At 40.6% G+C, this 134,941-nt stretch overlaps 3 protein-coding genes and 1 pseudogene across 4 annotated transcripts; 3 read left to right on the top strand and 1 right to left on the bottom strand.

Moving 5' to 3' along the window:
- The first annotated feature begins 13,582 nt into the window (after window positions 1-13,582).
- LOC114291585 (myosin heavy chain-like protein) lies at window positions 13,583-20,570 on the top strand. 2 transcript variants are annotated; one of them, XM_028235432.2, is made up of 6 exons: window positions 13,583-13,841; window positions 14,025-16,320; window positions 16,743-16,857; window positions 18,486-18,587; window positions 19,258-19,336; window positions 20,019-20,570. In XM_028235432.2, the coding sequence occupies exons 2-5, from the start codon at window positions 14,045-14,047 to the stop codon at window positions 19,318-19,320; spliced, it is 2,556 nt and encodes an 851-aa protein (XP_028091233.2). In that variant the 5' UTR covers window positions 13,583-13,841; window positions 14,025-14,044; the 3' UTR covers window positions 19,321-19,336; window positions 20,019-20,570. The 2 variants fall into 2 exon arrangements, with proteins under 2 accessions (XP_028091233.2, XP_028091234.2); XM_028235433.2 differs by having other exon boundaries at window positions 13,657-13,841; window positions 14,033-16,320.
- A 6,233-nt stretch (window positions 20,571-26,803) lies between these two features.
- HERK2 (hercules receptor kinase 2) lies at window positions 26,804-30,492 on the top strand. Its single transcript, XM_028235456.2, has one exon. The coding sequence runs from the start codon at window positions 27,584-27,586 to the stop codon at window positions 30,140-30,142; it is 2,559 nt and encodes an 852-aa protein (XP_028091257.1). The 5' UTR covers window positions 26,804-27,583; the 3' UTR covers window positions 30,143-30,492.
- A 10,844-nt stretch (window positions 30,493-41,336) lies between these two features.
- Window positions 41,337-55,416, top strand: LOC114291600 (GTP binding protein). The gene is made up of 12 exons (XM_028235455.2): window positions 41,337-41,719; window positions 43,455-43,622; window positions 43,787-43,910; window positions 45,333-45,424; window positions 46,512-46,610; window positions 48,482-48,595; window positions 49,802-49,866; window positions 51,331-51,447; window positions 52,830-52,905; window positions 53,679-53,771; window positions 54,221-54,271; window positions 55,090-55,416. The coding sequence occupies exons 1-12, from the start codon at window positions 41,633-41,635 to the stop codon at window positions 55,186-55,188; spliced, it is 1,185 nt and encodes a 394-aa protein (XP_028091256.1). The 5' UTR covers window positions 41,337-41,632; the 3' UTR covers window positions 55,189-55,416.
- A 1,919-nt stretch (window positions 55,417-57,335) lies between these two features.
- LOC145799293 (AP2/ERF and B3 domain-containing transcription factor At1g50680 pseudogene) lies at window positions 57,336-62,581 on the bottom strand (annotated as a pseudogene).
- Between the last annotated feature and the right edge of the window lie 72,360 nt (window positions 62,582-134,941).

The raw sequence follows: 134,941 nt of genomic DNA, 5'->3' as shown, positions 1-134,941 counted from the left end.
GCGACAGGAAAAGGGCACAAAAGTAATACGCTCCTTCGCCACTCTGAAGATCGTGGTTGGCATACCATGCCATCGCAAGCAGAGAGTAAGAGCCTCAGAACAGGCGATACTCAATCAAGGACTTCCAAAACTCGTTACTCCAAGTTTGAGAGAACGAGATCGTTGAGGTCTTACACTGAGGGAAGCACTTATCGACCCTCACATACGCACCAGATATCATCCAGGCAAACGAAGTTGCCTAGATCGTCCGACTTACGGACTACGCTTGAAGAAAGGGCACGACGGAAGGAGGATGCCAGGGCACGCGACCCGCGCAGAGTTTCAGTCCTTCAGCGGTTGGCTCCTCGGACGCATGGAAGCGTCGAGGTTGGAATGCCAATACCGCACCTTGCCTACGAACCAACAGATAAAGCATTGGCAAGGCTACATAGCTCGCCGTTCGTTCTAGTGATTGAGAACGCACCACTACCTTCAGGCTTCATCCAGCCTAAATTTACAACTTACGAGGGAAAGACAGACCCCTACATGCACCTAAGCCACTTTCACCAAGTCATGGCAGTATACAGGCAGAACGAGGCTTTGATGTGCATCCTATTCCCATCCAGCCTTGGCGACCTAGGTTTAACCTGATTCGAAAGGCTACCAGAAGGCAACATAGCTCTTGGGCGCAATCAGCGGAGGTGTTCGTGACAAGATTCAAAACGAACACCAAGATGCCAATAGAGATCGATCAGCTACTCTCCATTGACATGGGCGACAAGGAGATGTTGAGATCCTATAACAGTCGTTATTGTGAGACCTTCAACCAAATAGGAGATTGCCCCACAAATCTCGTCATCGCGTAATACAAAAGGGGTCTTCCAGTCGGAAACAGGTTGAGAGACTCAATTACCATGACGCCTCCCCCTCACAATGAAAGCCTTAATGGAGAGAGTACACCAGCACATTCGGGTGGAGGAGGACGGCGCCTGAGCGAAGACAAAATCTGATGCAACAGCGGCGCCAGATAAAAATACTACAGCAAAAGTCAACACGGTAGAACGTCCAAGCAAGAATGGGCGAGGCAGGCGAGACAACGGAGAAGACCAAGATAAAAGATAGTTGAGAGTCCGCACTGCCATTACCACGGTATTCAAGAAACCAATTTACCGAATTCTCAGTGAGATACGTGATGAACCTTTCATCAGATGGCCAGCTAAGCTGGGAGAAGCGCAAAAGGACTATGACGAAAGATCTCGATGCACCTTCCATAAGGAAAAGGGGCACCGCACTAAAAATTGCACGCCGTTGAGACAGCATCTGGAGGAGTTAGTGGCAGCTGGTCACCTGGACTAGTAAATAGAATGAGGGACGCAACCAGTCCCCCAAAACCATGATCACCCAGACGGAACACCGATTGACGCCCCACCTCAAGGTGTGATAAACATAATACATGGGGTATTCGAGCCTGAGTGAGTATGTAAGCTCAGGGGAATGATAAAGAAGGCTGAACACTTAAGGGAAGTATTAAGTGCGCAGCCTACCATTAAAAAAGGGAGAACAAAGGCCACGAATGTTATGTCTTTTTCAAACAGAGACTTGGCAAGGATATATTGCCCTCACAATGATGCACTGGTCGTCACTCTCGGCGTCAAGGATTACGACGTCAAGCGAATTTTGATCGACCAAGGGAGCTCATGTGAGATAATGTAATACGAAACTTTCAAACAGTTGAAACTAGAGGACAAAGACTTGGCACCTGCCGTATCTCCCCTGATCGGATTCAACTCAATGCCAGAGTGGCCAGTTGGCAAGATTATCCTCCCAGTCAGAGCAGGAAGCATGACAAAACAAGTGAAATTCTGGGTATTAAAAATCCCTTCCACTTACAACATAATCTTGGGGAGAACATGACTGCACACCATGCGATCGGTAGCGTCAACCTACCATCAAGTAATGCGGTTCCCCAACAAAGCCAGAGTAATTGAAGAGGTCTATGGAGACCAAATTATGTCCAAGTAATGCTTCGTCACAGTAAATGGCAGCCGAGCTGCCAAAGGGTTTGTTCAGATGGTGGAAGAACCTGAGAGCAATGAATTGTTTGCGGATGTTGGCAAAGCCGCTGAACAGAAGGCAGTGGAAGACTTGGTACAGGTAAGAATAGATGAAAAGGACCTAGAAAAGTTCTTTTTGCTTGGCTCATCTATGTCCTGCACCAAGAGAATAGAGGTCATGGAATTCTTGACCTCTAATATCGAAGTGTTTGCCTGGACGCCGTATGACATGCCTGGTATTGACCCAAACTTCATCTGTCACCAATTGAATGTCCACCCAATTGCAAGACCAATCATACAGTGCACTCGTAGATTAGCACTCCACCACACCGAGATAGTGGCGGAAGAAGTGGGAAACCTTCTAGAGGCAGGAGCTATCAGAGAGGTGCACTATCCCAAGTGGATATCCAACACAGTAGTGGTGTTAAAGAAGAATGGAAAATGGCGTGTCTGTGTGGACTACAAAACAGTCAACAAGGCATGCCCAAAGGACAACTTTCCTTTACCATGGATAGACCAACTGGTAAATCTAACGGCAGGACACAACCGTCATAGCTTTCTTGATGCGTACAGAGGTTACCATCAGATCGCTATGTATGAGCCAGACCAGGAGGTCATATCTTTTACGACGCCAAGAGGACTATATTGTTACAAGGTCATGCCCTTTGGCCTAAAAAATGCAGGGGCAATATTCCAGTGGATGATCAGCAAGATGTTCGAACCATTGTTAGGCAGAACAATGGAGGCTTACATCGATGATATGGTAGTCAAAAGCAAGGATGAGAATGACCATCTCAGGGACCTAGGTGAGATGTTTCAGATCCTAAAGAAGCACAAATTGCGCCTTAATGCATCTAAATGCGCGTTTGGTGTAGGATCAGGCAAATTCCTGGGCTTCTTGGTGACCAACCGAGGTATAGAGGCAGACCCTTCTCAGATCAAAGCAATTCAGGATCTAGAGAGGCCCAACTCAGTAAAAGAAGTACAACATCTCACCGGTTTGGCAGCCGCGCTAAACCGGTTCATAAGTCGGTCGTTAGACAGATGTCAACCATTTTTTCAAGCATTAAAGGCCAAGTTTGAGTGAGATAAAGAATGCGACCGCGCCCTAGAAAGTTTAAAAGAATACATGTCTTCTCCACCGCTGCTAGTGACCCCAATACCTGGAGAAGAACTATTTTTGTACCTGGCAGTTTCACAATACGCAATTAGCGCAGTGTTGGTCCGAGCGGAAGGAATCCAACATCTGTCCATCTTTTATGTCAGCAAGACATTGCTGGGCGCAGAAACCAGGTACTTACCATTGGAAAAACTGGCCTTAGCCCTGATGATGGCCTCAAGGAAGTTGTCGCACTACTTTCACGCCCACACCATAATCGTCCTCACAGCTTTTCCATTAAAAGCTTTGTTTAAGAGGGCGAACTTTTCTGGGCAAATCTTAAAATGGGCGACAGAGTTGGGACAGTTTGACATTAAGTTTCAACCCAGAACCGCGATAAAAGCCCAAGCTTTGGCAGACTTTGTCGCAGAATTCACACCAGGAAGTCATCACGTCTGCCTAGTTGACTTAACGGGTACAACCGAAATAGGGATAGAAAGCGGCGCCGGAATAGCGCAATCCCTAATACAGGATACCCAACCACATCCTAGGATAGACCAGAGTGAACAAAAGGGGGGAGAAACAGACCATGCGGCACCAAGCAAAGACCCATCAACAAATACAGACTTGGTACAATTAGATAGCAAGGGGCAAACAATAAGTGTGGACTTTGAAGAAAACACCAGCAACACTTAGGACCCCAAGGCATCATCCGATCCTTTTTCCTGCTGGAAGCTATTTGTTGGAGAGATGTGGAAGCTCTTTGTGGATGGAGCATCCAACAGGCACGGAGCAGGACTCGGCATAGTCCTCATCTCACCAGATGGCCTAATAGTGGAACAGGCAGTCAACCTTGGCTTCCCAGCATCAAACAACGAAGCAAAGTATGAAGCGCTCCTGGCAGGACTAAAATCCGCACTCTACATGAAGGCCACCAAGCTAATGGTTTATAGTGACTCACAGCTGGTGGTAAACCCAAATTTCAGGTGACTATGAAGCAAAGGATAAAATGATGGCTAAGTACCAAGAGTTAGTTAGAAAAAGAGATCATAAAGTTTGAAGTAGTGCGGATAAAGCAGATTGGCAGAGAAGAAAACAGCAGAGCCAACGAATTAGCAGGCTTTGCTTCAATGGCAGATACATCCATCCCACATCCACTACTGATCGACTTCCTACCAAGACCAAGCATTGAAAAACCCGAAGTAGAAGAGGTATGTTGTGCCAAACTAGGCCCTTCATGGATGGATCCTATCATAGTGTTCCTAAAAGACGACATTTTACCCGAAGAGAAGAAGGAGGCCAACAAGATTAGAGCAAAGTCGCAAAGATTTTGGCTCTCCCCATCAATGGCCTTATACAAGAAATCCTTCACAGGACCTTACCTGAAGTGTGTCCTTCCCAGCAAGGTCGAAGCATTCCTGTTCGAGATTCACGAAGGCGTATGCGGAAGCCACCAAGGGGGGAGATCATTGGCTTACAGAGCAATTTCGCAGGGATATTGGTGGCCTTACATACAAGCAGATTCAAAGAAGTATGTCAAGAAGTGCGAGAAATCTCAGAAGTTCGCACACCAAATACATCAGCCAGCTAGAGAGCTTCTATCTTTAAGTAGCCCATGGCCCTTCGCAATGTAAGGCTTGGACATAGTAGGACCACTTCCAACAGCACCCGACAACAGAAAGTTCTTCCTTGCAGCAACAGACTACTTCACAAAGAGGGTGGAAGTAGAAGCACTAGCATCAATAAAGGAGAAAGATGTGAAGAAGTTCGTCTGGCAGAATATCATCACTCGGTTCGGCATACCTAAGGCGCTGATATCAAACAACGGCACCCAGTTCGACGGTAAAATTTTCAGAGGCTTTTGTGAGGAGTACAAGATAGAATTCTACAACTCTACACCGGCATACCCCCAAGCAAATGGCCAGGTAGAAGCATCAAACAAGGTTGTCTTGGACGGATTGAAGAAAATGTTAGAGAAAGCAAAAGGAAAGTGGCCTGAGGAGCTTCCTCATGTTTTATGGGCTTACCATACCACACCTTGACGACCAACTAGAGAAACGCCATTCTCCTTAGCCTATGGCATGGAGGCAGTAATCCCACTGAAAATTGGCCTCTCCACCATCAGAAGCGAAAATTTTGATCCAGACTTAAATGGAGAAGCCATGGTATTAGAGCTCGACCTTGCAGAAGAAAGAAGAGAAAAAGCATGGGTTCACATCGCCTCATACCAGCAAGAGTTATCCTGAAAATACAACAAGACAGTACATCCAAGCCAATTCAAAATCGGAGATTGGGTACTGCGCAAAGTGATAGGCAACACCTTGGTACTCGGAGATGGCAAGTTAGGGCCTAATTGAGAAGGACCTTACAATGTGGTTGGATTAGCAGGAAAAGAGGCATACCATTTGGAAGATGAAGACAACAAAGCCATTCCCAGGCCATGGAACACTGCCAATCTCAAACTATTTTATTTTTAGCTTTTCTTTCAAGTATTTGTAATTTTTTCTTTCTCAATAAAACAAGTAGTTTCTTTTCAGTATAGTTGTTTCCTTCTGTAAAAGATTGTTTTAGTGAGTTAGGCGCACTGAAAGCATAGTTGGCCGGAATAACCAACTTTGCACTCTCTTCAGCTAAGATTAGGATCAGTGTTGAAGAAGTTGGATGGAAAAACCAACATCTCTCCTAAGCCCAGGATAAGGATCCAGGCTGTAGGACGTTTGGTCGGAATAACCAACATTTTACTCTAGGTTAGTAGGAATAACCAACTTAGAGGTTGACTAAAAAAACCAACACCCCTCCTAAGCCCAGGATAAGGATCCAGGCTGCAGGATGTTTGGTCGGAATAACTAAACACTTTACTCTAGGTTGGCAGGAATAACCAACTTAGAGGTTGGCTGAAAAAATCAACACCCCTCCTAAGCTCAGGATAAGGATCCAGGCTGCAGGACATTTGGTCGGAATAACCAAACACTTCACTCAAAGTTGGCAGGAAAAACCAACTTTGAGCTCTCTTCAGCTAAGATAAGGATCTCGGCTGAAGAGGTTGGCTGAAAAAATCAACACTTATTGTTCTTCAACCGAGATAGGGATCTAAGTTAAAGAGGTTGGCTGGAAAAACCAACACTTATTGTTCTTCAACCGAGATAGGGATCTAAGTTGAAGAGGTTGGCTGAAAAAATCAGCACTTATTGTTTTTCAACCGAGATAAGGATCTAAGTTGAACAGGTCGGCTGGAAAAACCAACACTTATTATTCTTCAGCCAAGATAAGGATCTAGGCTGCAGAAGTTGGCTAGAAAAATCAACACTTATTGTTCTTCAGCCGAGATAAGGATCTAGCCTGAAGAGGTTGGCAGGTAGGGCCAATTAGATTGCAAAGTTAAGACCGGGCTAAAATATCTCGGCCAGAGAATTTACTTCATTCAGATTATATCATACAAGTAATCCGAACAGACAGTTGAGGAAAACAAAAGATGATTTCATTGATAATGCAAAGCCAAAATACAAGAGATAGGGTCGTAGCCCGGTTACAAAACTTCTAAAGTTAGCACCTAAAAGAAAAGAAAAGTGCATAAATCAAGCAAAGAGGTCGTCTAGGTTGGCGTTCAAAACAACCCGGTCTTCACCTATAGATAGCTCGGTTGTTGCAAGCACCTTTTGGTTCAGCTCGGTTAGAGGCACCATGTCAGACACAGCAGGCAAAGGTGTGAGGGAGACCACTGGAGTTGGGGAGATAGACTGGCGACCGGGCTGGGTGTTGTCTTCTGGAACAGCATCTTCGTCCTCCTCTTCCAGAAATTTTTGCTGAATAGCGACAGCGTACTCCGCCATAGAGTTCGGTATGAAATACGGAGGAGGGTTGAAGACCTCGGTCTCTGGGCCATGATCGAGCTGTGCTACAGCTGCCGTCCAGCCACACTTGAAAAAGAGATCTTTTGCAGCTTCACATTGCTTGATGTACGTGGCCTCCCTCTTCTTAAAACCGCAGTCTTCTGCGTCCTCAAGCTTCTTCTCTAGCTCGGTTATCTCCGTATTCTTTTTGCCTTCAAGCTTGGCCAGCTCGCGCAGATATTTATCTTTTACCACGGCCGCAGCCTTTTTCTTATCTGCCTCAGCTGAATTGACCAGGCCAACAAGCCGAGCTATTTCGGCCCGTAGCTCGGCCATCTTCTACTGGGACTCTTTTAGCTCGGCCGTTTTAGCATTGGCCTCTGCCATGGCCTCCCTCCTGGTCTTTCGAAACTCCAACACGCGCTTGTGTACAACGTGGTTCTTCTGCAAAGCCTGCAAAAGGAGAAACAAATTTTGAGATAAACCGAGCAAAAAGATGTTGAAATTTGGAGAAAGAAAAGGAGAACTTACCAACACCATTGATTTGGAAGCCGAGCGAATGGCCTTCAGCTCGGTAAGATGATTGTGGTGATCCATATCGGCTGGAAGACAGACGCTCTTGGCCAAATTAAAGGCCAGCATATGGTCCTTTTTCGCGACCACTGAGTCGGAGTCAGTAATAGCACGGTTCTTGTAGGTAACCTTTGGCACCCACTTGGAGGAGCTAACTCGGTCTGAGCGCTCCGGTTGTGGGCTTAGTGGACTGGATTGTGGGAGAGCGGTGTCTTTTTCATCAAAGAGGCACGGCTCAGTCGTGGAAGTCCGGGCGCACTTGTTTGGCCGAGATGAAGAAGGCAGAGCGGTTGGTAAGACTACCACGGTCTCTTGAGGTTGGCTGGCTGGGGGTACCTTGGGCTGGTTTGTTTCGGTCAGAAGGGCTCTTACGGCTCGTTTCTTGGCCATTTCTTGTTCAGCAGTTAGTGGGATCAAGTTAATTTGAAGCAAGGTTGGATCCGGTTTAGGAGAGGCTTCCAACAAAAAGTCAGTTACTCTGGTCTTTCGTCTGTTGCTGTATCTATACATCGGTTCAAAATTCAGTAGCTCGGCCCAACTTCTATTAGGGTATCAGAGTGCAGCGCGAAGTGTGTTTAAGTTGGGGTAGCTATACTGGGACTTGAGAAAGTTCAAATCTGCATGAAGAAAAGAAGACAACAGTCAACGTGGTTCAACATAAGAAAACCAGGGTAAAAGAAAGCATGGAATTGAGCCGAGGTAATCCTATCGGCTACACCCTTGTTCCAATTTATTCTGTCGCCCGGGATCTGGGCTTGTTGGTCCTCAAAATTCCCAGATACCCAAAAGAAATCATCATCATTCACATATTTATCCGGGGTGTTTTTTTATTATCTTTTCACGACGGCGTCTTATTCTTAAATAGTAAACCCAGCCATCTTCCGGCGATCCTATGGAGTATTGATCTAAGAGCTCGGCTAGGCCGAGATTAAGGCTAGCCCGCCGGTTTAGCTCGGCAATGCCGTTTATTATACGGTAAGAATTGGTGAAAAGTTGGGTAGGGCAAAGGTTTGTTTGTCTGAGGAATTCACAAAGAAGGGGTTGTACGGGGAATCTTAGTCCGGTTTTCACAATAGAAAGGAGGGTTTCAGGAACGAAGCCAGGGTTTCCCCAGGGTGTGGTATCTAGGTCGGCCAAGATAAGATGGACATTATTAGGGATATGGTAGTCCCTTTGGAACTCGGCCATGGCCCCTGGTGAGTTTACTAAAAACCTATATTTACCCATTTGCTATTAAATTATGAATAAATTAGCCTAAGTGTTAGCTCGACGCTGAGAAGATATTGGATATCTCGGTCGAACGTTCAAAAGGAGTGCCTGGGTAACCTAGTCAAAGTCTGCAAAGTAAAAAATAAAGGTGTTAAGCACAGATCGTGGGACCGTGCTACAAAAAACATAGGCAAGATAAATTAAGTCCTAACTCGGCTACCTGGATACTGTCCATTCTTAGCCCGGTTTGAGCAAGGGTCTTTAGTCCGGTTAAGCTATTAGGGCAGCAATCTTAGCTTGGTTTTAACTAAGGAAGCTGGTTTAGCCCCTAGTCATAGTTCGGTTGGTGGTTGAGGCTTTCTAGCACGGTATCTTGCAAAGCTAAGGTAGTCCGCTAGCTCGGCCAGTAAAGCACAAGGTATTTAGATCTATTAAAACTACGAGTAGGGTATGAAGTTTTAGTTCGGTTGTTTAGTTCGGCCAGGGACATACCTAATACAAACAGTATCCTAGTTCGGTTGGAGTGTGATTTTGAATCAAAACTACCATTTCCTAGGTTATTCATATAGACAGTGGTTGTGTTACATGGTTTTTCACAGAAACATGGAAGCAAACATGGCATATGTTTTGAAAAAAAACATACAACTAAGCATGCTATATAAACAAGAACGAAATCAACGGAAAGGAAATAGATTTAAGTTACATACCAGTTTGAGGTGAAGGGATTGAGGATGGAAGCAATCTCAGCAAGAACACGAGTTTTTTCAGGCACAGTATTTTGAAGAAATGAAGGTTCAAGCAAGAGAGAGAGGGAAGATGAACAAGGGTATTGTGATCTGAAGAAATGGGGCTTTTCGTACAAACCTTGGTTTTTGGCGGGACTATTCAAAAGTCGCGAGGTACGAGGGCGGCGTGACAGCTGCATTGGGCCAATAAGGGACTGCCACGTGTGTAAGGAATGGAAATCGATTCAGTTATAGAGATTGAAGAGACGTTTTGACCAGACAGATTGGTAGCACGATGTGAATTTAGCTCGGTTGGAAGGCTAAAGTTTTTTAGCTCGGTCGGAAGGCTAAAGCTTTTTTTAGCTCGGTTGGTAACAGGTAATCCCTATCATGCTGCGCAAATGGAATTAATGGGCAATTGAGAGGGTAATTTATGTGTAAATTGGGCCGAGGTGGGTAATTGGCCATTCTGTGGACCACAGTAAGAAGGGCTGAGGAAAAGGGCCTAGAAGTTAGCCCGGTCCAAGAAAGCTCTGCAGTTAGCTCAATCACCACACTCAGAACGGCAACAGTTAGCTCGGCCATACCATATTGAGCCGAAGTATGTTGAGCTTTCCTCAGAACCTTGCTCTTGGTTAGCTTGGTCCAAGCTCGATGAGATTAGTGCGGTCTCAAAAAACCAAGTTGGAATATGTCAAACTAAGGTATACGCAGTGAAAGGAAGAACCGAGCTAGTGGGAGCCCGGTCTAGTCTGCGGCTTTAGCATGGCCATGTTATCTCGGTCGTATTGACATCCAACCGTGGTAAAATCATCTCACTTGGTTTAAGCATTAGGGGGGTGTTGAAGGATGAGCATTATCTTTCAGGAAGATGATTCCTAGGAGGACTCTACATGGAGGAGTAAGAGTCGTACTTGGATTGTGCCACGCGGAACCTATAAAAGCTCACAACATCACCTATGGAGAGGTAATACAACTTTGATTCCCGAATACACGGAGCTTTTGTCTACTTGTCTATTTTGCTGACTTAGGCATCGGAGAGGTATCCGGCACACACCCGCCGGCTAGTTCACGTTTGTGTTTTCAGGGAGTAAAGCGACGACGTTTGGAGGAGTGCAGACTTGATCAATAGGATTATACGAGAGGATTATTTCTTACTCGTACAGAGCACAACAACAAAAAATTGAATGAGAAAGAAATTCGGGCCTCTCGAGCCAATGACGATTAGAGCTATGTAGCGGAGTTGAAAATTATAACACATCATTAAATATAAAATAAATGGTTTATAACTACATTGTTACTATGAGTTTTATAATTTTTGTTTATTATTTTTAATTTAAAATCAAGATTATTGATGTGAACCTTTTGTGGCTATTGCAAATAAAATGTTGAACCAATTTCAAATTCACAAAAAACTACATGGGAGAAGACCATGAACTCAAAGAAAAGTAAATAGCAAAGTTTATATATATCTATTTATTTATTTATTATTTAATATGTAGCATTGATTGATAGTTCCTAAAAAAATAAAATTCAAATATTTTAGAATAAATTACATTTATTTTCTTTGATGAAAAAAATACAATTAACTTTACTTTTTCTTTTTTCTTTTTTTGTAGTATTTTAGTGCAGTAAAAAATTATTTTGTACAAATTTACTATATTACTTTAGTAGTATTTATTATACTAAAATAACTCAAATGCTCTAACAATATCATATGTTTTGTGATATTTTTTTTCTTTTCATATGCCTATCACCAGTATTCTTCCATCACTATTCTTATTAATAATGTTTCAATTCAATGATTTAAGTCAAAATCACAAAATAAATAAATGAGCTTGTGTATATGTGTAATTTTTATCTCTTTTCATTAACTTAGCTTAATTTATTTGCCAAATCGTACAATTTAGACCATGCATAAATGTCAAAGTCAAGTTCAAATAAACAAACTAGATCTCCAATTGATAAAGGGTTTGGTTATGGTGTGCAACTTATACCTTACATTTTATACCTTACACTTACACCTTACACTTACACCTTTTGTAAAAAATTAAACCTTACACTTACACTTTTTTTGAGGTTGCACATCATGTGCAGCCCACTTACACCTTACACCTTACACTTACACCTTACACTTACACCTTATACTTATACTTACACCTTACACTTACACTTTTTGTATAAGTGGCACATGGTGTGCACTTGCACACTTAAGAAAACTCCATTGATAAATTGTGAGCCACTATATTGGATTTGATTTTTAATCTAAAAGTAGATAAGTACTCTTTATATGAACAGCACTATATTATTATTATTATTATTATTATTATTATTGAGGAATAACAACACTATATTATTGAATGAACAATAGAGTTGAAATTGTGAGAAAGTGGTTTTGGAATACTTTTTCAATCCAAACAAGTCCTTGAAAGATTTTCCCGCCTATCACCTAAAACAAAAATAAAACTTCAGTTGGTGGTGCCGAAATTAACACTCCGACGAGTAAATTAGTTTTTTATTAAAAAAGTAATTTTTTTAGTTTCTTAGGATACAAATTTTTTTAGCAAATACATTTTTCTCTCATCCCTCATCTCTTTTATAAAGATTTTCCTCCTTTGTAGTTTAGGCCTTCATCATCACTTTTCTCAAAGGCCTATCTCTGTACTATACTCTTTAGAGAGGGATAGCTTGAATTCGTCTAACATAGTCTAGCTGATTTATCCAATATACTTGGCTCAATCGTGTAACCCAGGTACTCTTGACTCGGCATGTTCTTCATCATACTTTTGTGTCTATTCGACAATGACTTTGAGTTCAGTGGGCCTTAGTCTAGTTTGGCCCATCTAAGATGGGTTTGGTTGTATGCTGTTAGCCATTTTAAGTTTATTTTTACTCGTCTCCCACAGAAATCACATCATTCATTATTTGGCAAAAACAAAAAATTACATTTTACTTTGCAATATATAATTATAATAAAGTAAACAAAAATGTCAAGGGTTGGTTTAGGAAGTGGGTTAGCTTTTTGATTTTTTGATTTTTTTAGTTATTTTAGCCTAGGCTAAAAAGTTTGGTTTGGGAAGGACTTTTTTGACTTTTTTTGTGAGAGAATAGTGTAATGATTATGAATTGGATGTGATGTTTTGTTTGTTATGGCTAAAATAGCCTATTTTGTCTTTTGTGGTTAAAATAGCCAAAAAAGCCCACAAAATCACTTCCCAAACGGTGCCCAAGTTTTCAATTTTTATTTTATTTTATTTTGAATAATGTTATGGTAATTAAATTTAGAGACAAATTATGGGTAACTTGTATATATCATTGATATATTAAAAGAGTCTTATAAACAAGTGTGCATAGATAAAAATAAATAAATAAATAAATAAAAAAGGACAAAAAATTAAACAATACAAAATAATTTTTAGCAAAAATTACAAAATAAATCCTAGGGTTTGAGCCATTTAATAAAAGAAATCCTAAGTTTTAATTTTGTCAATTAAAACTTTAACTTTTTGATTTATTTTTAATTTAAACTATTTGTTTATTTCATTAAGTTAAACAGAAAAAATAATATTTTAATTATTAAACTCAATAAAAAAAATTAATATTTTAGACATTTTCTGTATACCTACATTTATAATAACTAAAATATTATTTTTCAGTCAATTTTATTTAATAAAAATAAATAAATAATTTAGATTGAAAATAACTAAAATGATTAGGATTTAAATTGACAAAATTAAAAATTCATAATTTATTTTGTCATAAGGTTCATTAGTTATTATTTTATTTTATTTTAATAATTTATCTTAATTTTTATTAATTTCAAAACAATTTCATTAAATTAATTTTTATTTTTATTTTTCATAAAAATTAAACACTTTTTATACAGTATTTTTCTTCTATAAAAATCATTTATCACTTGAATGAAACAAATTTTCTTTTCCTTTCACTTGGAAAAAACACTACCAGCTACTAGCAAGCTAATACAAACAAGTTAATCAAACCAAACAAAAAAATACAAATAAATTACCCATTTGACAATTCTACCCTTACAAAGAAACAAAATGAAAGAACCCAACATTGGTAATTTTCGTAATTTATTCTTTTACGGAGGCTCAATTATTATTCTTTTTTTCCCTCCTCTCAAGGCCCCAAATCAAGAAACCCTAAAATCCAAAAACCCGCAAATACTGACAGATAATATATACAGAGAGAGAGAGAGAAGAGCTAGAGAGAGAGAGAGAGAGGTTTTCGCCGTAAATGGTGTTAGAAAGCATTGCAAGAGCGAACCAGAGACTTTGAACAGTCGTTTAGGTCTTTTTGGAATCACTTTTTGACTGTTGAAAAGTGATTCTGAGTTCATCTTTCTTCGCCTGTAAGTTCTCTTTTCTTACATTTGAAGTTCTATTTCTGTTTTTGTTTCAGCTTATACGGTTAAAATGTTGAATTGAGCTTCATTTTCTGTGTTTTCGGTGTTGAGTTTTTTTGTATGAATGTTGAATTGAGCTTAATTTTCTGTGTTCTTGGTGTTTTTAATTTTATTATTATTTTTTAAAAGATATACAGATATAGATAGAGATGGAGAGTGAAGAGGTTATGGCGGGTTTGATAGATGTGGGTAGTGTTGTCACTTCAATTAGTGATGGATTAGAGCAAGAGGTCAGTAGTGTTAGAGAAAATGAGAACTTGGGTGTTGACCTTTTGGAGGGTTTGGATTCCTATTTGGACGATATTAATGACCGGTTGACTATTTCGAGGATGGTTAGTGACTCTGTTATCAAGGGGATGGTGAAAGCGGTTGAACGAGTGGCGGACGAGAAAATTGCTGCCAAAGAATTGGAGGTGGCCAGTCTGAAGGAGAGATTGCATTTTCACAAATTGAGTGCTGATGAAAGTGTGTCATCAGGATCCCCAATGGCACACCGAGAGCAAAGAAGTTTGGAAAATGGGTTGTATTGTAGCTTTCCTGATGCTGTAGTGGAGCATGATAAGATGAGGGAATCTTTATGCAGCCTAAGAAGTGTGGCCATGGACCAGATTAAGAAGCTCAAGAAAGATATTGATAGCATAAGAGGGTGTAGTTCAATGAGAAAGATTGGTTCTGGTTCAGAATTGGTGGGATTGGGTGGAATTCTTCCAATGGAGGCATCTGAAAGCTTGGTGGGTGTAGATAAAAGACTCAATACTCTGAAAACTACAGTGGATACTATCTGTACACAGGCAGATGATATGGTTCACTTGGCTAAGGCATCACTTTGTGAGTGTCAGCAGGAGCAGGAGTTTCAGAGGGAGGTTGAAACAATGGTAATACGGAGTTCAATTATGAGTATCCACGACGAGTTTGAAGATAAATTACGGGATCAAAATGCTCATCTTTGTGGCAGCCAAAGCATGAACTGGCTTGAAAGGATCAATGAGGTTTCAAATTTACGCAAGGAATTAGATGTGATCTTGAAGTCACTATCCAATGCTGAAACTGGACAGTTAATTTCTCATGGATCTCATGACATGGATCATTTTCACCACAAAGCTTTGAGCAATCATGTTTTGCCATCAACTTCGATTTTGGATGGAAATGGCAAACTTGAAGAGTCTAAAAATGGTATGCCTGATAACTGGGATGCTGCCCAATTAAAGCATATGTCAAAGGATGAATTGGTGAATTATTTTAATTCTATGATAACAAAGATGAGGAGGAACCATGAATCTAAGGTACAAGAATTGACTGAAGTTTATTTCGGTCTTAAGCGGGATTACTTAAAAATGAAAGAGAAGGGAAAAATAAAAGAGAAGGGATCTTCTTTGCCACTTCAGAAGGATACAGATTTGGACATATTGAGGAAGAAGATCCCCGAGGTCATTTTGAAATTGGATGACATCCTTGTGGAAAATGAAAAAATTGCTACATTGAGCAACAATGTCGAGTCTCTTGGCAACTTAAAGGATAGGCTCAATGGCCTTCTTTCAGAAAATCGCCAACTCAAGGAGTCGCTTGCATATAAACGAAAGGAAGTGAAGTGTCTATCATCACAAGCTTCTGATGCTTCTGACCGGATGTCGCACCATGCTTCGAAAGAAGCAAATTTGCTAAAATTGATAAGTAATCTTAAAGCTGATGCGAAAGATGCAGAGATAGAAGCTTTGGTCTCTGAGGAGGTATATAAATGTGTTCTGAGGGAGGTAACTGCCCAGATCAACCGTGACACAGAAGAGTTAGCGTTGCAATCTATTGCCATGCAAGAGGTCTATGAAATCATTTATAGAGAAGCTTCTCAAGATGCTGAAGCTACCAGCAAGAGTGAAATTGGAGATTCAGATATTGAATCCTTGGTCATGCAAGGACTGTGCGGAGTTATTTTCAAGGAAGCTATTAAGGATGCCCAGTCACAAATTAATAACTTGAACAGAAAGTACTTGCATGAAAATGAAATTCGAGTTTCCCTTGAACTGAAAAATGAAGAGGAATCAAGATTGATGATTGAAGAGAACAACAATTTAAAAGACCAGGCAAGTTTGCTGCAAACATTAGTTTCTGAGAGAAGCAAGGAATTAGATTTAACAAAGGGTGAGTTGGAAGAGGTGCTGGAGCAAATTGATGTTGATAAGGTGGAAATGAACAAATTGAATCAGAAGCTTGAACTAAAGACAAATGAGTTTAGGGAAGCTGATGAACAGAGAAATTGGCTTATGGCTGTTATCCAGGAGAAGCAAAATGCTATATTATTGCTTGGAGTGAAAGAAAATGAACAGAGTAAGCAAATGCAAGAAATAATCGTTCTTGTCCATGGACTTTCAAAAGCATTTTCTGATTTTGAACGTCAAGCAGCTGAGGGTATCGAAAAGAATAATTTAAGGTAATTACAGTTACTAATAGACTTTTTATTTTTAAACTTTGAATATTTCAAATAAATCTGAATTATATGCATTCTTAAGGTTTGCACTGCCTTGAACTTGAGACTGGTTTATGTGCCTGTAATTTTATAAAATCCGCATGTTTGGGCCAATTTCAGTATTTCTTTTTTATTGGACGTGTTAAGTGTGTCGTTTTTTTTTTAACCCTCAATCATTAGCTACATTTTATTTATTTATTTATATATTTATTTTGGTGTACTTTTTTCAGCTTGTTTATTATTTCCACTTCTTTTACTATTGTAACGTTCCTTGATTATTTTTTGTTTCATTGATCAAGTTGTGGTGGACTCTGTTCAAAGACAAGTTTGTCCTTGATTGAGTTTATTGGACTGAGAACTTATGTTTGCTTCATTATTTTTTCCAGGTTGGAAGAATCAAGTTCTCAGTTGAGTTCTCTTATCCAGAAAACCAATAAGCTTAAAAGAACAGAGGTGCTGTACAAAAAGAAATGTGCTGACCTTCAATTGGCTGAATCTGAGGTACTGATCTGTCTTAGGAATCAAATATTGTTTGGTGTGCATGTGTTGGAACTATGAACTAATTTCTAAATCAACATTTCATCATATATGAGCCTCGTACTCATTACTGTCTTATTTGGGGAGTAGTCCATATGACATGTGTCATTTAATAGCCTTATATGGTAAATAACTGCAATCAAACCTAGGATATTAAAATGTTGACATATGGAGCAATTTCTCATCTGGATGAACTATTAGGAGAACAAGAAATTGCATTCTTTCACCCGGTATCGGAAACTGACCGCTGAAATCTAATGTTGTTTGCATCTTTGAGTCACCTGGACTGAAGAAATAAAATAAAAGACAAATGCATTTTTTTTGGATATCAAAGTTCTCACTGTCATTATTATTATTTTTTTGGTTCCATCTTGTGAGAAATTATAAGCATTGGCTTGCTACCTTATTAAAAGAATTTTGCTTTCGGGCTCAAATGGAATGCAACCAAGATCAACCTACACGACAAAAGAAGAAATCATGGACCAAGCATAATAACTCAATGAGGATGAGGAAAGAATAGGGAGCATTGAATTATTTTCTGTTGCATAGTGAGCATTGAAATGCAATAATTGCACAACCTTCAGTATTTTACACTTAATCCATCCTTCTCAAGTTTTATACCAAATATTATTAACCTCTTCTTGTTAATAATTCACCAATAGATGGGGTATGCTCTCTTCTGGTTATCATCTGATGTCACTGTCAAAAAAGTCTTATGTATACGAATGAGATATCAAATATTTTGTGAACTTCCAGCTTATGCATGCGTAGAATAATTTTGTTTGAAATTTTATATACTCTGAAAGTTAAGGCAGGGTATAAATAATAAATGTAGATAATTCAACAATTTAATTAAATCAACAATAGTAGTGATGATGATTATTCGAACTGACATGCATACTTTGGGGTTGACACGTTGTAAACAACAAACTGATTAACCCAGACCAGAAGAGCAATAGTGGAAGGATGAGAGCTGCTATCCAAACATGAAGAAATAGAAAAAGACTAGACGGAAAGTCCAAAAGGGACCCAAGCTGCCAGTGCCACAATCCATTATTCTTTGCTTTACAGTACACAATGATTTACTAGTTCATATGTACCAAAAAATAATTAATTTATTTGTTCATTTTGTTCTCCCATGTTTCGTAATATGTGATTTTGGGATTCAAAAGTTTGAATCTAGGGCAAATGGCACCAATCTCAACGTAGTTTGATTGAAATATTTTAGTAGTTAATACCAAATTTTGTTGTGTCATGGTCACAGGTTTTTATTAGCACCCTAAAAAAAGGAGAAAAGGGAAAGATGTTAATATTACTATACAATTGAAAACTATGTGCTTCAAAGCCATAGTGGCACAATTGGTAATGTTGAGAACAAAGGGGGAGAGGAAAACTGAAGAGGGATAGAAAGTGCCACACATCTCACAAATTTTAGTTCATTGATTCATTATTGAACTTTGTCATTTTTTTCTAAATTGTTTGCAGTGGTTATTGAACTTTGACATTTTTATCTAAATTGTTTGCAGTATAAATGAAGCACTTTTGAAATTCTATTTACTATTTTCTTGCTGGATTTTTTCCTTTGAATTCAGGTTGATCTTCTAGGGGATGAAGTTGATGCACTTTTAAGCCTTCTTGAGAAAATATACATAGCACTTGATCATTACTCTCCAATTTTGCAACATTATCCTGGGGTAAGATGGATTCTGTCTCTTTTTAGTTTTTTACACCTTTCTTTCTTGAAAATTTTAGCTTTGATATTTTACATGCATACTCTTTCTTATTTCTTGCCTCTCTTTTTTGATTGTCTTACCATGCCATGGGGGAAGGTGCGAAGGGGAGGGAAAATACAAGTCTCTTAAAGTCACTGTGCATGACTTGTTCATATGTTGAGGTTTTGCATCGTAGACATTCACATTGTGTAAACAATTAGAACCATTTTTTGTGATCCACCTAGTGGTTCTAGGTCAACAAGTGGAGAGAATTCAACATACTATTCTTGTACATGTATATGTACATGTTTTTATCTTACTGTTTACTTTATTTCCCCACTTAAAGTTTCTAAAAGTTCAACATGTACTACATAGTGATTTGGTAAAATTTTCAAGCACCATCTAATTTTGACTATTTGTTGTGATGATTGGAGGATATAGTTGTGTCGTCAAGTGCAATATGCAATGGTATTCTGCATTGTGCTTGGGGGATTTAAAGATTTTTGAGACTGAAAACCCCCAAATAACATTATGCATCTATCACTATCAATGCCTTGCGTAATTTAATACATTCTCGTATCCCATTAACCAATTGTTTCCAAATGGGAAAAACAGTGTCCATTTATTCAGCCTGTTGTCCTGCTTGGTGCAGATTATTGAGATCCTGAAACTGGTCAGAAGAGAATTAAGTGGAGAATCTACTAAGCCTGTTTGATCATCTTTTGGACGAGGTAATATGTTTGTTGAAGATAAGGATCCCAGACATTGAATACTTACTAATTAAATTTTATGATTTTATGATTTACCTAAATCACATGTGATTGTATTCCAGCCTTACAAATATCGAAGGGGAATTTTTTTTTCAAAGCAATGATGATACCACATCATCATTGACACATGGTATCCAATTACAGATTGTCATGCACACATAGTTAACCCTACTTTGCTGATGTGGAATTTATTAAATTGTTACTTATATTTGACTAATGCAGTTTGCCCACCCATCCATGTATTGTTTTGTTGTTAGTTGGTGATATCACATGTTAATGATAAAAAAAAGCGTCTAATTAGTACACGTTATCATTAACGTGTTAATGATAACATGGTATATTAAATTTTTACTCATAAATATGGTGGTTTTCTCAATAATTTTAGTATATATAATTACATAACATTGCAAGGTCTTTGAAGTTGAAAATCCCAATACATTTTTCTCAAATTTTTGAATTATTAATATGCAGTAATACATTTGTCATGATATTATTGGTTATCCCATCTCTTTGCTTTTATGTTCTGAATTTCATTAATACCATTGGTTGATCAATATGGAAAGTATTTTGAATTTCTTTAGTTATGGATGCTTCTTTCCATTTTCTTTGTCTAAGCATCACACTGTTCTTTTATGTTGAACAGAGGCAAGGTCACATTGTTTCCTTTTGAATTCACGTTGATATCATTGTGGACCAATCAATTGTGTTGGTGAAAACAACCAAGCATGACTACTATTGACACTTTTGTGAGATTGTGCTATAGAAGAGAATCGATGAAAGTGACTACTAGAGACACTTTTGTGAGATTGTGCTATATAAGAGAATCGATGAAAGTCCAAATGTCTTTGACAAACTCCGCAAATCCCTCAAGAAAGCTCTGTTTTTTTGTTGTATAATACATAATTTCCAGATACTTTTGTTTCAAACCAGAGGATATAGTGGTTTATTTCTTTATTATTGTTCTTAATCATAGTATTTAGTTTTCTTATATATATAGGTCTGAAATGTAAATTTGCTTCTACTGCAGTAAATTAGAGAGAGAGAGAGAGAGAGAGAGAGAGAGAGAGAGGGTTTATGCATAGCGATTTGCTTGTAACCCTTTTGTTTCAAGTGTTCATGTGATTATACCTTTTACTTGATTCTCATACCTACTACAGTGTTTGTATTGGGAATAAGATGGCTGTGTTTGAAGTTCTATATATATTGCAACGTCTATTGGGAAGTACAGTAGTTTTTCTTTTCTTATCTTTCTGTTTTTTCTCTCTAAGGAAAATAGTGAGAATGCTCAAACCTGTTTGTTTACTAGGAAAGTGGGCCATGGTAGAATAGAAAGAGATTGAAACCAATTGTGCTTTTGGGAGAATGAAATTCTTTTCCCACCAAATGAAATTCTTTTCCCACCAATTATTTTCAGCAAAATTCAAAACTTCACTTCAGTTGTCAGGAAAGGAAAGTAAAATACAGAAAATCTAGTTTAATGTCTTTATATAAAATTCAAATAGATAATATATATATATATATATGGGTTAATTGCACTTTTCATTCATAATTTAATTCAAATTTTAGTTTAGTTCTTATAGTGTCAAATTGAATAATTTGGACCATGCATTTTAAATCCAGTTTTAATTTGATTTTTCTAACCAAATCTCTATTAAATTTTTTTACGTGTACATTTTAAGAGATTGATAAGTGTTTTAAAATTATTTACTTTAACTTCCAAATTGAATAGAAGAACTAAACTAAAATTAGATTTATAAACTATAGGGATCAAATTATCCAATTTGAAAGTATAACAACTTAAAATCAAATTATAAAGATAAAAAATATAATTAACTCATATATTTTTATCTATTTGAAATTTATATGACGACATTAAACTAGGTTGTCCCATTCTGTTAAAAAAACAAAAACAAATCAATAATTGACATGGTTGCTGATCAATCCAATTTGAAATCATGTTACTACAATGAGACATGGGCTACTAATCAATCCTAGTAGAAATTAGACAAGGCCGCCCTACATTATTTCTTGGTTTTGACTAATAATATGGAACCATTCACAAGGGCTGCCTTCAATTATGGAAACATGTTTTCAATTACCCATATAAAGAATAGACTAATTAATTCTCACAAAGCCCTTGAAATTCTCATACTGTCACTTTTGAGTGAATTTGATTTGATGCCAATTGGCATGGCACACTAATTGCATCATTATATTATATTTTTTCTTTCTTTTTCAATTATTGTGTGATAATGATTTATTTGTAATATTATATACGAGTAATATAAGATCAATAATTTAAAAGGGGCTGGCTTCCCTCCAGTTCGATCACAGATTTGAAGGTATTGTTGGGTTTGTGGGAGCCTATTACAGGTCTTATTTCGATAATTCGAACCGTTCAATATGTAGAACTCGTCGAGTACTATATGCCTTTTATAAAAAAATCATGTTGATCGGATATCGATAGCTATCTCATCTGATCAGATTTCTGTCAACCGTTTATTTTTTTACCGTCTATTTTTTTTTATACAAAATTGATTTGATCGCATAGCTATCGATATCCAATCTACGTGATTTTTTACAAACATACAGTACTCGACAAGTTTTACATATTAAACGGTTCAGATTATTAAAACGGGATCCGTGGTAGACTCTCACAGGTTCAACAATATCTTCCAGTCCGATTATGGACCGGAGAGAAGCCCATCCCATTTAAAAAATTGAATTATATAGTTGACTCTCAATAATTGGAATAAAAATTTATTAAGTTATATTTGTAGAATTATATTTAAAAAATGTTTAGTTGAAATTTAAGTCCTTCGTGAGCATAGCACCGAATTGGAAGGGGAGGCCCTTGTTGTGAGCTACACCATGCAGCACACCTTAGTGTGACTAGTGGGATTTGTCTCTGCATATTTTCATTATTCAAATCATTTAATTTGATGGAGTGCATGTGCATGTGATCTATGACTCTTTAATAAATTTGTTCAGTCACATTAATATTGTTTTAATAAAAAAATCATGCAATTGTAAAACATATTTTCTCATAGTCGTTTCCATTTTTTTTTTAAAAAGATAAATTTATGTAAGAATGTGCAAATGCACATCAAAGAAATGCCAAAGTCATAGTAACATATAGAATGAAAACCAAGTTTTCAAAGATTTTTTTTTACTTGCACTGGCCATTTTTAAGCTCAAAATGTTAAATGGCCTAACTTAAATTTTTAGAAACACACAATTTATTATGTCCATATAAGACAAAAAATGAATGTTCCTTCTACTTTTTCAAGCTATACTTAAATAGGTTAAGTGATTAACGAATTATCCAATATAGAAAGACAAGTAATCAATGGACAATGGTGTGCTATAACTATTTTCAAAGAAGGACAAAAAATAACAAATAAGTTGATTAATTTTATACTCTTTCACTATAAATTAAAAGAACAAAATTACAAGGATAAAAAAAAATATCACAACCAACCACATGCTGGGATTGTGAATTTTTAATATCTGTTCTATAAAAAAATTAAATTTAATAATTATACAGAACTAGACGAAAAGGACAATGAGTTAGTTTCTCACACAATAACAAAGTTTAAGCACAACTACAAATTATGTCACCATTTTGAATCACCGCCTATGTGAATATTCGGTAATTAGTTCTTCATTTGAAAATAATAATTGAAGAAATATTAAACATGAATAATACTTTACTATATCCTAATAATATAAGATGATAGAAAAACAGTTGATAGATAACATTGCTCTAAATTATATTCTACAAATGATTAGAATACCGCATTGTCAATAATTCTTCATCTATTTTGAATTTATCTTTACAACTCAAATCTCAAAATTTTTTGTTTTTGTTTTTGTTTCTATTTTTAACTTTGTTTAGTAACAACTTGTCAATTGGCTTGTTTTATGAGTTTTGTTTGTAGTATTTAAATGAATTCTAAGTCACAAAGTACAAATGAAATTAAAACTAGATCAAAGTTTAAACAAATTCACCAAAGATAAAAGTCGTTTTAATTTTTTTTTTCTTTTTCAAATTCAATCATTTTCTTAAAAACTTTTAGGGCCTTGTTTAAAAGCACCTTAAAAAAAAAAAGAAATGAAAAAACTCACTTAAAACAAAAACCAAAGAAACAAGACAAGTTTGTTTGCAATAGATAGAAAAATTCACTCCAAATCAATAGAGATACTTTTGTGTTTTTAGATCACCAAACAAAACTTGTTTATTTCACTAGAAAATTAAAATTTCAAGTCGTCTTGTCCTTCTAATATTATAAGAAAAGTAACTCATCATTAAATTTAAAAAAAAAAAATTATAATTATTTGATTTTTTTAAACCATCAATCACTGATTATAAAGTCAGAATTTCCAGTGATCTTGTCTGTCCAATGTTCTAAAAACAAAAAACTTGCCATTCATTTAATTTATCTTTTTTAATGAATATAATGTTGTACTTTAGTTTATTTCATTTGATTATTATTTATTTTTTTTTTTGTTACCAACAATAAAGGGGTAAATCATTGGGTACGGAAGAGGAAGAAGACAAAGGGTTGTCTTTCATAATGATAAAAACAACAGGGGTAATTATGGAATTCTGCAAGAATAATTGGACAGTGCTGATTATAATGGAGACACAGGCATGTGACCCATCTCTCTCTCTCAATGAAGTTCATCTCTGGCATCCTCCACCACCTTCCATCTCACAGCCCGATAATTACAAAATAATTTAAAAATATAAACGTGATATTATATAATATTGTGATTAATAAAAAATATAAATAGATAAGATATTATATTAGATAATTGAAGAATATAAAAGAATGTATTAAATAATAATTAATTAAAAAATATAGACACATAATACTTCGAGAATATTTTATAATTTTCCCTCGCAAACCAACTAAAAATGGGGTTTACACTTTGCCCACTATAATTTTATAAAACTTATATTTTGTCCTTTGTATATTTTGGACCATATAATTTGGTAAAAGTTACCATTGTACCTTGTAAAGTAAAAATGTGTATACTTTCCACCTTACAATTTTGTAAAAATTGCTTTTTTACATTTTTATTCTTCCCTACAATTGCTAATAATCTTTAAACATTAAGAATGCAAACTATAATTTGTATAAAATTACAAGCTATATATTGAAAATTTATTTTAGGATAATGGCACTTTGGAGTTATTTGATGCTATTTATTTTAAGTTAAAATTTAATAATTAAAAAACAAAAACAAAAATGCCTCTTTGTTTCAGTTTCTAAGTACTTATTTTTTTCAACTTATTTAAATTATTTTTATTTTATAAATTATGCTCTAAATAGTTTGGTATAAATTTTCAAAATAAAATAAAAAATATAAACTACACTAAACAACTCTTTCGTTGTCTTATAGTTTTACAAAATTTTCACTTCACCCTTTTAAGTAGGAAGGTAAGAAAAATTAAAAAAAAAATTGACCAAACCAGTTGGATTGAATCAAATTGGCTATATTTGGTCGATTTTTTAATATGAATCGGACGATGTGGTTTTTAAAATTAATTTTTCCTATTTTCAATTTGGTAACCAATTTAGACATCTTGTGCGCTGAATTAAATTAAAATCGACTGAAAGTTTTGCATATTAAATATATAATGAAATTAGTTAAGTATAAAATTCAGTTGATTCACTTAATTATTTATTTTTTCTTAAATATTTAAAGTTTGACAATAGACATTAGCAATGTGATAAGTTATTAGTGTGCTACTCATATGTGTTTGAGATAAGTTTTGCTACTATTATGCTTATATAGTTATATCAATGTTTATGTCTTTTTCAATTTTTTTATTTTAACTCTACTTGATAGACTTGTTGTTTATTCTTATGGAATGATGCTTTTAAATTGTAGTTTTGCTTTTTCAGATTATATTTTTGTTTTTGATTCTATTTTAGTAAAAGCTTAAAAATTTAGTATTTATTAATTCTTTTATTTGTATTTTTGTGAATAGTTGAATTGGATATTGAAGTAATATACAAATGGCTAATTCAATAATTTTATATAAATTATTTATCATATTATAAATTTAAGGAATAACTTAAATTTGAAAGGTTGTAAATCAAAAGTTGCATAGCATTTGAATCGGTATGGTTTAGTAAAAAATTCAATTTATGTCGGTTCTCAATATAATATAATTGACATTATTAATTCAATATAAAATTTTACTTAAATAACTACTCAATATAAAATTTTACTTAAATATCTACCACAAATTACATTCCTACCGGTAAGATAAAAGTTTTACTTTACACTTCATAATTGTAAAAGAAAGTTATGCTTTGCAACTTGTAAAATAAGGTGTACTTTTTTTTTTTTTAATTCTCAAATAAGGTGTACTTTGCACCCTACAATTTTACAAAGGTTGCACTTTTCACATTCTAAATTTTCACTATATTTTCCAATAGTTTCTAAGAATTGAGAGTGGAAAGTGCAATTTCTACAAAATTATAGAATACAAAGTAAAATATTTTATTTAACAAGGGGTAAAATTTAATTTTCATAAATTTACATAATGTAAAGTGCCATTTTCATTTTACAAGAGTAAAGTGAAACATCAACCAAACTGTAAGAGCATCTCCAACCCATCCTCCATATTCCATATCTTCAAATATGGAGGATGCTCTCCCAAAAACAACTCCAATCCATCCTCAATATCCTCCTCGATTTGGGAGGATGATGAATTGATCCTCCAAATATAGAGGGAGGATGAAAAAATAGAGGAGACTCTAAAACACTATTCACTCTATATTTCTTAATTATATTCGAAATAACTTTTAATGTGTAAATTTAATTTTTATAAAAATGGCATCAATAAAAAGTGTAAAATCATACCTTTAAAATGAGTATAATATTAAATATGTTTTACAAAAATTTTAAAATTAAATATTTATTAATGAACAAAAATTACTTTTTGATTGGAGTTTGAATGAAGGAAATGAAGGTTTGTGGTTGGAGTTTGAATGAATAGTGACCTCCTCTATATTTACTTTTTAAATAAAAAATACTATTTTCATCCTCTTGAGAAGATGATGTGGTTGGAGATGCTTTAAGAAGCAAAGTGCCCTAAACACTATAAAATATTGAAATATAATATTTTTTTTTTTAAAAAAGAGATAATTATTCATCCCTTAGGTTTAAAAAAATATAATAAAATGATAAATTTAACATAATTATATTAATATTATTTTTAAAAAATTAAATGTAAATAGTTTGTAAATACAAATACAAACAAATATAAAATACACATTTCAATTATGATAATTTTTTTATTGCCTAAATTAAAAAATTATGAGAATTTATTATAATCATGTCAATTTTTTATATTTAAATAATATTTTTGAATTTGAATTTGTATAAAGAAATTAGCTGTATCTTCAGCAGTTACAACAACTGCTACTATGCCATAAAGTGGATGATGCAGATATGAGTATGGCAGATTCTTAGCTCTTTTCTCAGGAAACAAACAATAGTCGTTTCAAGCTGAACCCATTTTCTGATTTCTCTCAAAACAATCAGAAAACTCCAATTTCCAGAACCACCCTTTTCTCCAGCTCAACCCATTTTTGATTTCTGTCAAAATACTCAGAAAACTCCAATTTCCAGAACCACCCTTTCTCTTTGTATTTTCTTTGGGGACTTTCAATCTCATTGGTGAGGGAGGAAAGTTGTATATTCTTGCATCAGCACACTCCATTGCCCTTTTTGTTTCCCATTTTGCCCTTTGTTCTTGGGGTCAGATCTGCAATTCAGTGGTGGGGTTTGTTGGTTGGAGATGGAGGGTGTTTGAAGAAAGTCCTGTGTGGGGTTTTATCCTTCTGTGTTCATTGCTCTTGTGGGGTACAATTAAAGGAAAATCAAGAGCCCCAGATGTGTTTAAAGAAGGTAACTTAAGGCTTATTCTAGAATTTGAATTTGTGTTGTTCAATGCAAATTTGTGCTTGTTGAGTTTGTTATAATACAAGCCTTTTCTTGATTTTCTTGGACTGAATAGTTGTTAATGTGATTCAAGAACAAGTTATAATTTTCACCCTCCTATGCTTCTGTGTTCTTCAACAATCTTTATTGGGTGCATTTTAAGCTTGTGTTATAGTCCTTTTTCTTGAAGTAAAAAAGGGGGACAAAAAAGAAAACAACCCTAGTTTCTTGACAAAGTGATAGATGAGGAAGGTCCAAGGGATGGAGGTTTTGGGCCTACTCTTTCTGGTGATGATCCCTGTGTTTGTTAGAACTGGAAAAGCTGAGACAAACACTTTTCTGATAAATTGTGGCACAAATTCAAGTGTCAATGTGGATGATAGAAGATGGGTTGGTGACTTGGCCCCTGATAGCAATCTAACTGTCAGTTCTGGTATTGTGGCCACCAATTCCACCTTTAATGGAGATTCAATCTATGCGCCGCTCTATAGAACTGCCCGGTTTTTTACTAATAGTCTCAATTACACATTTAAAGTGGCCCGTGAGAGTTACTTTCTTAGGCTTCATTTTTATCCCCTTTCCTTTCAAGATTATGATGTAAATCAGTCTTCGTTTTCTGTTGTGGCAAATGGGTTGAAATTGGTTTCAAATTTCAAAGTCCCAAGTGAGATTTCACACTCAAGCTCATACTTGCAGAGTTCAGGGACCAATTCAAGTTCATTTGTTTTGATCAAAGAGTACTTCTTTGATGTTGATACGGATGTTTTTGTGATTGAGTTCATCCCGGCTAAAGGCTCCTTTGGATTTGTGAGTGCCATAGAAATTGTCCCCGTTGTAGACAACGTGTTTGTCGACTCAGTAAACAAAGTAGGTGGTGGTGCAAACATTTATCTGAATTTGAGCAAACGAGGGATTGAAACCATGTATAGGTTAAACGTGGGTGGTTCTGAGATTAAATCAAGTGATGATGAACTTTGGAGAACGTGGGGGGTGGATTCTGGCTACATGTTGACAGCAGATGCCGGGTCAGAAACTACAAACAGTTCTACCATTACTTTTACTTCTGCTAATGAGACCTCAGTGGCTCCTCTTCTAGTGTATGAAACAGCTAGAACTATGTCGAACGCTCAAGTCTTGGAGAAGAGGTTCAACATGTCATGGAAATTTGAAGTGGATCCAGATTTTGATTATTTGATCCGATTACATTTCTGTGAGCTGGATGTTGATAAGGCGAACCAAAGGATTTTCAGAATCTATATAAACAATCAGACTGCAGCGGACCGTTTCGATGTTTTTTCGAAAGCAGGAGGGAAGAATACACCGTATCATCAGGATTATTTCGATGTGTTGTCCCCGAAAATCAACACCCTATGGATACAACTGGGGCCTGACACGGCCGGTGGTGCTTCAGTTACTGATGCTTTCTTGAATGGGTTGGAGATTTTCAAGCTGAGCCGTAATGGGAATCTTGCCCGCATAGAGATACATAATCCAGAAGGAAACAAAATGTCAATGAGTCAAATCCTTTTGGCTGGAATTGGAGCAGGTATAGCTTCTATTGCTATTTTTGTAGCTTTATTTATGTTAATCTTTTGTTTTTGCAAAAGGCGAAGAAATAAACCGGGTGATACGAAAAACAACTCTCCGGGATGGTGGCCATTGTTTCTTCATGGGGCTGTTGTTAATAGTACTGCTAATTGCAAGGGATCATCGGGAAGTCAGAACCCAGTTGGGTCTGTGGCCTCTGCTAGAGTTGGTCGTTGGTTCACACTAGCGGAGATCAAAGCAGCAACTGATAATTTTGACGATAGTTTAGTGGTTGGAGTAGGGGGATTTGGCAAGGTGTACAAAGGGGAGATTGAAGACGGCACGCTTGTGGCTATTAAGAGGGCCAACCCACAATCTGAGCAGGGCCTGGCAGAATTCGAAACAGAGATTGAGATGCTTTCAAGGCTCAGACATCGACATCTCGTCTCCATGATTGGGTTCTGCGAAGAACAGAATGAAATGATCTTGGTATACGAGTACATGTCAAATGGGACGCTTAGAAGTCATCTCTTTGGTAGTGACCTCCCTCCGTTATCTTGGAAGCAACGATTGGAAGTTTGCATTGGTGCTGCGCGGGGATTACATTACCTTCACACGGGATCAGATCAGGGAATCATCCACAGGGATGTTAAGACAACTAATATACTATTGGATGAGAATTTCGTTGCGAAAGTGGCTGATTTTGGATTGTCAAAAAATGGCCCGGCTTTGGAACATACCCATGTTAGCACCGCAGTCAAAGGAAGCTTCGGATATCTTGATCCTGAATATTTCAGACGACAGCAGTTGACTGAGAAATCGGATGTTTACTCATTTGGTGTAGTGTTGCTCGAAGTTGTTTGTGCACGAGCTGTTATAAATCCAAGCTTGCCAAAAGATCAGATCAATCTCGCAGAATGGGCAATGCGGTGGCAAAGACAGAGATCACTCGAAACCATTATTGACCCACATCTGAAAAGGAAATATTCTTCGGAATCATTGAAGAAATTTGGGGAGATTGCTGAAAAGTGTCTTGCAGATGAGGGTAAGAGCCGACCAACAATGGGTGAAGTTTTGTGGCACTTGGAGTATGTCTTACAAATTCATCAAGCTTGGTTATGCGCCAATGATGGAGAAAACTTCTCTAATAGTCAGGTTATGGTGACTATTGAGGAAAAAGAAGCTGAGGAGGTACAAGAAGCTGCAACTGTCAATGACACGACCGCTTTAGCCCCAAAACAGAAAGATGACGAAGAATCTGCCGGAAACTGCTGAATCAGATGCTGTGGTTGTTGGATTCGATGAGTTTTCCCAGCTGGTAAACCCGCAGGGAACGTGAGAACTAGATTCTTTTTTCTTTTTCTTTTTTTTTGGGTACATTGGAAAATAAGAACTAGATTCTTGATACTGTAGTCAATACCCATGTTGTTATAGGCCTGAAATTTCGTCGTATAATATCCATATCATGTGATTACCCTATTAGAGAGGGGAAGAGAGTATGTAAATCATGATGATATCTGAAATACTACATGCAGCCAAGGTTTGTATTTATTTGGTTTGTGGTTTTGTATATTTTGGAGGATCTTTCCCACTGGTGGGCTCATTAATATTCTTTTATTCTTGTATGTGTTTTGTTGTTTTTAGAGCAATTTCTCTCAAATGACGTCTTTGTTTGAGGGTAATGTGTATGTTCATTGGTTCCCTATGTTTATTACTTTGCTCCATCATCTTTGTCCATTTGTTTTTATTTTGGTGCCAAATTTATTACTTTTCCATTTAGCAGCAATTTTGAAGCTGTCAATGTGAATCTCTTTTGGGTCCAAATGCTTATGGTCTGCAAGCAGTTACAAGAATTGTTCAGTAGAGAATTTCTTCTGCTGTTTAAGTTCTAAGAGATCAAGTTAGATAGTGTTGATGAAAAGTTCAACTGAATGTTTTGAGTTCTAAACAGGCTCATTTTTTGAATTTTCTATATCTGCCCTTGGGTTATCATCAATCTGGCATCCCTATGTATAGTGTGTATGGTCAAAATGATTTCACTGAATGGATGCTTACCCTTCATTTGTTTGGGAGGCAAATATTTTCATATTTTCTAAGATTTGGTACAATAAAAACAAAAGCAAAAAAAATAAATTTTTGTGGTCTACTAAAAATAAGCCTATTTAGACAGGAAATATTTTTCACCTTTTAAAGGCCAAAAATGTTTTTTTGGATTAAAGTCGTATCAATGTCTCCATACTCTCACCTCCACCACCACCAAACTTCCATCACCACAGCCACCATCACCAGTGGCAGAGCCAGAAAACTAAATCAGAATGTGCACTTATTGATTACAACTTTAATTTTTGTTTTCCATAACCAACAATAAAAAGATAATAATTTTTGAATTAATATTAAGTACAAAAACTTAAATAAATTATTACAAAAGTATTTCACATAAAATTTTACAATTAATTTCGAGTAAAATCGAAAAGAAGGTATTACGTGTAACTAGTGTATTACGGACAATGTAAAAAAGTCATATATTTAAGTTTTAATATAAATTATATAATGGTAAGATAAATCAAATTTTTACAAAATTTGAGTAAAAATTTCATATAATAGTGATATCACGTTATTATTGACATATAATATCACCAACCAATAGTAAAACAACATATGAAGAGTGAACTCTACATGCACATATAATTAATACTCTAGTAATTTTTACATATATAGTGAGATTAATTATATTTGCATATCAATAATGATGGATACTACCGTTATGTTGACATTTTTTCACAAAATTTTCGTACATAAAAATATAATTTGTTGTAGTCACTTCATTTTCAATAAAACAATCACTGTTGTTTTTATAAATTTAAAAATGCCCTTGACATATTATTCTAAATATTATTTTTATTTAAAATTTTATTATATACATATGTGAAAAAAAATAATAAAAACAATAAAAATAATAATCCAGGGGGCATGTGACCCCCCTAGTCACATGTGGCTCAGCTACTAACCATCACTAACATTGCTGTGACCACCTCACCACCACCTTCGTCCTCCCACCATCACTACCACTAATCATACAAAAAACAAAAAAAATCAAAAATTTTTATCTACGGCCACCTCACCACTGCCTTTGTCCTCTCACTACCACTACCAAAAAAAAAAATAAAAAAAAATCAAAAAAAAATTCTGAAAAAAAATTTCGTAGAAAATATTCTGTTCAAACAAATGGAGAGTTGATGATGAGTTTCCAGATCAAAATGATTTGATTTTTCTATGTTTGCTTAAGCTGCCTTTTCATAAATTTGGGTAGGGATTTAGAAATAGATAGGGAAGAGAAAAAAGTGTGTGAAATATGGTTATATTTCATTCATATTTCATTTATCTTTTCTCTTTTTCTTCCAAATTGCTACTCAAATTCATAAACCAAATACAGTCTTAAGGATTAGTTGATGGGATTTGCTTGTATATTTGGATTAATTACCTCTTAACGTCATGTTTGTTTGGGATCAAGACATATTGTAATATATTAGACTGCTAATCCTATGATCCTAGACTATTAGATTGGAAAGAATGTGTATCCTATATTTGTTTAGTCATGAGATTAGATGTTAGGAAATGACTAATTTATTGAATCCTATGTTTGTTTGAGATATTACAAAGAATGATCAATGCTCAAAATACTATTTTGCCCTTTTGTATTGTTTACTAATTAATAACAATACTAAATTTAATTTATATATTCTATTTTATTTATTGGCTAGAACTTTTAAAAAATTAAATAAATAGAATATCAATAAAAATTAAATAAATTTATTTATGTTTTAGTTGAGGTTTTTAAATTTAATTTAATTTTACTTGGTACAATACATAATAAAATCAAACATTTTGTCAATATAATAGTGAAAAAAAAATTGAATCTTTATCCCACCGTTTAAAAATATTTTAAATTTTTATCCCAGCATTGAAAAAAAAAATTGAAAAAAAATTAAGATAAATATGCTTGGGGAACAAAAGTGACATTTTACAAGTTTATCCATGGAATTATTATCTCACAATTTGTATTCCATCTTCTCTGGGACACAACAATCCCAATATGAAGGATATGTAGTTTGGTTAGACTCGTAATCTGGCTTACAAATTTTTAACCAAATAATGGACGACTCCATAAAATGAACATGAAGTTCAATCCTCCCTCCAATCCCTACAAATAAACACCTCCAAAGGGTATATCGCTCTCTATATAATAATTAGGGGTGCTCGCGATTCGATTTTGGACGGTTCGGTTTGCAATTTGAACCTGCCTGCATATGTGTGGTTTAAAAAAAATTGAACTCGCAATCGCTCGCAGTGTGGGCTCGGTTTGTGCGGATAGGGTTCGCGGATGTGCAGGCGGTTGTAGGCAATTGCAGATTGGACTTTTTTCTTTAAAAATTTATTTTTGGGATTTTTTTTTCGTTTTGTAAATATTTATTTTGGGTAATTTTCTTCCCATTTTCTAAAATGTTTGACATTAATAATTAATGAATTAAAACTTATAAAATTAAAAATACAACAAAATCAATTCCTAACACAAACATATCATTCAAAATTATAAACTTTTAAATAAAATCATTAAGTAACACAAGCACATCTTTCAAAATTCTAAACTAAATCATCAAAATCATGCACTACCTAACAATACAATTAAAGTAAAATTATTCAAAATCCTAAACTTACCAAAAAGTAATTCTTCATTAACTTTTACATTCATTCAAAATGTAATAATAAAATAACAATAAATTGTTGGCAAACTTCATCCAATTCAAACTCATTAAATAAAGTAAAAACATTTGCAAACTCGCAAACTCCATCTAGGATAGGATGAATGAAATTAACGATCCAGGTTGTTAAAAAAAATTATATTAAAAAAAAAATTAAGTGCGAACGGGTTCTTGTGGTTGCGGATGAAATCCGCAACTTGCAATAATACTATATTTCAGACCGCTTCTGCTCGTATTATATTTGTGAAACCGTTCATTTGTATAAGGATCGATTCAAATAACCCTATGCCCAGCCTTAATAATAAGGAAATTTGGGGAGGTTTGGATTGGAGGGGTAAAAGATCAAAATATTAACAAACTGTGATTATTATTAATTTTTGCTGATAAATAAATAATAAAAAAATGAAAAATAATCATTTTAAACAAATATGAATAAGGATGGGCTTATGCTAATCTCTGTCCTAATCCTTGGTATGTCATCCGGTAAGATTTTTTTGTATAATAATGATATATATAAAAAGAAATTATGAGTAATTATTAATATGTTTGGCTATTTTTTCGTTTTAACTCTTAATTTTTTTTTCTTCTCGCTTTAACCCTTTCATGTTTCAATATTAATTGCAAATCCTAATAAAATATAGGGAGCAGCTTGCCTCCAATCTTTAATCGGACTGGACGGTATTGTTCGGCCCGTGAAGGCCCACTACGGGTCCATTTTGATAATCTGAACTGTTTAATGTGTAGAACTCGTCGAGTACTATATGTTTATAAAAAATCACATTGATTGGATATCGATAACTATCTCATCTTATCAGTTTTTTGTCAACTGTTAATTTGTTCACCGTCCATTTTTTTTTTTTTTATATATATATAAAACTGATTTGATCACATAGCTATCGATATCCGATCAACGTGATTTTTCATAAATATATAGTACTCAACTAGTTTTACACATTGACGGTTCAGATTATCAAAACGATAATAGTGATGGCCCCCACGAGTCGAATAGCACTGTCCAGTTCAATTATGGACGGGAGGCAAGCTGATTCATAAAATATATACACAAAATATTATTGTGTTAATTCATATAAAAAGTAAAAAAAAAGAAAAGTGTATCGTGTGATACATAATTTCATTAATTGTAAACTTCAAAATAAAATGAAATAAGAGAAACCAGCATTACACAATTTTTAATTTTTAATTTTTAATTTTTTTTATAATTGCTTTGTTTATTTATTTATGTTTTTTTGAATGATAGTTACTCAAAACAAAAAATAAAAAAAATAAAAAAAATTGTGTTTTTTTATACCAAACAATTGTTTTTAAAAGGGAAAAGTAAATTTAAAAGGAAACAACTCAAGATAATTGTACTTTCTTGGATGGACAACTGCCACTTGTTTTGACTTACATTTTTATGAAAATGTAATTATTTTGAGTTGTTTCTATTTTTAAATATAATTTTTTAAGTAAATTTATTGTGAAACAAATAATTCTTTATTCTTAGAAAAATTTGAAAATAAATAATTGGGTTCAATTAGCCAGAATATTTTTCAAATTACTAGTAGAAGATTAAGGTTTGAAATTTAGCAAGCCATCCCTCTTATATATCTATACTATCTATACTATATATATAATAGAATATAGTGGTGTTTCCAAAAGCCTTCAAAATGCCATTCTAAAATCCCCATAATTTTAAAAAATACGTGGCAGCTCTCTTTTTAGTTTATAGCTCTTTTCCTCCACTCTCAAAGACTTTCGGAATGATAAAAACTCTTAACAAAACCTAAAAAAAATTCAAGACTTTCACTCTCTCACAACTCCTACAATAGATACATATCCCTCTCCCACGTTACTCTCCCACCTCAAACAAATCTAAAAACAAAAAACACCCATCTATCCATATCCTATAACAGATAGATATAAAAAAAAAAAAGCAAACCCCCACCCATCTATCCATATCCCCTTAAACCATTACTTCAAACAATCCACTACTACAAATATCTATACATATACTTCATTAACTTCCTACTTCAGGAGTGAACATCTGCTGAACCGCCTCTCGATCGAATGCATGTCTTGGTTTTTGTTTTTCTTTTGCTTTACTAATTTATTTTTTGTTCCAAGCATTTGTGATTTTGTATTTTGACTATAAATATTGCACAAAATTGTAGCGTGCATGTCTCTATTTTTCTTTTTCTTTTGCTCTGAACAGTGTAGTGTCCATGTTTTTGTTTTTCTTTTTATTTTGCTCTAATAATTTATAGCATACTGTGTTAGATCAAATACATTCTATATCTTCACATTCCATCACCTATTGTTTGTTCCACCAATACTTGCTGTTTGTTCCACCAATTTTGGTGTTGCGGGCTAAATACATACCGGGCCTTTTGAAGGCCATACCTGTTGTCGAACTACAGCTATCCCATGTTTATCATGTTATTCACAAATATCCAATGTTTAGTGGAACCAGAACTGTGGGATTTAATTAAATTTGCTTGGGTTAAATAGTAATGATAATTCCATTGTCATGGCTGGGCATTAGTTTTCCAAAATATGTGATCAATCCCTAAAAATAAAAATGCCTGAGCTTTTTGTCTTTCAAATGATCAGAACTTTTGTGAAGTTAAAAATTGTATGCCTTCTAGGTGATCAATTTAAGTAGATCAATAAAGTTTGCATTGTCATGGTTGGGCATCGGTTTCCCAAAATATGTGATCAATCCCTGAAAATAAAAATGTCTGAAATTTTTGTCTTTCAAATGATCAGAACTTCTGTGAAGTTAAAAATTGTATGCTTTCCAGGTGATCAATTTAAGTATATCAATAAAGTTTGCATTCAGGGACCCCCCCTCCAAGAAATATCCAATGTTTATCATGTTATTTAAAAAAAAAAAAAAAAAGAACTCAAACTTCTTTTGACACTTCCAGGAAAAAAAATTAAAAAATAGAACAAAAAAACAACTCCCACATTTTACATTTTCGATATCCATCCACGTTATTTTTTTAAAAACAATCTATAATTATTAAATAAATTAATAAAAAACATAAAATATAAAAATTACAAATATCCAATGTTTATCACGTTATTTACAAAAAAAAAAAGAGCTCAAATATCTGTAACTTAAATAAATTAAAAACATATATACAAACTAAAAAAATTCAATACAAAAAAAGACCTCAAATATCTATAACTTAAATAAATTAAAAACATATATACAAACTAATAAAATTCAATTCCAAGCATTGATCAATAATTTTGTTCAAGAGTTCCAAATGTGTTTCATTTTCTTAGAAACAATTATTTTATTATTTCTCTTCATATATTGATTGTTTAAAATAAGTAATGTCATACATGAAAACATATGTTGCATTTGAGATTTACATATTTATATTTAATTTAATTGTCGGTACATATACTATGTTTAATTCATACAATTATTTTATTTTATAATTAAGTACCCTTCTTTTTCTTCAATTTTTTTTTTTTGAAGAAACAATTTTTATGTTAACAAATATCATTATAAATTTTACTCAAATAATAATAAATGTGGTTTATTCTTTTAAAAAATTGACTAACATTATGTAATTGTATGTTAAATTCATTATGCAGATAAATATGCGGTCTCCTCTAAATTTGCGCTGTAGTGATCGTTTGGCCATGCAAAATGCCATAAATGAATTTGAAACTGTACCGCATAAAAAGGGTTTACCAATAGAAAATTTTACTAATTGGAAAATCAAAATATGTCGAGCAATGCAAAAATTAGGGGAAAAAATAAGTGAAAAAAAATTGATGGAAACAATATTAGACATTTTACCATTGAGCTGGAATGAAGTAAACGAAACAATTTTTCAAAAGCATGAAATCAAAGATGCCTCAGACTTAATGAATGCTTTAATGGAAGAGGAGTGTGAAGTTCATCCTCTATGGATTGAACTTGAGCAAGAGCGGAGAACTCCAAATTTGATGGTACGAGAGCATATGTTACATAAAGAGCCACTGTTTTATAAGCTTAGGAAAAAAGGTTTCCAGCCCCACATTGTAATATTAGTTCATGTTATAGTTAACACACTTCCAACCTCATAGCCTATTCAAGAGATTCATGAAAAAAATTAAAAAAGACTTTCCAGACATGAGAGCATTGATAATTATGTTGGAGGAAATTGAAAATGATATGATTTGTTTACAAGCATTGGGTGAAGTGGAGCAACGCATTGGTAATGAAAATATTAAAGTGGAACAACAACAACAGCAACAACAAAATAATGGTGGTGAAGAGAATGAAGTGAAGCAACAACCCAAAAATGAGGACAATTAAATCAACACTCCTCATAAGGTAATATATCTATATATATATATATATATATTTTTTTTTAAGTTTGTTTGTATGTAAAAAATGATAACAAAAAAATGTTAACACTTTTTTATTTTACCGGTACTTTTTGGAACATTTGGACATGATGAGCGACATCTATTGAGTTTTAATTTATCAAATATAGACAGATTTGATTTATGACATTTGGTTTATTATTAGTTTTTTTAGCATATATATGTTTTATACAGTAGGTTCATTGAGAAATATCTTATTTATTGTTAATATATATTATTTCATTAGTTAGAAATCAAGTTTATTGTTTTAAGAAAAATAACTCAATTGGATGATTTAAATATTTTATAAATATTTGCTTTGAAATATTGTCTTCACTTATGAAATTTGAAAAGATATCTCTATGCATTATGATTATAATTTTATGAGTAAATTTAAAAATTAATGCATTATTAAAAAATTTACACATTATTAAACCAATCCGGTGCATAGCACGGATTTACCACTAGTTTATTTTTTATTAGAATGTAACAAATTAGTGAGTTAGGTTGACACAATGAGGCGATCCTTCCATAAACGTATATAAAATAAAATAAAATAATAATAATATATAAATAAATAATTTATATTAAATTTGTATACAGAATGATATAGCTCAATTTGAATCTGTTAACTTTAAAACAAAACACTAAGGTGCCGTTTGGTAACACTTACGTTTTCAGTTTTCTGTTTATATTTACAAAAATTTTAAAAACTCAAATAAAAACTTGTTTGGTAAAATTTTTGATTTATAAATCAATGGTCTCAGTTTATAAATTTAGCCAAAAAATGAAAACACAAAAAATGTGTTTCTATTTTGAGTTTTCAGTTTTTTTTTTATCACCCAACATTAGCCACCACCCGCCACCATATTCCACCACCATCTTCCGCCACCACCACCCACCTTCCACCACCACTTGCCACCACCACTCACCACCCACCTGCTACCACCACCCACCACCCGCCACCACCACCCACCACCCACCTGCCACCCACTCGCCACCACCACCTACCCCTCACCGCCGCCGCTACCACCACCACTACCACCCATTTGTCATCCACCCGCCACCACCCACCACTTACCACTACCATTCACTGCTCGCCACCACCACCCGCCACTTACTTGCCACCACCACTCACCACTCACCTGCCACCACCAGCCACCCACCATCACCAGCTACCTGCCACCCACCCGCCGCCATCACCACCACCACCACCATTACCCACCACCCACCCGCCACCCACCTGCCACCATCACCAGCACCACTACCCACTCGCTATTACTTACCACCCGCCACCGTCACCCACCCACCCACCACCACCACCACCACCATCCACCTGCCACCACCACCTGCCACCCACCACCACCACCACCACTACCACCACCACCTACTCGCTACCGTCTACCACCCGCCACCGTCACCCACCCACCCACCCACCCACCCACCGCCACCACCACCCTCCACCACCTGCCATCCGCCACCCACTTGCTACCACCACCACCACCACCACCACCGCCGCCCACTCCCTACCACCCATCACCCGCTACCGTCACCCACCCACCCACCATCACCACCCACCCGCCGCCACCACCACTACCACCATCACCCACTTGCTACCACCCGCCACCCACCTGCCACCACCACCTGCCACCCGCCATCACCACCACCACCACCACCTCCCACTCACTACCACCCACCACCCACCACCACGAGCTACCCACCACCCACCGTCACCACTTTCCACAACTGTCTTCCGCCGCCACTTACCGCCACTTGCCATCAGTTTTCAGTTTATATTTCCAAAAATTTAAAAAACTGTCATAAAAACTTGTTTGATAATTTTTTTGGTTTATAAATGGTTGTCTCAGTTTATAAATTTGAGGAAAAAACATAAACTCAAAAAATGAGTTTACCTTTTCAGTTTTCAATTTTTTTTTTCAATTAATTTTTTTCAAATAACTTTTTTTTCAATTATTTTTTTCAAATAAATTTTTCCCAATTAATTTTTTTTTCAATTATTTTTTTAATTAAGTTCTTTCAAATAATTTTTTTTCCAATAGTTTTTTTTAATTAATTTTTTTTTCAATTATGATGTGTGTGATCCCATTGTCATAAATAATAAAAATAAATATAAATATAAATATTTGAGGCCTGAACAAACATATTTTTTAGTTTATGTTTTTAAACTTTTTTAAACATTTTATTCAAACCAAACGCGTTTGTAATTTATGTTTTTCTTAAAATAAACAAAACCAGTTTATAAAATTTTTGTAAACATAAACCAAAAACGTAAACGTTACCAAACGCTACTTAAGAAAGATAAGTTTATTGACAAAAATGAAATTGTCACGTAATTTTTTTAAAATGATTTTTATATATGAATAGAGTTTTTTAAAATAAATAAATAAATAATAATGGTCAAACTTCACTGTACCTCCTGTGGTTTGGATCATGTGTGGTTTACCTCTCTGATGTTTAGAAATGACTATATAACCCTTACGTGATTTATAAACTGAAGTGCATCATTGAACATTTCGTTTAACTTAACAGCAAGTGCGACATGACAAATATTAAGGGATCATACGCTGATTTTCAAAGTTCAAAGGGGTAAATCGCATATAAAATAAAATATCAAGGTTAAAGTGTACTTTGTCTTTCAAACAAATGACGAAAATACATGAGTCATGGGAGTCAAATAATTAGACTTACTAGTTGGCAAATGAGGCACATCCAAACCCATCCAAGATGGGCCAAACTTAGCAAGCCCACTAAGTTCAAACAGTTTATTGTCGAGTAAATCCAAAGAATGGCCGAAATACATTTCGAGTACAAGATGTAGAGTTAGTGTTGGGGCTGAATAAGTAAGGGCGCTCAGCATAATGATCCACTTTAAGTAGGCTCAAGCTGTCCATTTCTAAAAGTATAGTAAGGGTGTAGGTTCTGATATGACAATGATGAAAGCCACAAGAGAAAATATTTAGGAAAATGTCCATAAAAAGAGAGTAATGGTGAATGGAAAGGTATGTTTACACTTTAAGAAGTGCAAGGACTTCTTCCTCTCTTCAAAAATACTGACTTACTCATCGGAGGGTTAATTTCAGTACACCGACTGGAATACTTTCTTTTTTCAGGTATTGGAGCGAGAATCTTTCAAGAACTTGTTTGAAATTAAAGAGTATTGTAAAACCATCCTCACATGGGTATTTTAAACCTCTTTTATTAAATTGTTAATAAATTTAATGGTATATTTTATAAAAAAAATTATGTAATTATTTTTAAATATTACGGTGTAAACCGCACGTGGTCCTACTATATAGGTAAAGGGCAGTTCGTCGAAAAAAATAAATAAAATGAAAGGAGGCCCATAGCTCGACATAAAAAATATGCCCATGGGCCTTGAGTTACAACACAACCCATTGAACACACGAAGGTTCGTTGAGCTGACTCAGTGGAGTGTCATCTTCTTAGAAACCCTAGAACACTGAACACTCTGATTCTTCTCGATCCAAACCCTAGAACTCTCTCTCTCTCTCTCTCTCTCTCTCTCTCTCACACACACACACACACACACACACACACGCACACACACACACACACACACACACACACACACACACATCAGATCGTTGAAAGAAATATGCCTCCGAAGTCAGCTAAATCGAAGGAAGCACCTGCCGAGAGGCCTATCCTTGGCCGATTCTCATCTCACCTCAAGATTGGGATTGTAAGCTCTCTCTCATTTCTCATTTATCGCTGAATTTGGTTGTGAGAAATTGTTGAAAGCGAAATGAAAATATATATTATGAAAAAATTAAAAATCTTGCGTTAGTTGCTGAGAATTACAGGTCTTGAAAGGTACTAGAATTTCTACTTTTAGCTTTGTAATTTAATTATTTATTTATTTTTGAAATTGTATTGAGTTTAGTGCTTCACATTCTAGTTTCTTGTAGGATTAATCCTTATTTCAACTGTGAAAATTGCAAATCAGTGGTAACTTCACAAAATCTTTACAAATTCATGAAAAAGTTTATAGTTTTAAATATTAAAGTTAGTAAAGTTTACCACTAATTTGAATTTAGTTTGAAAACATGTACTGATTTTCAATTTTCCCTTTGTTTAACTGAATTCATTTGATGATTTTTTTTCTTTCTTTCTTTATTTTCCCCCTAAGTTCTTTGGAAAATTTGTGGTTTGATTGGCCTGTTTCTATAAACTGAACTTTTTTGGGTTACCTTTTCAATGTGCAGAAGGAAGGTGAAATAGTCCTGTACAATTTGCTAGTTTCTGAACTGCACTGTAAATAGTCCATAAATAAATTGGCACTAAAATCATCATGTAAAATTTTACAATCGTTTGGAACTTTTTGAACTTTGTGGATTTTCACTGTATTTTTTGAATGCAATACCATCTATGTGTATAAATGCTTGGTTTCATGGGCCCACCTTTAAAATCTTATACCATTGTATTGGTTACACATTAGTTGGTATCTGAATTTGGTACTTAAATTTGGTCGCGGTAGTTTTATTGTTAGGAATCCCCTAGAATTGGAATGGTAGCATTTGTTTTTACACGGCATGTAAATGTAGGAACCTCACCTGAAACATTTGTGAAAATGGGCAGCCTAGTTAAGAGGTTTGAATGGTCTCATTCCAAAGAAACCTAAAAACGATCAAACAGTTCAAAATATGATATATGCACTATTTACCTTATCACCTATATTGAAGATGATATATATATTACATTGCAATGTTGTGTGCATAGGGCCTTGATCCCTTTCTAATTGAAGAAGACACCCTAAGATGTCCTAATATTTTGTAAACCTCAATTTTGTCAATGTGTTTGAAGGTCTGTAGTACTGGTTGGAAGGGGATGTTAACAGGGATATTATTTTTTATTTTGTTTTGGGCATCTTGGAGTGTTTAGATGCTCTGGGCCTGTTGATGTTACTCAATTGGATATGAGTTTCTAAGAAAGAATTTACAGATGCACCAGACCCTAAAATTTCTGGAAATGTAATTGAAACATCCCTCAAACTATTTAGGGCTGTTGCATGTTTAACAAAATTTGAATGCCTTGTTATGTTTTATACATAATTTGAGTAATCCCTTGTCGCAAAGGTTTGCATTGTGCATAATGGAATCCATTGTTAGTGTCACATCACAGTCTTACAGATGGTTTTGAAAATTTGAGACTACACATTTCAGAAATTTGTAGTACTAGTAATTTTAATCAGTGTCCTGTGTGGTAAAATGCTCAAATTACCTTTCATTTGTGACTAAACATCCAAGCATTCTTACTGCATCAAATTGTTTAATGGTGCAACACCTCAAACTGAGTTGACAACATTGGCTTTTGTAGTTCCAAGCACTTGCCTTTCTTTACTGGTCACATCAGGAATATACTTAAGTTGCATTATAATCTAAATGCTGAGCTTATTGTTCTTATTGATTGTATTTCAGGTTGGATTGCCAAACGTGGGCAAATCTACTCTTTTTAACACACTCACAAAGTTGTCCATACCAGCGGAGAACTTTCCCTTTTGTACCATTGAGCCCAATGAGGCACGAGTTAATGTTCCTGATGAGCGATTTGAATGGCTTTGCCAACTGTACAAGCCAAAGAATCAGGTTTATGACTAGACTTTTAAACTGTAATGTTTCAATTACAGATGTTGTGCGCTTTTTAAACCAGAATATTGTAGAGATCTGTAATAGTTCTACATCATAAAGTATTTTTGGTTTGCTGATTTTAATAGTGTATTTCTTTCCTGACTTATTTTGTTTTTGGACAGGTATCAGCTTTCTTAGAAATTCATGACATAGCTGGACTTGTTCGAGGTGCTCATGAAGGACAAGGATTGGGGAACAGTTTTTTGTCTCACATTCGTGCAGTTGATGGCATTTTTCATGTTTTACGTGAGATGCTCATCTTTTTTGTACAGTTCCCTATATTTGTTCTTTTGCTATTACATCTAATCATCTTGGTCATTATTTTCAATGAGTTTCTGTAATACATATTTGAGGAGTCAAAACATAGTATTCTTTTCTTCATTCATGCCATATAGTTATTATCGTCCGTCTGTTGTTTTTATTATTTTCTGTTTATATTTATCCATATTTGTTGAACATAATTCTTCTTGTTCTATTTCAGTGTTAGATTTGTTTAAACACATTAATGAACTGGAATTTGGACTAGTTTATACTCCCTCTCTCCTATTTTATGCATCTGCCTTTCCATTTTTGGCAGTCCCATTTATTGAAGACATGGATGATCTGAATTTTGGAGTAGTTTATGCTCCCTTGTCATCCTATTCTGTCTCTCACTATCAAATTTTGCTAATCCTGTCTTATTTGTCAAAAATCATGAATTTTCCATATTACCCTTCTTGAAATTTATATTTGAGGTGAAAAGTGAATCGAGGCAATAAGGCCTAAACACAGGGCGACGAGACGAGACAGTGGCTTCATCAAAGTGAGGCAAACAGTGAGGATATATTTTAAAAAAATAGATAACATAAACAAAAAAAAGCTCAATAATTACACAAAGTATGATGCATCCAACAGTCCAAATATTAAATATTCATAAAAAATAAAACATCCTACAAAATTTAAGATTCCAAATATCAATGTCCAACAAAACTAATATTTCAAATGTTTAACATTTGGAAGCATAAAAAAGAAAAAGAATTGATCAACTATTCAACAAATAATTTTATCCCCAGCAGTGGCCACAATATCTCTTGCTTTGCCAAAAGAGTATTCAACTTGGTTGAAGTTGCCTTGAGGCCTTGAGGCTTTGCCTGACCTTGCTTTTCTCTCATAAGTCTTCACTAAGGTGTGCTTTTCAAAATACTGTATTCAAGTCCAATCCTATTCCCAAAAGAGTTACTCAAATAGAATAGAGGCATCTTTGTAAATCTCTCATTTAATGCCTGCATGGTCAACCATGACACAAAATGGGATGGAGCAAGTATCATATAAGCTTTGTTGTCTAATTTTCTCATTGGACCAATGATTTTTTTTTCCTATACTTGCTTAATAAGCCCTTATGGTTTCAATCCCTGTATACTGCTATATAAGTCATCTGGATTCAAAGGAGCGTGAATGGTTTCAGTAGTTTATATCTTGTAGCTATTTCTTTTGCTAAGACATTGCCTTACAATTTCTCGATGTTATTCTTACTGAACAATTTTGTTGTTCCTAGTTATTGTGTTGGGTGCCGCTGCAATAATTTTGGGGATTAATTGGGAACTCGCTTTGATTATCTGCTCTACAGCATCAACTTGTTCATTTATCAAGTGTTACCATCAAATAATTCACTTGTACTATGTATTTTAGGTGCATTTGAAGATCCAGATATCATTCATGTTGATGATATTGTGGATCCTGTGAGGGATTTAGAGGTTATTACTGAAGAATTACGGCTTAAGGTATGGTTTATGCTGGATTTTGATCATGAGTTTTGTATAGAAAGCTCCAGTTTTGATTACATGTGCCATTTTCTTGTGTTAAGGAGCATTTAATTGTGCAACTAAGCATAGCTAGTAAATCTTTCTGTTGGTGATGGTGGCAAATTAGTTATGATGTCAAGTGGAATATCAATATGGCTATGTTGTATTTGTGGACTTGATGAAAGTTAGGAATGAACTCAAGCATGTGTAGACATTAGAGCACATGAGGGGTTTGACTTTGATGTGATGTATAAAATGTATTTTACATGATTCACACACAGGCAACAACTCCTCACTAAAATCTCTTTGAAGTTTTTGTTCCTGTCACGTGCCATGTCAAGTGCAACTTCAAGTTTACTAAGGGCCCGTTTGGAAAGTGGCTTTTTGGCTATAATATGAGGTGAAAAACCGATATGTTTAGGAAGAACTTTTTGTTTTGTTTTTTTGTTTTTTTTATGGGAAAACATGGAAAAAGTAGAATGGAAGGGAACGAATCTTATCCAAATAAAACTTGTTCTAGATTATCATATTCATTTCTCTTCTATTCTATTTGAATTCAAGTCTAAAATAGAAAAATGTTTTTATTAATTCAATATGTTACCAATAATCCCTCGTTACTGCTCAACGGAGAAGTAACAGGTAGGGATGACAGGATTTGAACCCGTGACATTTTGAACTCAAAACAAATGCGCTACCAAGCTGCGCTACATCTCTTTAATTGGTTTACTGTCTCATTGTTTTTTTTTTTTTTTTTATGAGCACTTTTTGACTTTTTGGCTAAATAGCGGCTTCCCAAATGGACCATAAGCAAGGAAGAGGGAAAGATTGGGTCACTTTTTCATTGGGATTTCAATTTGGTTTTGTGGTAGCCGTATAAATGGTACACAGTTGAGGGAGATTGGCCTTGACTTCTGATAATTGGTCTAGTTCATATTAAAATATGAGCATTTTGCCTTGTTTGCATTGCATGCATTGCATTACAATCTTATGATGGTTTTTAGTCCTCATCCAAGTGATTTATGATCTCCTTTGATGACCTTGTCTTCCATGCTTTATGCAAGTTAAGGACCTTGAATTCATGGAAAGGAAGATTGAGGACGTTGAAAAGAGCATGAAGAGGAGCAATGACAAGCAGTTGAAGATAGAACTTGAATTGTGCCAAAGGGTTTGTGAATTATTTGTTTTGGACAATTGTTTTGCTTTTATCTGCAATTTTTATTTGTTGTCATAATAGTCACAGGTGTAGTGCATACTGATCCATTTTCTCCATTGAAGTATTTGAAATATTAATGATACTACATAACACTCATATAATCATACACCCAATTCAATGCAAATTAATTGTAATTTTTTTAATAAATGACAATTACATGACACTCATCAAGTGCTTTTATGCTTTTATCACATTTCCTTTTGACTTCTATGGTTTATGATTGAATTTTGTTGATGCTCAATGTGATTGAACAAGCTAACCATAGTATAATGACTTATACTAGAATTCGTAACTGTTCCATAAAAGAATTATGGCTTTATGCATGTTTTTTAAAATTTGGTAAGTCTTCCCTTGCATTGTTAGTTGTATCAGATTGCATGTATGTCCAGTTTGTCAGGTTACTTTTTGTGCCTTTCCACATTTCTTATATAGTATGCTTGGTTTAGTACCCATTGGATGGGGATTTGGGTATGGTAGATTGAGTATACACCTAATCTTTGGCATAATTTGCACAAAGTTGCTACCCTCAATCTTGAATCCACAACCTCAAAGATTAGTATACCGGGTTTTAATTACTGAACCAGTTCCCACTATCCACATTTTTGTTGTAAGAAAATTTTATTAACAAAAGAAAGTGCCGCAAAAGGGTTTTTTTTTTCTTTTTTTTCGGTACTATCCGTATAGGTTTTTATTTATTTATTTTTTAAATGTCATTGAGGAATTTATGAATAACCTGTTGAATTTCTTTGTCTTATGAATTAAAAGCGTGATTCCAATTTTTTTGTTAGATAAACCATTGAATGGGTAATATGTTGCATATATGAGGAACAAAAATTAATTACTCAGGTTAGTTAATTAAGAAATTGTAGCCCTGCAGTTCATTTTCTGAATGAAACAAAATAATATATATATATTTTGTATCTTTCCCACTATATACTCTCTCTCTCTCGCAAAATGTTTCTCAAGAAAATAGGTAGACGCCGTTTTATGGAAAATGCTATACAAAATAACAAATTTTATTATTAGGGAGGTGAGAGATGGAGATGTGCGTATCACCTCCAATGCTTTGAAGCTAATATTTGGTTTGTCTTTTACCTTGACATTTTTCATGTTGGCATTGCTTTTGTCAGATTTTTTTTTAAAGGGTAGCTTAACCAATATTCTATATTTACTGAATTGGGCCGCCTTTTTTGCAACTCTTTATCTAAATAGCTTTATGGCATTATGTATAAAGATTAAAGATAATAAATGGTCTCTTTTGTTTTGCTCAATTTTTTTTTTCTTCTTGATGACCTTGAGGTTCTAATACTGCTAAAAGGAAGTATGTGCAAGATGCATATGAAATAAAACTATGGATCAGCCAAAATGGGAAACAGGTCTACACAAGGGCTGAACTGTAAGAAGGGGATCTATCTTGAGCCATTAATTGCATAAGGCATGAGATAATTAGAGAAAGCATTTTTAAGACTGCCACTTAAAATTTTGATTCTTAAAATTAAATAAATGTATCTCATGTAATGAAATAGTACACTTTTTGTTGAACACTTTCATTACCCATGAAATTTTATTGGACTCTATATGATGAGAATAGACAATATTAATGAGAAGAGCTCTTGTATGCCATTTTTGCTGACTCGTACACAATTTGACACATGGAACCATGATTTGAATAATTGTGGATAAGTGCATCACATTTAATATAGAGGTAATCGAAAAGGAAAAATAGGATTCACGTAGCTGACCCCAAGTAGCTGGAACACGGCTTTGTTGAGTTGAATTGAGTTGTCAAAAAGGCAAGAAATTGAATGACCTTGTTTCCACAGGTCAAAGCATGGATAGAGCAGGGAAAAGACGTCCGTCTAGGTGAATGGAAAGCTGCTGATATTGAGATACTAAATACTTTTCAATTGCTCTCTGCCAAACCTGTTGTTTACTTGGTAAGTTATCTGTTCATTCTATTTATATTAAAAAAAAAAAAAGAAAAAAAAAAAGAAAAAAAAACAAAGGTGTTATCTGCTCATTATGACAAGAATAGTTTCCGGCTGACCACTATATCCGTCAACCATGCTTGTAGCATAAGCCCCATTATTGGGAAGTAGATGGAGGGGTGCTTCTAGCTTTTGGTTTTTGATTATTGTTGGCCTAGGTTTGGGCTAGCATCTTGCCTTGGTAGAGGTCCAGGTTGAGACTGAGTCACAGTCGACTTGTGGCGCTTGGCGCCTTACCGCCTTCACTACTACCTATGGGTTTTGGTGAGATGGTAAGCGCTTGATCCTACAATTAACTTTCAGCTTACAAAAAGCTACACCAAACAGGCCCTTGTCTAATTAAGTTTTAGGTTGATTTGGATTTTTTTTAATTTTTTTTTTTTTGTGTGTGTGTGTGTGTGTTAATTTTAGTTTATTATTGCTATTAATCAGATTTATTATGTTTTGTTGATATTTAGGACTCGAGAGTATTTTAGTAAATTTTTGTATTTGTTGGACATGGGCTGTAATATGGGTCCATGGGCCTTCTTTTAGATCAAGTTATGACTGAAATATAATGGATTTATTTGTTGAACATTAAGCAAAGAGGTAATTTGAAGATTTTGCACTAATTGAATGCTGTGTATAATTATGACAAACACCCAATGGACAGTCCATCAAGTCTTGAAGAGAGAATGAGTTCTTGATACTCTGCTTCCTTATTTCCTTTTAGCAATATGTCTTGGAATTAGGCTCTTCTGGTGAAACCAACAAATATTGCAAATCTGCATCATCCTCATGCCCCATCATGACAGTTGAGGTTTTTATAAGATGATTCTGTAAATGAAATTCTAGTGACAGCTCATAGCCAGAATTTTCTCTTATGTCAACATTTGTTCTTTTGTCATGTTGGTGAAGTTGTGATTATGACCATAAAGCACACAATTTGGGCTATAATCCTATTGTTAGAAATGAAGTAGAATAGGAAAATAAATATTCCTAGACATTTTTTCATTTTTCTCATAAACAGTTTTAATCACATGGTTTGTAAATTTTGTGGTTTTTGTGGGGCTTCAGTTTTTCCCCTTTCTTTTTCAAATGAAACTCGCTATTCATCACAAAAGGGAATTTGGTGTGATTATGGATTTTGACCAGTATCATGCATATGCAATGCAGGTTAACATGAATGAAAAAGATTATCAGAGAAAAAAGAACAAGTTTCTACCTAAAATTCATGCTTGGTGAGTTCTATGCCATGTTAGTATTATTTCTGCCTCTTTTTATGCACATGTGTTAAACTCCATGTGTGATGCACCAGAGACCTAGAAAACCCAAGAACTGAACCAACATAACCTCTATGGGTTGGGTTGGGTTGGTTTTTTCAATACATTGGTTCGGTGGTTTAGGGTCTAAAAATAATGAACCCAATCAGATTGGTTTGGTTCTAGTGGAGAACTGGTTTGATTCTGGATTTAGTGCTAACTCTAACCAAACCAACCCATGCACACCCCTATATGCGCATCTGTCTAGGTCATAAGGAAGAATAATCAATAAATTGGCAGTTGAAAAATGTAAAGACTAGAATACCATTCACAATCTTTGAGCAGGAGAGAGTTGTTTAATACTTGTCAAAGAATGTGGTGTAATAGGATACTTATAATTGAGTTATATCTGCAGTGTTAAATTTTCATGCTTGGATTTGTTGTTTAAACTCCTACGGTTTTGAATTTTAATGCTTGTACTTGTTGGTTAAAGTCAGTTACATATTCTTGTGTCACCTCAACAGATTGAATACACATTTGAGACACCCTCTTCCTCTCGAGTAAAATGGTTGACTAGTTACAGTTTTTTTAGGATTGTTTTGGAATTAATATAGTTTATGGTTTTTGACAGAGCCAACTAAGACCAATTCATGTTGAACCCAATTGACTTATGAGTGAGATGTTTGGATAGATGTTGCTTTCTACAACATGTCAATTTGGTATCCATGTTCTATTATTTGGTTATATGATTTTGTATATTAACCTTTTTTCGCTGTTTGTTCCTTGTCAATCAACAGAATTGAAACTATAAATGGAGAAGGTTATTTGCAGCTTTTACAGAATAGGCTTTGATTAATTATTACTGTCTCTCGTGTCTAGGTTGTGGAAATCTGCCTTTCTTATGGGATAGATGCCATCTGAATCTTCCAAACTGCTTTTGTATTTAATATACCTCCTGCTTTGGCACTGCCTTTGTAAGACCTAAACATGAACCATGCAGGGTTGATTGTTGGACAGCAGTACTTTGAAGTACTCAAAACTCCTATTGTTTGGTTCTCAAGTCAGTTGTCCAGTCTTCATGGTCTAGACCTTCACTCAGCTATTTTATTTGACCAGACTGCATGTAACACATTTAACACTTGGAGAGTCTTTCTGCATACTATGATGCAGAAAGAAATTGACCTTAAGTATCATTTCTTGGTTGTCTAAGGAAGCTTTTTGACCTACTTAATTGCATCCGTCTGTAATGGGTTAATGGTGTTGCCATTCAATTACCTTTTTGCTCTCCCTTATGTAAGCTACAAGTGAATTTAATCTCTTTTTTATTTTTCCTTCTTTTTTCTGTTTTTTATTATTATTTTTTATTTTTTATGTACTTTTTTTTGGCTTTTATTTATTATTATTTATTTTAAATAAAGATTTGTTTTGCTTCAAATTTTCTAGGGTGCAGGAGCATGGGGGTGAACCAATTATCCCTTTCAGCTGTGTGTTAGAGAAAAATCTTGCTGATATGCCAGAAGATGAAGTTGCAAAGTATTGCGAGGAGAACAAGTTGCAAAGGTTAGTCCCAACATTGGGAACTCCTTACCAACATGGATTTCTGGTTGGTTGAAATGTTGTGGAGCTTCTACCATTTTACGGAATAACAATGATCTAGAAGATTATGTCTTTGCAAAACATAAACAAATTTGGGAATTGATGACTGCAAATTCGTGTGTTCATTGTAAACTTTTGTGTGGTGCCAATGTTAGTGTACTGTGTAATTTCTTTGCTTAAACAACAAACTGAACCACTTTGTCACATTGGACATGATGGGCAAAGTATTGGTGCTTTTGTTTACCTTTCATGAGCTGGAGAGTGGTTTTGCTCTGACTGAAGATAAACTCTAGCTGGCTTCAGTTTGAAGGACCGGTCTAATGCTTTCTTTGTCAATCATCATTCACAGCAATTTTTTGCTGCCTTGCAGTCAATCAAAACGTTCTGATAATTGTTGTTTACTCTTACATCCTTTTTTAATTTCTTCAAAAACTTTTAAAAATAGGGAAAGATATAAATGAAATTTCTAGACTTCAAAACATTACAAAAGATTCAAAACAAAATATTTCTGAATGTGGGGTGCATTAGGGAAATATCAGAAAGTAATTCTCCAGATCTGTTTATTCTGCAATTCTGGTTTCCAGAAATGCATTTGAAGCAATATATGAAAGCAATTTTTCTGTAAAGTTTTGATGTTTTCATAATTGCCAGTATGTCGTACAGATTAAACTCACAAAATGAAATAATTATCCCTTGGTTTATAATTTCCAATCATCATTGCATCCTTTAATTAGTTAGAATGTGACAGTGAAATGACCTTCTAAATATTTACTTGCTTTATGTTTTCTGTGTTTTCTTTCCTTACAAATGATTATCCTATAACTCAACCATGTTGTTGGAATTCAAGTTGAGAATTGTGATGCTAAATAGTGTTAAAACTACCCTGTATACACACACATATATGTATATGGATGTATGGATGTGCAGAACAAAATCAATTTCTTATAGCGCTTTTTCCATTTGAGTAATGCTAGGGATCATAAAAAAAAATATGAAATGGTTCATGAAGATTCTCCACCCTTGGATTACGCACACAATAAAACACCACACACTAATCAAAAATGAAAAATCTTCACGAAGCATTTCATGATATTTTTTTCATGATCTTTAACATCACTCTTTTTCATTAACCATCTTCAAGTTCAATGTACGATCAAAATTATAATTATGTTTTTGCTGTGTTTTGCCATATAAATATTAACCTTTTGTTTTCACTTCATAATAGTTTTCTTATATATATATATATTTTAAAAAAACTGGTGGAAAAAGAGTCTAGAATTCTGATTTATTGAATGAAATCTAGATTTTATTAATGTCTGAGCTATCCTGAACTGGCTTTGCTACAGTGCCCTAACAAAGATCATAAAGACTGGATTCTCAGCAATTAACCTCATATACTTTTTCACAGCTGGCCCTGATGAGGTAATATATTTACCTGAATAGTTCCTGTTCCTGTTCAGTTCTTTTTGTTTCTTTGTTTCTATAGAGTTTGCTGGAAGCATTGCTTGCACTTTGTTGCCGTTAACTGCCTTGCATGAGTGATGATCCTCATCCCTTTCTCCTTCTCCCTTCCAAGAGAGAGAAACTGAGAGTGCGAAGTTGTACCTGTCTAAATCAACTCTCGTCTTCAAATAAGTCAATCTCTTAGGCTGTGTTTGGATCATGGATTACGAAGGGAAGGAAAAGTGAACGAAATATAAGTTTTTTTTTTCTTTCACTTTTCCCGTCTCTTTTCCTTTCGTTTTGCAAATCCTTTCTCAAATTCATGATCCAATCACAGCCTTAGTTTTTGAAAGAGAGTGAATTGCTGCAGACAAATGATTAATGATTTATTTCTGAGCTTCATTTTCCCCTCAATTCTATTACTTAATTCTTCATTCTTGGATCGGATTCTGTGCATTTTAGTTTTCAGTTCATGTTCCACATTATTGCCCCAAGGGATGCGGTACATTTCCCAGACATAACATCAAAATGCTTGTCCTTGTACAACAGCGCACGTATCCTTTATCTATCTTGGGTGACTTATTTTTTACAAAAGCACCATAAGTGGTCTTTTTTTTTTTTTACTGATAATGCTTCTTGCACTTGCATGGATGTGTCTTTCCAATTATTACTGACTTACAAGTTACAACACTGCTTGGATGATTTTATAATTGAATGTGACTGTTTAACTTCTCTTTTCTTTTTTTTTGCAGGTGAAATGTTGGCAAATTCGACGGCAGACAAAGGCTCCTCAGGCTGCTGGGACGATTCATACTGATTTTGAGAAAGGGTTTATCTGTGCTGAGGTAATTCCTTCAACCGTTTTTTCCCTCTTTTAAACTGTCTACATTTTGTTGTCTTATTGGTTTTTTCTCTTTCATGATATTTTAAGAAGTTGCATTGGCAGTTCATTGATTTTTTTTTTTACTCTTTACTTTCTGTTGTTTCTTTATGAGGATTCAGAATTGACATCTAGGAATATCTTCCAATATGTTTACATAATATGTTTGCCAGTGAGACTACTTGAAAAACTTTGCATGGAATAAAACCAATGTGATTGTAATATATTGCTCTCCTTAAAATGCTTCAAAGTGCATAATCCAGTGTTGTTTTGTTCTGTTTAAAAGATGAATTCCTTGTTATCATCTTAAAAACACCAAATAATATTGTTGGTTTGTAGCTTTTCATCTCTTCTATTTGATACTTCTGTGGAACTGCTAGAAAGTGCTAACTTTGAATTTGTGACAATAATCAGGTGATGAAATTTGAAGATCTGAAGGAACTCGGCAGTGAACCGGCTGTTAAGGTGTGCTTTAATTCAATACTTAACTAAATAATGGTTACATTTTCGTGTCCTATGCCATTTGTTTGACGATTTGCAGATATAGCTATTGTAACTCTCTTTTTATTTTTTTAACTTTTTTTTGAACTCGTCTAAATATGTTACTTTGCAGGTCTTGTTTAGACTAGATGATCCTTAAAAAAAATTAAAATAGATTTTTTTGATAGGTCAATATAGAACACCCCCCCCCCCCCTCCAAAAAAAAAAAAAAAGGCCCTGTTTGGTAGCGCCGTGGGAAAGTGCTTATAGCTTATGCTTTAACAGCTTATAGCTTATAAATATGAACATAAGCTGATTTCTGACTTATAAATTAAGCTTCTCCTGCCCCACTCAAAGAATAAGCTGATTTCTGACTTACAAAAAACTATAAGCTGCATTGTTAAGCTAAACCAAACACATCAAAATAGCTTAAATTAAGGTGAAAGCTGAAATAAGCTGAAAAAAAGCTGTACCAAACAGGGCCAAAGCCATTTTTTATAGGCTTTTTCAATGAAATTTGGCTTATTTGTCTTTGTGATTGAATTTTTTTTTTTATTTTTGATTTTTAGGGTTGTCTAGTCTAGATGGACCTAAACAGTAAAAAACGTGCGACATAATTGAAAAAAAAAAAAATCGTTGTGCTGTGACCCTCATTAGTCCTATGCCTTCTGTAACTTGTTTATAAATTTAGCTTTCAATTCCTTCCCTTTATTATAGACCATTTACTTCTTCCATTAGTCCAACCTTTTTTGATTTTATTTTATTTATTTGCATATAATTTTTATTTTTTTATTTTTGCATAGGCTGCCGGGAAGTATAGACAGGAAGGGAAAACATATGTGGTACAAGACGGAGACGTCATATTTTTCAAGTTTAATGTTTCTGGTGGTGGGAAGAAGTGAGAGATATACACACATATTTAACCTATTCACGATGAATCTGATTGTTAAGTTTGAGTGTATGAATCCTCATCATTATTATGTGTAATTTTCTCCGTGGGGAAAAAGATCTGTACCTCGTTTTGCATTTGCAGAAAGTTTTGATTTGTGAGTAGATCCCCCGAGTAGAGTGGGATTTGTTGAATACTAGCTATGAACTCAAAACCAATGGTATATCTTTTGATTTCTTCATGATGATCACGTGGTTATGTTTTATTCGTTGAAGTCGTTTATGTGCTGGCTAATTTATGATCATTCTCGGGGTCTGATATGAACCGGTCTGATTGACCCTTTTCTTCAAAATTTGTAGTGATTTGTATTTTTGTAGTTATGAGTGATGGAACATTGCACCCGAAGCTTGATTTCGGCACTTTTCTGCTCTATTTTTTGCACTCTTTTATGTTTGATTTTACAAATATGCTTGTGTTGATAATTTCGAATTGAATTGACAAAATATTTTGGACTTGAAAGACCTTGTTGCCAAACTGTTCCAACCAAATGGTGGTTTCAGTATTAACTATCCCCCTTCCCTCAAACCCCTCTTCTCTATATTGCGTATCAAACATGAATGGTTTAGGACAGAGGTGGTAACTGAAAGTAGTTGTCGGCTGTTGTAGTTGGTGGTTGGCCATTAGAAGTTGGTCGACCATCACAAATGGAAGTGATTGCTGGAGGAAGTCAGACCACGGTGGTCAGAGGTGATGGTCGGTAGTGGTGATAAGCAGTGGGTGGTGGTTGGAGCGGATGAGAAAAGAGGTGATGGTCGGTAGTGGTGGTAGTGGTGATAAGCAGTGGGTGGTGGTTGGAGCGGATCAGAAAAGAGAAGGAATCAATACTTAGGCCCCGTTTGGGACTTACTTTTTTAGCCAATTAGTCAAAAAGTTACTAAATTAGCCAAAAAGCCAACAACTCATACCAAAAAGTCAAAGATTCTCTTTTCTCTCTACTTTTTGCACATCTTTTCGTAATTAGTCAAAAAGTCATCCCAAACATACAAGTTTTTTTTACCTACCTTTTTAGCCAAATAGCTAAAAAATTATTAAATTAGCATGTTCCCAAACGAGACCTTAGTTCCAATTGAGAGCGTCAACTAAGGGATTAAAAATGTTTCTCATGGTTTTCTGTCAACTAAGGGATTAAAAATGTTTCTCATGGTTTTCTGAAAATGAAAATAGGTTTTGAATTTTTAGAAAAATTGAGAAGAAAATTAAGAGGCATTTGTCAAAAAAGTATGTACATTTTTGTTTGGTCATTTTAAAAAACACACAGAATATGCTTAGTTAATTTTGTTTTCCTTAATAAATTAAAGATTCAGAAAAAGTAATAAAGGATCACAAATGAAACTCAGGTAAAGTATATTATAACTCTTCCTTTCCTTTCTACCAAACACAGCACTAGAGTAGAGAGTCCTTTAACTTATAATATCTTGAAACAAAGACATCTAGGTTGTTTTGGGAATTAGGAAAAAAGTTATTTTATTGGGTTTTTTGGCTTTTTTTTATTAAAAAAAAAAAATGCACAAAAGTAAAAAAATAATGTGATTCAAATAAATCAATAAATTAAATTTTATTTATTTATTTATTTTTCTAATTGCCAAAATAGGCCAAGAATCTTCGAGAACCATTTGATGAATGCATTTAATTTGGTTTCCAAATAAAGAAACTTTTGGACAACGTAAAAAGAGAGCCATCATCGTAAATGCTTATACAATGCACAAAGCTAGCCAGCAATTCTCCATCAGAGCTGATCTTGACTCTACATAAAAGTCACTTCCTGTGCCCTATTTTTTTTTTATTTATACAAATAACAATTTTGTAAAACAGTTAGTACATGACTTGTATTGACATTTGGTTTCAAACCTTGAGCCGCTCATGCGCTTCACCAACAGCTCTCCCATCGTTCTTTCTATGCCAGCTATGACCATCTTTGCGGAAATATGGAAGGACCCACTTGTTAAAAAGAAAAAGAGATCAACCTGTTAAAGAATCCAATCAGTGGAACCTGTTGAAGAATCCAACCTTAGCATGAATAATCAACCATATTAAGGACTACAACCTTGGAACAATAAAAAGAAAAAAGAAAACAGAAATGGCCCTACAAAAATAATTGACTCAATTGATGTCAACACCAAAAAGTCTTACACTTTTTTTTCACATTTGGTGCTTCCACCAGTCCTGCAATCACCTTTTGATCCCCAAACTCTTCTTTCTCTTCCTTAAATAACTTACAGTCAAAATATTGCCCAAACCCGCGACATAGATCTACTTGCATATCAACATTCTGGCCAATCCCCTCAACCACCCTATCATTTCTTGAGCCCCCATTGTAACCTATATCGATTACACAGAAAGCCTGAGCTTCTTTGGCTCTTTCTTGACACTCACATACGTAGAAAGCAATGACATCATTCGCCTTTAATTCCTTTTCCTTCACAAATCTATTCCAACCCTTTGTGAAGACAAAACTCTGGCTACTTTTCCAGTAACAATACCGAAATTTCCACAAACTCATCAACCTATCATAGAAAAAGAGATGCACCTCATCTAACTTCCCACCATCTGTGTTTTCATCGGTGTTTTCAACAACCGGAGGGAATTGCTTAACTGCATATCTCTTTGGGACAAAAAGCCTATTCAGCTTACTTACATCACTTGGCGTGAGTTCCTTTTGAAAAAGTAGCTTACAAGAAAAGCCTGCATGGCCATGCATCCTCATTATCTTGTGACCTATTTCAAGTTCTCCCATTTGGCTCCTCATAAAATCTGCAAATTTGGACGGATAGGATCCATCTCTGATCATGTTCAGAATAGCTTCTGTACTATGAAAACTTTGAAATTTAGGTTCATGAACAGTGATGTTAGCCCATGGAAAGTGTCTGCGGTTGTCACCTATACGAAGCTTGATGGATGCACTGTCATAGGCCATGGCAGCATCAACCTCAGATTTGAAGGTTCCTAGCCAAACCCTCTGGTGGTTTGCATAGATTTGTGCCCCCCAATGCCCGTTTGGCTGCGGCACAATTCCTTTGAATTTAGCTGGGAACTCATTATTGTCATTTTTTGGATTCTTATATGTATGGGATGGATGACCGGGGCTGCCCTGATCAGAACTCTCTGCAATCACATTCACTTTGCCATCCTCAATCATACTAAACGTCTCTTCTTCCACTGTCACCCTGATGAAAAATGCGGTCTTAGTTTGAAATCAATAGAAAATAATCAAAAAAACTGAGAAAAACAATTAATTGATGTTATAAATAGACATGAGCTGTTAAATAATACATGAAACAAGTTTTAATTTATTTTTATTATTTTTTTTGAACTCCATAAACGTTACATGAGATGAATATACACATAGAAAAACAGTAATACTAGGTATCATGAAAATTTTGTCATGAAAATAATCATGAAAGCTTTGTGACCTTTGAATTACACTTAGAATAAAGCACCACACACTAATCAAGGTAATCCAAGGATCATAAATTTTTCATGATCATTTTCATGATAAAATTTTCATGATCCCTAACTTTTCCCATAGAAAAATAATAAAAATATATCTATCTAACAATCTGAAATATTAGAGACCTGATAATACTGAAAGCAGACTTGTGACGAAGTCTTTATGGGTTGAAATGTTCAACACGGGTTGGAAGTTGGAAGCAAGGCCAACTAGGGATCCGTTTGATTTAGTTTTTAAATTATGATTTGAGATTTGAGTTTCGAGTTACGTCTTAAAAATTAATTTTTGAAATGAATTTTGAAAAGATAAAATTCGTTTAGTTATGGATTTTGAATTTTTTTTAAGTTTTGAGTTATATTTTGAAATTGTTTTAGGTTTTTTTTTTTTTAATATTTAAATTTTTTCTTATTTTTATTTTCTTAGAATAAATATTTTTTATTGTAAATATTTATTTATTTAAAAAAAAACATGATGCTGAAGGTGAAAGCAAATAACAGAGAAAGAAGAGAGATGAAATATTTTCGGAAAAAATTTGGGAGTAAATATTCAATCAAGAGATTTTTGTGTTAGTAAAGAAAAGGGCAGGTTTGTATCAGGAAGAGGAAATTCAGTAATCCTCTCGTCAACTGCTAGGATTAAATTTTGATTCCATTATTTTGGTATTGAGTTTTTCATTGGGACCCACTATCTATCTAGATATAGATATATATATATATATATATAAATATATAAATTAAGCAATATATATAAATTAAGCGAAAGGGGTTGTCAGGGTTGCGAGAATTTTAAATTCTCAAATTAAATTTTATAATTTTAAATAATTAAAAAAATATTAAGATATTAACTTATTTATTAACAATTTTATTAACAAGGTTAATCATCACTTGCTATAATACTCACAAATTCTGATAAGATAATCATCAGTTGGTGTACGGGGGTCAAATATTCTCTATTCTCCGTACTCCTTGAATCCAAGCTTCACGTGATGTCGCCTGACCTGAAAACCAAAAAATGGTGAGTTGCCCGGCGGTGTGCTGCCGGATAAACCATCCGACGATCAAGTCAGCACACTTGGAGAAGAAGAAGAAGAAGAAGAAGAAGAAGAAGAAGAATAGAGAGAGCACTTTAAAGCGAGAGAGTTTGGAATTCCTTCTGATTGTTTACCTCTAATGTCTCTCTTTTCTTCTTTTTCTAGGCTGGCCATGCAGCCTCAGAGATTGTGGGCGCACTAGCTCTGTTGTTCTTCTCTAAGCAGGCGGCTATGCTCCCCTCTACCTTTCTTACATGTGTAGAGACCAAAACCTCCAAACAGTGTTTGTCGAACCGCCAAACGGTATTGACGCATGCCAGGAGTGGATTTTCTCTGCTTTACCATTGGTCTAGATCGCTTACACTACCAGGCTATCACTTGGAAGAAACAGACACCACAACGAACTGGAACGACTGAGCTACAATAAATCGGTCCATCGGGATCAACTGGTTGTAGGACGTGCGGTTCGACATTTCTACCTCGCCCTGCTACCTCATAGGACTCCTCGGCCCTAAGTCAGTCCGGACTGTTCGTAGTTCATCCCAACGCATCTGTACGGATTTAAGCAAATATCCATTTTAGTTGAATCATAGCTCGGTCGGCTTTCTCGGCCCCACTTAATGGGCCGGGGCAGCCGCGTTGGTTCAGTTCGGCCAGGTTCATGGTCCTTGGCCCTAGCGAGGCCCAATGCCATATCCCACGCTAACGTAGCTCGGCCCAATTGTTCGGCGCAAATCTCCCTCTCAATTGTCCCTTAATGCCATCCAAGCTAAGCGTGATTGAGATTACTACTCCGGCCGAGCTTTCCAATTTGGTTGGTCATTAAGGATTGCGCCAGTAGTCTTGTCATCGATCAATTAGCCGTACTGACAAACCATCTTTTCAACACCACGCGGCCTTTCCTGACTGGTTCCGTGTGTTCCTATAGCTGTCCACATTATACCAAAGATTTGAAAAGTTGCCGCCTATTCGGTTTCCCCCATATATACACACAAGAAGCCTAAAAACCCTTATCACTGTTAATCTTCCTTTTGTAGAAACCCTAAGCTTCAGACCTCCAAGCTTCTGCCACCGCCGTCGTCGCTGTTGTCATTGCTTTTCGAGTTGTTTCCAGCTATTTCTGTCCTCACGAAGGCCTTAGTAAAGGGTCGTGGTCGACTGGGTCCTGACTTGGCATCCATACCCTTAAATTTTTCTCACTATCCTTTATATTCTCCATTGATGCTCTTCGTGTTCTTAATTCCCGTCTGTTTCGTGACTGTTGAAATATTGCCTATGCCCCTCTTGTGGGATTAATATCTGTAAGCATTAGGCTAAATCGAAGCCGTAAGTAGCAACGGGGCTTCCTTGCCCCTTATTTCCCTTGATTACTGTAGGTGGTTCTGGATTTATGGTGAATACTGAAAACTCTAGGTAAACTGATCAAAAACCCACTTTTAGATCTAAAAATAGGATTTAGCCGAGCTAGAACTGGTTCGAGGTCCTCCCTTGAGGTCCTTTCTATGGAAAGATCGAACCGAGATAGGAACCGAAATATAGCACCCCAATCGGTCAAATGGCCCAGAATCTCAGACCGAGCTAAAAAACTTCCTCATAGGAGCCGTGCAAGTTATGCCGTGCTAATACTTGGACTTAGTTTTTAATAATGCAGAACAAACTAGGACCGACCAGGCTCACCCAGCATAACTGTCGGTGAGGCTCAAAGACTGAGCAAACAATCACTCAATTTTGACAGAGCTATAATCAAAATTACCCAACTAAATAAAACCGGGATAGATGGGGAAGTACTGGTTTATGGTTGATTCACCTAGGGTAATGGCCGAGTTCCATAGAGAATACAATATTCCAGACGACGTCCACTTAGAGCTGGCCAAGAAAGGAGACACTCCCTGGGGCGAACTGGACAAATGCCCTTTCACGATGGTATCCATCGTGGAAGGCAACCTACGCTTCCCGGTCCAACCCTTAGTCTGCGAATTTTTGAGGCAGACTAGGCTGTGCTCGACCCAAGTCTCCAACAACACATACAAAATAATAAACGGCGTGGCCGCACTGAATAGGATACTCGGTGTGAATCTCGGCCTCATCGAGATATTCCATCAATACACACTTAGCAAAAATAAAGGGGGGTTTTTGGTATCTCAAAGTTAGAAAAGGCCGAGCAAACCTTATCGAAGGTAACCCGGATAAAGTGACAAACGATGATGATTTCCTGTGGGTGTCTGGTAATTACGAGGACACCGAAGCGCCCATACCGGGTTGGTACATAAGAAAAGATGTTAGGAGTGCTGGTGAGCACCTTAGCATGTTTTTAATTATTAATTGTTCTTGTTTTTGCCGATCTAACCCTTGTTTTCTTGTTGCAGACTATAGACTCTTGGTCGACGATTACTCCCGCGCAAACCAAGAGGCCATAAGGATTGCATTGCGGCATCCGGCCGAGGAGCGAGAGCCTCAAAAATTTCTCGGTTACGAACCGAGTTACCGTTACACAACGTTGCGCAGAAGCAGGGTGACCGACTTCCTTCGTGTCCCCTCTTTAGAGCCGGACCCAAACCTTCCGCCAAACAAACTTGTACCATTGATAGAAGAACAATAAATGGCCAAAATCTGAGCCATAAAGTCTATGATCACGGGGGAGCCAAGTGAATCATAGCTGGTTGAAATGACAGGAGGCCAAGCATCTAGGCCTGCTATGCAAAAGGGGCCCATGCTAGCTCTTGCCAGCGAGACAGCTGTTGGTCGGTTGAGAAAAAGGTCAAGAAAGGAGCAAGCCGAGTAGCGCTTTGTTGACGGAGATTCGGCCGAGCTACCATCGATTAACAGGGAGAGCAGACTGAACAACCGCTTTTCGGGCGATCCGCCCATTCCACTGCCCCTGCAGTCTGGTCACCCGAGCTAAAATACAAAGGTCGAGCAGTGATGGAGGCGGACTTCGTTTACAAGGATAAGGACCATTCGCTCGGCTTCAACATGACCAAGGGTTTGTTTCTCCCTACGGACATGAAGAAGCATGAGGAACTGTCCGACCTGAAAGTCCTCCGGTCGGTCGCAAAATTGGTCATTCTGGTAAGTGATCGAGTTATTGTAGTTCCAAGTTATCGATTGGTTTCTTATAGTAACTTCTGTCTTGTTGCAGGCTGCGTAGAAAAGCTGTTTGGTGCATGAACGTATGATTTCTGTGCTGCAGAGTTTGAGGGAGGCTATCGCTGATAACAAATCCAAGACGGCTGAGCTCGAGAAGCTAAAGACTGCACACGAGGCAGTGTTAACTGAGTGAGATCTCCTGGCTGAGAAGTTGGCGAAGGCTAAGGAGGAGAAGGATAAGACCGTACAGGCCAAAAATGAGAGATATCTGGCCGAGCTACCTAAGCTCCACGCCATCCATAGGGCCGAGCTAAAAAAAGAAGTGGACGACGCCAAAGATCGGGGATACGTTAAGGGAGAAAGAGTGTACGGGCGGCAGGTGGCGGGCACCAAAGACTTTTTTTTAGTGCGGCTGGAAAGCGGCTGCGGAAAAACTCGGTCAGGCGTCGGAGTCCGAGGTGTTCAACAACTCCCCACCTGCCTTCATTCCCTCTGATATGCAGGCATATGCTGCCGTCGTGCAGTAGAAGTTGATAGACGACGCTAAAGAGGCCAGTGCGGTCGATGAGCCAACTCTACAGCCAATCGACAAGACCCCACTGCCAGCCATATCGGAAGAGGCAGCGCCGAGCAGTGAGCAGGAGCCTTTAACCGCCGAACGAGGAACGGACTCTGGCGCTGAAACCGCACAGAATGTGGCAGAAGAGGTGGTGGGCAACCTAGAGGACGCTGTAGCTATCGACTAAGGTGCAGCTAGGCTTATGTTTGTCCCCTTATTATTATTATTTTTTTTGTATTGATGTAGCCTGCTACGAGCCCCACTTTTGTAATAAGGCTTTATCATGAATGAAAAGTGAACTTTTTGCTCGCCATGTATGCAAATTTTTGTTTGCCCTTTGGTTGTCATTTTCTTTGATTTGGCCGAGATAAAATCTTCTCGGTGCATTCTGAGCATAATAGTCTCAGTTTAACGAGCAAACTTATCTTGGTTTAAAATATTAGTTGAACACAACACCAACTATTTGGTAGGCCGAGCAAGGTCAGCTCGGTTTTAATAAGAACTCGGTAAAGACACCAACATTTTAAGCGAGCGAGCAATGTCAACTCGGTTACAATATAATTATGAGCGAAATCTGCCCTTCAATTGGCGAGCCAAAATCAGCTCGGTCAATGATAAACAAAATCAAGTCGATGTACTGAGCAAAATTTGCTCTTCATCGGCAACCAAGAAACAACTTGGGTAATTATGAGCAAAATCTGCTCTTCAATCGGCGAGCCAAAATCGACTCGGTCAATGATGAGATAAATCAGCTTCACAAAGCCGAGCAAAAATCAGCTCGGATAATTATGAACAAAATTGGCTCGGCTCAAATACAAGTTGGGCAAAACACCAACTGTTGGGCGGTTGAGCAAGTTCAGCTTAGTTCAACAAGAAAAATCAGCCCATAACCGGATAACTGCTCATTCTGCAAAAGTTATGCTGGTTTTGAACACTTGCCTCTAGTACTCATAGCAACTTAATGTCTTTGTAACATTTCCGTGTAGAAACGTGAACATAAAAGAATGAAGGGGTCATCTTCTACTACATGTTACAGATACACCCAATGCCAAAAGGTCGAGTTACAAGAAGCAAAGAAGTAGAAAAGATTACATTTCAAAAGTAAAATATCTTAAGATTGGCCGCAATGGTCTAGGGATAGCTTTGCTATCTAAGTCTTCCAGGTGGTATGCCCCTTTGCCAGCAAGGCCAGTTATCTTGTATGGCCCCTTCCAACTTGCTCCTAATTTTCTCTCACCAGGGATCACTGTGTTGCCCATTAGCTTCCTCTAGGCGTAGTCTCCGACCTTGAATAGCCTAGGATGCTCGGTCTTGTTGTATTTATTGGAGAGCTCTTGTTGGTAAGTTGCTATGTGGATTAGAGCCCCGTTCCCTTCTTTCTTCGGCTAGGTCAAGCTCCAGGGCTATAGCTTCATTGTTCATGTTTGGTTGGAAACTTTTAGATCGGATGGTTGGCATGCCAATCTTCAATGGTATGACTGCCTCCATGTCGTAAGCCAAGGCAAATGGAGTTTCCCCGGTTGAGCACCTTGGTGTAATGCGGTATACCTAGAGCACATTGGGAAGTTCCTCAGCCCACTTCCCTTTGGCCTTCTTTAATCGCTTCTTCAGCCCGTTCAAGATGGTTTTGTTTGAAGCTTCGGCTTGACCATTTGATTGGGGGTAGGTCTGTGTAGAATTGTAGAACTCAATCTTTAACTCCTTACAAAACTTGCGAAAGAGTTTTCCGTCGAACTGAGTGCCATTATCCGAAATGAGAACTTTTAGGATGCCGAAGTGGGTGATGACATTCTACTAGACAAATTTTTTAACATCTTTTTCCTTGATGGTGGCCAATGGCTCGGCATCTACTAGTCGGTAGCAGCGATGAAAAATTTGCGGTTGCCTGGAGCTACTGGAAGAGGTCCTATAATGTCTAGCCCCCAAAGCGTAAATGGCCAAGGACTTGTCAGGAGGAGCAACTCTCTGGCCGGTTGGTGAATCTGGTGAGCAAATTTTTGACATTATTTGCATTTGTGAACATATTTCTACGTGTCGGCCTGCATGCACGGCTACCAATAACCCCTGGGAAATTGCTCAGTAAGCCAAAGATCTACACCCAATATGGCTTCCGCAGATGCCTTCATAAATCTCGAAGAGGAAAGCTTCAACCTTGCTGGGGTGGACACACTTTAAGTATGGCCCAGTGAAAGATTTCTTGTACAAGGCGCCAGATAGAGAGAGCCAAAACCGCTCTGACTTGGCCCTTATCTTGTTGGCCTCTTTCTTTTCAGTGGGTAGAATTCGATCCTTCAGGAAGGTGATAATAGGATCCATCCAGGATGGTCCCAAGTCGTCGCGGAGTACTTCGGGCACCTCCGATTCCTCAATGCTCGGTCAGGGTAAGAATTCTATCATCAAAGGATTGGGAAAAGTCATTTGCATAGATGCTAGGCCGGTCAATTCGTCGGCTGCATTGTTTTTTTCACGGCTAATTTGTTCCATTCTTATTGCGGCAAACTTTTTGATTTCTACGCGTGCTAGAGCTTGATACTTAGCCATCTTTTCATCCCTGGCCTCATATTCCTCGGAGACCTGATTGACGACCAGCTTGGTGTCACTGAATACCATAAGTTCTGATGCATTCATTCTTAAAGCGCTCTTATTCCGCCTCATTGTTGGATGCTAGGAACCCGAGTGTGATCACATGCTTAATGGTCAGCCCATCCGGGGATGTCAACATGACCCCTAGCCCGGCGCCATGTCTATTGGAGGCCCCATCGACGAAGAGTTTCCACATCTCGCCAATGAACAACTTCCAGCAGTTGGAGGGATTTTGAGAGTTCCTCCACTTTAAGGTACTGGTCGGCGCATTCTGGTCTCTTTCTACATCTCCGTCGAACTTGTATTTTGGTAAATCGGCCGATTCTTCCATTTCTTGCTCAGCTTTCTTTTGATGTTCTACTACTTGTTATCTACCACTTATTTCTACTATCCGAGCCGTGGGATGCGCCAAGTCTGCGCTAGCCAAATCGACAGGGTAAAGAGGGTGTGTTCTAGGGACAAATTCCACCACGAAGTCGGCAAGAGCTTGAGCTTTGATAGTAGCGCGCTGTAGACACCCCATTTTTGACCGTCCTCAAGACTCGGACGTCACCGTTTGAACACTCGGTGATCATCCATGTTTGTGTTCGTCTTGAGTTCCCGGAGGTCTCGGCTTGCGCGCCTTGCCTCAGGATCTCTCGACTCGACTGTTTAGTGCCTGGTTTTGCACCAAACACTTGTGTTTTGCCTTGGAGGGGCAGGGAATGCCTTGTGAGGCATCCCCACATATCACCGGCCATGGCCAGAGGCCACCGGCTGGTGTTTTGTTGCCGTCGGCAATGTATATTGCTGGTCGACATTCTTTGTTGACGGTCGACAGCCTATTTTGTCAAGATGGCAATTTTGAGCAGCCAACTACTGTTCATCTGCTTTTTCAGATATTTTAATACAGCTGTATGGCATTTTGTTCCCCTCCATACACGTGTATGGAGGGATGGCCTTCTTGTTAGCTTACCTTGTAAACTTTACAAGATTGGCTCCTCTATAAGAGGAGCCCTCCCCTCTTGGCTTTAGGGTTAGACATTTTAGTGAGAAAAAAAACATTGTTAGAAGCTCTGGTTCTAGGGTTAGAACTTATATACATTCTATCTCTATATCTCTCTCTCTTGAGTGTTCTAGGTGTATTTGTTCATAGTATTGCACACAAACACCTACTATTACACCTTCCCTTGGCTATTGAGGTTCTAAGGGATTGTTTTCAGAGTTTTGGAGCTGGTTTGGAGCATAAGAAGCTGCTGGAGCTTCATTTGTGAAAGAAGTCTACAAGGGTAGTCCCTTTATCCCCCATTTTTGCATTCTATTTTGGCCTATCTTGGAACTATTTTTGAGCTTGGTGTATAATATAAAAAAGTTCTGTTTTTAGGCCCTCTAAATAGTTTGTTTAGGGTGTTTTGTTGTTTGAGGGTGTTTGACCCCTCTTAGGCCTTGAGAGGCCCCATTTTGTGCTATTTTGAGTGAGCTCCGGGACCTTGGTGTTTGGGCCTCCTCACCACTGACATCTTAAGGGATTTCAGAGGTGAGGATGGTGCCTTGAGGTCCTAGGGAGGAGAGGGCCACCCCCTCTCCTTGTTGTCCTTGAAAAGGACCGTTTTTGGCCTCTTGAGGGAGCACCATGTTTAGGCCCATGTTTACCATGCCTTAGCTGATTTTCATGCTTATTATGTCATAATATGCCTCTATTTTTAGTTGGTTTTGGTACATCATGCATGCTTAGCATACCCACCTTGTAATGCCATGTGTAGGCCTTAACATGCCTTAGGTTGTAAACCATTATTCTAGCATGTTTTAGGCCTAGCTTTGTGAAGCTTTTATGCTTATTTTGCCATGTTTGAGGTCTGTCCTTAGTCATTTTGGTCGGCCATGGCATGTTTAGTATAGCCCCTTTGCATTTTGGCTTGTTAGCCTTAAGTATGTGAGTGTATAGCATGCATTACTCGCTTTATTTCAGTGGTTTGGCACCATTTGTAGCATCATTTCAGTCCCTTTAGCATGCTTGTATGCTTGCCTTGGATGCCTCCTTGATGCCTTATGAGCTTATGTTGTATGCTCCTTGAAAGTGCATTCGTGTATGCTTTTGAATTCAAGCCATTTAGATGACGTCTAAGTGGTCTTTTTGGCTTTGTTTTATGTGCTAAAACTCTGTTCTTGGTCATTAAATTCATGCCATGTTTGGTCTTGTTAAGTGTGGTCAAATACTTCATTAGCTTGCCTTGAATACTTGGGCCATTTGTTGCATGTTTAGCCTACTTTGTTTGCTTGGTTTGGCACCATGTTCTTGCATGATTTTCAAGGCTTAATTTGCATGCTATATGTCCATGTTTGCATCCTCTTAAGTGTGCTTGAGAATTGCTCTTTAATGTTTGAAGTGTTGGAGATCATTTGCGTGGATGTTTGCATGCCATTAGTCCCTCATTTTGGGCACCTTAGCCACTGTTTTTTTGGACTTAGTGAGGGCTGCCTAAACCATGCTTAAGTCCACCCTTTGTTTGTTTGCATGTTTGCCTCGCATATTTGCTTGCATAATTGCATGAATGCATTGCATTGCCATGTCGCATCCTTAGCTCACGTGCCTAGGATTGCATTCCATTCGCATGCATGCTTGGCCTCTTGAAATGCTTGTGATAGAGGTTGAGTCCCATTGGTTTGTTCATGTACATTGCATTCCATATCAAAAATGCACACTTGGCCCCTTAGGTCATCACGCATGGAAATGCGCACTTGATGGTCCGAGAACCAAGAACCATGTCCCTTTGAGTCACACACATGATGAGGGATAGGAATGGTGCATACATTGCTTGAATTGCATTGCCATGCTATGCCTTGTCCTCTACTGCTGTCAAACAGGTTCTGCAGGCACTTTCTGCCGATCGACTGCATAGAGTGCCGATCGGCAACCCATCGATGGCCGATGGATGCATTCTTGGCCGATGACCACCAGATCACAGCCGGTGATGATTCCTTCCAGCCGGTGGCATTCCCCAGTATCCAGAGAAGCAATTCTGAGACTTTGGCAGTCTTCAAGGAGGCAGAGCAGGGAAAACAGAGGCAGCCTATGCATGGCAGTGCACTTCCGAGCAAGACCCGAGCACGTGCGCATCGAACCCTCTTCCCGAGGCCCCTTTTATTGCTTTTCTTATGCTTAGTTAATTTGTTAACTAATTAGGTAATTTGTAATAATTAATTAGCTATGATAGTTAATTCATTATTCGAATTGTATTATTCTTTTGGTCCCTCCGAGCGAGGGCAAACTTGTAATAAGTGTGGGTGAGTGTGTGCATGTCTCCCAACCCTCACTTCTTTCTTCCCTTTTATTTACCTGCTCATAAAGGTAGATTAGGGCATGTTTAAATTAGCATACCTTATGCTATGCATGCGTGCATCCATATATTTGTCTTGCATGCACCAGGCTCGGTACATCATGCTAATTGCATTTGCATTTCAATTCCAAATTGAATACGTGATAGTTATGGCATTTCACATGTCATTGTGTATTAGTCGTGCCTATCTTAGTCGCATCTTGCATGTGTTGCATTAGTCATCTTAAAATGAACTAGGATCATGCATATGATTACTAACTAGTTTTTGTTTTGGCTCGGAGTATCCGGTAAGCATCTATGCTTTAGCATACCGCATGCGTGTGAGTGTTGCCATAATAGCATGATTACCATGAGGCTAGCTGCTTATGTGATATAAACTGCTTGAATGCCTGTGGGTGAAGGTTGGATTATCTGAGTTGGAATAGCTCATTGAAATCCGTGTTTTAGCCTACTTGCGAGTAGCAAATTCCAAAACATTTTTTTTTTAAAACAAACGGATATGCAATGCTTATTCCCAAATTAGGCAATCTAGTCTATACTTGTTTGCTGTGCGCATAACATAGTAATTCTAGGCTAATAACTGGGATAAGAACACATAACGTTTTCAAAAACGGATATCACGGTTAGTAGAGGCCGATCTTCAGATTGGGCGAGAGGGGGTGCTCATAGCTGACCTTCCCCAATCGTACCTAAGCTCCCGAGCCGAGGCAACTTTGGTGATGACGGACACGTGGCCTTTGGCACCGAGTCAGGGTTTCCTAAATTCCCCATAAAAATATTTAGGTGGCGACTCTGTATCTGGCAAAGTAGTCCATGTTTGGCACTCCTTTTTCTAAAATCTGTTTTCTCAAAACGATTTGCCAGATTTGGACTCTTTGGTTCAGATTAAGAACCGTGACACAAATCGAGTCCGAACTGTAGTGAGGCCCACGGGCGCGTCTACAGTTTCTGGCGACTCTGCTAGGGACTTAGAGAGCTTGACTCGAACTCGTGATATCCTATTTTGATTTCATTTATGTGTCTCTTTGCATTGCATGTGCATTGGTGCGCCTAGGACACAGTGTTTGCCATCTGCCATTCCTGAACGGTTTGCTGGAGGCTTGTCTTGTCAAGACATGACCATAAGGCTGACCGGTTGTAGGAACCCACATTTTATGTTCTCATCATGTTCATGAGCATCTGTGTGATTATGATTTGTTGAGTTTGCATGTGTGTGTTGTGATTTGTTTCGCTTGAGTTAATGTGATCCATGCCTTGTTTTGAAGCCTTGTGATTTGTCTAAGTGTAGTATGCTTGTCTTGTTCCTTCCTTGATGTGAAACTTAGGTTACGCCTTGCCTGAGTTATGCTAGCCGATGTTATTCCAAGCCGAGGTCATCCTTAGTCTAGTGGTGGTATCTTGGAACCCCTTGTTGACCTCCGTCCTTGCCTTGACCACATTAGCCGAGATGTCACCTTGCACCCTAGTGATCTCGTCCTGGAGTGGTATGACCTAGGCCGAGGTGTGGCGCATCTAGGCCAAGATGTGGCACAGCTTAGTCAAGTGTTGTCCTTCCTAGCCGAGGTCATTGTCACTTTAGTTGCCGAAGTTCCTTGCTAGCCGATGTCATTCCCTTGCCGGAGTGCCATTCCGTGTGGCGTGTTAGATACGCCTTGTTGTCAGCCGATGTCATTGCCTCGTCAGGGAGCCCATACCGCTTTGCTTGTTGAACACCCTTTCCACCATGCCTTGTCTGGTTTGTCAGCCACCTTTTCAGGTAGAACCCAACCAGCCGCCGCCATGTGTCTCAGCAGAGGGTTAACCCCAGAACCGGGTATAGAAAATTATCATTTGTTGTCATAACCTTGTCTTGTAGAGAGAGAAACTCTAGGAGGAAGAAAGAGTTTTAGAGTGAGGAAGTAGATCTTCAAGCTTGATTCCTAGAGATCCGACCGTTAGATCCGCGTTCTAAGGTTAGATTCTTGATCTGCTCATGATGTTCTTTATGTTTATGTTATTGCATTGCATGATTGGAAATGATTTGTAAGCCATGCATCGTTTTGAAGCTCGATTTTAGAAAGAGAAACTGACATTCATGTGTTCTTCAAGGAAAGTCTTGTTTTGATCCGAAAGCTTGCGTAAAGAATCATGTTTTTGTGTTTGTTTCCGCAAGAATTCCAAGTACGGGTACCCAGGTCCATGTTTTCAAACTCATAGCACGAAAACCCCAGATTTTGAATGGCAGATTATGATCGAACATTCATATTTCTCATGTTTCCACATTCATGCTCTTCATGATCATCAACAGAGGGGAACCCAGAGTTTCCCGATCTCTTTTCCTTGCATGTGGCCCTCGGGAACACACCTCGGCGAGGAGGTGTGGAACCTCGGCCTAGACCTGGTTGGTGCCAGCATGTTTTCCGAAACCATTTGTGTACATACGAAACTTGTTGAAGGTGCATTCAATAGGCTTTGCCCTGTGTTTGTAGGACTTGGGCTTGTCTCGACCCCGACGTGTGAAGAAACTATGTGAGTGGTATTTTTAATAAAGCTATGTTACACTTGCTTTCATAAAACCTCGTCTTGCCTTGTTTTGAAAAGTACTTGATTTAGCATGAATGACTATCCCTACTTGCTTATTAAACGCTATCTTGTTTTGATGACATGTCTTAAAAGTCCTTAGCTGCAGGGGACTATAATGCAACTGCACTCTTGTCTTGAAAGTCCTTAGCTGCAGGGGACTATAATGCAACTGCACTCTTGTCTTGAAAGTCCTTAGCTGCAGGGGACTATAATGCAACTGCACTCTTGTCTTGAAAGTCCTTAGCTGCAAGGGACTATAATGCAACTGCACTCTTGTCTTGAAAGTCCTTAGCTGCAGGGGACTATAATGCAACTGCACTCTTGTCTTGATATGTCATCGCACTTGTAATATGTAGATGTAATAACATCCAAGAACTTGAAAGGCCGGCAATGAACTTGATTTCCCTCTTGATTGTAAAGTATGCTATGTATTGTTTTGAAAGAAATCTTGGATATCAGTCATGCAAAACCTTTATTTCTAATATCATTCACTGAGTATCCAAGCTCACCCTCTCTATATATATGTAGGTGATGAACAAGAAGGTATTGAGGCCTAGACGTGATGCCGATGTATTTTTGGGTGCATTGCCGACATGTTTTGGATTAGCATTTTTGTGCCATCTTGAAGATCATGCTTCTCGGCTTATTTTCATTTGTACTTGTATATGTCGGCTTGAGAAGCCTTTTGGTCAGGATGTGTTTTGTATCTCATTTCCTTATTGTATTTAAGTTGTAAAACTTTATAAAGATGTATGTCATTTCATTTGACCTATGCACTGCTCTTATGGACCACTTGTAGCTTGAATTATTGCTTCCGCATTTGTGAGCCCCTATATAAATACTCTGATTGTGTGTGAATCTTGTAAGTCGGCCTTCGGAAATCTCGAATTTCTGGCCATCACGGCACCAAACTACTAGGGGCGGTTTGGGGGTGTGACACCGGTTATGGGCTCTGACAGTATGGGAACACAAACCCCGATTTTTACCAGGGCACCCTTTTCGACCATTCGACCTAGTGCATGTTCGGAATCCATAGTGACCATTCCAAACTAGGACAGGTTGCTTACCCGATGTTAGGTTGTTTGAAAACCGCTGCGTGCATAGTAAAATCCTAGCTCCTGACAAAATAGGACAGGGAAACCTTACCCCAACATAGGGGTGTTTTGACTCTCTTTACTTGCTATGTGCTTTTAGAGTGTATCTCTACAGGGAACGTACATATCAGTTTGCAAGTTTGAGTATCAGACCTGAGGGCATCAGTGTCAGTTTATGAGAATCAGTTATCTGCGGGTATCAGGTTCAGTTTTGGGGACAGTGATTTCTGGGGAACAGTGATCAGCAGTAGAGTATAGTTGTTCAGCTACACCCGTGTTTGATCCATTTGGGCTGAAATGCTGCTTGTTGTCTCTTTCAGTTTGGACAACTGGTACAGAATAGCTAGTGTTCCCCACTTGCTGAGGCAGGACTTATGATGACGCAGAATTCGGAAGAGATCGTGGTTATGACAGCTGCATTAGATCAAGGGATCACTCTGCAAAGTGAGACCAATATTGATATGCCACATCCACCCAGGTCGCCTGTTGCGCACCCGGTCTGGGCCCCCCAGCTATACCAGGCTCGCGAGCCTACTACATTTGAACTAATGGGGATGATAGGTGATCTCCAGAGGTCTGTGGCGGATCTCGCCTATGGAATGTCAGCTTCACCTCTAGCCGCACCATATGCCGGGAGTTTTGTACCTTAGGAGCCCCCGTTGTTGGGGCGAATTGTGATTGAACTCAGCCAACCGGAGATGGCCTCCAGCTATGGTAATGACATATCCACATCAAACCAAACCCTCGATCATACTGAGGCCAGAGAAAAAGAAAAAGTGAAGGTAGATGCCGATCCTAGTGAACAACTGCTGCGGGCAGTCGAGGCTTTGAAGGCCGGAGGGATGAACAAGCAACAGATATCCGCAGTTGTGGCAAAAACTGTGGAGGATGCTTTCCCCACTCCACCTGAGGGTAGTTCAAGTTAGTCGGAAAATCGGGATAGGCCCCGTCATGCTGGAACAGTTTCTCCTATTCCCGCCCCTGCACCTGGGAAAGATCAGAAAGCCAAGGCAGTGCCTGCCGACCTTTTTGCTTGTGCAGCTAGTAAGAACGCTCAGACTTCAAAATACCTGCCCCGAGGGCGCAGGGTCTTCTACGCCCTCTACATGCCTTTGTCTAAGGCACTTCAGATCCTTGCCGAGAGGGGACACCTTAAACCCTTGGAGCCTCGGACTCTCCCGAAGAATCTCCCTGCTACGCATGACGCTGCTCAGTACTGCGCGTACCACCAGCAGACAGGCCATGCTACCGACAATTGTTTCTGCCTCCGTCATGAGGTGCAAGATCTGATTGATAACGAGGTTATCCTCCCGCCTACCTCAGCCAAGTCTGTTACCACGCAGTTATTGGATTTCGAGGACACAGATACTGCAAGTATGTGATCAGAAAGTGAACCACCTGCGGACGGCATTCAGTATATTTTGGATGTGGCGTCTGGCACGCATTTTTGAGCATCTGCTTACGCTAGCTTTGTAAATTCTGGCTCGGGTATCGAGTCAGCCTTTTGTTTTGAGTCTGTCTCTTTGTCTTGAGTCAGTCTTTTTGCTTAAGGGTTTGTCTTATTGTAGCAAGTCAGTCCCCTTTGTATAGAATACCAGGTGATTCCGGGGTTGTTGCCTCGAACATCGTTTTGTCTTGTAATTACCCGTTTTTGTTTTTGAGTCTGTTTCTGCCGAGGAGCCAGTTACATCCGAGAAACCTGAATGAAACAGCTGCGCCTATCATGTTTCCGTACTTATTGTTTGTTTTGGGCTAGTTGTGCCAGGGGTTTTGAATGGAACGGTCCTGCATTCTACCTGCTCTCCTGTGCCTTGAGAATCATCGCATTGACCTAAGTTCTCCAAAACTTTTTTTCAAAACATTGTGATAAAAACAAAGAGGAAGGAATTCCTCCGGTTTTGCAAAAATTTGATCAATTGAGAGAAAGAGAAGCATGTTAAGCCCTTAATGAATGAAACCATGCTTGTCAGCATGAGTACTGGGAAGGACCCTGGCTTGATCCAGATTGGTTCCACACTATCTTCGGTGCGAGCGATTTGTCGCTTTCTTAAAAACTTTCAAAAACAAATGTTTTACACGGCCTTGTGAAGACCTGTGTGGAACCGCTCTTGAGATTATGCAGCCTAGGATCGCTCTCAGCCTCAAGATTCAACCCGTCCGTTTTGAACCTTGAACCCATTCAGAAAGTTCAAACGGTCAAACGTCATGCAAGGTCTGTATGGCCAGATCAGAAGCAGCCCTTGAACAAGAGGCACCAAAGCTGAATAAAAAAGATTAGATTTCACCAGAAGAAGCTCGTGGAGCAGCCATGATGGATTCTCCTACAAATCATTGCAACAGCCGTTCTCCTACATATAGAGAGGCTTCAACTTCAAAAACCATTTGGCATGGACTTGTTACACTTTTACCCTTTGAGAGGCTCGCTGGGCCGAAAACCCGGAAGGGCGACCCAGGCAAAAGTTAGAGCAAGAGAAAAATACAAAAAAGCAAAAAAATACAAAAAAGAAAAGAAAAGAAAAGAAAAAAAAATGCGAAAAAGAAAAGAAAAAGAAATGAACAAAAAAAGGAAAATAAAAAGAAGCTCGCAAGGTCGAAAACCCGCATCGGGCACCTTGGCAAAAGTTAGAGCCTGAGAAAGTGAAGGTTAAAATACCCGAGTGTACCTTAACCGGACTACGTAAGGCTTGATTCCCATGTTTGGGATACGTAGGCAACTTCATTCTGAAGTCCAGGGCCCAACGCTTTCATAGCATCTCAGTCTATACAATGGTTTTGATTTCATCCCAAAAGTCCAGTCGCCAACACTTTCAAAGTGACTGTGCCCATATATTGGTTTTGACCATCTTCATCTTCTCTGTGTCCGAGGGAGTTTGGTCATGATCATCACTAGTGAAGACTGTTTGCGGACTGCCGCGGCATCATCCAAACAAGGGGCAACTTTCCGTTGCCACGAGTCGTCGCGAGACGCCATTCAAACCAGGGGCAACTTTCTGTTGCCATCCACCCCTTTCAAGCCAGGGGCAATTTTCCATTGCCTCCGATCCGAGGTTGCGTATCTTAAAGAGTAGGTTCCATGCTCGTTGAGCATTAGCCGTTTGCAAAAATAGTTTTTGAAAATTTTTACTGAGGTTGACTATTTTCTCGAAATCTATTTCGTCTTCCAAAACTGGACCATTTTCTTGGACCCAAAAAGGAAAATTTTCAGTGCCCACAGCCTGACTTGCGTGGTCTTCAAATCAAAATCGAACAAGTGTGTTAATCTAACTCTCATTTTGATCAAAACTGTTTTAGTAGAAAGCAAAAACAAAAAAATGGTCAAAGCGATAAACTAGGGGCACAGTTGAGTCAGGTGTTTTGTCTTTCCCCCGTCATCGACATACTTACCAGGAGGGCACTCTACCTACCAGAAGAAATAGCTGTGAGCTAACGGCATTGGGCATGAACCCACACCTTCCTATTTATCCATCAATCACCCTGGGGAGGGATGAAAAATGAGAGAATAAAGAATAGAGAGGTGTAAGTTGAGAGAAAAGTGAGGAAAAGGGTTTTGAAAGAAAAACCGAGCCTGAGGGTCGAGTGATGTGAGAATCACAAATCAGAAAGGGCGGGAAGTATACCCGGAAGAACCGGCTCCTCGAGGTTTGAGGTCTCTCAGTTTATAAGCACGTCCGTGTGTCGTGTCCTTTTGATTTGTCGGTCTCGCCTTTTGTTTTCAGTCTTTCCTGAGCGTGTCTCATTGTGTTTAGGTCGTGTACCTTTGTCGAGTCCTTTTCCGCTGTATCCAGTTGTGGGCTCGATACCCCGGTTAAGAAAACCCCTTTTCCAAAAGTTAATCGTTTATGCTCGGAATGCCGTGCCATTCTCTACATTTGGGGCGAACCAAAAGAAGGAATGGAAAATTTGGGGCATCCGAGCATGTTTCAGCCCCAGCAGGTTTCACCTTTGAAGGTTGTCTTGTCAGATTGGGCTGTTCTGTTTAAAGCTTGCCGTGTGCAAAATAAACCAAGTGTTGGGTTATTGACTGTATGCAGATTAATCCTCAGCAGAGTATGGGCCGTGTGTTCAGGTTAAGCAGTGGTTTGTATGGGTTGCTTTGCCGTTACTTGGTTTGGTTATCTTGTTATTACAATGCAAGTGTTCAACATTCAGACCATAGATCAATTTCATTTACATTGAGGTGTAGCATGATGCAATGCAGTGGAATATAAAAAAATGTAACGCTTCTTCAGATAAAAAGTTCGTTTCATTTCATAATCTTTTTCAAGTACAAAGTTTTGAGGAAAACAAAAATCTGCCCACGGAAGTACAAGGTAATCCAATTACCAACAAAAAAAAAAAACGAAAAAGAAGAAGAAAAGCAGCAATCTGGGTCATCATCAGTAGTCTCGGGGCCTGGGGATCTGCCCTCGCCCTCTTCCTGGACGAAGGTCCAGGGGCATCATCATCAACATCGCCGTCTGAGCCTGAGTCTGAGTCATCTCCAGCCTCCTCAGATGACCCGGCCTCTACCTCTGCCTCGGACTCATCATCGTCATCATCATCATCATCAGGGGTCGGCGCCCGAGAACTACTCCCGACATGAGTACGCCCTCCCCGGGTACGGGGACGTGTAGTGTCTCCACGCCCTCCTCGAGCAGGAATAGAGGGCCCAGCCAGAGCACCACTCACCGGAGGGATCTGGAAGGGAGGCTGAAAAATCACAAAGGGCAAATACATCAGAATAATGTGAGCAGTGTTGGGTACAGTGTGAATGCTGTGAGCAGTGTATCAGTGCAGAATGCAGTGTATGGGTACAGTGTGAACGTCGTGAGCAGTTTATCAGTACAGAATGCAGTATATGAGTATAGTGTGTGAACACCGTGAGCAGTTTGTCAGTGCAGAATGCAATGTATGCAGTGTATCAGATGCTGTGAGATCAGTGCGTCAGGTGTGGTGTCGTGCATCAGATCACGCGAATCAACTTATGAATGGTTTGAGGCCATTGTCAGAAGAACATACCGGAATACTATAGAGGGCCAGAAGGTCGAAGGTCCGCTGCAGCATCCCCATCATGGAGGCATTCAACTCCACGGACTGTCGGGTGTACTCAGAGGACGCCTGCAAGAGTATAAGATACATCAGTGTTCTGCGGAATATCAAATAAACTGAAATGAAATGCCAATGCAAGATGCAAAATGAAGTAATACATACCGGAGGCAAGTCAGGGATACCGACTAACTTATGATCAGCCGGGGGAGGAGCAAAGGGGATCTGGTAGGTCGCCCCATCCTGCCCTCGATATGACAGTACAGTGGGCAGGGTGGGCCAGCCAGTCCCCCGTCCCCCCTGAGCTCCGCTCCTGCCATGCACTCGAGCTCTCCTCGACGCTCCTGCTCCAGCTCCCGCTCCTGCTCCAGCTGTCGGCGCCGCTGGCCTCTCCCCCTCAGCTCGGCGACCACCGCTCAAGGGTCGCATAATGTAGGTCCGGACGTACTCTGCGTAGTCGCCCTCGCCTCTGTGATGCTCTGCTCCCCAGCCGACGGTGTAATCCCTCATCTCCTGGGCGGCGAACCTCTCGGTATCTCTCATATGGGCAGGAGGTGGACCCGGCACTATCTGCTCCGGTAAACCCAGGGTCTGACGCAAGAAACGCTCGCCCAGGTACCAAGCCCGACAGACCGGGCCCTCCAACAGAATCCGACAACGGGCAGTCTCCCCTGCGCCCTCATAGTGATCCCTCACCACGGCCGGCAATAGAGCCCAGGGCTGCCAGGTGATCTGAAAATAATATGCAGTTTGTTATCTATCTGTTATTGAAAACATACGGTGCAAAGTAAAGCCAAAAAATAAACTCTAAAGTTGAACATACCTCCGCAGTGGTGATGGTGTCGAAGTATCGGCGGAAGAAAATAAGAGACTCCCGTGGTCTCCGCACGCATCGCACATCGAAGCGATGAGAGAAGGGGACGCCGAGTGGGATCTCCTCATCGGGTACTGGGGCAAGCCTAGGAAAGTAGGCATACACCCACAACTACAGAATAGATATCAGTATGACTATCAGATAAGGCAAAATACAGAATAAAGCAGAAATGGCAGAACCGTGTGTTGTGCAGTGTATTGTGTGGAGTGTACAGTGTGTGCAGTATACAGTCAGTGTAAAGCAGAGTATATGTGTGCCGGGTGTGCAGTGTACAGTCAGTGTGGGGCAGTGTACAGTATATGTGCAGTGTGCAGAATACAGAAAGCAGGAAGTAGAAATGTAAAAAGGGAAGAGGACGTACCTCCTAGGCTCGCTAGTAGCCACCGAGAAGCTGTCCGCTGAGGCGGGAAGAAAAGCTCATGTAACCCTACAAAGTGGCCAGAGCTGCGCCACCCCAGTCGTAGCGGTGGATCCGCCTGACGTCCACCAGTGCGCTCAACAAGCATAAAGGCACGGTGTTCGCCCGATTAGCGAAAAGGGTCGTCCCGAAAAGGAACATGATGAAGCCCCGCGCGTACTGGTCCACCTCCTCCGGGGACATCTGCGCCTCCTCTGCCAAGGCCCGCTGGACCCGAAAGTGGCTCTTGAACCAGGAATACCTGACGAACCCCGCTCGAGCGAGGGGTGGCTGAGTGCCGAGTAGGTACAGCTGGGCAGCGTCCCACTCGTCCATATCGGTGTCGAAGGGGATCGGATCACCCCCTACCCCGATGCCGGTAAGCATCGAGAAGTCATAAGGGGTCATCGTCATGTCCCCTGCAACGGAGAAGTGGAAGGAGTTGGTGGTATCCCACCACCTCTCCACTAGAGCAGCAAGCAAGGGCCTGCAAGTGGTAAGTCGGGAGAGGCCCCTGCAGAAGATGCCGAAGTCGGCCTCGTCGACGATGTCACGAACCGCGTCTGGCAGCCCAAAGTACCAGTCCCGAGTAACGGTGTTCCCATACCCGCGGATGGTATGGGAATCCCCCTGTAATAAAAAACAACAATTGCAAGGCAATACTTAAAATGCAGTTCTGAGAAGCATATAGGTATACAACATGTGTGCATGTTTTCGGATTCCAACAGATACCGGGTGCCGGTGTGCTCGCCAGTGAACTACAGCGTGTGATGTGTCGGCGTGTTTGAGTGGTCCAGGACAAATACGGCATGCGTGCATATTTTCAGACTCAAGCCAATACCGGGTACCAGTGTGTATGCAGTGAAATACAGTGTGCGCCGTGTGTTTGGGTGATTCAAAGCCAGTGCAGTGTGTGTGCATGTGTCAGTCTCAAACAGATATCAGTCGCACGTATGTTTACAATCAACTACAGTATACAGTATATCAGAATTAAGCAGTTAAAGAGCATAACCAGCTACGGCAGTTTTGCATCTGTAGACGTCCCCGAATGCCCCGGGAGGATGAGTCCCGTTCTGTTCATTTGGGGTTACTACAGTTCGGACTCGACTTGTGTCACGGTTCTTAATCTGAACCAAAGAGTCCAAATCTGGCAAATCGTTTTGAGAAACAGATTTTTGAAAAAGTAGTGCCAAACATGGACTGCTTTGCCAGATACAGAGTCGCCACCTAAATATTTTTAAAATGGGGAAATTTAGGAAATCCTGACTCGGTGCTGAAGGCCACATGTCCGTCATCACCGGAGTTGTCTCGGCTCGGGAGCTTGGGTACGATCGGGGAAGGTCAGCTATGAGCACCCCCTTTCGCCCGGTCCGAAGACCGGCCTCTACTAACCGTGATATCCGTTTTTGAAAACGTTATGTATTCTTATTCCATTTATTAGCCTAGAATTACTATGTTATGCGCCCAGCAAACAAGTATAGACTAGATTGCCTAATTTGGAAAGAAACATTGCATATCCGTTTGTTTTGAAAATGCTTTGGAATTTGCTACTCGCAAGTAGGATAAAACACGAATTTCAATGAGTTTTTCCAACTCAAACAATCCAACCTCCACCCACAGGCATCCGAGCAGTTTATAACACATAAGCATCTAGCCACATGTTAAGCATGCTGTCATGGCAATATTCACACTCATGCGATATGCTAAAGCGGAAATACTTACATCGTACTCCGTGCCAAAATAGAGAACTTGTTAGCAAAACATGCATGATCCAAGTCCATGTTAAGTGCCTAATGCATCGCATACAAAGTGTTGCTAGAATAGGCTCGGCTATCCTAAACATGGCATGTGAGAAATACACAACTATCACATATTCAGTTTAGAATTTGAAGTACAAATGCAGTTAGCGTGATGTACCGAGCCTAATGTATGTAATACAAATGTATGGATGCACACATGCGTAGCATAAGGTATGCTAATTTAAACATGCCCTAATCTACCATCATAAGCAGGTAAATAAAAGGGAAGAAAGACGTGAGGTTGGAAGACATACACACACTCACGCACACTTATTACATCTTTACCCTCACTCGGAGGGATCAAATAAATATTACAGATTAATTAACTACGCAAGCTAATTAATATTACAAATTAATTAATTTAATTAACAAATTAAATAAACTAAGAAAAGCAGATAAATTGCCTCGGGAAACGCGCCGCCATGCGCAAGCTGCCTTTGTTTTCTTTCCTCTGCTCCTCTGGAGGCTGCCAGAACCTCAGGATTACATCCCTGGACACTGGGGAGTACCACCGGCCGAGTGGAATTACCACCGGCAGTGGTATATGGTCATCGGCACAAAATGGAGTTGTCGGCAGAGAAAAGATTGCCGGCCGGCACCTTACACTGCCGGTCGGCAAAGAAAGCCTGCAGAACCTGCAACTCACAGCAACAGAGGGCAAAACAAAGCATGGCAGCACAATTCAAGGCATGTATGCACCAACCATGTCCCTTATCATGATAATGACTCAAAGGGGCATGTGCCTCGATTCTCGGACCACCAATCACGTATTTCCATGCATGATGGCCCAAAGAACCAAGTATGCAACTTTGATTTCAAATGCATGCAAACCAAATCAAACCAAAGAAGGCCCAATTCCTATCATCGATTCAAGGAACAAGGCATGCATGCAAGATGCAATGCAACCTAGGCATACAAGCTAAGGATGCAACATGGCATGGCAACAAGCTTATGCAAGCATACAAGCATACATATGGCAATGCAAACCGATGGAAAGATGGACTTATACATGGATTAGGCAGCTCTAATATGGCCCAAAACAGTAGCCATAATGCCCCAAAATGAAGGCTAAACATACATACACACATACACATGTTAAGACCCAACACTTAGGCACAAAGCAAGCAACATTCAAGCACACTTGAAAGAGACATTCATCGACTAAAAGCATGCAACATAAGCTCTGAAAATCATGCTAATACATGGTACCAAACCAAGCAATAAGTCAAGCTAAACATGCAACAAATAGTCTAAGTGTTCAAAGCAAATCCAAGGAGCATTGAAATACACTTACAAGACTAAACATGGTATGAGCTTATCAACCAAAAACAGAGTTTTGGGGCATCAATACAAGGCCTAAGGACCACTTAGATGGCATCTAAATGACCCAAATACAAAGGCATACATAGACACCAAAACATGGAGCATTGCTACACAAGCTTCCAAAGCATTAAAGAGGCATGCAAGGCAATCAAACAAGCATGGAAATGGGGCTGAAATAACATGTGGAGGGACCCCAAATCACCAATTCGATGCAAAGATGTCATGCTACACATGCACATACTCAAGGCTAACAAGCCCAAATACAAAGGAGCTATATCAAGCATGCCAAAATCAACCCAAACACTTATGGATAGACCTAAAACATGGCAAAATAAGCACATAATCTTCACAAGACTAAGCCTAAAACATGCTCCCACAAAGGCTAATAACCTAAGGCTCATTAAGGCATAAACATGGCATTACAAGGCAACTATGCTAAGCATGCATGGAATACCAAAACCAACTTAAAGTCATGTTATATTAAGGATATATAAGCATGAAAAACAGCCCAAACATGCTCAACACACACTCAAGCATAATGCTCTCTCAAGAGGCCAAAATATGCCCCTTTCAAGGACAACAAGGAGAGGGGGTGGCCCTCTCCTTCTTGGGACTTCAAGGCATCATCTTCACCATTGAAATCCCTCAAGATTTCAGTGGTGAAGAGATCTCAACACCAAAATCCCGGAGCTAACACAAAATGGCTCAAAATGAGGCCTTTCAAGGCCTAAGGGTGGTCAACTACCCTCAAACAACAAAACACTCTTAATAAACAACAAAGAGGGTCTAAAAATAGAACTTTTTTTATGTTATACAATAAGCACAAAAACAGCTCTAAGATAGGTAGAAAATCAATGCAAAAATGGGGGAAAATGGGATTAGATTCTCACCCTTGATGACCCCTTCACAAATGGTGCTCCAATGGCCTCCTTTTGCTTGAATCCAACTCCAAAACTTCAAAACCAGTCCCTTAGAACCTCAAGAGCTAAAGGAAGGTGAAACACTATGTGTTTGTGTGCAATAATAAGACACAAGTGCACTAAAACACACACAAGAGGGAAAAAGAGAGAGATAAGGTGTAACAAACCCTAACCCTAGAACTCAAACCCTAACAATGGCTGTCTAAGCTCTCAAAATATCCTAAAATGTCCCACCTCTCCAGCCAAGAGACCCCTCTCTCTCTCTATGGCACTTCTTGTCTTGTAAAGCTTACAAGACAAGCTTCATAAGAGAGAGATCCCTCCATACACGTGTATGGAGGGGAGAAAAAGCAAGACAGCTGTCTAAAAATATCTGCAAAAGCAGATGAACAGCAATCGGTCGGCCAAAAATGCCATCTTGGCCAAAAAGAGTGCCGGCCGGCACTAAATAGTGCTGACCGGCAACAAATAGTGCCGGCCGGCAATATACATTGCCGGTGGCAGCAAAAACCAGCCGGTGGCCTCTAGCCACTGCCGGTGGTGGGTGGGGATGGTCTACAAGCCCTACCTTGCCTCTCCAAGGCAAAACACAAGTGTTCGGTGTGAAACCGGACACTAAACGGTCGAGTTCGGGGATCCTGAGGCAAGGCGCGCGAGCCAAGACCTCTGGGAACTCCAAACGAACACAAACATGGAAGATCACCGTGTGTTCAAATGGTGACGCCCAAGTCTTGAGGATGGTCAAAAATGGGGTGTCTACAGTTGCCCCTCTTTGACAGAACTCGAAAGTCATAACAATGACGGGAGTGAATGTCAAAGCCCAAAGACGACCCATTTTTGACAAGGCCGAAGACTTAGACAAACATGCAAGACAATCAAGATATGCGCCCGAGGGCAGGGGCAAAATGCAAAACAATGCACGAAGCCGAGCATAACTTATGATCATGCAAAGAAAGCTGTAACGAAGCATACATGCGACAGTTTTAAGCTAGCATACACCGAACTACACTACAATGCAGAAAGGATGTAAGAGAATTATGCAATTCTCAATACGTCTCACTCGGGAGATACAATACCTGTGCGGCTCGTCTGGTTGCACCAGCTTCAAATGAACCGTACATACAATATCGTGCCTGCAAAGAAAACAAACTTAACAGGTACAATATTGTTAGCAACATGCATGACAATGCAAATGTGGATGCAAAACGAAATGCAATATATACAAAACAATGTATAAACAATGCAAATGAAGATGCAAAGCATTTGAAACAATGCAAGCTACATGCAAAGCATTTGAATCGTGATCCAATCATGAGCGGTTCGAAACCACACCTATGTCAAATAGATTGATGGAGATAACAAGTCTGTCTACCATAGAACGGTCAACTGAACTATGAGCATTGTAGACAGACGTAAGAACAAGTATTGGGTGGAATTGACATAAGTGGGGAAACGACCCGCTGGAGAAAGGACTACGATCCTAATGCCGGATGCAAAAATTACACTACAATGTCATATATATGGATATGCTAGGAAGATGGCAATGGATATGGCACGCAGGCCAAACCAAATCTTGCCTAGGAAAGGTATGTACGCATACAGGCCATGTGTAACACAGAAAAGGTGCCGCAACCCTCAACCAACATACCAGCGTGGAATCGGCGCGATACACATGCAGAACTGTGTTTTAACATGAAAAGTAAGGGCACATACCAGACCAAGCTCAACATGGAAAGGCGCAAGCCATAGATGGAAGGTGATGCAATGAATGCATGCAATCTACAATGCAATATCTACAAATATGCAATGGAGTGGATATGGATACAATGGATATGGCATACAAGCCAAACCAAATTTTGCCTAGGAAAGGCATGTACACATACGAGTCATGTGTAACACAGAAAAGGTGCCGCAACCCTTAACCAACATATCAGCGTGGAATCGGCGCGATACACATGCAGAACTGTGTTTTAACATGAAAAGTAAGGGCACATACCAGACCAAGCTCAACCTGGAAAGGCGCAAGCCATGGACGGAAGGCGATGCAATGAATGCATGCAGGCTATAATGCAATATTTACAAATTTGCAATGGAATGGATATTTACAAAATGCATGACAATGCAGTATGATGCGATCTACGGGGAAGATGCAATGAATGCAAGCTACAATGGAAATGCATGACAATGCACTATGATGCAATGACTATGATTGCAACTTTCCCTATCTTACCAACAGGGTGATATACTAGGTTGGTTCAGTATCCAAAACTGAGGCGTAGACATGCCGCCTCAACCTATGGGGCTTCCATACAGATTTCAAGCCGAGGGTAAACCCCTGGGTATTTAAACCAGACTTTAGTCTCGGAACTCCCGAACCTTTGCGTTCTAGGCATAAGCCATTCGAACTCTAGTTTCCACCGTCCCAGTTGTTCTTCTAGGAACTCATCGCAAACATAGGCAGGTGGCTTTACCAGACCACCGAAAGTCGTTCGGGCACGACAAACACCAAAGGAATTGCACCTTCAGAGGATTTAGGGTCTCCTGGACCGTGCGTGTTTAAGGTCTCGCCAGACCGCAAAATACCTGTCCGGTTCGTCTGGTCGCTCCAGCCTCAAATGAACCGTACATACAATACCGTTCCTGAAAAGAAAACAAACTTAACAGGTACAATATTGTTAGCAATATGCATGACAATGCAAGAATGAGGCACGCATGCCGTATGGATTGTAAGTTGATGCAAATGGACTTATATTCCAAATAAAAAAAAACGTGCACATCAATGCACCGGAGGTTTCGCACCTCCCAAGGATTTAAGGTCTCCTAGACCGTACGTGTTTAAGGTCTCGCCAGACCATGAGCAAAATGTAAGTGTGGTGCACAAAACAGTGCGATGCGCAAAACAGCGCGATTGAAATACAATGCACAAAACAGTGCGATAATTTGAAATGCACAAAACAGTGCGAGGGTTTGAAATGCACAAAATAGTGCGACGGTTTGAAATGCACAAAACAGTGCGATGGATATGCGATCCACATGGGGCAACTTTTGAATTTAAAAGGATACAAAAAGGATACACCTTGCATGGGTTGGAGTGCTACGCACGGCAGATGCAGTCCGAAGTCAGAACGGAGGCCGGTTGAGCGTCGGGAATGCACTTTCTTGCACTTTCTTGAGCCATGAAGACCAAAAACAACTCAAATGGCCTAAACAAAGCTGTGGGAACATCACCGGCCGGGAGGGGAGGCCACCGGCTGGCCGCCGACATCAAAATAAGTCCATCGGCACAAAAAAGTGCCGGCCGGCACAAAACATTGCCGACCGGCAAACAGTTGCTGATGCGGGGCAGTTTTGACTTTTCACCTTGGGTGTTATAAAATAGGGTTTCAAGCCCTATTTCCTCACTTCCCTACCGCTGAAATCCCTTGCTCTCTCTCTCTAGAGTGTTTCTCTCTCTCTTTTCGCTCGTTTCTTCGCGTTCTACGCTCATTTCGTCGTCGGATTCGCGATTTCCTTCGCGTTTCGGACATTTTCCACCGATCACATTTTTGTTTCGGCGCCTCGTTTGGCGTTCTCGCCTTTTCGGGGTTTGTTTCCCTCGCTTTCCTCTTCATTCCTGTGCCTTTTTACATTCCGGCCTTCCCGGTCATTTCCGACCCTCTCAGGAGTTGACTTTCCGGTTGACTCTTTGTATTCCGGTCCGGTTTTCCTTTTCCCGGCCATTTTCAAACCATTCTCTACATGGCGGACGACGTTCCACGTGGCGGGACTCCCCCGGACCATGAGATGGATCCCGGGGTCGAGCTCTTACCACTGAACGAGCGCCCGTTCGACTCGGCGACCTACCGGCCGGCGATCCATGTTCTGCCCCCCGACGGCCTGCGTCAGTTCTGGAGCTTCGAGAGGCATGTGGCGCCTGAGCTACTACTGCGTGAGCCTACCTCCCACATTTCATTCGGCACTTCCGAGGTAACTCTCTGTCTTCTGCTTTACTTTCCGCAATGTAGGATACAAAAACTGTCATAGTTAGTTGTATTCTTTAACTGCTGAAAACTGATATGCTGTAGACCGTAGTTGACTGTAAACATACATACAACTGATATCTGTTTGAGACTGACACATGCACACACACTGCACTAGCCCTGAATCACTCAAACACACTGCACTCACTGTTTTTCACTGCATACACACTGGCACCCAGTATTTGTCTGAATCTGTCAAACCTGCATGCATGCTATATCTGTTCTGAAACACCCAAACACGCTGACACATCACACGTATTTCACTGTAAGCACACCGGCACCCAGTATTTGCCTGAATTCGACAAACTTGCATACATGCTATATCTGTCCTTTCAAAACTGCATTTTCAATGTTGTCTTGCAATTGTTATTTTCTGTTTACAGGAGGGTTACCATACCATTCGCGGGTATGGGAATACTGGTGCACGGGAGTGGTATGATGAGCTCCCTGACGCGGTCCGACGCATCGTGGATCGAGCGGGTTTCGGCGCCTTCTGCCGAGGACTCTCCAGGCTCTCCACATGCAGACCTCTCCTGGCTGCTCTGGCGGAGAGGTGGTGGGACACCACCGATTCTTTTCATTTCTCTGCTGCGGGGGATATGACGATGACCCCTCATGATTTCTCGATGCTCACAGGCATCGGGGCGGGAGGTGATCCGATCCCATTTGACATCGCGATGGATGAGTGGACCGCCGCTCAGGTCCATCTACTGGGGGAGGCGCCACCCCTAGCTCGCCCAGGTTTCGTCTGATACTCCTGGTTCGAGGTCCAGTTTCGAGTCCATCCTGTGTTGGAGGAGGAGGCGCAGATGACCCCGGAGGACGTGGAGAGGTATGCTCGCGGCTTCCTCATGTTCCTGTTCGGGACTACCATCTTCGCCGACCGGGCGAACACCGTGCCCCTCTGTCTTCTCAGCGCACTGGTGGACGTCCGGGACATCTTACACTATGATTGGGGCAGCGCTGCTCTGGCCACCCTTTACGGGTACATGAGCTCGGCTTCGCGCAGCAGCGGCCAGCTACTCGGAGGCTACTGGCGGGCTTGGGAGGTACATTTCTTCTCCGCTTTTTCATTTCTGTCTCGTACTTTCTGTACTTTGTACACTGCACACACTGTAGTCTGCTCTATACTTGCTGTATACTGTACACACGGCACACACATACATTCTGCTTTACACTGACTGTACACTGCTCACACTGTACACTGCACACAATACACTGCACAACACACGGCTCTGCCATTTCTGCTTTATCTGACGGTCATACTGACATCTGTTTTGCAGTTGCGGGTTTACGCCTACTTTCCTAGGCTTGCCCCCGTGCCAGTTGCGGAGACTCCCCTGGCCGTCCCGTTTTCGAGTCGTTTCGACGGGAGATGCACCCGGCGACCACGGGAGACATTCGGCTTCTTCCGCCGATATTTCGACACCATCACCCCTGCGGAGGTATGCTTTACTTTCAGTTCATTTTAAGCTTCGCTTTTCAACTGTATATTTCAATAACAGTAGATAACAAACTGTCTGTCATTTTCAGATCACTTGGCGGCCGTGGGCTCCTATGCCGGCGGCGATGCGGGGTCGGTTCCCTGGTGCGGAGGAGACCTCGCGTTTCCGGATTCTGCTTGAGGGCCCGGTCTGTCGGGCTTGGTACCTGGGGGAGCGTTTTCTACGCCAGACCCTAGGGTTATCTAAGCAGATAGTCCCGGTTCCCCCTCCTGCAGACATGAGGGAGACCGAGGGGCTCACCACTGAGCAGCTGGATGATTACTCCATCGGCTGGGAGGAGGCCGGCTTCCGAGGCACTGGAGATTATCAGGAATACGTGCGGACGTACCTGATGCGCCCCCTGAGCGGCCGTCGAGCAGAGGGGGCCAGGCCTGTGGCATCGGCGGCTGGGGCCGGAGCGGGAGCGGGGGCTGGATCTTCGAGGAGGGCCCGGGTCCGTGGTAGGGGTGGAGTGCAGGGAGGACGGGGAGCTGGCTGGCCTGCCCTGCCTGCTGTACTGACTTTCCAGGGGTAGGGTGGGTCGACCTATCAGATCCCCTTCGCCCCTCCACCGGCTGGTCACGAGTTCATTGATGTCCCCGACTTACCTCCGGTACGTATCACTGCACTTCGTACAGTTATTCATCTCAGTTTACTTGATATTCCACAGAATATTGATGCATCTGATACTTTTGCAGGCTTCTTCTGGGTACACCCGTCAGTCGTTGGCGATGAATGCCTCGATGATGGGGATGCTCCAGCGGACATTTGATCTCCTAGCCCTCTACAGCATACCGGTATGTCCTTCTGACACTGGCCTCAAACCATTTATACACTGCTTTACATAATCTGACGCATGGCACAACACCTGATACACTGATCTCACAGCATCTGATACACTGCATACACTGCATTCTGCATTGTACTCTGTACTGATAAACTGCTCACGGCATTCTCATACTGTACTCGGCATTGCATTCTGCACTGATAAACTGCTCACGGCATTCATACACTGTACTCGGCATTGCATTCTGCACTGATAAACTGCTCACGGCATTCTCACACTGCACTCATACACTGTATTCTGCACTGATAAACTGTCTACAGTATACTGATGCATTTCCCTTTTGTGTACTTTTTCAGCCTCCTTTCCAGATTCCCATGGCAGGAGGTGCTCCAGCCGGACCTTCTGTCCCTGCTCAGGGGAGAGATGAGGAGGGCAGGATATTTCCCCGTACCAGGGGAGGGCGTACTCATGTCGGGAGTAGCTCGCGAGCTCCAGTCCCGGATGATGACGACGACGAGGAGTCAGAGGCGGAGGTAGAGGCGGAGTCCGAGTCATCGGAGGAGGAGACCGGAGACGGTTCTAGCTCGGGCTCTGACGACGATGCTGATGATGCTCCTGGACCCTCGTCCAGGAAGAGGACTAGGACGGACTGACGGCCCCCCCGGAGTGCTTGACATGGATGCAGATTTTTGTTATCTTTCTTCTTTCTTGTAATTTTCTTTTTGTTGGTAGATAGATTACCTTGTACTGCCACAGGCAGATTTTGTTTCCAAAACTTGTACATTTGAAAAGATAATGAAATGAAACGGACTTTTTATCTGAAAAAGTGTTTACATTTACACATCTCATGCATTGCATCGCATCTCATCATGTTACACCTCAATGTAAATGAAATTGATTGGTTGTCTGAAAATTAAACACTTGCACTGCAATAATCAGATAACTTAAACAGCCAACAGCCAAAATAACCCAAGCAACCCACCGCCTAATTCTTGGACACATAGCCCTTACTCTGTTGGGGGATTAATCTGCATACGACCCATAACACAGCATTCGATTCATTCTGCACACGGCAAATTCTGAACAAACGGCCCAATATAACAGGACGGACCTCAAAGATGGAACCGGTTGGAGTCGAAACACGCTCAAATGTAGAGAATGGCACAACATTCTTGAGCATAAATGATTTTTGAAATCAAATGAGGGTTTTTCAAACCAGGATATCGAGCCTACAACTGAACACAGCGGGGAGGACTCAAATAAAGGGGTACAGGACCTAAACACAACGAGACATGCTCGGGAAAGACTACAAACAAAAGACGAGACCGTCTAATGAAAGAGACACGACACACAGACGCGTAAACGACGATGGGGGGACCTCGGACCACGAGGAGTCAGTTCGAACTGGGTATTGTTTCCCACCCTGTCTGATCTGTGATTCTCACATCACTCGGCTCTCGAGCTCGGATTTTTTTCTCAAAACCCCTTTTCCTCACTTTTCTCTCAACTTACACCTCTCTATTCTTCATTCTCTCATTTTTCATCCCTCCCCGGGGTGATTGATGGATAAACAGAAAGGTGTGGGTTCATGCTCAACACCGTTAGCTCACAGCTATTTCTTCTGACGAGTAGAGCGCTCTTCTGGCAAGTACGTCGATGACGGGGGAAAGACAGAACGCCTGACTCAACTGTGCCCCTAGTTCATCATTTTAACCATTTTTGTTTTTGCTTTCTACTAAAACAGTTTTAATCAAAATGAGAGTTGGATTAACGTACTTGTTCGATTTTTGATTTGAAAACCGTGCAAGTCAGGCAGTAAGCACTGGAAATTTTCCTTTTTTTGGATCCAAGACAACGGTCCAGTTTTGAAAAATGGAATAGTTTTCGAGAAAATAGTCAACCTCAGTAAAAATTTTCAAAAACTATTTTTCAAACAGCTGATGCTCAACAAGCATGGAGCTTACTCTTTGAGACGCGCAACCTCGGATCGGAGGCAATGGAAAATTGCCCCTGGTTCGAAGGGGGGGTGGGAGGCAACGGAAAGTTGCCCCTAGTTTGAATGGCGTCTCACGACGGCTTGTGGCAACGGAAAGTTGCCCCTTGTTTGGGATGGTGCCGCAGCAATCCGCAGACAGTCTTCATTGGCGGTGGTCGAGCTCTTGGACACAGTGATGACGAAGACGGTCACAACACATGTATGGACACAATCACCTTGAAGGGTGTTGGCCACTGGACTTTGGGATGAAATCGAAACCATTGCATGGACTGAGACGCTATGAAAGCGTTGGGGGCTGGACTTCGTGATGAAGTTGCCTTTGTATCCCAAACATGGGAATCAAGCCTTACGTAGTTCCGGTTAAGGTACACTCGGGTATTTTAACCTTCACTTTGTTTGGCTCTTACTTTTGCCAAGGCGCCCAATGCGGGTTTTTGACCTTGCGAGCTTCTTTTCATTTTCCATTTCTTTTTCATTTCTTTTTCTTTTCTTTTTTGCATTTTTTGTCTTTTCTTTTCTTTTCTTCTTTTTTGTATTTTTTGCTTTTTTGTATTTTTCTCTTGCTCTAACTTTTGCCTGGGTCGCCCTTCCGGGTTTTCGGCCCAGCGAGCCTCTCAAAGGGTAAAAAGTGTAGCAAGTCCATGTCAAATGGTTTTTTGAAGTTGAAGCCTCTCTGTGTCCAGGAGAACGGCTGTTGTGCTGATTTGCGGAGAATCCATCCCGGTTGCTCCACGAGCTTCTTCCGGCGAGATCCACTCCTTCTGATTCAATTTCTGCGCCTCTTGGTCGAGGGCTGCTTCAAAATTGGCCACACGGGCCTTCTCTGACAATCGGCCGTTTAGATGTTCTGAACGGGTCCAAGGTTCGGAGCGGGTGAGTTGAATCTTGAGGCCGAGAGCGATCCTAGGCTGCGCAATCTCAAGAGCGATTCCACATAGGTCTTCACAGGGCCGCGTAAAACATTTGTTTTTGAAAGTTTTTAAGAAAGCGACGAATCGCTCGCGCCGAAGATAGTGTGGAACCAATCTGGATCAGGCCAGGATCCTTCTCAGTACTCACGCCGACAAGCATGGTTTCATCATTAAAAGGCTTAGCACGCCTTTCTCTCTCTCAAAATGATCAAAATTTTGCAAAACCCGAGGAATTCCTTCCTCTTCGTTTTCATCACCGCAGTGTTCAAAAAGTTTGTTTTTGGAAAACTTAGGTTAATGCAATGAGTTTGGCGCGCAGGAGAGCAGGCGAGATGTACTGTCAGCCCAATCAAATTCTCTGGCACTTATGCTGAAAGCAAGCATGAAGTTTGAGATAGCAACAGCTGTTTCAATCGGCTTTGTTGGTGCAACTGGCCCCTCGGCAGAAACAGACTCAAAACAAAAACAAATAATAACAAAATGGCGTTCGGGACAACAACCCCAGAATCACCTAGTATTATATACAACGGGGACTGACTCGATACAACCAGACAGACCCTTAAGCAAAAAAAGACTGACTCAAGACAAAGAGACAGACCCAAAACAAAAGACTGACTCAACATCCAAGCCAGGATTTACAAAACTCGGTTTCACCGATGCTCAAAAATGCGTGCCAGACGCTTCAAAAATACACCAAATGTTGCCCGCAGGCGGTCCACTTCACATACTCGCAGTATCTGAGCCCTCGAAATCCAACAACTGGGTGGTGACGGACTTGGCCGGGGTGGGTGGAAGGATAACCTTGTTATCAATCAAATCCTACACTTTATGACGAAGGCGGGAACATCCATCGGTATTGTGACCGGACTGTTGATGGTACGCGCAGTACAAGGTAGCATCATGAGTGGCGGGGAGATTCTTCGGGAGTGGCCGGGGCTCCAAAGGCTTAAGATGCCCATTCTTCGCCAATATTAGTAATGCCCTAGACAAAGGCATGTGGAGGTCGTGAAAGACCCTGCGCCCTCGGGGCAGGTACTTTGAGGTTTGAGGATTCTTACCAGATGCGCTGGCGAAGGGGTCGGCTGGCGCTGCCTTGGCTTTTTGAACCTTTCCCGGTGCAGGGTTGGGAACTACAGGCATTGTCTGGGCATGACGGGGCCCATCCCGATTTTCTACCTAGCTTGAACTGCCTTTGATTGGAGTGGGGAAAGCATCATCCACAGCTTTGATCATGATTGCGGATGTTTGTTGCTTGTTCATCCCTCTGACTTTCGGAGCCTCAACTGCCCACAGCAGTTGTTCAATAGGATCGGCGTCTACCTTTGCCTTGTCTTTTCCGCTGGCCTCAGCCTGATCAAGGGTCTGGGTCGGTGCTGGCATGTCGCGGCTGTAGCTGGAAGCCACCTCTGGCTGGCTAAGCTCTATCACAATCCGCCCCAGTAGCGGGGGCTCCTGTGGTACGAAATTCCCGGCATACGGCGCCGCTGGCGATGAAGCCGATATTCCATAGGCGAGGTCTGCCACAGACCTTTGGAGGTCCCCTATCATTCCCATCAACTCAAAGGTGGTGGGCTCACGAGCCTGATATAACTGGGGAGCCCAGACCGGGTGCACAATGGGCGACCTGGGTGGGTGTGACATACTGATGCTGGCCTCACTCTACGGAGCGGTCCCCCGCTCCAATGCAGCCGTCATAACCACAACTTCTTCTGAATTTTGTGCCGCCATAAATCCTGCCTCAGCAAAGGGGAGACACTGGCTATTCTGTATCAACTCTGCAACTTTCCGAACCTTGAAAGAAAAAACAGACAGCATTTTAGCCCAAACTGATCAAACACGGGTGTAGCCAGACAACTGTACCCTACTGCTAATCACTGTTCCCAGATTTCTGTTCCCACGAACTGAACCCGATACCCGCAGATAACTGATTCCTGATAACTGATTCTCAACAATACTGATTCTGGTGCCCTCGGGCCCGATACTCAAACTCGCAAACTGGTATATGCGTTCCTGTAGAGATACACTCTAAAAGCACATAGCAAGTAAGTGAGAGCCAAAACACCCCTATGTTGGGGTAGGTTTCCCTATCCTATTTTGTCAGGAACTAGGGTTTCACTATGCACACAGCGGTTTTCAAACAACCTAACATCGGGTGAGCAACCTGTCCTAATTTGGAATGGTCACTATGGATCCGAATATGAACTAGGTCGAATGGTCAAAAAGGGTGCCCCGGTAAACCGGGGTTTGTGTTCCCATGCTGTCAGAGCCCATAGCCGGTCAGCCTTATGGACATGCCTTGACAAGACAAGCCTCCAGCAAACCGTTCAGGAATGGCAGATGGCAAACACTGTGTTCCTAGGCGCACCAATGCACCTGCAATGAAAAGAATCACATAAATGAAATCAAAACAGGATATCATGAGTTCGAGTCAAGCTCTCTAAACTCCCCAGCAGAGTCGCCAGAAACTGTAGACGTCCCCGAACGCCCCGGGAGGATGAGTCCCGTTCTGTTCATTTGGGGTTTCTACAGTTCGGACTCGACTTGTGTCACGGTTCTTAATCTGAAACAAAGAGTCCAAATCTGGCAAATCGTTTTGAGAAACAGATTTTTGAAAAAGTAGTGCCAAACATGGACTGCTTTGCCAGATACAGAGTCGCCACCTAAATATTTTTAAAATGGGGAAATTTAGGAAACCCTGACTCGGTGCCGAAGGCCACATGTCCGTCATCACCGGAGTTGTCTCGGCTCGGGAGCTTGGGTACGATCGGGGAAGGTTAGCGATGAGCACCCCCTTTCGCCCGGTCCGAAGACCGGCCTCTACTAACCGTGATATCCATTTTTGAAAACGTTATGTATTCTTATTCCATTTATTAGCCTAGAATTACTATGTTATGCGCGTAGCAAACAAGTATAGACTAGATTGCCTAATTTGGAAAGAAACATTGCATATCCGTTTGTTTTGAAAATGCTTTGGAATTTGCTACTCGCAAGTAGGATAAAACACGGATTTCAATGAGTTTTTCCAACTCAAACAATCCAACCTCCACCCACAGGCATCCGAGCAGTTTATAACACATAAGCATCTAGCCACATGTTAAGCATGCTGTCATGGCAATATTCACACTCATGCGATATGCTAAAGCGGAAATACTTACATCGTACTCCGTGCCAAAATAGAGAACTTGTTAGCAAAACATGCATGATCCAAGTCCATGTTAAGTGCCTAATGCATCGCATACAAAGTGTTGCTAGAATAGGCTTGGCTATCCTAAACATGGCATGTGAGAAATACACAACTATCACATATTCAGTTTAGAATTTGAAGTACAAATGCAGTTAGCGTGATGTACCGAGCCTAATGTATGTAATACAAATGTATGGATGCACACATGCGTAGCATAAGGTATGCTAATTTAAACGTGCCCTAATCTACCATCATAAGCAGGTAAATAAAAGGGAAGAAAGACGTGAGGTTGGAAGACATACACACACTCACGCACACTTATTACATCTTTACCCTCACTCGGAGGGATCGAATAAATATTACAGATTAATTAACTACGCAAGCTAATTAATATTACAAATTAATTAATTTAATTAACAAATTAAATAAACTAAGAAAAGCAGATAAATCACCTCAGGAAACGCGCCGCCATGCGCAAGCTGCCTCTGTTTTCTTTCCTCTGCTCCTCTAGAGGCTGCCAGAACCTCAGGATTACATCTCTGGACACTGGGGAGTACCACCGGCCGAGTGGAATTACCACCGGCAGTGGTATATGGTCATCGACACAAAATGGAGTTGATAGCAGAGAAAAGATTGCCGGCCGACACCTTACACTGCCGGTCGGCAAAGAAAGCCTGCAGAACCTGCAACTCACAGCAACAGAGGGCAAAACAAAGCATGGCAGCACAATTCAAGGCATGTATGCACCAACCATGTCCCTTATCATGATAATGACTCAAAGGGGCATGTGCCTCGATTCTTGGACCACCAATCACGCATTTTCATGCATGATGGCCCAAAGAACCAAGTATGCAACTTTGATTTCAAATGCATGCAAACCAAATCAAACCAAAGAAGGCCCAATTCCTATCATCGATTCAAGGAACAAGGCATGCATGCAAGATGCAATGCAACCTAGGCATACAAGCTAAGGATGCAACATGGCATGTCAACAAGCTTATGCAAGCATACAAGCATACATATGGCAATGCAAACCGATGGAAAGATGGACTTATACATGGATTAGGCAGCTCTAATATGGCCCCAAAACAGTAGCCATAATGCCCCAAAATGAAGGCTAAACATACATACACACATACACATGTTAAGACCCAACACTTAGGCACAAAGCAAGCAACATTCAAGCACACTTGAAAGAGACATTCATGGACTAAAAGCATGCAACATAAGCTCTGAAAATCATGCTAATACATGGTACCAAACCAAGCAATAAGTCAAGCTAAACATGCAACAAATAGTCTAAGTGTTCAAAGCAAATCCAAGGAGCATTGAAATACACTTACAAGACTAAACATGGTATGAGCTTATCAACCAAAAACAGAGTTTTGGGGCATCAATACAAGGCCTAAGGACCACTTAGATGGCATCTAAATGACCCAAATACAAAGGCATACATAGACACCAAAACATGGAGCATTGCTACACAAGCTTCCAAAGCATTAAAGAGGCATGCAAGGCAATCAAACAAGCATGGAAATGGGGCTGAAATAACATGTGGAGGGACCCCAAATCACCAATTCGATGCAAAGATGTCATGCTACACATGCACATACTCAAGGCTAACAAGCCCAAATACAAAGGAGCTATATCAAGCATGCCAAAATCAACCCAAACACTTATGGACAAACCTAAAACATGGCAAAATAAGCACATAATCTTCACAAGACTAAGCCTAAAACATGCTCCCACAAAGGCTAACAACCTAAGGCTCATTAAGGCATAAACACGGCATTACAAGGCAACTATGCTAAGCATGCATGGAATACCAAAACCAACTTAAAGTCATGTTATATTAAGGATATATAAGCATGAAAAACAGCCCAAACATGCTCAACACACACTCAAGCATAATGCTCTCTCAAGAGGCCAAAATATGCCCCTTTCAAGGACAACAAGGAGAGGGGGTGGCCCTCTCCTTCTTGGGACTTCAAGGCATCATCTTCACCACTAAAATCCCTTAAGATTTCAGTGGTGAAGAGATCTCAACACCAAAATCCCGGAGCTAGCACAAAATGGCTCAAAATGAGGCCTTTCAAGGCCTAAGGGTGGTCAACTACCCTCAAACAACAAAACACTCTTAATAAACAACAAAGAGGGTCTAAAAATAGAACTTTTTTTGTGTTATACAATAAGCACAAAAACAGCTCTAAGATAGGTAGAAAATCAATGCAAAAATGGGGGAAAATGGGATTAGATTCTCACCCTTGATGACCCCTTCACAAATGGTGCTCCAATGGCCTCCTTTTGCTTGAATCCAACTCCAAAACTTCAAAACCAGTCCCTTAGAACCTCAAGAGCTAAAGGAAGGTGAAACACTATGTGTTTGTGTGCAATAATAAGACACAAGTGCACTAAAACACACACAAGAGGGAAAAAGAGAGAGATAAGGTGTAACAAACCCTAACCCTAGAACTCAAACCCTAACAATGGCTGTCTAAGCTCTCAAAATATCCTAAAATGTCCCACCTCTCCAGCCAAGAGACCCCTCTCTCTCTCTATGGCACTTCTTGTCTTGTAAAGCTTACAAGACAAGCTTCATAAGAGGGAGATCCCTCCATACACGTGTATGGAGGGGAGAAAAAGCAAGACAGCTGTCTAAAAATATCTGCAAAAGCAGATGAACAGCAATCGGCCGGCCAAAAATGCCATCTTGGCCAAAAAGAGTGCCGGCCGGAACTAAATAGTGCTGACCGGCAATATACATTGCCGGTGGCAGCAAAAACCAGCCGGTGGCCTCTAGCCACTGCCGATGGTGGGTGGGGATGGTCTACAAGCCCTACCTTGCCTCTCCAAGGCAAAACACAAGTGTTCGGTGTGAAACCGGACACTAAACGGTCGAGTTCGGGAATCCTTAGGCAAGGCGCGCGAGCCAAGACCTCTGGGAACTCCAAACGAACACAAACATGGAAGATCACCGTGTGTTCAAACGGTGACGCCCAAGTCTTGAGGACGGTAAAAAATGGGGTGTCTACAGCATCCTACATTGCAGAAAGTAAAGCAGAGAAGGAAAGTTACCTCGGAAGCGCCGAAGGACAGGTGAGAGGTAGGCTCACGTAGCAGTAGCTCGGGTGGCACGTGCTTATCAAAGCTCCTGAACTGGCGTAGTCCGTCAGGAAGCATCACGTGAACCGCAGGCCTGTAGGTCTCCGGATTGAACGGCCGGACGCGGAGTGGCAAGGGCTCGGCCTTAGGGTCCATCTCGTGCTCTGGAGGGATCCCGCCCTGTGGAAGGTCATCCGCCATCTCGAAGAAAATGTGAAAATGGCCGGAAGATGAAAAACAGGGCAAGAATGCGAAAAGTCAACAAAAAGTCAAACCCCGAGAGGGTCGAAAAGGGCCGGAAAAGCCGGAGTGTGGAAAAGGTATAGAGATCGAGAGGAACTCGAGGGAAACAAGCCCCGAGTGGCGGAAATCAAAAAACAAACACCGAAACGAAGTTTCGTTCGGTTGAAAATGTCCGAAACGCGAAGGAGATCGCGAATCGAACAACGAAATGGGAGCTAGAACGCAAGAAAACGAGGAGATCGAAGGACGAAAACACTCTAGAGAGAGAGAGAGGCAATTTTCGAGCAAGAGGATGTGAGAAATATAGGGCTAGAGGCCCTATATTTAAAGACCCGCGGCCGAAATGTCAAAACTGCCCCGAACAGGGAGTTTTTGCCGGTCGGCCACACTCTTTGCCGATCGGCAATATATTGTGCCAATGGAATTTTATGAAGGCCGATGGACGGCCGGTGATGCATTCTGATGGCCGGTGGGCATCTGGTGGCCTCCTACAATGGTTTTTGATCCTCCTACATCCTTGTTTGGGTTATATCCGTGGTTCAGGGCCTTCATTGCTCAAAACAGTGCAGAACAGTGCATCTCCGACGCTCAGCCGGCCTCCGTTTTGACCTCGGGTCGTGTCTTCTGTGCGTGGCACTCGAATTCGTGCAAGGTGTATCCTTGCCGTATCCTTTTGGCTTTTGCAAAACTCAAAAGTTGCCCCGTGTGCATCACATATCAATCGCACTGTCTTGTGCGCTCGCGTTGTCTAAAACGCATCGCGCGGTTTTGCGCATCTCATTGCATTTTGCATGCATTCAATCAATTTCGTTACTTGCGTAGACCGCATGTTTGTTCAAATTCATTACTTGCGTAGACCGCATGTTTTGCTTGCGTAGACCGCATGTTTGTTCAATTTCATTACTTGCGTAGACCGCATGTTTTGCTTGCGTAGACCGCATGTTTGTTCAAATTCATTACTTGCGTAGACTGCATGTTTTGCTTGCGTAGACCGCATATTTGTTCAAATTCATTACTTGCGTAGACCGCATGTTTTGCTTGCGTAGACCGCATGTTTGTTCAAATTCATTACTTGCGTAGACCGCATGTTTGTTCAATTTCATTACTTGCGTAGACCGCATGTTTTGCTTGCGTAGACCGCATATTTGTTCAAATTCATTACTTGCGTAGACCGCATGTTTTGCTTGCGTAGATTGCATGTTTGTTCAAATTCATTACTTGCGTAGACCGCATGTTTTGCTTGCGTAGACCGTATATTTGTTCAAAATTCATTACTTGCGTAGACCGCATGTTTTGCTTGCGTAGACCGCATGTTTTGCTTGCGTAGACCGCATGTTTGTTCAAATTCATTACTTGCGTAGACTGCATGTTCCGCTTGCGTGGACCGCATTCTTGTGTTCGAATTCATTACCTGCGTAGACCGCATGTTCCGCTTGCGTGGACCGCATGTTCTGCTTGCGTGGACCGCATTCCTGTGTTCAAATTCATTACCTGCGTATACCACATGTTCCACTTGCGTAGACCACATTTTTATGTCCAAATTCATTGCTTGCGTGGACCGCATTCTCATAATCAATTTCATTGCCTGCATAGACCGCGTGCTCCACTTACATGTCTGTGCCTTCACAGCATTGTTATGCTTCCTACTTGCTTCGCGTTGTCACGCATTTTCAAATACATTAATATGCATATTGTTAATCACATTGTACCTGTTAAGTTTGTTTTCTTTGCAGGCACGATATTGTATGTACGGTTCATTTAAGGTCGGTGCAACTAGACGAGCCGTATAGTTACTGTATACACGGTCTAGGAGACCTTAAATCCTCGGAAGGTGCAAGACCTTTAGTGCATTGATGTGCACAGTCCATTTACATTGTCATGCATCATCGTAAATAGTTGCATTGTCATGCATCATCAGAATATAGTGCATATTGCATTGTAATTTGCATGCATTCACTGCATCGCCTTTCATCTATGGCTCGCACCTTTCCATGATTGAGCTTGGTCCGATATGTGCCCATACTGCTCGTGTCAAAGCATAGTTCAGTGGACCGTTCTATGTTAGACGCGGCTTGTACGTGTACATGCCCTTCCTAGGCAAGATTTGGTTTGGCCCGTAGGCCATATCCATTGTATCTTTTCCATCCCAGTGCACATTGCATTGTAGCTTGCGTGCATTCATTGCATCGCCTTTCATCTATGGCTCGCGCCTTTCCATGATTGAGCTTGGTCCGGTATGTGCCCATACTTCTCGTGTCGAAGCATAGTTCAGTGGACCGTTCTATGTTATACGCGGCTTGTACGTGTACGTGCCCTTCCTAGGCAAGATTTGGTTTGGCCCGCATGCCATATCCATTGTATCTTTTCCATCCTAATGCATATTGCATTGTAATTTGCATGCATTCACTGCATCGCCTTTCATCTATGGCTCGCACCTTTCCATGATTGAGCTTGGTCCGGTATGTGCCCATACTTCTCGTGTCGAAGCATAGTTTAGTGGACCGTTCTATGTTAGACGCGGCTTGTATGTGTACGTGCCCTTCCTAGGCAAGATTTGGTTTGGCCTGCAGGCCATATCCATTGTATCTTTTCCATCCCAGTGCACATTGCATTGTAGCTTGCGTGCATTCATTGCATCGCCTTTCATCTATGGCTCGCGCCTTTCCATGATTGAGCTTGGTCCGGTATGTGCCCATACTTCTTGTGTCGAAGCATCGTTTAGTGGACCGTTCTATGTTAGACGTGGCTTGTACGTGTACATGCTTTGCCTAGGCAAGATTTGGTTTGGCCCGCGTGCCATATCCATTGCCATTTCCCTAGCATTTTCATTATATATTACATTGTAGTGTAATTGTTGCATTCGGCATTAGGATCATTATCCTTTCCCCAGCGGGTCGTTTCCCCACCTTTGTCATTCCCCCCCAATACTTGTTCTTGTGTCCGTCTACATTACTCATAGTTCAGTAGACCGTTCTATGGTAGACAGACTTGTTACCTCCATCAATCTATTTGACATAGGTGTGGTTTCGAACCGCTCATGATTGGGTCATGATTCAATCGCTTTGCATATAGTTTGCATTGTTTCAGTTACATTGCATCTTTATTTGCATTGTTTATACATTGTTTTGTATATATTGTATATCATTTTGCATCCATTTTTGCGTTGTCATGCATGTTGCTAATAACATCGTACCTGTTGAGTTGTTTTCTTTACAGGCACGATATTGTATGTACGGTTCATTTGAGGCTAGTGCAACCAGACGAGCCGCACAGGTATTGTATCCTCCGAGTGAGACGTATTGAGAATTGCATAATTCTCTTACATCCTTTCTGCATTGCAGTGTAGTTTGGTGTATGCTAGCTTAAAACTGTCGCATGTGTGCTTCGTTACAGCTTTCTTTGCATGAGCATAAGTTATGTCCAGCTCTGTGCACTGTCTTGCATTTTGCCCCCGCCTTCGGGCGCATATCTTGTTTATAGTGCATGTTTGTCTAAGTCTTCGGCCTTGTCCAAAATGGGTCGTCTCTGGGCTTTGACATTCACTCCCGTCATTGTTATGACTTTCGAGTTCTGTCAAAGAGGGGCAACTGTAGACACCCCATTTTTGACCGTCCTCAAGACTGGGACGTCACCGTTTGAACACTCGGTGATCATCCATGTTTGTGTTCGTCTTGAGTTCCCGGAGGTGTCGGCTTGCGCACCTTGCCTCAGGATCTCTCGACTCGACTGTTTAGTGTCTGGTTTTGCACCAAACACTTGTGTTTTGCCTTGGAGGGGCAGGGAATGCCTTGTGAGGCATCCCCACATATCACTGGCCATGGCCAGAGGCCACCGGCTGGTGTTTTGTTGCCATCGGCAATGTATATTGCCGGTCGGCATTCTTTGTTGCCGGTCGGCAGCCCATTTTGTCAAGATGGCAATTTTGAGCAGCCGACTACTATTTATCTGCTTTTTTAGATATTTTAATACAGCTGTATGGCATTTTGTTCCCCTCCATACACGTGTATGGAGGGATGGCCTTTTTGTTAGCTTACCTTGTAAGCTTTACAAGATTGGCTCCTCTATAAGAGGAGCCCTCCCCTCTTGGCTTTAGGGTTAGACATTTTAGAGAGAAAAAAAACATTGTTAGAAGCTCTGGTTCTAGGGTTAGAACTTATATACATTCTATCTCTATATCTCTCTCTCTTGAGTGTTCTAGGTGTATTTGTTCATAGTATTGCACACAAACACCTACTATTACACCTTCCCTTGGCTATTGAGGTTCTAAGGGATTGTTTTCAGAGTTTTGGGGCTGGTTTGGAGCTTAAGAAGCTGCTGGAGCTTCATTTGTGAAAGAAGTCTACAAGGGTAAGAAACTAGTTCCTTTATTCCCCATTTTTGCATTCTATTTTGGCCTATCTTAGAACTGTTTTTGAGCTTGGTGTATAATATAAAAAAGTTCTATTTTTAGGCCCTCTAAATAGTTTGTTTAGGGTGTTTTGTTGTTTGATGGTGTTTGACCCCTCTTAGGCCTTGAGAGGCCCCATTTTGTGCTATTTTGAGTGAGCTCCGGGACCTTGGTGTTTGGGCCACCTCACCACTGAAATCTTGAGGGATTTCAGAGGTGAGGATGGTGCCTTGAGGTCCTAGGGAGGAGAGGGCCATCCCCTCTCCTTGTTGTCCTTGAAAAGGACCATTTTTGGCCTCTTGAGGGAGCACCATGTTTAGGCCCATGTTTACCATGCCTTAGCTGATTTTCATGCTTATTATGTCATAATATGCCTCTGTTTTTAGTTGGTTTTGGTATATCATGCATGCTTAGCATACCCACCTTGTAATGCCATGTGTAGGCCTTAACATGCCTTAGGTTGTAAACCATTGTTCTAGCATGTTTTAGGCCTAGCTTTGTGAAGCTTTTATGCTTATTTTTCCATGTTTGAGGTCTGTCCTTAGTCATTTTGGTCAGCCATGGCATGTTTAGTATAGCCCCTTTGCATTTTGGCTTGTTAGCCTTAAGTATGTGAGTGTATAGCATGCATTACTCGCTTTATTTCAGTGGTTTGGCACCATTTGTAGCATCATTTTAGTCCCTTTAGCATGCTTGTATGCTTGCCTTGGATGCCTCCTTGATGCCTTATGAGCTTATGTTGTATGCTCCTTGAAAGTGCATTTGTGTATGCTTTTGAATTCAAGCCATTTAGATGACGTCTAAGTGGTCTTTTTGGCTTTGTTTTATGTGCTAAAACTCTGTTCTTGGTCATTAAATTCATGCCATGTTTGGTCTTGTTAAGTGTGGTCAAATACTTCATTAGCTTGCCTTGAATACTTGGGCCATTTGTTGCATGTTTAGCCTACTTTGTTTGCTTGGTTTGGCACCATGTTCTTGCATGATTTTCAAGGCTTAATTTGCATGCTATATGTCCATGTTTGCATCCTCTTAAGTGTGCTTGAGAATTGCTCTTTAATGTTTGAAGTGTTGGAGATCATTTGCGTGGATGTTTGCATGCCATTAGTCCCTCATTTTGGGCACCTTAGCCACTGTTTTTTTGGACTTAGTGAGGGCTGCCTAAACCATGCTTAAGTCCACCCTTTGTTTGTTTGCATGTTTGCCTCGCATATTTGCTTGCATAATTGCATGAATGCATTGCATTGCCATGTCGCATCCTTAGCTCACGTGCCTAGAATTGCATTCCATTCGCATGCATGCTTGGCCTCTTGAAATGCTTGTGATAGAGGTTGAGTCCTATTGGTTTGTTCATGTACATTGCATTCCATATAAAAAATGCACACTTGGTCCCTTAGGCCATCACGCATGGAAATGCGCGCTTGATGGTCCGAGAACCTAGAACCATGTCCCTTTGAGTCACACACATGATGAGGGATAGGAATGGTGCATACATTGCTTGAATTGCATTGCCATGCTATGCCTTGTCCTCTGCTGCTGTCAAACAGGTTCTGCAGGCACTTTCTGCCGATCGACTACATAGAGTGCCGACCGGCAACCCATCGATGGCCGATGGATGCATTCTTGGCCGATGACCACCAGATCACAGCCAGTGATGATTCCTTCCAGCCGGTGGCATTCCCCAGTATCCAGAGAAGCAATTCTGAGACTTTGGCAGTCTTCAAGGAGGCAGAGCAGGGAAAACAGAGGCATCCTATGCATGGCAGTGCACTTCCGAGCAAGATCCGAGCACGTGCGCATCGAACCCTCTTCCCGAGGCCCCTTTTATTGCTTTTCTTATGCTTAGTTAATTTGTTAACTAATTAGGTAATTTGTAATAATTAATTAGCTAGGATAGTTAATTCATTATTCGAATTGTATTATTCTTTTGGTCCCTCCGAGCGAGGGCAAACTTGTAATAAGTGTGGGTGAGTGTGTACATGTCTCCCAACCCCCACTTCTTTCTTCCCTTTTATTTACCTGCTCATGAAGGTAGATTAGGGCATGTTTAAATTAGCATACCTTATGCTATGCATGCGTGCATCCATATATTTGTCTTGCATGCACCAGGCTCGGTACATCATGCTAACTGCATTTGCATTTCTATTCCAAATTGAATACGTGATAGTTATGGCATTTCACATGTCATTGTGTATTAGCCGTGCCTATCTTAGTCGCATCTTGCATGTGTTGCATTAGTCATCTTAAAATGAACTAGGATCATGCATATGATTACTAACTAGTTTTTGTTTTGGCTCAGAGTATTCGGTAAGCATTTATGCTTTAGCATACCGCATGCGTGTGAGTGTTGCCATAACAGCATGATTACCATGAGGCTAGCTGCTTATGTGATATAAACTGCTTGAATGCCTGTGGGTGAAGGTTGGATTATCTGAGTTGGAATAGCTCATTGAAATCCGTGTTTTAGCCTACTTGCGAGTAGCAAATTCCAAAACATTTTTTTTTTAAAACAAACGGATATGGAATGCTTATTCCCAAATTAGGCAATCTAGTCTATACTTGTTTGCTGTGCGCATAACATAGTAATTCTAGGCTAATAACTGGGATAAGAACACATAACGTTTTCAAAAACGGATATCACGGTTAGTAGAGGCCGATCTTCGGATCGGGCGAGAGGGGGTGCTCATAGCTGACCTTCCCCAATCGTACCTAAGCTCCCGAGCCGAGGCAACTTTGGTGATGACGGACACGTGGCCTTTGTTATCGAGTCAGGGTTTCCCAAATTTTCCATAAAAATATTTAGGTGGCGACTCTGTATCTGGCAAAGTAGTCCATGTTTGGCACTCCTTTTTCTAAAATCTATTTTCTCAAAACGATTTGCCAGATTTGGACTCTTTGGTTCAGATTAAGAACCGTGACACAAATCGAGTCCGACCTGTATTGAGGCCCACGGGCGCGTCTACACGCGCGGTTGGAACTTGATATCGTATTGCCCCAATTCCACGGCCCACTTCTGTCGGTGAAATCTGCCTTTTCAAATAGCACCTATTGCAGAAATTTGGTTAGCACGACTATCGTGTGGGCATGAAAATAGTGCGCCAGCTTTCTGGAAGCCATCATGAGAGCCAGAGCCAGTTTTTCTAGTGGCAGATATCTTGATTCGACCAGGAGCAGTGTCTTGCTAACGTAGAAGATGGGGAGGTGCTGGATTCCCTCAGTGCGGATGAGCACGGCGCTCACCGCGTGCGGAGAAACTGCTAAGTAGGGATATAGTTCTTCGCCTGGTTTTGGTGTGACCAAGATTGGGGCCAAGGAAAGGTATACTTTTAGATCCGCCAGTGCACAGTCGCACTCGTCATCCCAAAAGAACTTGGCCTTCAAAGTTTTGAAGAAGGGCCTGCAATGATATGAAGACCGGCTAATAAATTGGTTCAGCGTGACTGCCATTTCGGCGAGATGTTGGAGGTCCTTTGTGGAGTTTGGCCACTCCAGTTCTTGTATTGCCTTGAGCTGGGATGGGCCGGCCTTGATTCCTTGGTTTATGACAAAAAAACCTAGAAATTTCTCGGTTCCAACTCCAAATGCACACTTGGAGGCATTTAAACGTAGCTTGTGATGTTTGAGTATGGCAAACATTTTTGCTAGGTCGGCAAGGTGTTGAGACTTGTCTTTGCTCTTCACCATCATGTCATCGATGTAAGCCTCCATAGTGCGGCCAAGAAGAGGAGCGAATATTTTGGTTACCATCCTCTGAAAAGTTACCCCGGCATTTTTGAGGCCGAAAGGCATGACCTTGTAGCAGTACAAGCCTCTTGGAGTGGTGAACGAAGTGATCTCTCGATCTGGTTTGTACATGGCGATCTGGTGGTAGCCGCAATATGCATCTAGGAAGCTAAACCTGTGATGGCCAGTGGTTAGATCCACCAACTGGTATATTCTCGGGAGGAGAAAGCTGTCATTTGGGCACGCACGGTTGACTGCCTTATAATCGACCCACACCTGCCATTTACCATTCTTCTTCGGCACTACCATTGTGTTAGAGATCCATCTGGGGTAATGCACTTCTTCTATCGCCCCAGCTTCCAACAAGTTCTTGACCTCCTCTGCCACTATCTCGACATGGTGCAAGGCCGAGCGCCGCATTTTCTGGATGACTGGTCGTGCATTTGGAAAGACATTTAACTGGTGGTAAATGAAGCTAGGGTCGACACCAAACATATCGTAAGGCGTCCACGCAAAGGCCTCAATGTTGAAACCAAAAAGTTGACATAATTGAGCTGCTTGGCGTTGGACAAAGATGATCCCAAAAGAAAGAACTTATTTGGATTATTCTCATCAACGCGCACTTCCACCAAATCTTCAGCCTATTTCTCTTCGACTTTTTTCCCACAACTTCCAGGACTTCCTTCCTTTCTGGTCCTTCTATTTTTTGAACAAAGCCTTTGGCAGCCCGGCTGCCATTTACTGTGACAAAGCACTGCTTTGCCATTACTTGGTCCCCCCAAACCATTTCTACTTGTCCGGCTAGCGTTGGAAAGCGCAGAACTTGGTGATATGTCGACGCTACTGCCTGCATGACGTGCAACTAGCCCCTTCCCAGGATTAAGTTGTAGGTTGATGGGACCTTAAGCACCCAAAATTCCACTTGCTTCGTGACTGACCCAGCTTTGACCGGCAATATAATCTTTCCGATTGGCCATTCGGGTTGAGAGTTGAAGCCAACCAAAGGGGACGCTGTTGGAGCCAAGTCTTTGTCTTCCAACTTCATCTGTTTGAACGCATCGTAATACATGATCTCGACCAAGCTCCCTTAGTAAATTATAATTCTTTTGATATCGAAGTCCTTAACGCGAAGGGTCACCACTAAAGCATCATTATGAGGCATTTGAATTCTCTCCAAGTCTTTACTTGAAAAAGTTAAGACGTCTTTTACCTCAGTCTTTCCTTTCTTCACGCAGGGTTGAACAGAGAGCACTTCCCTTACGTGCTCGGCCTTCTTGATCATCCCCCTCAGCTTGCAAACCTGCGCTGGTTCGATGATACCGTGAATGACATTGATTACGTCTTGGGTGCTGCATCCAGGACATCAAGGCCATTTGGCTCGGCCTGTCCTTGTGGAGCGGCCCTCATAGCCCTGTCTGTGTACTAGTCCAGATGCCCAGCCGCCACCAGCTCCTCCAAATGTTACTTGAGTGGCACACAGTCCTCTGTTCGGTGCCCCCTTTCTTCATGGAAGGTGCAGTGATACCTCGAGTTGAAGCCCCTCTGTGTGTCTTCCAATTTGGCTGGCCGACGCACGTAGGGCTCACCTCGAATCTCATTTAGAATGCGGTAAATTGGGATCTTAAAGACAGTGGTGATGCCGGTTCGTGCTTTCAACTTCCTCTTGGCATCTTTCTCTTCACTACGAAGAGCGTTAGCTCGGTCGTTTCTGCGACTTTAGTTTTTATCATTGCGGTTTAAAACGCGATGTTGGTCTCTAGCTCAGTCATTAGGGTGGTTGTCCTCCTGCCCCACCGAGTGAACCTTCCCAGCCACTCTTCTATCCACCGCAACCGGATTTGCCTTCTCAGTTGCGGTGGCGGTGGCGGTGGCGGTGTGTAGACCACCCGAACTTGCTCCGCGCGCCCCCCTTTCGGAGAGGGCGCGAATTGGGTTCATAGCTACTACAGTTTGAACTCCTGTCACGGTTCTGAATCTAATCTCACAAAGTGCAATGTAAGACTGATAAATCACCAAAGAGTCTAAATTCGGCAAAACGTTTTGAAAAATCGATTTTAATCAAGAAGTGCCAAACATGGACTGCTTTGCCAGATTTCAGAGTCGCCATCTAAATATTTTGTTTTGGGAAATTTAGGAAACCCTAACTCATGCCTAGGGCCACGTGTTCGTCATCACCAAAGTTGCCTCGGCTCGGGAACTTGGGTACGAGAGGGGAAGGTCCTGAAATGGGCACCCCCGCTCGCCCGATCAAAGATCGGCCTCTACTAACATGATATGTTGTTTTTGTAAACACATGTGTTCTTATTCCAGTTTATTAGCTAACATTACTATGTGATGCGCACAGCACACAAGTATAGACTAAATCACTCAACTTGGAACAAAACATCTCATGCTTGTTTTTTTGAAAATGGTTTGAAAGTGCTACTCCCAAGTAGGCTAAGACGCGGATTTGCCACCCTCAAGTGGGCTTAGAAAACAACATGATTTTGCCACTCCGCAAAGTGGGCTTAAAACTTGCATTTGATGAATTGTTCTAATTCAAGCAATTAAGCCTTCATCCACAGACATTCATGCAGTTATAGTAATTAAACAAATAGCCTCATGGCAAGCATGCTATCATGGCAACACTCACACTCATGCAAGGATGCTAAAGCGAAAACACTTACAGTGTACTCCGAGCCAAAACAGAAAACTAGTTAGAAATCAATGCATGATCCTAATTGTGCTACAATGCCTAATGCAACACATGCAATAATGCAATGAGATAGGCTCGGCTACCTAAGATGGAATATGAATGCAAAACTTGACAACATGCTTTGGAACACATATTCAAGTAAGTGTATTGAAATACAATGCAGTTTGTATGATGCGCCGAGCCTGGTGCATGCAAGACAAATGAATGATGCACGCATGCAAAGCATAAGTATGCTAATTGAAACAAGCCCTAAAACTAACCATCAAAAGCTGATAAGTAAAAGGGAGAAAGACGTGGGGTTGGAAGACATGCATCACACACATGCACACTTATTACAACATTTGCCCTCTCGACGGAGGGTGCGAATAAAAAGCTAACTAGCTACGCTAAGCTAAGCTACTTAACTAATCTAATAATCCAATTAGACTAATTATTACACAACACAAATTGAATAACTAGCTACAACTAATTATTGCAATACTTTAATTAATTAACAAATTAACTAATCATGGTAACTAACTAAGCATGTGAAGTATGTGAACTAGGCTGCCTCAGCTCTGCCTTGAACAATGAAGGATGCATGCTCTTGATTGCCTCGCTTAGAAATCCATTCCCATGCCTAGAATTGCCTCTGTTTGTATTTGCCTTGACCTCTGAAAATTGTGCCAATCTCCAGAATGCTTTTGCTCCAACACAGGGACCCTCTGGTGGGTTGTCGACCAGAAAAACTTGTTGTAGACTAGAGGAAGTGGTCGGTCGACCACCTTTACTGGTCTGCTGACTAGAAATTTTGCCAAACTCCAGTTTTGCTGCAACAGAGAACAAGAAGGGGCATAGCAGTGTATTTGCAAGATATGTGTGCACAACCACCCTCCCTATCATTTCTCAAGCTCAAGGGAGTGCGGTACTCGACTCTCGGGCCACCAACTGAGCATCGCAATGCACGATGGCCGAGGAGCCAAGTTTGCACAAGTCAATGTCAATGAATGCACAAATAACACATAAGGGCCTCCACCCTATCATACACAATCAAGGGCATCGGCGACCGAGAAATGAGACACGTTTCATCACTTCAAGTATGAAACGTGCCACATTCCTTGTGTTTGGATTGACGTCCAATCCAAACACAATGCAACGCACACAACATGCTTATCTAACAATGTTAATGTGGCATGCACAAGGTTCCATCATATACGCAATGCATGCATGGCAGGCTAAAGCATCAAAGCAAGTAAAGAGCATCATACAAGAGGCATGCAATACAATGCTCAATGGACTTAAACCAACTATGGACAAAGCTCCACCATGCCAAAACAAAGGCCAAAACATGCTGAAAAGAGGGCCCAAAAGCTTATACAAGCATACATACACATTGGCTCACAAACAATGTATGAAGACACAACTCTCAAACACATTGAAGGAGTGAAAAATGTGAGAGTGTAGCTACACTATATGCACTGAAATCATGTGTGAAATGATGCCAAATCATCCAAACAACACAAGTATAGCATCCTAAGGACCTTGAATCATTAGGCTAGTCAAAGCCATTGCACTACAACCATGCATAACAAATCCCATATGACCCAAACTACTCAAAACAGAGTTGAGGCATGCTAAATCAAGGCCGAAAGCATGTTAAAACATAGGCTCAAAAGGGAAGGAAAGCATGTTCATTCATAGGCTCACAAACAAGGCATAATGCATAACCCTCAAGAGCAATGAAAGAGCGATAAACATAGGAGTATAACAAAGACATAAGCTCTGAAATGACATTCCAAATGATGCCAAATCATGCACACATCACAAATGAGGCATGCTAGGAGGCTCAAAGCTTCAGGCTAGCAAAGGTACTTGCACCATAGCCATATCAAGCAAGCCCCAAAGGGCCAAGATGACTCAAAATAGTCCCAAGGTAGGTTAAAACAAGGCCAAAAACATGCTTGAACATAGCCAACATATGCTAGAATAAAAGGCCAAAACACCAAGTAAGCTGGGCCAATGAGCACGATTACACTACAAGTGTAAGAAGCAAATGAGGGATGCTCTAACCAACCAAAAACAGAGTTATATCATGGCAAAATAAGACCAAAAACACACTGAGATGGTAGTCCAAAAAGCTTAGGCAAGCATGCATGCCAATTGGCTCATAATTGAGGCATAAAGCATAACCCTCCAAAAGCATTGAAATAGTGAAGCATGGGAGAGTATGACCACACTTCATTCACTAAAATCATGTGAGAAAAGAGGCCAAAGCATGCAAACAACTCAAGTAAGCCATGCTAGAGACTATGAAACTCAAAGCTAATGAGCAAGATTGCACTATGGCTATACAAAGCAAGGCATGCATGACCAAAAACACTTAAAACAGAGCTTAAGCATAGCAAAACATGAGTAAAAGCTTGCTGGAGTGGAGCAAAAAACATGCTAAAATGGTGGTCCAAAGCATGATGCATGTTAAGGCTATAGAAAGGATTGCACTACAAGGGTATGAAGCATGCAAGAGGCAATCAAACCGACCCAAAACAGAGATATAACATGCTAAAATAACACCAAAAACATGCTGAGATAGAACCAAAATAGGCTAGCATAATGGATCAAAGCATTGAGCACACAATGCTAAATGGCAAGATTACACTACAAGTGTAAAAAGCATGCTTGAGGTGACTCAACCAAGCCAAAACAGAGTTATGCCATGCTGAAATAATGCCAAAAATAGGCTGAGAACAAGCCAACACATGCTAGAAAAGCATGCTCAAACATGAGGCCATCAACACAAGCAACCAAGATACAAGGAGAGGGGATGACCCCCCTCTTATTTTAGACCTCAAAACACACTTTCTACCACTAAAAATCCACTGGATTTCAGTGGCTAAAAGGCCAAACAAAGATAACCTCAAAGGCCTAAAAGGATAGCTCAAAACAAGGCAAAATAAGGCACAAAAGGGGGGTAGACCACCCCCAACACCAAAGAGGCCTCAAACAAACACTTTAAGCACTTAAAAACAAGAGTTTTTTCAGTTGAAAGTTAAGCCAAAAGAAGCATGCAAAGGTGGGCCAAAACTAATACAAAAACAAGCCTAAAAGAGGGTATATGCTTACCCTTGAAGAACCACGACAAGAACAACCACTTCTGAGGCAAAACCAAAGCTTTTGAGCTTCAAACAAACCTCCAAGTACCTCACCTCAAGGGTGAAGGTGTTTCACTAGGTGTTTAGTGCAAAAGTGTGAACAAAACTCACTTTTAGGCACAAAATAACACAAATATATAGAGAGAGGGATATGTATAGCCCTAATGCAAATTTCTGAACCTCTGGAAAGGGAGAGGGAGCTTCTCTCTTATAGAATTCCAAGCCTCAAGCTTGTTGAACAAGCTAGAGGCTTGGTCCAATCCCTCCATACACGTGTATGGAGGATGCATTATGTGCTCACCAGCTGGCACAACTGGCAAGAAAAATATCTATAGAAAATGCAGAAAGGCCGCCGGCTAGTTAAAGTGGTCGACCGACCACTCCCACTAGCTGACCGACCACAAAAAGTGGTCTACAGCGCACAAAATTGGTCAACAAGGGAGGAAGAGGGTCTACAGAGAGAGTAGAAGGTGGTGGCAGGCTGTCGACCACCTTAGGTGGTCCACAGACCACCCACTCTAGCTGGCTGACCACCAAAAGTGGTCTACAGGGACAAAAAGGGGTCTACGGGGGGAAAAACTGGTCTACACCCCTGTTCCACTCACTAGGCAAAGGATAACAAGGTTTGGTTAAAAAACAAACCAAAAAGGAAGCAAGACAAGAGTTCGCAAGGCGTGGCACTCAGCCGGAAGCCTCGAAAACTAGTCTACGGGTACAAAAAGTGGCCTACGAGAGGGAAAGGTAGTCTACGGCTACAAAAAGTGGCCTACAGACCTCTGTCTTCCTCTAGGCAAAGACAGCAAGGCATGGTCCAAAAACCAGGCCAAGAGGAGGAAGTTAAGAGGTCCCGAGACAAGGCGCTCCGGAAACTCGAAATGAGCACAAACATGCACAATCATCGAGCACTCAATCGATGATGTCTGAGTCTTAAGGTTGGTCAAAAATGGGATGTCTACACGGTGGCGGTATCATCTTCTACTCGGATATGTTCATTGATCTGCTGCATCTCCATGGTTGTGGGCTGGTCTATCGTAAGCGAGTCTCGCAGCCTATGTTCGACTGGGAGACCTCCCTTGCGTTGTGCGATCGCCAGATTAGTGGGGCAATCGAGGATCTCATTGTAGGTTTCCCAGTACTTGGCATTGTATGCCTTCAAAGAACCTCCAGATTCCATCTTGACGCTCAGGAGGTGGTCAACCTCCTTCGGTGTTCGAGTGTTGGTTTTGAATCTAGTGACAAAAACCTCTGCTAGTTATTGCTACCCCTCGATGCTCCCCTCCGGGAGTCTTTTGAACCACTTCAGGCCCAGTTCTCCCAAACTTGCTGGGAATATGAGACACATCAAGGCGTCATTGCACCAGGGGTGAGCCATTACTTGCCAGTAATGACTCACGTGCATGTACTGATCCATTTTTCCGTTGTAAAGTGTGAACTTAGGTTGGTGGAATCCAGCAGGGAGTGGCATGCTCTCGATCTCTGGGGACAGTGGAGTAGCGGTAAATCTTGCTAGCTCTTTGACTATCGGTGCTGGGGCCATCATTCTAGGTGTTGGCATTGCCACTTCCTCGCTGCAACGGATTTGGGGACTCAACCTTTGCAACACCGGCAATCTTTGGGTCTCTTTACAGCGAGCTCGCTCCTCCAATACATCCCTCAGGTCCCTCGAATGGGCAGAGTAAGAATATCTCGACGTTGTCGACGGACGTGAGGGACAGTAAATGCTGTCGCGAGTGTGAGATCTCTCCACTGGTGGGTCGGAGTCTCCAACTCCATAGCTTCTGGTGATAGAGAAAGAGGGCGTCCCATCTTGGCGATAACTGTCAGAGCGACGGGGTGGAGTGCGCTCACTGTGGTTGCCCACTCCAGCAACACCCTTCCTCTTGATCTGGCACTTCAGCATCTCCATTTCAGCTGCCATCTTCTGAATGAGGGCGTCCTGGTCTCTGAGTTTGTGCTCCAAGTGATGAGCATGTGACTCTCCTCGTCGTCGGTGACCCTCTGGACTCTTGAAGTTTTCAGTGCTCCTTGCGCGTTTGTGTCACGCACTTTTGGAAGAGGTTTCCAGGTTCGCCATAGTCGGAATAGTGGGAGGGCCATCTCTTCATCAGACAAACTCTGGTGTGATACTGTCGACAATGGACAACGGTGTTTCGTCATTGTTAGCCATGGAAATGGTTAAAAAAGCTTGGCCAACAAGGTTTGTCTGTGAAAGAGTTCCGGTAGACGGGCGCCAATTGTACGGGGGTGAAATATTCTCTGTTCTCCGTACTTCTTGAATCCAGGCTTCACGTGACGTCACCAGACCTGAAAACCAAAAGATGGTGAACTGCCCGGCGGTGTGCTGCCGGATAAACCCTCCAACGATCAAGTCAGCACACTTGGAGAAGAAGAAGAAGAACAGAGAGAGCACTTTAGAGCGAGAGAGTTTGGAATTCCTTCTGATTGCTTACCTCTAACGTCTCTCTTCTCTTTTTTTTTCTAGGCTAGCCATACAGCCTCAGAGATTGTGGGTGCACTACCTCTGCTATTCTTCTCTAAGCAGGTGGCTGTGGCCCCTCTATCTTTCTTACAAGTGTAGAGACCAAAACCTCCAAATAGTGTTTGTCGAACTACTAAATGGTATTGACCCATACCAGGAGTGGATTTTCTATGCTTTACCATTGGTCCAGGTGGCTTACATTACCAGGCTATCACTTGGAAGAAACAGGCACCACAATGAACTGGAACGACCGAGCTACAATAAACCGGTCCATCGGGATCAACTGGTCGTAGGACGCGCGGTTCGGCATCTCGGCCTCGCCCCGCTACCTCGTAGGACTCCTCGGCCCTACGTCAGTCCGGACTGTTCGTAGTTTAGCCCAACGCATTAGTACGGATTTAAGCAGATATCCATTTTAACTGAATCATAGCTTGGTCGGCTTGCCCGGCCCAACTTAATGGGCCGGGGCAGCCGCGTTAGTTCAGTTCAGCCAGGTTCATGGTCCTTGGCCCTAGCGAGGCCCAACGCCATATCCCACGTTGACGTAGCTCGGCCTAATTGTTCGACACAAATCTCCCTCTCAATTGCCCCTTAATCCTATCCGAGCTAAGCGTGATTGCGATTACTACTCCGACCGAGCTATCCAATTTCGTCGGTCATTAAGGATTGCGCCAGTAGTCTTGTCTCGGTCAATCAGATGTATTGACAAACCATCTTTTCAATGCCATGTGGCCTTCCTTGACCTTGTAGTAGTATAAGCCTCTTGGAGTGGTGAACAAAGTGATCTCTCGGTCTGGTTTGTACATGCCGATGTAATGGTAGCCGCGATATGCATCCAGGAAGCTAAACCTCTGATGGCCAGCGGTTAGATCCACCAACTGGTCTATTCTCAGTAGGGGGAAGCTGTCCTTTGGGCATGCACGGTTGAATGTTTTATAATAGACCCACACTTACCATTTACCATTCTTCTTCGGTGCTACCATTGTGTTAGAGATCCATCTGGGGTACTACACTTCCTCTATCACCCCAGCTTCTAACAAGTCCTTGACCTCCTCTGCCACTATCTTGGCATGGTGCAAGGCTGAGCGCTGCGTTCTCTGGATGATCGGTCGTGCATTTGGAAAGACATTCAATTGGTGGTAAATGAAGCTAGGGTCGACACCAGGCATATCGTAAGGCGTCTACGCAAAGGCCTCAATGTTGGAAACCAAAAAGTTGACATAATCGAGCCGCTCGGCGTTGGACAAAGATGATCCCAAAAGAAAGAACTTATTTGGATCATTCTCATCAATGCGTACTTCCACCAAATCTTCGATTTCTCTTCAACTTTTCTTCCCATGACTTCCAGGACTTCCTTCCCTTCTGGTCCTCCTATCATTTGAACAAAGCCTTTGGGAGCCCGGCTGCCATTTACTGCGACAAAGCACTATTTTTCCATTACTTGGTCCCCCCAAACCTCTTCTATTTGTCCGGCTAGCGCTGGAAAATGTAGGACTTGGTGATAAGTCGATGGCCATCACCGCTTTTAAGATGGGATTGCATCTTGATAGTGCCCTCCGCAACTCCTTGACCAGACAGCCCCCCAAAATAGTCTGGTCGTTAATGAAGAAGGTCGAGGAATACTGCAAAGTGGAAGATGATGCCCTGTGGGTCAAAGCCGGGCACAAGGCCAGCAAGATGGCCCCATCTGAAATCGTTCAGGCGATAAACTCTGTACTATCATGAAGCCCTGAACCACGGAATCAGGCCAAACGAGACAAAAGACAAGATTCACACCGATCAAATGACCAATGTTCAGATCGAGCTAATGAACAACTTCAAGTGGATAGCAGGCGTATAAGGCGCGTGGACAAGAAATATACCAAGTTATTGGAGCCGATTAGTACGGTTATGTCTAAAGTTCAACACCTTTCATTCTTTAAATGGCCACCCGAGATAGTGGGACCCCCCGACACGAGGAGACGGGATAGGCGGTATGAATATCACAAAGACCACAATCATGATACCGATAGTTGTTATGCGTTGAAGGACCACCTTGAGGAGTTGGTACAAGACGGTCGACTTCTGCAACACGTCTGAAAGAACAATTCAACAAAAACAATAGCTTTATGACAAAATTCACCTCCACTCGGCGTAATTCATATGATATACAGCTTGCCGACAGCACCCGCGATACATACAATTTAGCTGCAGTCTAACCCCCAAAAGCAAATCACACCAGCGAAACGGCCCCATGAAGCTCTGCGAATATTAGTTTTGATGATTCTGATTTGGTCGGCGTAACGCTCCCCCACATTGATCCCTTAGTTATTGAATTACGCATAAGTCAATTCACCGTTGAACGTGTTCTCATTGACCAGGGAAGTACTTCGGAAGTAATGTACTACAAGACTTTTGTTAAACTCGGCTTCATTAAGTCCAATCTATCCCCGGCTGATTACCCGTTATTTGGCTTCCACGCTAATTCGCAATATCCTTTGGGCAAAATCAAACTACCAGTTTGCGCGGGCTCCCGATTAGTGGATGTAGAATTTCTGGTTGTCAAGCTTCCTTCGCCGTATAATCTCATCATGGGAGGAACTTGGTTGCATACCATGCAGGCCGTGCCAAGCACCTGTTATCAACTACTTCGCTTTCCTACTGAACGCGGCATAGAGCAAATTCGAGGTTCCCAGAAATTGGCGCAGGCATGCTATCTTCTTGCTGCAAAGACACCAAGAAAGCTGGAAGTGAATTCAATTGAGGTGCCGGATCGGGAGAACCTCAACGACATTGGGCAGCTCCTAATTGAAAAGGCAACCGGAGCCCTGGATTGGGTTGAAATTGACGGGAATCCTGACAAGTTCTTCATGGTCAGCGCTTCCCTGAATAAAGTCGACAGGCAAGAGCTAATATCCATTTTACTCGGCAACCTTGATGTATTTGCATGGTCACCATATGAGATGCCGGGGATGGATCCATCTGTGTCCCAGCACCGCTTAAACATTAATCCCAAATGTAAGTCGATTATTCAGAAAAGCCGGCGGTCAGCCGCGGAACATACTACTGCCATTGTTGAAAAAGTTGATCGGTTACTTGATGCCGGGTGTAGACACCCCATTTTTGACCGTCCTCAAGACTTGGATGTCACCATTGGAACACTTGGTGATTATCCATGTTTGTGTTCGTTTGGAGTTCCCGGAGGTCTCGGCTACGCGCCTTGCCTCAGGATCTCTGAACTCGACTGTTTAGTGTCTGGTTTTGCACCAAACACTTGTGTTTTGCCTTGGAAGGGCAGGGAATGCTTTGTAAGGCATCCCCACACACCACCGGCAGTGGCTAGAGGTCACCGGCTGGTTTTTGCTGCCATCGGCACATTTTGTTGCCGGTCGGCACTATTTGTTGCCGGTCGGCACTCCTTTTTGCCAAAATGGCATCTTTGGCCGGCCGACTACTGTGCATCTGCTTTTGCAGATATTTTATCACAGCTGTCTTGCTTTTGGCTCCCCTCCATACACGTGTATGGAGGGATCTCTCTCTTGGAAGCTTGTCTTGTAAGCTTTACAAGACAAGAAGCTCTATAAGAGAGAGCTTTCTCTATTGGCTTTAGGGTTAGACACTTGAGAGACTTAGGATATTTTTAGACAGCCATTTTTAGGGTTTTGAGTTCTAGGGTTAGAAACCATACACTTTCTATCTCTATATCTCCCTTTTGTGTGTGTTTAAGTGCATTTGTGTCTTACTATTGCACATAAACACATAGTGTTTCACCTTCACTTAGCTACTGAGGTTCTAAGAGGTTGGTTTTGAAGTTTTGGAGCTGTTTTCAACCTAGAATGAGCTGTTGGAGCACCATTTGTGAAGGGGTCTTCAAGGGTAAGAAACTAGCCCCTTTATTCCCCAATCTTGCATTGTATTTCTACCTATCTTAAAATCGTTTTTGAGCTTGGTGTATAATACAAAAAAGTTCTGTTTTTTAGCCCTCTTGATTTTTTATTAAGAGTGTTTTGTGGTTTGGAGGTGTTTGACCCCTCTTAGGCCTTGAAAGGCCCCATTTTGAGCCATTTTGAGTGAGTTTCGAGACTTTGATGTTTGGGCCTCTTCACCACTGAAATATTGAGGGATTTCAGTGGTGGAGATGGTGCCTTGAAGTCTCCAAAAGGGGAGGGCCACCCCCTCTCCTTGTTGTCCTTGAAATGGACCCTTTTTGGCCTCTTGAGAGAGCATCATGTTAGAGTGTGTATTGCTCATATCTTGGCTGTTTTCCATGCTTATTATGCCATGATATAACCTTGTTATGTGTTGGTTTTGGTACACCATGCATGCTTAGCATACCTACCATGTAATGCCTTGTTATTGCCTTAATATGCCTTAGGTTGTTAGCCTTTGTTCTAGCATGTTTTAGGCTTAGCCTTGTGAAGGTTTTGTGCTCAGTTTGCCATGTTTAAGGTCTGTCCTAGGTTGTTTGGGTCGAATTTGGCATGCTTAGTATAGCTCCTTTGCATTCCGGCTTGTTGGCCTTAAGTGTATGAATGTATAGCATGGCATTCTTGCATTGATTTAGTGGTTTGGAACTATCCACCATGTTATTTCAGACCTTATAGCATGCTTGTATGTTTGCCTTGGATGTTTCCTTAATGCTTTGAAAGCTTGTGTAGCATGCTCCATGTTTTGGCCATTGTACATGCTTTTGAATTTGAGCCACTTAGATGCCATCTAAGAGTCCCTTTTGCATGGTCTAGGACTGTCTTGAACCTATTTTAAGTCCTCTTAGCCTTGTGAGGCTTGGTTGGCTTAGCCATGGTTCAAGTCTCTTTGACTTGCTTCAAGTACTTGGGCCATCTATTGCATGCTTGGTCTATTTTGTTTGCTTGGTTTGACACCATTCTAACATGAGTTTCAATGCTTACCTTGCATGCCATATGCCCATGATTGCCTCATTCAAATGTGCTTAGAAGTAGCCCTTTGAGGCTTGAGCATTTGTGCCTAAGTGTTGGTCCAACTTACTTGCATGTGTGTATGTATGTTTGATTCCAATTCCTTGACTTTTGGCCACTGTTTTGGCCCTTTTTAGAGCTTCCCAAATCATGTTTAAGTCCAATCTTTACATGTTGTTACATGTCTCACACTTCGCATGCTTTGATTGCACCGTGTCTTGCATGACCGTTAGCTTGTATGCTTGTTCATTGCTTGCTTGCTTGCATTGCCATGTTGCATCCCTAGCTAACATGCCTAGGCTGCATTGAACATGCATGTCTTGTCCCTTGATTTAGTGATAGGGATTGGACCCCTTTGGTTTGTTAGTTTGCATTACACTTAACATCAAAATGTGCACACTTGGTCACTTGGACCATCACGCATGGAAATGCGCGATTGATGGTCCGAGAACCAAGGAGTATGTCCCTTTGAGTCACAAACATGATAAGGGACATGATTGGTGCATATATGCCTTGAATTGTGCTGCCATGCTCTGCCTTGCCCTCTGTTGCTGTCAATTACAGATTTTGCAGGAACACTCTGCCAACCGGCAGTGCCAAGTGCCGACCGGCACTCCTATCTCTGCCGATAGCTTCACCAATGGCCGGTAGCTATATATCACTGCCGGTGGTAATCCCACTCGGCCGGTGATGTCTTCCAGTATCCAGAGAAGCAATCCAGAGGTTTTGGCAGCCTCCAGAGGAGTAAAAGAAGGAAAACAGAGGCAGCCTATGCATGGCCGTGCACTTTCGAGCGGGACCTGAGCATGCGCTGCATCTGGCCCTCCCCCCGAGGCGGTTTACTGTTTTTCTTAGCTTAGTTAATTTGTTAATTAATTAGGCAATTTGTAATATTTAATTAGCTTGCGTAGTTAATTAATTTGTATTATTTATTCGGTCCCTCCGAGTGAGGGCAAATCTGTAATAAGTGTGGGTGAGTGTGTGCATGTCTTCCAATCCCCACTTCTTTCTTCCCTTTTATTTACCTGCTGATGATGGTAGACTAGGGCATATTTAAAATTAGCATGCCTTATGCAATGCATGCGTGCATTCATTCATTCGTCTTGCATGCACCATGCTCGGTACATCATGCTAACCGCATTTGTACTTCAATTCCAAATTGAATACGTGCATCAATTGATTGCATTTCACATGCCATGTTTAGATTAGCCGAGCCTATTCTAACTGAATCCTGTATGTGTTGCATTAGACATTTGAAAATGAACTAGGATCACGCATGTTTGCTAACTAGTTTATTGTTTTGGCACGGAGTACATTGTAAGTATTTATGCTTTAGCATACCGCATGCGTGTGAGTGTTGCCATGACAGTATGTTTGCCATGTGGCTAGATGCTTATATGTTATAAACTGTTTGAATGCCCGTGGGTGGAGGTTGGATTGTTTGAGTTGGAAAAACTCGTTGAAATCCGTATTTTAGCCTACTTGCGAGTAGCAAATTCCAAAGCGCTTTTCAAAACAAACGGATATGCAATGCTTATTTCCAAATTAGACAATCTAGTCTATACTTGTTTGCTGCGCGCATAACATTGTAACGCTAGGCTAATAATTGGTTTAAGAACACATAACGTTTTCAAAATTGGATATCATGGTTAGTAGAGGCCGGTCTTCAGATCGGGTGAAAGGGGGTGCTCATAACTGACCTTCCCCGATCGTACCCAAGCTCCCGAGCCGAGACAACTCCGGTGATGACGGACATGTGGCCTTCGGCACCGAGTCAGGGTTTCCTAAATTCCCCCATAAAAAATATTTAGGTGGCGACTCTGTATCTGGCAAAGCAGTCCACGTTTGGCACTTCTTTCCTAAAATCTGTTTTCTCAAAACGATTTGCTAGATTTGGACTCTTTGGTTCAAGATTAAGAACCGCGACACAAATCGAGTCTGAACTGTAGCGCGGGGCCCCACGCAGGCACGTCCACACCGGGGCAATCCGCAAAGTGACCTATCCTACATGGCTGTCGAATATTGTAGTTGTAAAGAAGAAAAATAGAACTAGGCGTGTTTGTGTGGATTTCACGGACTTAAACAAAGTTTGTCCCAAGGATTGCTTTCCCCTCCCTAGAATAGACCAACTCGTAGATGCAACGGCATATTATCAACGTATGAGCTTCGTGGATGCCTACAGAGGCTACCATCAAATTGCCATGTATCTGGAGGAACAAGAAAAAATTGCATTCCTCACCCCAAGAGGAACTTATTGTTATAAGGTTATGCCTTTTGGGCTGAAGAATGTGGGGGCAACCTACCAAAGATTAGTGACTGCCATGTTCAAGGAGCAACTCGGCAATACCATGGAAGTATACATCGATGATATGGTGGTCACATCCAAAGAAGAGAAAACTCATCTAGGCGATCTAGAAGAGACATTCGACATCCTTCGCAAATACAAAATGAAGCTGAACGCTTCCAAATATGCATTTGGCATCGGACTCGGCAAATTCCTTGGCTACATTGTTAACCACTGCAAAATCGAAGCCAACCCGAGGCAAATCATAGCAATTCTAGAACTTGGCTCTCCTTAGTCGGTCAAAGAGGTTCAGAAGCTGATGGGAATGGCTGCCGCACTCAATAGGTTCTTTAGTTGTTCCACAGATCACTGCAGATAATTCTTTCATACCCTTTGGCAGGGTAAAGCTTTTGAATGGACCCCCGGGTGCGAAGCCGTTTTGGATGGTTTGAAGACTTCCCTTTGATCAGTTCCACTCTTGACAACACCTTTGGCAGGTGATTCGCTCATTTTATATCTGCTAGTTTCTAACTGGGCGGTTAGTGCGGTACTGTTAAAGAAATAACTAGGGGAGCAGCGGCCAGTTTATTATGTGAGCAAAACAATGGTTGACGCCGAAACACATTACCTTCCATTGGAAAAACTCGTCCTTGCTCTCGTCATGGCAGCAAGAAAACTGATGCATTACTTTCAGGGGCAACCATTGGGGTACTAAGAGACTACCCCCTCCGGTTAGTGCTCCGTAGCACAGAAGCATTAGGGCGCATTTCAAAATGGGCTCTCGAACTCGGCCAGTACGATATCCAATTTCTACCTAGAACCTGAATCAAGGGGCAAGTGCTCGCCGACTTTGTGGCTGAATTCACTGGATGTCTCGCCAACTTTAAGTCTGATCAAATTCAACCTAAGCCAAACTGGAGAATTTACGTTGGGGACATTTGGTAGTTGTATTGTGACGGGTCATCCAACCAACGTGGCAGTGGGGCGGGCACAGTGATCATGGCTCCCGACGGGGCAATAATCAAGCAAGTTGTCAAACTGGGCTTCGAAGCATTGGACAATAAGGCCGAATATGAAGCATTGTTAACCGGCTTACGGAATGCACTTCTCCTTGGTGCTCGGCATCTGCTTATCTTCTGCAACTCAAAACTAGTCATTAACCAATTGAAGGGGGAATACGCAGCCAAAAATGACTGTATGGCAGCCTACATGAAAACGGCGAATTATTTGCTGGAAAAATTTGACCATCATGAGTTGAATCAAATAACTTGGTATCAGAACGCACATGCAGACGCCCTGGCTTGCCTAGCCTCCGCCATCAACTCAGAAATTAAACGGACAATTGAAGTTGGATTCATCCCTGAGCTGAGCATGCCCCTTCGGAGTTTCATATCAATATCATAGAATCAAGTCCAAGTTGGATGGACCCTATCACTTCATTCCTATCTTCCGAACAGCTCCCGGTGGACAAGAAAGAAGCGCACAAATTGCGAAGCAAAGCCTTGCGATATTACTTAGATCCGCAAGGAAAGCTCTACAAAAAATCCCTCTTTGGTCCACACCTAGAATGCGTTCATCTGAATAAAGTTGAGGAACTCTTGATTGAAATACATGAAGGTAGTTGTGGTGCCCATTCTGGCGAGCGTTCTTTGGCCCATCGAGCTGTAACACAGGGGTACTATTGGTCGACCATAAGAGCTGATGCGAAGTGTTACGTCAACAAATGTGAACAATGCCAGAAGTTTTCCCTTTTAACTCATTTGCCTACTGAGGAGTTAAACTCTATCACCAGTCCTTGGCCGTTCGCTCAATAGGGACTTGATATCATCGGACCTTGCCACGAGCCCCAGGGAACAAGCGATTCTTGATTGTCGCGATAGATTACTTCACAAAATGGGTCAAAGCGGAGGCATTAACATACATTCGGCATGGAAAAATATGATGACTTTGCCACGGTATGTTAGACGTTTTGTATGGAAAAATATCATAACACGATTCGACATTCCAAGAGCACTTATTTCAGACAATGGCACCCAGTTTGATTGTGGCGTCTACCGAGAGTTATGCAGCACGTATGGTATTCAACCCTATTTCTCCACCCTGGCTTATCCACAGAGCAATGGTCAAGCTGAAGCCTCCAACAAAGCCATTTTGGATGGCATCGAGAAACGGCTGGAGAAAGCTAAAGGTAGGTGGGTCGAAGAGCTCTCAAATGTGTTGTGGGCTCATCGTACTACACCAAGGCTGTGATACCCCTGTTCCGTAGTATGCTAATTGGCCCATAATATGAGTATGATTATGTATTTAATATGATTTTGTGTGCCATTATGTGAAAATATGTGGTTTTGAATTTCTATCTGTTTACCGTAGGAATATCTATTTGACTATCTGTTTTGGGAATTAAATTAAAGGCCCTATCAGCCACCGAAACCAAAATTGGTTGCGCCATTGTGATTGGCATAATTTTTAGAGCCTACGGTGAAATTTAATTGAAAATTGATTCGGATCAAATTAATTGGATTAAATTAGTGCTAAGTGCTCAAATATGTAATATTAAATTAATGAGGCCTAGTGGGCTTATATATGGGACCATTATATGTGCAATTTCCTCTTTTCTTTCACTCTTGGTTGATTTAATTCTCTAGGGGAGGAGAGACCCGAAATTAGAGAGAGAGAGAGAGAGAGAGAGAGAGAGAGAGAGGAGAGAATCAAGGTTTTGGTCTTGAAGCATGATACTTTGAAGCCATACTCAAGAAATTGCTTTTGATTGGAGAAATTGAGCCTCTAGGTAGGTAATTGATCTTGAATTCATAAGTTGAATTTGTAATTTTGTAGGTTAAAGGTTCACTTGTGATCAAGAGCTTAATTTGAGTTGAATTTGTTGAATTGGGAGCTTATATGAGCATGCACGTGCATGATTGCTATAATTTTGCATATTCATGCATGAACCATGTTGAACAAGAGGAATTGGGCACCAAATCTCACATGCATGCATGGTTTTCATAAGTTCCATGATCATGAACCTTATTTGCACCATTTGAACTCAAATTGGAAGCCAACCTACTTGCATGTTTGATTTTTGAAGAAATGGAGCCTATATGAAGTTTGAAATATATGGGTTTTGTTCATGATAAAGAAATGAGAGTTGTTTGAGAATGAGATGATGACTTTGGACAATTTGATGTAATATCCTCACACTCTTGTGTAATATAATGTGTTTTTATGTTTTTGGAACTGAAATCATGAATTGAACCCCTTGAACATCGAAATTGAAGCCCAAGAACAATTCTGGGTTTTCCAGAATTTTGATGTCCGCTCGAGCGGCGAAACCGCCGCTCGAGCGTGAATTTCGTGCTCCCAGCATTTTTGCAGACTTGGATGTCCGCTCAAGCGGGAAAGTCCACGCTCGAGCGGGGAGCTTTGAAGACAGACCTTCAGCTCGAGCGTCCGAGTTCACGCTTGAGCGTAAAAATGATACATCCAGTACTTTTTGCAAACATGGTGTCCGCTCGAGCGGGAAGCCATGTAGAGAGGCCTTCCACTCGAGCTCCAGAATGAATGCTTGAGTGTAATTTTCACCTATCCAGTACTTTTGCAGGCCTCAAGGGTCCGCTCGAGCGGGGAAGTCCACGCTCGAGCGAGGACCCTATTTTCTAAAATTTTGAAAATACATTCTGTGTTTTGTTTTCTGTTCTCTTTCACTTCTAAGTACTCTTAGGCATGCATTGAGCATTGTAATTGAATTAAAGAGATAAGAATAAAGCCTAAAGAGGAAAATGTGAATTTGGGAATGGATTGAATGGTTGTTGACCCTTTTGTGTTCATGGATTGTGTAGGGTCAAACTCCAGGGCAAATCAACCAACCGATCACTGTGAGTAATATCGATATTTGAAACTTATCAATTGTCCAATTGCTTATTTCCTTATAAGCCTTGTGAGTTTGCCAGTTTGAATTATGGACAAATGTTTGATACGAATGAATGAATGGGCCAAAGGCCGTTTTGACATGAATGAATGGGCCAAAGGCCGTTTTGACATGAACAAATGGGCCGAAGGCCGTTTTGACATAAATGAATGGGCCAAAGGCCGTTTTGACATAAATGAATGGGCCAAAGGCCGTTTTGACATAAATGAATGGGTCAAAGGCCGTTTTGACATGAATGAATGGGCCAAAGGCCGTTTTGACACGAATGATTGGGCTAAAGGTCGTTTTGACATAAATGAATGGGCCGAAGGCCGTTTTGACATGGATGGATGGGCCAGAGGCCGTTTTGGCATAAATGAGTGGGCCAGACGCCATTTTGATAGGAATGATGAATAAATGTTAAATAAAAATGTGAATTGGGCCCAAGGCAGTTCGGAGTATGTTGTTCTACATATCGTTTATGTCTTCTTATTTGATATTATTCACTGGGCTATCGCTCATGCTCATTCATGTGTTTGTAGGTGAGCCAAGAGAGGTCCAGACCCAGCCCCAGTGAAGTCCGTGTGGAACAACCGAGTTTTGGAGAGTCAGCCCATGTGTCTCACGCATGAGACTCGCCTTCGCCTTTTGTCATTTTGTTTTATGTTGTTATATTGGCGAAGTCTTTATATATGTTGTATATAGTTTTCATGGGTTGACTTAGTTTTTGAATGATCCTGTTTGTACAGAACTTATACTACTACATTTCTGTTGTGAGTTATTAATGTATATATGTTTGGTTGCTTGGATGTGCCATGTAAGCATAGCTCTATGGACAAGGCTTTTAAACTGCTTCCGTTTGGCCCCTATTAACTCTGTTAAAATACATTTGTCTTGGTTCGAGGCCGTAGGTAATCTCATGATTACTGGCCAGTTATGTCCTTAACCCACGGGGGCGGGTTCAGGTCATGATAGAGTGGTATCAGAGCACGAGTTAATAACTCACACACTTGTCCAAAAGAGCAATAAGCGTCTAGAAAAGATCTAGGATGCATTCATGTGATAAGTATGAATCTGAAAGCATCAAGAATACGCTTAACTGTTAAATGTGAACAACTATGTGTTATAAGTTTGTGATTTGCTTGCTTTGCAAATTATTCGAATATGTATGCTCTTTAATATATGCATACTTGTAAATCCATTGTATGAAGTATAATGTAAGTTTAATCAGATGTTGAGAACAAGAGGTGATGAGATAGAGGAATCCTCTACTGCCAGAATGGACAGAATGGAAAGATTGATACAGGAAATGGCAGAAACTTTGAGACAACAATAGGAGTGGCAACAACAGTGGCAGCAACCACATCCGCCACCTCCACCTCCGGCCCCACCCGTGCTAGACAATTAGAATGATGACCGAATCATAGCTCTCACCAAAGAATTCAAGAAAATGAAACCACCACAGTTTCATGGTGGATTAGATCCATTGAAAGTCGAAGCATGGGTTCTCGGCATCGAGAAATTGTTTGAAGTGTTCCCCTGCTCGGAGACACAGAAAGTGCTTCTAGCCACTTTTATGCTAGAAGACGAGGCAAGAAGATGGTGGATGTTAATGAGAGAAAATCATAGAGATGTTGATTGGGTGAAATTTCTGGAAATTTTCTATGACAAGTACTTCCCGTAGTGTGTTCGAGATAGGAAACTAGCTGAGTTCATGGAACTAAAGCAAGACAGTATGACTGTAGCTGAGTATGAGGCCAAATTCACCGAATTGGCCAGGTTTGCCCCACATGTAATTGATACTGACTATAAGAAGGCGAGACACTTTGAAGGTGGGCTCCGAAGTGACATTTTAGAAAGAGTGAATGTTTTGAAGCTAGAAACCTACAGAGGGGTGCTAGGCAGGGCCATCATATCAGAGGCTAACATAGCTAGACAGGCTAAGCCGACGACAGAATGGAAAGGCAACAAAAGACAGGGCTTCTTTTCAAAGAAGAAGTTTTCAAAGAAGCAAAATACGGGCTCCTCAAATACTTCAAATTCTTCCTAAGACACAGCTCCTATAAGCAACATTTGTAGCAGAAAGCACCGTGGAGTTTGTTACCGCGTGTCAGGAGCCTGTTTCAAATATGGGAAACAAGGGCATATAGCCCGAGATTGTAATCAGAATAGTGGAAAGGTAACTGCTAGTTCCACTGCATCGATCCCAAAGCCGGGAAATACTTTGAGACCCGCTACCACCGGGGATACCGTGAGACATGGGAGAGTTTTTGCGCTTGTTCCGGGCGATATACGGAATGCCAATGTAGTTGTCTCAGGTACTATTTCTATATGTAATCAGGATACTTTTGTATTAATTGATTCCAGATCCACACACTCTTTTGTGACATATGCATTTGCATCTAGACTGAATAGACCTTTAGAATTACTGCCATATCTACTATGTGTGTCGGCTCCATCTGAGGAATCTGTGTTGTGTGAATCTATATATCGGTTTTGTGATATGCGTGTTGAGGATGCTATCCTATATGTAGATTTGCTGCCCTTGAACTTTAGGCATTTTGATGTAATTTTGGGCATGGATTGGTTGACCAAGTATTGTGCCACCATTGATTGTGTGACAAAACGAGTTGTATTCCAACCACCAGAACATAAAGAGATTGTGTTTGTGGGTAATGGGGTAGTGCCTCCACCTTATTTGATATCTGCAATGAAAGCATGTAAACTGATCAGGAAAGGGTGTCAGGGTTATTTGTGCTATGTGTTGTCTGAACAATCTGTAAATGCTAAATTGAATGATATCCCTATTGTTAGAGAATTTCCAGATGTGTTTCCAAATGAACTACCAGGGGAATTGGTGGACAGGGAGATATAGTTCACTATTGAGACTGTGCCAGGCACCCAGCCCATTTCTAAAACTCCTTACAGAATGGCTACTGCCGAAATGAAAGAATTGAAAGAACAGTTGCAAGACCTACTTGACAAGGGTTTATCCGACCTAGCACTTCGCCATGGGGTGCACCTGTACTATTTGTGAAAAAGAAGGATGGAACTTTGCGTTTGTGCATCGATTATCGAGAATTGAACAAGGTAACAATAAAGAACAAATATCCCCTACTTTGTATTGATGACTTATTTGACCAGTTGCAGGGATCACAGGTGTTTTCTAAGATTGATTTGAGGTCCGGGTATCATCAACTGAAAGTTAAGGCAGAAGATGTTGAGAAAACCGCATTTAAAATGAGGTATGGACATTTTGAGTTTCTTGTTATGCCATTTGGAGTGACTAATGCCCCGGTAGCATTTATGGACTTAATGAACCGAATTTTTAAAACCTACCTTGACGAATTTGTTGTGGTTTTTATTGATGATATTTTGATATATTCCAAAGATAGACTTGAACAGGAACATCATTTGAGAACTGTTCTACAAATACTTCGGGAAAGAAAATTATTGGCTAAACTAAAGAAATGTGAGTTTTGGTTGGATGAAGTTGTTTTCTTAGGGCATGTGATCAACAAGGAAGGGATTTCAGTGGATACACAGAAAATCAAGGCAATTGTGAATTGGCCTACACCGACAAATGTAACGGAAGTCTGTAGTTTCATGGGCTTAGCTGGGTACTACAGGAGGTTTGTGAAGGACTTTTCAAAATTAGCTGTGCCTCTTACCCAATTGACCCGAAAAGGGCAACCGTTTGAATGGAATGACGAAAGAGAAGCTGCCTTTCATGAATTGAAGACAAGATTGACCACTGCACCAATTTTGACACTACCTTCAGGTACGGAGAATTTTGTAATTTTCAGTGATGCGTCTTATAAAGGTTTGGGTTGTGTGTTAATGCAGAACGGAAAGGTTATTGCTTACGCCTCCCGACAGTTGAGGCCATACGGGAAGAATTATCCAACATATGACTTAGATTTGGCTGCAGTTGTTTTTGCTTTGAAAATCTGGCGACATTATCTGTATGGAGCAAAGTGTGGAGTCTACACAGATCACAAGAGCCTGAAATACTTCTTTACACAGAAAGAGCTGAATATGCGACAAAGGAGATGTCTTGGACTGATAAAAGACTATGATCTTGAGATTTAGTACCACCCCGGGAAAGCTAGTATAGTTGCTAATGCCTTGAGCAAAAAATCAATGGGGAGTATGGCTTGTATGCTTATTGAACAGAAGGAAATCTTGTAAGATTTTGAGAAATCTGAAATTGAAGTGGTAATGTGTGAACAGGGCGGATTCATAGCCGCTATTACAACCGAGCCGGCAATCATTGATGAAATCAAGCAGAAACAGAAAGAGGATGAATTCCTCAAGAAAGTGATTGATGAGTTTGAGACAAGTCTGAAGGCAGAGTTTGGCATTGAGAATGAGGTGTTGAAATTTCGGGATAGAATGTGTGTCCTAGTTATTCCGGAACTAAAGAAGAGGGTTTTAGATGAAGCCCACGGATCCGTATTTGCTATGCATCCGGGCAACAATAAAATGTATCGAGATTTGAAACAAACCTATTGGTAGCCTAAAATGAAGAAAGAGATTGCAGAATATGTATCCAAATGTCTTCAGTGTCAGCAAGTTAAAGCTGAACATCAGAAACCAAGTGGCCTACTTCAACCTCTCCCTATTCCTGAATGGAAGTGGGAGCATGTGACTATGGATTTTGTTGTTGGCCTACCTCTGACTTCTCGAGGTATGGATTCTATTTGGGTTGTGGTTGATAGACTGACTAAATCTGCACATTTTTTGCCTGTCAAAACTATATTTACTGCTTATAGATTGGCTACTATTTATGTTGAGGAAATTGTCCGTTTACACGGAGTTCCGGTATCCATTGTGTCAGATAGAGATCCGAAATTTGTATCAAGATTGTGGAAGAGTTTGCAGGAAGCTATGGGGACAGAACTAAGATTCAGTACTGCATTCCACCCACAGACAGATGGGCAATCAGAACGAACAATACAAACTTCGGAAGATATGCTTCGAATGTGTGCTTTAGATTTTCGGGGGAGTTGGGAAGACTATTTGCCACTTGCAGAATTTGCATACAATAACAGCTTCCACTCCAGGATCGGTATGGCACCATACGAGGCTTTGTATGGTAGAAGGTGTAGATCACCAAGTTGTTGGACATAGGTCGGGGATAGAGCTTTACTTGGGCCTGAAATTGTGCAAGACACTTCTGAAAAAATCAAGATCATTCGGCAAAGGCTCAAAATAGCTCAGGATCGACAAAAGAACTACGCAGATGTTCGAAGGAGACCTCTTGAGTATGAGGTCGGTGACCATGTGTTTATCCGTGTGTCACCAATGAAAGGCCAAGTTAGGGTTGGAAAGAAGGGCAAGTTGTCGCCCCGTTACATTGGGCCGTTCCAAATTTTGGAAAGGCTCGGTCCAGTTGCTTATAGAGTTGCCTTGCCACCGGGATTTGAACAAATCCATAATGTGTTTCATGTGTCGATGTTGAGGGGTTACCTCCGAGACCCGTTTCATGTGATCGATTATCACCGGGTAGCTATTGACGAACATATGGAATATGCCGAATGGTCGGAACGAATTGTTGATCGGCAAGTGAAACAATTGAGAAGCAAGTCCATCCCAGTGGTGAAAGTGGAAAGGAAATAAACAATTGAGAAGCAAGTCCATAAGTTGAATTTGTAATTTTGTAGGTTCAAGGTTCACTTGTGATCAAGAGCTTAATTTGAGTTGAATTTGTTGAATTGGGAGCTTATATGAGCATGCATGTGCATGATTGCTATAATTTTGCATATTCATGCATGAACCATATTGAACAAGAGGAATTGGGCACCAAATCTCACATGCATGCATGGTTTCATAAGTTCCATGATCATGAACCTTATTTGCACCATTTGAACTCAAATTGGAAGCCAACCTACTTGCATGTTTGATTTTTGAAGAAATGGAGCTTATATGAAGTTTGAAATATATGGGTTTTGTTCATGATAAAGAAATGAGAGTTGTTTGAGAATGAGATGATGACTTTGGACAATTTGATGTAATATCCTCACACTCTCGTGTAATATAATGTGTTTTTATGTTTTTGGAACTGAAATCATGAATTGAACCCTTTGAACATCGAAATTGAAGCCCAAGAACAATTCTAGATTTTCCAGAATTTTGATGTCCGCTCGAGCGGGGAAACCGCCGCTCGAGCGTGAATTTCATGCTCCCAGTATTTTTGCAGACGTGGATGTCCGCTCGAGCGGGGAGCTTTGTAGACAGACCTTCAGCTCGAGCGTCCGAGTTTACGCTCGAGCGTAAAAATGATACATCCAGTACTTTTTGCAGACATGGTGTCCGCTCGAGCGGGGAAGTTCACGCTCGAGCGAGAAGCCATGTAGAGAGGCCTTTTGCTCGAGTTCTAGAATGAACGCTCGAGCGTAATTTTCATCTATCCAGTACTTTTGCAGGCCTCAAGGGTCCGCTCGAGCGGGAAAGGCCACGCTCGAGTGGGGACCCTGTTTTCTGAAATTTTGAAAATACATTATGTGTTTTGTTTTCTGTTCTCTTTCACTTCTAAGTACTCTTAGGCATGCATTGAGCATTGTAATTGAATTAAAGAGATAAGAATAAAGCCTAAAGAGGAAAATGTGAATTTGGGAACGGATTGAATGGTTGTTGACCCTTTTGTGTTCATGGACTGTGTAGGGTCGAACTCCAGGGCAAACCAACCAACCGATCACTGTGAGTAATATCGATATTTGAAACTTATCAGTTGTCCAATTGCTTATTTCCTTAGAAGCCTTGTGAGTTTGCCAGATTGAATTATGGACAAATGTTTGATACGAATGAATGAATGGGCCAAAGGTCGTTTTGACATGAATGAATGGGCCAAAGGCCGTTTTGACATGAACAAATGGGCCGAAGGCCGTTTGGACATAAATGAATGGGCCAAAGGCCGTTTTGACATAAATGAATGGGCCAAAGGCCGTTTTGACATGAATGAATGGGCCAAAGGCCGTTTTGACACGAATGACTGGCCTGAAGGCCGTTTTGACATAAATGAATGGGCCAAAGGCTGTTTTGACATGGATGGATGGGCCAGAGGCCGTTTTGACATAAATGAGTAGGCCAGATGCCGTTTTGATAGGAATGATGAATAAATGTTAAATAAAAATGTGAATTGGGCCCAAGGCTGTTCGGAGTATGTTGTTCTAGATATCATTTGTGTCTTCTTATTTGATATTATTCACTGGGCTATCGCTCACGCTCATTCATGTATTTGTAGGTGAGCCAAGAGAGATCCAGACCCAGCCCCAGTGAAGTCCGTGTGGAACAACCAAGTTTTGGAGAGTCAGCCCATGTGTCTCACGTATGAGACTCGCCTTCGCCTTTTGTCATTTTGTTTTATGTTGTTATATTGGCGAAGTCTTTGTATATGTTGTATATAGTTTTCATGGGTTGACTTAGTTTTTAAATGATCTTGTTTGTACGGAACTTATGCTACTACATTTCTGTTGTGAGTTATTAATGTATATATGTTTGGTTGCTTGGATGTGCCATGTAAGCACAGCTCTATGGACAAAGTTTTTGAACTGTTTCCGTTTGGCTCCCATTAACTCTGTTAAAATACATTTGTCTTGGTTCGAGGCCGTAGGTAATCTCATGATTACTGGCCGGTTATGTCCTTAACCCACGGGGGCGGGTTCGGGTCATAACAAAGGCGGTCCACTGGGGAAACGCCGTTCGCCCTATGCTTTAGAACCCAGGCAATTATCCCCCTGGAGATTGGCTTACCCACTCTGAAAATGAAGGTCTTCGACATGGGCCGTAATGACATGATATTAGCATTGGATTTGACTCTACTCAAGGAATGCCGAGACCGTACCCTCGCATCTATGGCGCGGTATCAGTAGCAGCTTACTAAATCGTATAATCAACGCGTGCAGCTGCGACATTATATACTCGGGGAATTGGTCCTAAAGAAAGTTTTTCCCGCTACTAGAAGCCCCACTGACGGAAAGCTAGGTCCCAATTGGGACGGCCCTTATCAGGTTGAGTAAATCAACGGCACAGGGGCATATCGGCTCAAAGACATGTCTGGGAGAAGTCTGGCACGTCCTTGGAATTCCACGCATTTGCGTAAATTTTATCATTAACCCGACTTGTGGGGCATGATAACTTGTATTGAATGTTTGTTGTGTATAACTCTCACTTTTACAATGTAAGGCTTCTTATTTCCTCGCTATGTGAAATTTAGTTCGATAAATCAAAGACTCCGTATTCGGAGCGCCCTTCATGGATAGCACGATTGGCCAAAATAAAAGCCTCCGAATTCAGAGCCCCATCCGTGAATGACACGTTTGGGCCGAAGAAGCCACCGGATTTAGAGCGCCCTTCGTGGATACCACGATTGGCCAAAATAAAAGCCTCCGAATTCGGAGCCCCATCCGTGAATGACACGTTTAGGGCGAATAAGCCTTCGGATTCA

The sequence above is a fragment of the Camellia sinensis genome, chromosome 9 (genome assembly GCF_055761805.1).
Source record: "Camellia sinensis isolate YWXY chromosome 9, ASM5576180v1, whole genome shotgun sequence".
NCBI lineage: Eukaryota > Viridiplantae > Streptophyta > Magnoliopsida > Ericales > Theaceae > Camellia > Camellia sinensis.
This window is presented reverse-complemented; position numbering and strand designations above follow the sequence as displayed.

Excerpts from the sequence above, each read along its gene's own strand:
- LOC114291585 (XM_028235432.2), top strand. The coding sequence starts at position 14,045 with ATGGAGAGTGAAGAGGTTATGGCGGGTTTGATAGATGTGGGTAGTGTT. Across the intron at positions 16,858-18,485 it reads TTCAATTGGCTGAATCTGAG|GTTGATCTTCTAGGGGATGA; the intron begins GTACTGATCTGT and ends CTTTGAATTCAG. Across the intron at positions 18,588-19,257 it reads TTTTGCAACATTATCCTGGG|ATTATTGAGATCCTGAAACT; the intron begins GTAAGATGGATT and ends TGCTTGGTGCAG.
- HERK2 (XM_028235456.2), top strand. The coding sequence starts at position 27,584 with ATGAGGAAGGTCCAAGGGATGGAGGTTTTGGGCCTACTCTTTCTGGTG.
- LOC114291600 (XM_028235455.2), top strand. The coding sequence starts at position 41,633 with ATGCCTCCGAAGTCAGCTAAATCGAAGGAAGCACCTGCCGAGAGGCCT. Across the intron at positions 41,720-43,454 it reads CTCACCTCAAGATTGGGATT|GTTGGATTGCCAAACGTGGG; the intron begins GTAAGCTCTCTC and ends ATTGTATTTCAG. Across the intron at positions 51,448-52,829 it reads GAGGAGAACAAGTTGCAAAG|TGCCCTAACAAAGATCATAA; the intron begins GTTAGTCCCAAC and ends GCTTTGCTACAG.